The sequence below is a fragment of the Micromesistius poutassou genome (assembly GCF_964030765.1).
Source record: "Micromesistius poutassou genome assembly, chromosome: 2".
Taxonomy (NCBI): domain Eukaryota; kingdom Metazoa; phylum Chordata; class Actinopteri; order Gadiformes; family Gadidae; genus Micromesistius; species Micromesistius poutassou.
The window spans coordinates 8,006,885-8,151,063 of record NC_140272.1 but is presented as its reverse complement, the minus strand read 5'-3'; the positions used below and the strand labels follow the sequence as shown (position 1 = coordinate 8,151,063).

At 45.4% G+C, this 144,179-nt stretch overlaps 8 protein-coding genes across 13 annotated transcripts in view; 3 read left to right on the top strand and 5 right to left on the bottom strand.

Annotated features, from left to right (window-relative positions):
- The window catches only part of nav1b (neuron navigator 1b), a gene marked incomplete at its 5' end in the record, with an annotated part of 53,140 nt that extends 50,934 nt beyond the window's left edge, over positions 1–2,206 (top strand). For both annotated transcript variants that reach the window (XM_084464776.1, XM_084464775.1), the window contains 2 exons: positions 133–330; positions 886–2,206. In XM_084464776.1, the coding sequence (XP_084320902.1) occupies positions 133–330; positions 886–969 (282 nt within the window). In that variant the 3' untranslated portion in view covers positions 970–2,206. The remainder of the gene's footprint in view (positions 1–132; positions 331–885) is intronic.
- Positions 2,207–4,867: 2,661 nt separating this feature from the next.
- On the top strand, positions 4,868–18,506 carry LOC311339404 (myosin-binding protein H-like). The gene is made up of 12 exons (XM_084464784.1): positions 4,868–5,174; positions 6,807–6,941; positions 8,252–8,419; positions 10,585–10,673; positions 11,781–11,976; positions 12,739–12,878; positions 13,181–13,340; positions 13,898–14,034; positions 15,952–16,138; positions 17,136–17,178; positions 17,992–18,031; positions 18,147–18,506. The coding sequence occupies exons 1-10, from the start codon at positions 4,934–4,936 to the stop codon at positions 17,156–17,158; spliced, it is 1,476 nt and encodes a 491-aa protein (XP_084320910.1). The 5' UTR covers positions 4,868–4,933; the 3' UTR covers positions 17,159–17,178; positions 17,992–18,031; positions 18,147–18,506.
- A 23,493-nt stretch (positions 18,507–41,999) lies between these two features.
- On the top strand, positions 42,000–53,349 carry LOC311339405 (synaptotagmin-2-like; the record flags this gene model as incomplete). The annotated part of the gene is made up of 8 exons (XM_084464785.1): positions 42,000–42,204; positions 44,304–44,464; positions 47,856–47,987; positions 49,100–49,267; positions 50,672–50,839; positions 51,822–51,939; positions 52,440–52,573; positions 53,134–53,349. 8 exons carry the CDS (start codon positions 42,000–42,002, stop codon positions 53,347–53,349), a joined length of 1,302 nt encoding a protein of 433 aa, XP_084320911.1.
- A 4,466-nt stretch (positions 53,350–57,815) lies between these two features.
- Positions 57,816–67,986, bottom strand: LOC311339406 (protein phosphatase 1 regulatory subunit 12B-like). The gene is made up of 7 exons (XM_084464786.1): positions 67,661–67,986; positions 62,240–62,256; positions 61,890–62,049; positions 61,563–61,673; positions 60,474–60,527; positions 60,322–60,372; positions 57,816–58,196 (listed from the first exon to the last, which is right to left on the bottom strand). Exons 1-7 carry the CDS (start codon positions 67,784–67,786, stop codon positions 58,110–58,112), a joined length of 606 nt encoding a protein of 201 aa, XP_084320912.1. The 5' UTR covers positions 67,787–67,986; the 3' UTR covers positions 57,816–58,109.
- Positions 67,987–70,208: 2,222 nt separating this feature from the next.
- LOC311339358 (immunoglobulin-like and fibronectin type III domain-containing protein 1) lies at positions 70,209–82,388 on the bottom strand (the record flags this gene model as incomplete). The annotated part of the gene is made up of 24 exons (XM_084464734.1): positions 70,209–70,265; positions 70,395–70,721; positions 71,334–71,630; positions 72,016–72,208; positions 72,546–72,631; positions 72,838–73,146; positions 73,321–73,449; positions 73,619–73,795; positions 73,927–74,226; positions 74,556–74,849; positions 75,649–75,790; positions 76,485–76,609; positions 77,469–77,601; positions 77,692–77,774; positions 78,072–78,344; positions 78,963–79,125; positions 79,658–79,771; positions 80,102–80,294; positions 80,377–80,419; positions 80,671–80,685; positions 80,790–80,889; positions 81,289–81,428; positions 81,869–81,991; positions 82,379–82,388. The coding sequence occupies 24 exons, from the start codon at positions 82,386–82,388 to the stop codon at positions 70,261–70,263; spliced, it is 3,774 nt and encodes a 1,257-aa protein (XP_084320860.1). The 3' UTR covers positions 70,209–70,260.
- Positions 82,389–89,972: 7,584 nt separating this feature from the next.
- On the bottom strand, positions 89,973–108,301 carry LOC311339401 (immunoglobulin-like and fibronectin type III domain-containing protein 1). Of its 4 annotated transcripts, none has more exons than XM_084464779.1 (23): positions 108,213–108,301; positions 105,696–105,786; positions 103,447–103,569; positions 101,767–101,906; positions 101,270–101,369; positions 101,102–101,180; positions 100,470–100,662; positions 100,203–100,316; positions 99,568–99,736; positions 98,892–99,164; positions 98,134–98,349; positions 96,497–96,568; positions 95,543–95,658; positions 95,306–95,450; positions 94,929–95,222; positions 94,135–94,437; positions 93,661–93,840; positions 93,344–93,472; positions 93,146–93,225; positions 92,557–92,749; positions 91,836–92,132; positions 90,561–90,887; positions 89,973–90,298 (listed from the first exon to the last, which is right to left on the bottom strand). In XM_084464779.1, the coding sequence occupies exons 2-23, from the start codon at positions 105,739–105,741 to the stop codon at positions 90,294–90,296; spliced, it is 3,594 nt and encodes a 1,197-aa protein (XP_084320905.1). In that variant the 5' UTR covers positions 105,742–105,786; positions 108,213–108,301; the 3' UTR covers positions 89,973–90,293. The 4 variants fall into 4 exon arrangements, with proteins under 4 accessions (XP_084320905.1, XP_084320908.1, XP_084320907.1 ...); XM_084464782.1 differs by having other exon boundaries at positions 96,506–96,568; XM_084464781.1 differs by lacking the exon at positions 108,213–108,301 and adding an exon at positions 108,069–108,111.
- Positions 108,302–114,315: 6,014 nt separating this feature from the next.
- LOC311339356 (immunoglobulin-like and fibronectin type III domain-containing protein 1) lies at positions 114,316–126,582 on the bottom strand (the record flags this gene model as incomplete). Its single annotated transcript, XM_084464733.1, has 23 exons — positions 114,316–114,817; positions 115,665–115,991; positions 117,285–117,581; positions 118,149–118,341; positions 118,809–118,894; positions 119,013–119,321; positions 119,423–119,551; positions 120,000–120,179; positions 120,545–120,841; positions 120,942–121,235; positions 121,504–121,645; positions 121,840–121,979; positions 122,092–122,664; positions 123,166–123,438; positions 123,523–123,685; positions 123,838–123,951; positions 124,305–124,485; positions 124,841–124,886; positions 124,972–125,013; positions 125,119–125,218; positions 125,524–125,663; positions 126,138–126,260; positions 126,531–126,582. 23 exons carry the CDS (start codon positions 126,580–126,582, stop codon positions 114,813–114,815), a joined length of 4,206 nt encoding a protein of 1,401 aa, XP_084320859.1. The 3' UTR covers positions 114,316–114,812.
- A 2,706-nt stretch (positions 126,583–129,288) lies between these two features.
- The window catches only part of LOC311339400 (immunoglobulin-like and fibronectin type III domain-containing protein 1), a 29,271-nt gene continuing 14,380 nt past the window's right edge, over positions 129,289–144,179 (bottom strand). For both annotated transcript variants that reach the window (XM_084464777.1, XM_084464778.1), the window contains 12 exons: positions 142,488–142,612; positions 141,953–142,094; positions 140,926–141,219; positions 140,403–140,699; positions 139,796–139,975; positions 139,024–139,152; positions 138,460–138,768; positions 137,953–138,038; positions 137,182–137,374; positions 131,340–131,636; positions 130,574–130,900; positions 129,289–129,915 (listed from right to left, as the gene is read on the bottom strand). In XM_084464777.1, the coding sequence (XP_084320903.1) occupies positions 129,911–129,915; positions 130,574–130,900; positions 131,340–131,636; positions 137,182–137,374; positions 137,953–138,038; positions 138,460–138,768; positions 139,024–139,152; positions 139,796–139,975; positions 140,403–140,699; positions 140,926–141,219; positions 141,953–142,094; positions 142,488–142,612 (2,384 nt within the window). In that variant the 3' untranslated portion in view covers positions 129,289–129,910. The remainder of the gene's footprint in view (positions 129,916–130,573; positions 130,901–131,339; positions 131,637–137,181; positions 137,375–137,952; positions 138,039–138,459; positions 138,769–139,023; positions 139,153–139,795; positions 139,976–140,402; positions 140,700–140,925; positions 141,220–141,952; positions 142,095–142,487; positions 142,613–144,179) is intronic.

Here is a 144,179-nt window from a genome sequence, read left to right as displayed (position 1 = left end):
AGAGAGGAAAAGACATAGTTGACCGGGCGGAATCGGTCCTGCGTCTCTCTTTCCACTGAGTCCCCCTCTCGCGCCTATACATATCTTGACAGACGATGTTTACGTTTGCTCCATGTCCCTGGATTGGCTCAGGTCCACGGCGGGCAGAAGGCGCCCTGGGAGGACCCCGTGGAGTGGGTGAGGGGCACCCTGCCCTGGCCCTCAGCCAAGCAGGACCAGGCCAAGCTGCTGCACCTGCCTCCCCCCAGCGGGCCCTCGGGGGGCCCGGGCCCCGCCAGCGAGCTCCGGCACCAGGAGACGCCCCCCAGCTCCATGGACTCAGACCCGCTGGTGAGACCAGTGTGCAGAGGAGTCCTAGGACTCCCGTTTAGTGACTGTTATGATCCCTACTGTGGCTGTGCACTACTACTGTTACAAAGTAAAGAATATACAATAACACAACTAAGGAAACAACTAGTACTTAGCATTGTGTAGCATCTTATCCTAGCTATCTTTGTTGTGTATGGGGAATGGGTTAACCTAGCGACTGTTAGTGCTTGGCACTTGGTTCTATGTAAATCCTGTACCAACGGCGATATATTGTTGTTTCTCGTTCTAACCCGCTTTCTACTGACAAATGTACTTATTGTAAGTCGCTTTGGATAAAAACACCTGCTAAATACTATATGTAAATGTATATGTAAAATGTCTCCCCTTGTATGTCCGATTTGTATTGCGAATCTGCACACCAGATCTGTAATCTGGTTTTTAAACGGGGTGCTGCTGCAGGATAACTTTTTTTTGGTTGTCAGTCTCACTTGTAAGTCGCTTTGGGTTAGGTGTTATTAGTTTTGTGTGGGCTGTACTACTGTTAATGTTTCTTCTTCGTCTTTTCTCTCTGTGTAGATGGCGATGCTTTTGAAACTACAGGAGGCGGCCAATTACATCGAGTCCCCGGACAAAGAGGACCCCAGCCTGCCTCGACTTTAAACACAGAGTCCTCAACGGCGTCACTGTTCTGCGTTTTATTTGCAGCTTTTTATTGTAATTTCTTATTTTTTTCCTAGGGGAGACAAAAAAACAACTTTACTTACATCGGCCGTTTAAAATTCTCTGAAGTTGTTGCGTTCCGTTGTGTTTGTCCTCTTGCGGCCAACGTAGCCCTCGGATCCATCAGACAGGTGCTATCCCTGTTAGTTCTTATTCGTTGTCTCTCTGCACTTAATCAGGTGATTCCTGCAGCAGCACACGGTGCACCCGCTACTCTGGCTACAACGTGCACGGCAGGACAACTCACCGAGTCTTAACACACACAGCGTCTGGTTAACGCTATCCACACGTAGGAAGAGTACGACAGCATGAGAGATGTTCAGCTCGTAACGCATGGTTCTATATAAAAACATATCCCAGTTATCATGCCTTCGACGGCCAGCTGTTACACATATGCAACCGCTCGCGTCCCCCCGACCACAAGCAGGTGAGGTTTTGTCTGAGTCCAGTCAGACCGCATGCCTTAAACGTCAGGACTCGGATGAGTCCGCCCGAGCAGGTCATGGTGCTGAGGCGAGCGCTGTCATCCTGTCTGCTGTCGACTCTCTTAAACACTCAAACCACGGCGAGGATAACCCCAGAATACGTCCTCTATCGACGGCGGACAACCCCGGTCTGCTTGCGTAGCTCGTCATCTCGCACGCTAGCCGTGTTCGTGTCACAAGTGCCGTCGTGCTCGTCTCGTCTGCGTGGACCCCCCCCCCCCCCCCCGAGCTTCTGAGCCTCTCTCCATGCCCTTTTGCCCCGTGACCCCCTCGTGTTTCCTGTTCCTGTTCGCTTCCTTTGCCACGCCTACTTGATCCAACTCAGCAGTGTTTGACACTAAGGCCATATAATTCAGGTATACAGTATTACTTCAGCCCGTACTCTGACGTAGGCACGCCACATCACACCGGAGGTACAGCCGCCCCAGCCGATGCAATTTGCATCCCATCTCGTCTCTTCCTTAGTGTTTATTTTTAAAATGTTCCCCCCCCCCTCCTTCACCCATGCCCTAGATATCATATATTGGTCATGTTGTTCATGTGAAGATGATCTCTCATCGCTATATGAGTTGTTTTATTTACACTAGCTGCATGGTGCGAATATCTAATATGCTGAACCAAATACTGTAGGTCTATCTTGGGTTTTTATGGGCCGTCCAGTTTGGTTTTTTTCCAACGTTTTTCACCTTGTATGAATGTATAGGTTTGATTAAGAAACACACTGCCATCTGACCACTTCAACCATTCAGAGTGCTTGTAAAGAAGAGCCTTATTATTGTTATGATTCTGATTCTGATTAGTAATTGTATTAATAGTATTATAAGCGGCAGTGTGGAAATAGCAACCATAACAGACATGAGCATTTTTTCTAAGTTTTGGGGGAATTGAAAGCCATCTTCCCCCACTTCATTCAACACATATTTGCTGCATCTCGTGTCCAATATCCATACATATATCAACAGCTAGGTACTTATTTAGATACTTCTAAAGGTTCTTTCACAAAATGTACCATTCAATATAGTGTATTTACAGCCAGGTAAGCTACAAAATAAAAGTCATTTTTATAATTCCTTTGAAAAGTGTTAGTACGAGACGGTTCTGTTTGAACAGATCTAAAGCATAAAGTTTTTTCACTTTAAAAAAGTAACCTTGTTAAAATATATAACGTGGCACATCGTTGCGGTGTTGATGGTTGTAAAGTATGTTTAAAGAAACAGTGGTATGCAGAACATGCCCTCATTCTATGGATAATATAGAGAAATGTTGGTTTAAAAAGCCACAATACGTGACCCCCACATTGACGTTTACTTCAATGTAGCCTACTTAGTGTAATTATTATTTTATACTCGAAAAAAGGTTCTTATAGATGACAAAGGGAGGTCCAAAGGTGGGCTATGGTGTTTGTTGTCATCCAAAATGTCCTTTGTCCATTCCATGTGTCGTCTTTGTCCATTCCAGGCCTGAGATTTTTCACTTGTGTACATAACAACCTAAAAGAATGTCGGACCAATCTAAATGTAGTGAAAACTGCTTCATAATTTAACGGCATAGCCAAACTACATTTACAGAGCTTTGTGGTTTATTTGTTTTGCACTTTTGCATACACCTAATGATTGTTTTACAATTTAACTTCTGCAGCTGACTGCCCTTCTTACTAAATGACCCCCATGCCGAGCTGTTGTCCCGTGACCCAACGATGCCAAACAATTAGTGGCTCTGTCTCCCAATCAAAAGAGAAGCTTGTCCTTGTAAATATTTGAGGTAGTCTTCAACGCCCCCACCTTAATTGATGTTATAGGCCCCCATACAGGAGTCACCCCCTCTTGTTTCATCATCATCACATTCACTGGTTATTGTGCCTGTTGCTCTGTGATAGCTGTGACGTGTGTTTGGTTTGAACCGACTAAAACAGCAACTTCTGCCAGTGTTAGTGATCGCTAGTCTGGGAGGAGTAGAGTCCACCCGGTGGAGGACAGATCTCTGGACCAAAATGGATTTGCAGTACATGCAAAGAGTGTAAAGCCTTATTGATGATGAGTGGCAGCGTGGTTGCATGAAATGTGACTGGAACAAGGTGCATCATGGTCTTAATTCTCTTCAGTGGCCGTCAAGGGGAGATTAAACACTGACTTGACGGTAGAAATAGACCTCAATAGTTGAGGTCCCTGCGACTCTGGTCGCGGTTAGGAGTGGAGATGGGGGGGGGGAACACGTTGGAGCTCAGGCCAATACAGGTTGCTGAATAGTCATCCTTTTATCAATCTTGTTGTGAACTAAAAATAAGACTTACAAATGTAACGCGGTATGTGAAGTCACTTTGTGCAAATGTGATGGGTTTAAAAACAAGTGTTCTCCATGCATGTAAAGTCGCGGTGTGACGAGGAGATGTTGACCATGTCAAGGCTTCTTTTACGGGGAGGATTCCCATTCCCATTGTTTTTTCCTTTTTAAAAAAACGGGATAATTGAACTTTCTTTTTTCTAAAGGATCCTTTGTAAAACCTGATTTCCCTATTTTGTACAGGACACCACAGTTGTAAAGATTGTAAATAAGTTCTACATACCGGACGCGGCAACAATCGTTCTTGAGGCTAAAATATGAGCTATATTTCAGAGTGACGGCATGCGTCTGGAGACCTCTTCATCCACCTCTCACTGTCTGTGGACGTCAATAAAACATGTCATTATAGACTCGTCTGTGTGTACTGCTTAGTGTGTACTACTTAGTGTGTCCGGTTTCAAGACCTTGATGAATGAGTTGGCTCACATAGGTTCCTGCATTCTGGTGAATTTGTATGCACCAATTTGGGCATTTTCTGATTCAATTTACAGAACAATTTATATGGCTAGATTTATAGAGTAGGCCCTAGGCTAAAATATTCATGCTCCCCAGGTGCTAATTCAACAATTGAAGATAATGCAGTTAGGCTCTCAGGCATTCTGTATCTTTCAGTCGGAAGAGCAAGTTTTGTCATTTAATCAAAATTTTAATTCATTTGTTAACCTAATTAATAGCGTCTGTGTTTCAGTAAGATTTGCAAGTTCAAAATTATCTGTCCATTCAAAACAAGTTGACAGAGGAAAATAATGTTCAGTCAATCAGAACACATTTTGGCCATAACCCATTTAAACATGATGAGAAAATCAGATGCACTTTGAGATTAATCTCAATAGTGTTTTTAATCTCAATATTGTTTGCATCACAGGCTTCATAGGGTCAAGACGAGGCCTATAGATAAATAAGCGGCGGGGGTCTGTAGGTTAACAGCGTCGCACCGCGGTGTCTATTACACCCAGTCACAGGAGGGTGGAGCCCGGACAGCTGGTGCCGCTTTATAAGATCCCCGGGTCCGGAGGTGTGATGGCACTGGATTTAGTTGGAGGACCTGACTGAACTGGGAATTAGCTGATACCGCCATCATGCCGGCCAAACCTGCCCCGATCAAGAAGGCGGCGAAGAAGGAGTTACCTGAGAAGGAGAAGGCCCCCGAGCCGGCTCCCGCGCCCGTCGAGCCAGAACCCGCGCCCGTCGAGCCCGAAGCCGCTCCCGCCGCCGTCGAGGAGGCTCCCCCAGTAGGGGACGCCCCTGCGGAGACCCCGGCCGAGGGTGCCGAGGCCCCCGCGGAGGTGGTCGTCGAGGAGCCACCTCCACCTCCACCTGGTAATGCACCGTGTTGTGGCCCAGTCAGTAGGCCTAAATCTCATGTAGCCTAACCGTCAATTAATCTAATGTAGCTATCAATGAATCTAATGTAACCGTCAATTATTCTCATGTAACCATCAGTTAATCTCATGTAACCATCAGTTAATCTCATGTACTCATCAATTAATCTCATGTAACTGTTAATTAATCTCATGGGACCGTCAGTCTCGCTGGTTGATGAATTAAATGAATTGATGAATGAATGAATGTGTTGAGATATATTTGGCATAGTAATACAAAAACTGTTCTTCATTTCGGGATTTGTCTTCTAAAACTAACTTCTTGGATGTTCTTTTATTAACAGGGTTTATAATTATATATTGAACCAAATGTTATCATTTCAGAAATCAGCAGAGGTTAAACATAGCATTAAACTGATTTCTCAGTCATTTGGAGTTAACTCTTCGTTCAGTCACCTCTGTCCCCGACCCCGAGGATCACCTGTGTGTGTTTCTTGTTTACGTCCCTCTTTGACCCAAAAAGTTAATTTTGGGGCATGACCCTATAACCCAACGACATGTAACGACATGTGGTATTAGAGACGGCATGATCTTCACCTCACCTCCACCACCAGCCCACTCACCAGCTATTCAAACACCCGTGACTCATAAACCTTGACGCATGAACCGTCCCGTCTTATAGTGTCTCCTTACTATAAAACATTAAACCCGGCTGACCCTCGCAATCCTCCACTGTGCTGCCCTCACTGTGGTGCCCCTCGCTACGCATTTAGATCCAGCAGCAGCGATGTGATGCACGAAACGCTGCCATTGTGCATTGTAACTCTCTGCCAAATTGTGCCCATCACGTTCAAGAACAAATGCTGGGCTTGCAGACGCATGTTAACATTCACCAACAACACTGTGGTGTTCAGAGGAGGACAGGCTGCCTGTTCTCACAGCTGAGCCCAACAGCTGAGCACCTGTTGGGGGTCAATCAGCACGTGAATGTGGTTCCCTTCCAAACACCCCCTCCCCCCTCTCTCTCTCTGGTAACTGAAAGGCACGTAGAATACAGTGTGAAAGATACCGATGGTGTTTAATGATGAGTGATGGCGCTGCACCTGCCCCTAGCCACGGTGTAACGTGGCCGTTGAGATGCTTGTCTTGATTAAGTAAGGTGGGATTGCTTTGATTGATTACTGATCGCTCTTTGCCGCTACGGCCACCGCTGCCTGTTTAACACCAGCTGACTCTGCTGACGCGACCAATGCTACGGCTGACCCCTCGGCTAGCACTGACCCAGAGGCTAACGCTGACCCTGCCACTGAAACACCTGTTGCAGAGGAGCCCAAAGCGCCTACACCTCCACCGCCACCACCCAAAGGTAAACCACCACCACTACCACCACCACCCCTGGTGAACACCATCAACCTCCACCTCCACAACTCCACACCCATCTCCACCTCCACCCTCCAGCCCTCTCTTGCCTCCAGTCACAGTCCTTGTCCGGTCTGTGGCGTCACCTTGTTCGACCTCCTTCTCTTAAGTCTCTCAAAGGGTTTTTTGGGATTGATCGGCTGTTTCGATTGGTGCGTGTCCGTATGTGTCAGGACCGGTACTGAATTTGTGTTGTGTTATTATTGTGTAGAGCCAACCAGCGCCCCCCTGGATCTGTTCATCGAGGACAAGAACGACACGTCGGTCAGCATCATCTGGAGCCAGCCTGAGAAGGTGGGAGACTCCGGCCTTGATGGGTACACTATTGAGGTGTGCAAGGATGGAAGTAAGTCAACCTCTTCTGTCTGCTCCTACTATGTTAGGATTCAACAGTTGTCTCTCAACACTGGCTAATCATTAGGGTTGTCATCAGACGTGGCTCACTTTAAAGATATACAAATCGACACTCAAATTAAAAGCATAAACACATGCAAAATCCTCTTGCATCACACATGAAAGTGCAGTGTGTTCAAGTGCAGAATATCGGTAATTCCGATTCTGGTTATTAGGGTTACGGTTGAAGTCAAGTTGACGTTGGTAGCTTTGTCAAAATGTGTTGCTGATGTCCTTACAACCTCCCTCAATTTTAGTATGTATATTTACATCTGTATCCTCCCCACGCGCCAACTGTTTAAGTGCCTGTGTAAGGTCGGAGATGTCGCAGATTTCTGCCTAAATGGGGTTCAGTTTTATGGGTTACACCTGTCCGGAAAATGTCAGGGGTGGCTTTATATGGGGAAGTCCCTGACCTCTCTCCATAAGGGCGGAGGCATCTAGTGGGCTTGCTCTGGTCTCACTCCAAAGATCCCTCTTTTTGGTGTCATCTCTTAAGTTAGAGTCCCTATGTCAGCGTCCTCAAGTTCAGCTTAGTGAGGGTTTAGTGTGTCTTTTTATCAGAGGGTCCTTCTTTTTGGCGTCATCTCCTAAGTTAGGGTCCCTATGTCAGGCTTCTCAAGTTCAGCTTAGTCTGGGTTTAGTGTGTCCTTTTATTAAGTGGCAAAACTAACAAAGCCAACAGAGCGTGCCAAGTGAAATCATCAGTTTAGACTACCCTCAAGCATTATGATACGTTGTTTATCTTCCCATTGTTTTAAGTGTGTGTGAAAGGTTACACACACTTACACAAGGATATAAATTTACATTTATATTTAGGGCATTTAGCAGATGATTTTATCCGAAGCCACTCACAACCATTCACACACCGACGGCGGTGTCAACCATGCAAGGCGACAGCCAGCTCGTCTGAACCAGTTAGGGTGAGGTGTCTTGCTCAGGGACACCTTGACACTCAGCTAGGAGGAGCTGGGGATCGAACCAGGAACCTTCCAGTTACAACTCACGCTCTGTACCTCCTGAGCTAAGCTGATATGTAATGTTTAACTGTGTAGCCGTGGGATGACTATGTTTCGATCAAAGACTATACACCGCCTGATCATAACCTGATTCACGGCAGTTCATAGCTTAAAAAACACCAAAACAGTGAAATAAATCATCTCTCTCTCTCTCTCTCTCTCTCTCTCTCTCTCTCTCTCTCTCTCTCTCTCTCTCTCTCTCTCGCTCTCTCTCTCTCTCTCTCTCTCTCTCCCCCCACCCCAGCCGAGGACTGGAAGGCAGTGAACGAGGAGCTGCACAAGTCCACCCGCTACGCCATCAAGAACCAGACGACTGGTGATCGGCTGAAGATCCGCGTGGTGGCAGTGAACGCTGGGGGCCGCAGTGCCCCTGGGGCCCTCCCTGAGGCCGTCCTGGTCAAGGAGGTGGCCGGTGAGTCAGGGCTTTGTCCCGGTGCCGAAGCAGAAGAAAGGAACTCATTAGCTCATCCAAGTCTGTTTTGGGGAAGGCCTTTGTTAGGATTTCCGGAGAATGTGGAGTTAGCTGTGTTCCGATACCATTTTTTTCTTCCCGATACCAATTCTGATTCCGACTTTCCACCTCCTACCATTAATGAAGGCAGCATAACACCCTACATGTTTGTGATGTTCTCTGCCTGTGTAGTAAATTAGCAAGTTATTTGATGGTATCGGATCGGTATTAACTTGCATACCCTATACCCTATACTGAATTTTTGGCAGTATCAGAGGAATTGCAGATACTGGTATCGGTAATGTAAAAACTCTAATTATTTCAATTCAGTTTAACAGTTTTGTCCATTACGACTCTCAAGTTCTGTTTGAATAAATTGAGACGTAGAACATAACAGGTGCGTTCGATACGTCAAAACAGTCTTGTCATTGGTCAAGATTTGTTGTGATGGTCTTGTTGATGTGTGATTATATGCCATTTCTAATTAATTAATAGAGAATAATCACCTGCACTCGAGCGATTACAGCATTCTACCACACGCCACACAAAGGCGTGTAATTCCCGCTCTAAAAGCAGAAATCAACTTGTGAGTAATGGAGAGCGGGGATTGAAACCCGAGCACAGCGCTCTGGCAGTACTTCAGACGATACCTACATCCGTCTCAGACCTCCCCCTGGAGACAAGGCCAGAGAGCTTTCAGTGGATGGCTGGAAACGCCGGCGATATGAATGGTTTCCCAGCCCTCTCCCAATGGCCTGCGTGAGGAAGAAATAGCTGGGATGTGCGTGTTATTAACACAGATTTGTTTGGGCTGAGAGTTTGGCATTGCAGTGCTCCCTCTAGAAAGCCCTGCATGCCTGAGAGTAGTCTAACTAGCCCGGAGAAGATCCATGGCGACAAGTGATCCCACCGCCTCTGAAAGTATTCACTGGGGGACAGGGGTGGAGAGGGGGGTGGTGTTGGGTGTGGAGGGGAAGGCGGGGCAAATTCCTGGGTGTCCGGCCCTTGCCTTGCCGTCGAGGGTTAGGAGGATGGTGGGTGGTGTTTGGGGGTTGGGGGCGTATGTATGGGGGGGCGGTATGGCTGGAGCATTTCAGGCCTCACTGAAGCATCCTCAGACACCCGGAGATTCAGTGTTTGTTTAGAAAAGATGCCGCAGACTTGTCAGGTCGGGTTTGGGTGTTGCTGAACTGGAGCCTCACACTTGAGAGTGTCAAGTGAGGACAGCTTGACACCAGCTCGCCCACAAAGTGGTATTTATACACGCATATACATATGAACCACTGATGAACAGTTTATTAGTTAGCGCTTGGTATTCTGTAGGCCAGGATTAGCGGCATTACAGGATACTAATTCCCACATCTTGATTTAGGAGAGTTTTGTGCTTATGTGGCGAAACGCATTTTTAGCCCAGTGATGAAGGAGGTCTTAAGTGTTGGGCTAATGGTTTATAGAATCAAAGCTCATCCATTATTCAAATATTTGAGGCTAATTTAGGTGGAAGGTAACCATAGCTCTTGCTCCCGACGTGAGAGGACTTGAGTGTGTTACTCGGTGCTGCTGCTTTTTTTAGCCGTTCTTCCGAGGAGAAGTGGCGTGTGTGTGTGTGTGTGTGTGTGGGGCTCAACAGGTGGTTCTTTCCACTAGATCCCTTTTAGACATGCAAAAAATAAAAATGAAATCCGATCACGTTCACCTGTGTTGCTATAGTTAGGAATCAAACCGGCAGACCGCCAACCAATAGCAACCTCACCACTCCAGCCATGTGCTGATGAGGTGGAAAGAAGATTAATCTGCAATAGGAACTAAATGATTTAGCCATTAAGCCATCTACCACTGATGTAATCAGGTTGAGGAGGTCTTTTCTTACCTGTGGCCACTCAAAATGCTTTAGAATTGGTGCCTTGCATTCACCCCTTCATGCACAGATGTACATACAGAGGGCAGTGTAATCCATGAGAGGTAACAGTCAGCTCGTCGGGATCAGTTATGGTTAGAGGTCTTGCTCTTGCTTACTCCTCCACACTCTGGGGGAGCTGGGGATCGAAACCAACAACCTCCTAATCTACTGCTGCCCATGTTAAAATAGAGTAATTTCTAATGGAACGTGATGCTTTGTGTTGCAGACCGCCCCAAGGTCCGCATGCCTCGCTTCCTCAGACAGAGATACGTGGCCAACGTGGGGGCCAAGATCAACCTCACCATCCCCTTCTCTGTGAGCGCCACTCAGACCCCTGACACACCTGATATACACCTGACATACACCTGGGATACACCGGACATACACCTGGGATACACCTTAGATACACCTGAGAAACACCTGAGATACACCTGAGATACACCTGACATACACCTGGGATACACCTGACGTACACCTGGGATACACCTGAGATACACCTTAGATACACCTGACGTACACCTGGGATACACCTGACACACCTGACATACACCTGAGATACACCTGACATACACCTGAGATACACCTGAGATACACCTGACATACACCTGACATACACCTGACATACACCTGAGATACACTTGAGAAACACCTGACATACACCTGACATACACCTGAGATACACCTGAGAAACACCTGAGATACACCTGACATACACCTGAGATACACCTGACATACACCTGGGATACACCTGAGATACACCTGACACACACCTGACATACACCTAGGATACACCTGAGATACACCTGACATACAGTACACCTGAGATACACCTGCAAAACACCTGACATACACTCAGGTTCAGTTATCAGTACTGGTTTTGTCCAAAGAGACGTAAAAATGAGTCTGAGAATGAGCAAGGCCCACCATGAGAATTTGTGCCGCTACAAAGAAAGTGCAGCATCTTTAAAATAACTACTTCACAAATGTCTTTGTAATAGTTATTTTTCTGCACTTCACAGCACTCTTTAAGCTTTGTCCTTAGAGGGACTTACTGTATTTATACTTACCTGCTACATCACGGTGTACCAACCCCACAACCTCCACTTCCTCCACATCTTCTATAACCTCCACTAACTCCACACCATTCATTACACTCCCCCACCTCCACTACCTCTACAACCCGACCCCCAATATCTCCAAACCTCCATTACATCTACCCCCCCCCCTCCACTGCCTCCACTACCTTTACCACCCAACCTCCATCAACTCCAATACCTCCTCCACCTCCAATACCTCTACTACCTCCACTATCTCCAACCTCTACTTCCCTCCACAACCTCATCTACCCTCCTCAACCTCCACTACTGTATTATACTATATATACCTGCTCCATGACTGTGTTTGTGTGTTACCCCATCCCAGGGCAAGCCCAAGCCCGTTGTGACCTGGTCCAAGAACGGCCAGCCCCTGGACACCAAGAGGGTCCAGGTCCGCAGCACGGACCGGGACAGCATCCTGTTCATCCGCGTGTCAGAGCGCGACGACTCCGGCGTCTACGAGATCTGCGTCAAGGTGGATGACTTTGAGGACAAGTCCAGCCTGATCCTGCAGATCGTGGGTAACTATGACGACGGGGAGGAGGACCGGATGAGACCGGACCCAGGGTTCCGTTGGGTTGCGCTGTTGTTGTTGTTGTTGTTGTGTTGTTGTTGTTGCTGATGAGCTAGATCAGAACGAGTTAGACGAGATGAGATCTGATGATTAGATCTCAGAGGTTAAGTGTTAAGAGTATTTCGGATAAAGTAGGGCCGCCAAAAACATAGTATGATGTAATGAAAGACTGTAATCTAATTTAACCTAATTAGATTCAATGAGTGTCAATTAGATTGAATTTGTAAGTGATATTTAGTCCGGCTGATTGCTAAAGCACAGCAGTGGGTAAAAAGTAGCCTTAGCAACCGTCGACGGGCAACATACATAAACAAGGTTGGCTGTTTACCATGTGGGTGCGAGGTAATGTTATCCTAGGTCTCAAAAAATATAAATAAACATATATCCTGGTTAACCTCAAACAACTTCATAGTGGCATGCGCACCAATAGTGACTTAGTCTATGGAGCTAATGAAAGCCATCAGCTTTTATCATGTGAGGGTCGATGGTGAAATTCGTGCCATGCATTCAAATCCCAAACGGCGCAGTTATTGACCTGCTTCCCATCACCCAGCTGTGTTTGTTCACCAGAGAGGGAAAGGTGGAGTGACCACAACAGACTTGCTCTTCAACCCACTCCTGCATTCCTCCGTTGTCCTCCTTCTCCATAGGGGGCGCCAAAGACCACAAATGGCCCTTTAAATTGTGATTCTCGTGTTGTCCCCTGCAGAGCTGCCCGGGGCCCCAGCCACTGTGAAGATCGTGGACACCTGGGGCTTCAATGTGGCCCTGGAGTGGACCGCACCGAAGGACACCGGGAACACGGACATCACCGGATACACCATCCAGAAGAGCGACAAGAAGACCGGAGTGAGTCCACTGGCGGCTTGCGTTACCCACGCTATTCCAGTCGCAGATAGACATAGTTCAGATGTTATGGATTAGGCGGATCTCGCTTATCATTTACGGAGGATTAACATCTCAGGCTGAGTACTTCAAATATGTGTTCATTACATCCTGGATCCACACCAGTTGTTGTCTTACTCATCAACTAATTCTCTGTCTGTCTCTCTGTGCTGTGCTGTCTGTGTGTCTGTTTCTCTATCCACCTCAATTCCCCCCCCCCCCCTCTCTCTCTCTCTCTCTCTCTCTCTCTCTCTCTTAATCTCCAGGACTGGTTCACTGTGTTGGAGCACTACCACCGGCTGAACGCCACCATCTCAGACCTGATCATGGGGAACATCTACAGGTTCAGAGTCTTCTCTGAGAACAAGGTTGGCATGAGCGAGGGCGCCGTGGTGACCAAGGACGAGGCCAAGATCCTGAAGACAGGTCGCTAGCCTTATATACCCCTACACTACCTTCATACTACCCCTATACTACCCTGATGCTACCCCTAGACTACCCTTATACTACCCCTATACTTCCCCTACATTACCTTCATACTACCCTGATACTACTCCTATACTACCCCTATACTAACCCTATACTACCTCTACACTACCTTCATACTACCCTTATACTACCTGTATACTACTCCTATACTACCTGTATACTACTCCTATACTACCCCTATACTAACCCTATACTACCCCTATACTACTCCTATACTACCTGTATAGTACCCCTATACTACTCCTATACTACCTGTATAGTACCCCTATACTACTCCTATACTACCCCTATACTATCTGTATACTACCCTTACACTACCCCAATACTACCCATATATATATATATATATATATATATAACTATAAAGATATACATGTGTTAAATAAGATGATAACTTGACGATTATCTAATTTAAGGAGATGGCAAATACTAAGGTCTAAATATGTCTGTCTGACCATCTGTCTGTCTGTCATTCCATCGGTCTGTCCCTCCAGCTATCGAGTGCAAGCTCTCAGAGTACACTGAGCACGACTACTCTGAGGCCCCCAAGTTCACCACCCCCCTGGCTGACCGGGCCGCCACGGTGGGCTACAGCACCAAGCTGCTCTGCTCCGTTAGGGGGAGCCCCAAGGTAGACCCACAACCTCCACTACCCTCCAGAACATCCACAACCTCCACTACCTCCACTAGCCTCCCCAACCTCCACTATCTCCTCTACCCCCACAACGTCCACTACCTCGACATCTTCTACAACCTCCACTAACTTCACACCTTCCATTACACTCCACTACCACCCAACCTCCCCTACCTCAGCTAACCTCCACAACTTCTACAACCTCCACAACCTCCACTACCTCCAGAATCTCAGCTACCTCCACAACCAACAAACTCCCACCACCTCAATTACCCTCCAGAACCTCCACTACCTAAAGTATTGATATTATTGAAGTACCCGATAACACAAACAAAACATGACTCAGTTTTAAGATCAAAACGCTATTTAGCTGAGACGACGTTGCTTCTGAGGCGTTGGGGGAAGGCTGCGATAAAGGTTGAATAGTGAGATGTTTGGAAGCTGGTTAGAGATAAACCTTTGCTGTTATTAGTGTGGGTCGCCAGTAAAAAAAAAAAAAAAAGGTGTTGAGGTGACTGTCGTACTTTACTTTACTTTATGGACCGTGGCCAAGGACTTGACAGAATGCCAAGGCCATCTCCTAGCTATTTGTGAACAACCTTGTTGATGAGTTTGGTGAAAGAACGGCTGAAGATGTGTTGTATAAACTTTTACTTGCTAGCTCTTTGCGCCTTCACACCCCATCACAACTGTTGTCAGATGAGATGGGAATAAAGACATAAACACCTAACTGGACCTGCCTGCCGTTATCTTATCTGCTAGCTTAGCAAGTGAGCCGAGTGGCTAGTTTAGTGGTTAGCTTAGCTTTTAGCTTGGTGGTTAGCTCATGGGTTAGCTGAGTGGTAAAATCAGAAGGTTTTTTTTGAGGGGTTAGATTAGTAGTTAGCTTAGCAATTAGCATTAGCTGTTGAACTCGGCTGGTAGCTGAGCCATTGAGCTTTTTATCTGTCCCAACACAATGGCTTCCATAGGAGCGGTGAATCTGTGTGGGTGTAAGTGAGGGGTGGGGGGAGATGAGGGGGAGGGGAGGGGGCTTATAGAAGGTGTCCGGAGTCGGAATCTGGAGTCGGAATGCCCAGAGTTTAAAAGCTTGGGTCTATTAACGTAACAGGGGCCGGGGTAAATCATAACAACCCTCACCACCTCCAACCACCACAACCTCCACGGACGGGAAGGGGGGGCTGGGGGGTGTGGAGGTTGGATGGGGGTGTAGGGGGGGGTTGAAGTAAAGATAACAACCCTCCTTCCCCACCCCTCCCTGGGGGGGTCTGTGGGGGTGACGGGCTGTGGAGGCCAGGCTTTGCAGGGGGCAGTAGGGTCGGATCAGACGTGTGACATTCCCGGACCAGTGGAAAGCCTTCAAGGTCTGGTATGCCCAGCAGTGCAGCGGCTCTGCAGTTAAACTGTCCACCCGAGTGCTGTGTTAGAGCCCCCCGTGAGAGGGGGCACACAGCGACCCGGGCAGCAGAAGGCTCTTGTGGATTTAGATCTGAGTTGGGGAGGCGTGGGATACTTTGATACATCTTTTAGTTATATCAGTGCTCTACTTTACTGTAGTTGTATATATAACAATATACTATTGTTGGGACATTTTAATGGAACGTAAAACGTCCCACGCTATAGGATTATATCATACATATGAAAAAAGGTTAAATGGAAAATAAGTCTTTGAAGTCCTTGGAAAATAGGATTGTTCTTCATGAAATTCACCATCTCCTCTCTCCCCTCTCTCCTTTTTCTCCTCTCTCTCCTCCCTCCTTTCTCCTCGTTCTCCTCTTTCTCCTATATCTCCTCTTTCTCCTCCATCCTTTCACCTCTCTCTCATCTCTCCTCTCCCCTCCATCCTCTCTCTCCCCCTCTGTGTGTGTGTGTGTGTGTGTGTGTGTGTGTGTGTGTGTGTGTGTCTGAAACCAGCCTAAGATCGAGTGGCTGAAGAACCAGTTGGTCATCACGGACGACCCCAAGTTCCGGCAGATCTGCGTGCAGGGGATCTGCACCCTGGAGATCCGCAAGCCGGGGAACTTCGATGGTGGAGTGTACATGTGCAGGGCCAAGAACAGCTGCGGCGAGGCCACCGTGGCCTGCAAGCTGGAGGTCAAACGTAAGGACCGGGTTGGCTTAGCTCAGGACGTACAGCAGGTTCCCTCGTAACGGGAAGGTTGCTAGTTCGATCCCCGGCTCCATCTAGCCAAGTGTCGTTGTGTCCCTGAGCAAGACACCTCGAGGCTCAGGAGCTAAAGAGCAGGTTGCCTTTTAACTGGAAGGTCGCTAGTTCGATCCCCGGCGCTTCCTAGCGGAGTGTTGAGGTGTCCCTGAGAAAGACACCTCACCCTAACTGCTCCTGATGAGTTGCTTTAGATAAAAGAGGCTGCTAAATGAGGACAGCACGGTCCATGTTTCATAGTCCCAGAGAACCCAAAATCAGTGTTTGTTGATGATCTATGATCTTAAACATTGGCCAAATTATAGTGTACGCTTATGCAGAAAGGAACGGCCCAAATAGACTGTTAGTCCCATTTCTCCCCTTAACAAGAAACCTTGGTTTGAGTGCCCTTAGCTGCAAGTCAGCTCCCAAGCTGGCTAGCGTTCAGGGGTTGTTTTAAGGGAAAAACAGCACTCCTCCTTTCTCCCCTAAGTATTGGGACACCCTACCCCTTTGCCGGAAGGCGCAAAATCTAGGGTTAGGGCTCAAAGTCTTACACATTTCTTTCTAGGGGAAGGGTGAGAATTTGGTTTTATTTGTTACCTGGTCCACTAGTCCTTCTCAGGGTTAATGAACGGGAGCGATGGAAAACTGAAAAGTCTGCCTCGTTTCGAAATTACAAGAACAGGCACATGTGTTTAAATAAGATATTTGTATTTATTATATTGATATGGAGGCCATTTGGTGGATCATTTTAAATGCAGTGTCAAGTGAATACTTATAGGGCCGCCCCGTTGGGCATGGGCGACTCAAGTGGGAATTGAACCCCTTCCCCTGGCAGAGTTCATGTCTTGCTCTAGCTCTTGCTCGTGTTAGGTCACAGGATCACTTTATAGAATTGGATGAAGCTAAGTATGTGCTGGACTAAGAGAGGCCTTCCCTATTTATTCTACAGAGCCCGTTAATCCTGAGAAGTAGATGGATACGATCATTTCTAGGTGAGTGACATTTTTGTTTCCAATCCTTCAACGCAGACTGGATCAATCATCAGTCGTCGTTTTGACAGTGACTCATGTAAAAGCATAGCTTTAAACTAACCTTTCAAAAAAATCTCACCAATCACAAAACACTAAATATGAGTGCGTGCATGGGCGTGTGTGTGTGTGTGTGTGTGCGTGCGTGCATCTGTCCGTGCATGCGTGTGTGTGTTACAACTCAAGCACATCCCTGACTCCATAAAAGCTCAGCAATTTGTGCCAAACATTTTTTATGTGTCTCTATTTGAGTCCTGGGAAGACATCTGTCTTCTCCCTGACTCCAGTCCTTACATGGCAGCTACTAAACTGGGAGAACTGGCCCCTTCCTTCCAGCATGGTAGCACCCATAAATTAACGTCAGGGGCCGAGGGCGGTGTGCCCACCCCGGGCCCTTAATCACATTTCCCTGACTCAGCCGGCACCTTGGCTCCATCAGGGGCCAATCATTTATTAGGAGAGTCCATGTACCGGCGGCCATTTTTACATTTCACACAGTCAACTGAAACTTTTATAAGCCCTTCGACTCACCTCATGTAATTGTACCACGGAACTAATATGGTTAGGCACACAGAGACTCACGTCGGGTTGAATTATGGACTGACTCAAATGGCGGTAACATTTTGTTTAGCGTCAGACTCTAATCATAACTCCTCACTCATTTCCGTTCTGCTTTTGATTGTTTGATTTTTAACTGTGTCTTTTTAAAGTGTCTCTTGACTGGGATGTTAGCATTGACTTCCTGTTGACTTCTTTTGTCCTTCTGTTGCATTCCAGAAGTGGATGAAAGTCGACCTGATGCCTGAACAGCAAATAAGTAAGTTCATCTTTTTTTTAGGGCTTTCTATAAGAATTGCAGTAAAAAAGGATTCAGCCGAAAGTTTAATTAGCCAAGTAACGTTTCTATTTGTCGATTCCCATCTTGTCCACAGGAGGGTGCTGGAGTCCCGGAACAACATGTACATACAGCTGGAGAACACACGGTCAAACGGACGTCGCCCATGTGGACTTTCTGAATGTGTTTCCGAAGATTAACCATTCTTGTCTGCTTATTTATTTACATATTTATTCATTTACAATACCTCATTAAGTTCTCACTCACGTCCGATGGATCTGTTTGAAGTCCCCTCACAACTTTCTCCACGGTACACTGGTAATTCGAGGAGCATCTATCCCCAGTTGATTCCTCAATGGGTGTACATTACAAATTCTAACGCATTCATTCACTGTTCCTCTGAGGAGAATATGTAACATCTCTGTGTTTGTAACAATAAATGTGTTCATTTTCTGGTTTTATTTTCTCAATAACTTGCGTGAAGGACGACAGTGACATATGGGATAGAAGTGGTCTAAATATAACGCAGTTGGTTCTATTTTAGTGGCACAAACAAACAGGTTGGTCCCCATGCTACGGCGCTATAGGGCTTAATGTTTCACTTGATTCTTTTTTTCTGTCTCAATTTATCTGCTCAAGGGAGAACAGAATTAAAGCAAATATAAACTGGCAAATTTGGCCTACAGGATAATGAAATGCATAAGAACATTAAGTTTATTTGTTTAAACATAAAATAACATGTACAGCTCTAATAGGTGTACTCCACAACTGCAAGGGCTATAATGTGCAATTTTGGTACCAAAATAAAAGATAACACGTGTGAGATATCGTGCAATAAGTGAAATAATCAACGTGGATACTACTTAAGAGTGACTAAAGCTGGAACACAGAATAAGTGGAAGACTTCACGGCCGGAACGGCCACCAGATGGCGACAAAGAGCGTATGTTCTGATTGAAGGCAATTAAGCCATTTCCTCTGAAAGCCTCTCAGCTGCTCTGTATGCATCGATTGTAAACAACATGTTGAGTTGCAAAATGTTGCCCAGACGCTGGATTATCCGTTTATGGTGGTTTGTTCTTGATTGTTTTTTTGCCTCTGCTTCGGTTAGTTTTTGTCACAGAGTCACAGTAATATGGACTGGACTGTTGGAATCAGAGGCGCCTCAGCTTCCATGTGCTATACTTTGTTTGGATAAAATCAAAAGATCAATTCTGCTGTGCATGTGAACAAAATACATTAAACAATTTGTTACATGGTTCTTATTTGGTTCGGGGTTGGAATTATCTTTCATTTAGTTAACAATGGTTATTATAGTCTAAAAGTTGAGAATCTTTCTAGGGGTGTCTCAGGTGACTGCTTTCTCATGTGTTTAAATGCCTTCCAACGTCTTTGCATTGGGGGGGAGTGGCTTGTCGGGTTGAAGAGGTCAAAGGTCCTCTATTTTACTCAGGTATGATGTTGATTATCCATTACAAGTCACTTCACTATCTACCCTCACACGTGGGAGTGTCCACAGATTTATGATAATAACTCAGCCAACCAGTTGGTTCAGTCCCCTGTGAAGGCTGGGAGCTCCATCTATCTATCTTTCACCTGGGTGGACACTCCCATGTGTGACACAAGAGGGTCGATTGTAAAACAGCTTCTCATGGCTAATCACTTGGTAGTAATAAAGCATTTGTAAAATGTAAAAGTATCGGACTGATACCGCTATCAGCAAATACTATAAAATATGCTATCAGAAATAATGATAATAATAATAGGAAAAAATGAATTTATCATTGATTATGAAAATCCAATACTGGACACTAACATTCAACAATCAAAGGTGGCAAAGACAATAGCTATTTATGGTATAACTTTATGATCTTTATGATCTATGAACTTTATGATCTTTATTATCTAATGAGTTGAACCAGATGACAATTTCAGATCTATTTGTTTATTTTAGATTCAGATACCGACAGCATAACAGCCTTGAAAATTCCAGTTGGGCCCTTGTTATGAAATACTGGCCCTTCTCCCAGGCTAGCTACTGTAGGCTTACATGCGTTGGCTCACAGTGAGCATCCTGAATAAGGATAAGGTACACACAGTAATAATACTCACTCTCTCAGTGCCTAACATGTCTCTCTTGGAGTTGTTGGCATAGTGATACCCACCAGGAGGGCAACAGCTATCTAGATTACCAGCTCATTGCCAGAGAAAGAGAGAGGCACTATAGTTACACAAGGAGGGCGACAAAATGTGGATCAATTCGTCAGCTGTCTTTTTTGACACAGAAGGCTCTGGAAAACAAATGGTTTGAACTGACTACAAACCGAAAAATGGTAAAGATTGTGCTCGAGGCTATTGTATTAGTCTATCATCCATATCTATCTATCTGCATGTCTATCTTTCTTATGTCTAAAGCTATCCTCACTGATAATTGCATTTTGCGCCATAATTAGTTTGTAACCTCCTTGAGCCTGGCTCCCTCTAGTGTTAAAGTTCTGGTAACTACACCTTTACACTCCTATGAAGCAATAGATTATATTGCTGTTTGTTAAAGGATCCTTTAATTATAAATTAATTATTCTTATCATAATTACCTGTACCTTATGGATGCCATCTTAAGATGGGACATCATCACAGTTAAATTCCAATTCTGGTGACGTATTGGAAAATATATCCCCTAATTTTTGATAATGTACCAGGTTTAGGTACTAGGTAGCGTGAAGGGCCCCTGGTTTAATACCTTATGGGACCCGGGGACCAGGTACCGGGTTCCTAGTATATACCAGCTAGAGGTACCAGGTACCTATTGTGAAGGGCCCCTTAAGGGGCTGGCAGTGGGAGCCCGGTTCTGCTGGCAGCAGAGCAGGTCGATGCTCTCAGGGGAGGAGAGGGGTTCTCCTCTGTCTGGAACCTTCTAGAAGATGTGTTCTCCTCTGTCTGGATGCATCTGGAGACGCTGGGGCTTCAGAGCGAGGCTTTAGGGGGAGATGAATGTTGCTTTCACTACGGCCTGCTGGATAATTAAAATGAACAGATGGATACATTGATAGATGTATGGAGAGAGAGGGAGGGAGGGGAAGAGGGGGAGAGAGAGAGAAGGCAGGGAGATAGAGGGAGAGAACGGACATGAACAAGAGCTGTGATTGGTTGATGTATGGACTAAGCATATCCAATTAGAGTGATGGGCTGTGGCCTGCAGTGAGTGATGAAGCACCCAGCAGCCATCTGGGCCTGGAAAGAGTTCACTCCATCAGAGACCTTAATTAAAATAGTCTCTGTGTTCTGATGCCCACTGAAATAAATAGATATGATGACTTGCATCTTTCCTCACGAGTACTGGATTAAAATGGCTCATCGCATGCAAAAAAAATATATTATAGACTTAAAAAGTAAAAAAGAAATTAAAAAGTTACATTATGGTCCCCCAAAAAGATGTACAAATGTTATATAATAGACTTTATAAAACGGGGGGCCTAAATCAAGCGATCTGATTGGTTCCCAACCGTTGTATATTGAGCGTATACACACAGCTATGACGCCCGTTCAGTTTACAGAGTTCAGTATCACTCCGCGCCTAACTCTAACTGTTGTTTATGTATATATAAAAGCGATAGCGTAGTTCACTGAAGCCTAACAAACATGTTGATTGCTGGAGAGGGTGGAAATGTAAGCAAAAAAAAAAAGCAATAGGCACACGGTCGGCAATTTAGCCGAGAAGGCTAAATTGCCGGCGAACCAAGCTACCGTCTTTAGCCTAGCCTTCTCTCTGAAGGACGCTACAGTGTGTTGCATAGCAACCGCCGCACACTTTGCCGGCAGCCAGGAGGGACTACTTTTTTGTATTCGTTAAAAAAAATGCTTTTCCGACTTTCTAGCTTTTTCAAAATTGAGGGTGTCTATGACTTTCATTTCGCCATATTTACGTAACCGTTTTATAAAAGCAATAGATCACTTCAGTCAGTGATATACGGTCATTATACCACAGTGAAGGGGGTCGCCGCCCCTCCGCTGCGCGTCGGGACGGACAACGCCCCTTAACTGTGGTATAATGAGCGTATACCACAGCCTGTCGTGATCTATTGCTTAATTATAAAACGGGGGGCCTAAATGAAGCGATCTCATTGGTTCCCAACCATTGTATATTGAGCGTATACACACAGCTATGACGCCCGTTCAGTTTACAGAGTTCAGTATCACTCCGCGCCTAACTTGAACTGTTGTTTATGTATATATAAAAGCGATAGCATAGTTCACTGAAGCCTAAAAAACATGTTGATTGCTGGAGAGGGTGGAAATGTTGTAAAGAAATAGGCACACGGTGAGTGAACTCGATAGTAGGCTAAATTGCCGGCGAACCAAGCTACCGTCTTTAGCCTAGCCTTCTCTCTGAAGGACGCTACAGTGTGTTGCATAGCAACCGCCGTACACTTTGCCGGCAGCCAGGAGGAACTACTTTTTTGTATTTGTTAAAAAAAATGCTTTTCCGACTTTCTAGCTTTTTCAAAATTGAGGGTGTCTATGACTTTCATTTCGCCATATTTACGTAACTGTTTTATAAAAGCAATAGATCACTTCAGTCAGTGGTATATGTTCATTATACCACAATTAAGGGGGTCGCAGGGACATTGTGATCTATTGCTTAAACAGTATACACTATAGTATTACAACTATTCTAGATCACATTTCTTAAAGATGACACACACACACACACACACACACACACACACACACACACACACACACACACACACACACACACACACGTACATGTACTTGTGTGTGTGTATGTGTGGGAAGTCGTTACGTTAATGGGTGCATGCAGTCCTCTCCACCGCATTGGACCGAGTGAAGGACGTTCTTTATGTGGTCGCCGCCGTTGGACTGCAGGTGCTTCAGTCTAACACATTTGTTAAAAGCTTTCATCTCAGACTGATCGGTAGTAAACGGCCTGGTCGTCTAGTGACCAGGCCGTCTAGTGAGTAAGACGCGGGACTATCCGTCTGGAGACGAGGGAGCCTGCCACCGCGACCAAAACGCCAGCCCCATCACGGCTCCTCTCCGACCAATGAGGGCCTCTCTCCTGTGATGTGATCGAGGAATCTCTCCTGCCCGTCATACACAGGAGCCTTAAAGAGGGGAAATGTTTGTGTATCTGTGTGTCTGTGTGAGCATGTGCGTTTGCGTGTGTGAGTCTATGAGTGTGTCCGTGTGTGTGTGTGTGTGTGTGTGTCTGTCTGTGTGTTTATCTGTGTTTGTTTGTGGAGCAATCCTTCTCCACGCAGGAGAAATGCCAGTGAGTCATAGAGTCAAGAAATGCTGGTCGCCTGTTTGGTTTCATAATCCTGAGCTCCCAACTCTTACCTTGAGCCCCTTAATGGACTTCATTACTCGTGAGTGTTAGATGCCGGTGTGCGGCGTACGACCCTGCTGTGTCAGAGCTGCCGTACGTGTGTGTTTTGTGAATGGCGTGTGCTGCTGAGTGCCGGTGGAGCGCGGCGCTGTGGGCAGTAAACAGAGTCTCCTGGCTCTCCCCTCGTTCTGCTCCATTATTCATTAGCATGTTGGATGAGTTTGGAGCGAGCTGAGCACCCCTGGTGGACTCTCTCTCAATCGCTTGCTCTCGCTCACTCTCTCGTTCTCTCGGTCTCTCTCTCTCTCTTGCACTCTTGCACTCACTCTCGATAGCTTTCTCTATCTCTCTCTCTCTCCCTCCCTCTGCCTCTCTCTCTCTCTTTCTCTCTCTCTCTACCTCCCCCTCTATCTGCACTGTCTCTCTCTCCCTCTCTCTCTCCGTTCTGTGCACCACGGCAACCGTGGAATGCTGAGAAACAACTTCCCTCCTATACTGCAGCAAAAAGCTGCTGGGATGATTGGAAACGCCCATTACACCCCCCCCCCCCCCATCCCTCTCTCGCTCTTTCGCTCTCTCTCTTTCTCTCTTTCTATCTTTCTCTCCCTCTCACTCGCTCTCTCTTTCTGTTTCCCTTTCTCTTCCTATCTTTCTTTATTTCTTTTTCTCTCTCCCTCTTTCTCTCACTCTCTCTCTCTCTCTTCCTCCACACACACACACACACACACACACACACACACACACACACACACACAGGTATGCTCACACACACACACACACACACACGTGTCAGCATCTTCTCCGCGCTAGAGCCCAGCTGGAGGCAGGCTGTGGACCGTGTCCGAGATACACAGAGAACCTGCAGTAGAAGACTTCTGCAGCCTCTCCCCCCTCACCCCCTCTTTACACTCCGACTCACCCTAACACAGACACACTCCGACACACACACACACACACACACACACACACACACACACACACACGTAAGCTCACACAGACACACACACACACACACACACACACACACACACACACATTTCCTCACACAGATACACAAACACACACACACACACATATGCAAGCTCACAGGCACATATTTACACACAAACATTCTCCCTCCTTGCAGAGCTCAGCATTTTGTCTGCAGGACTGCTGGAGCACTATCGGAACAGAGGGGGAAAGAGGGGGAGGGAGGGGGAGAGGGGGGAGATGGAGAGAGGAGGAAATGGAGGGAGATGGGGATGGAGTTAGAGGGAGAGAGAGGAAGGAGGGGAGACATGGAGATAAAGGGAGAGAGAGGGGAGAGAGGATAGATGGAGAGAAAGGAGAGAGAGGAAAGAGAGGGGGGGAAGGATGGAGATATAGGGAGAGAGAGGGGAGAGAGGATAGATGGAGAGAAAGGAGAGAGAGGAAAGAGAGGGGGGGAAGGATGGAGATATAGGGAGAGAGAGAGGAGAGAGGAAGGAGGGGAGAGATGGAGAGACAGGGGAGAGATGGAGATAGTGGGAGAAGGAGGGGAGAGATGGGAGAGAGAGATGAGATAAAGGGAGCGATAGGTGGAGAGAGAGACGGAAAGAATGAGGAGAGGGAGTGTGAGGAGGAGTTCTTAGTGCGCCATAGCAAATGTTACCCCCACCCCACACACACACACACACACACACACACACACACACACACACACACATATACACACACACACACACACACACACACACACACACACACACACACACACACACACACACACACCCTCCCCATCGATGACAAGGAGGTTTTTTATTGAACAACTCCTCAACCAATGAATGAACAGTACCGGGAAATACAGCAGTGAAAGTGCTCAGGCTCTGATGCTGTTGTGCCCCGGTCTGCCTCGTCCCGCTGTCCCTCTGTCCCTCTGTCCCTCTGTCCGTCCTGCTCAGCGGGATCCCTCCTCTGAAACGACACACGCAAACCCCTGGCCTCTCCTCGCTGGAGCTCGTGTGTGTGTGTGTGTGTGCATCAGAGAGAGAGAGCGAGCGAGGGAGAGAGAGAGAGAGAGAGAGAGAGAGAGAGAGAGAGAGAGAGAGAGAGAGAGAGAGAGAGAGAGAGAGAGAGAGAGAGTGTGTACAAGGGACTCTGGACAGCAGACAACCACTGAGAAATCCCCTGACACAGGATTAATTGGGCCCCGTCAGAAGCAGACTGGGCTGTTGTTATTTTGGAAGCATCTCCTCCACAGTGGGATGAACTCGAGTAGCTAGGTGTTAACACCGCAGGTCCACCTCTTCGTCCTCCTCCTCCTCCTCCTCCTCCTCCTGCACCTCCTCCTCCTCTTGTTCTGGAGAGCCTAGTTCACTCTTATTCAATCCTCCTGGTTTTGTAGGAGGCAGCGTTTCGGCGTTCATCCCTCTGCAGGAAAAGGTAAGCCGCCTGCTTCCCTTTGCTCTTCCTTGTTCTCCAGGATATGTGTCTGCCCGTGCTGGGGATAGGAGCGTCGCTCCTTGTCTCGCAGTCGGAGAGGCACAGAGCCTCATTACCGACGTCCCTACCCGACGCAGAGTCGCTCGGAGGAGAGGGGACGGGTAACAAGAGAGAGCTCGTATAGAGAGAGCTAATTATAGTATGCTTGTGTTTTTACGTTTTGACCTTCTTACTTCAGATATTGAGACGCACCGGAGAGGAGAGAGTGCGCAGCGAGAGAGATGTGTGTCAGAGTGTAACTTTGTTTTCCCAGGACGCAGGACTCTCTGTCTCTCTCTCTCTCTCTGTGCGTATGGGCGTCCGGGGCTGCGGTATAATGTTACATAACTCACGGAAGCCTGTGGGAGAGTAGAACTGGAGATGGGAGGCATCCCGACCGGAGAATACCTGCTGGCCCTGAGGCGCTTTGGGGTAACGATTGAGTGAAGTCTCCCTGGGAGAACTGCTGTCAACCTTGATGTGTTGTAAGGCGCTCAGACGGAGCGGCAGACACTTTCCGTCTTTTCCTCCAATGCGGCAGAAGAGAAAGTAATAGAAAGTGTGTGAATGTATTAAAGGCAGGGACCGCGTCCCTTGCTCCACGCGGTTCGCACCAGGCCTTTGTTCTGTCTGTTTTGCAGCGTCTACAAAAGACAGTTTACAAAGACAGAGAACGCTGGTTGTCGGGCCGTTCTTTACACCGATGGTTCTCTCCAGTGCGTCACGGCCAGGGGGGGCGATCCGCGGGAGGGGAGCTAACTTGTTCACTGTAAACCATGAGGGCTGTGTGGGGAGGAGGGGGGGGGGGGGGGGCGGGCAAGGTCAGTAGTGCTGAGTAAGCAGAAACCGCTAACGTCTGCAGAGACACACACACACACACACACACGCACGCACACCCTCGCAGCGCCTTCCTAATGGGATTGAGTCACCCTGTGCAGCAGCTCTGGCTCAACCACGCTGTGTGCATCCTCATGGCTCCACCGCTGGCTCCTCGTTCTCCTGCCCCCATATGAGCCAACACTCTCTCTATGTGTGTGTGTGTGTGTCTGTCACACTGAAAGGTAAAAACCAGGGACATCGCCTAAAAGATGTTTCCAACAAATAGGTGTGTGTGTATTTGTGTGTGTCCGTGTGACTGTGTGTACGTGTGTGTGTCTGCGTGTCTGTGTGAGCATGTGCGCTTGCGTGTGCGAGCATGTGAGCGTGTGCATATGTGTGTGTGTGTGTGCGCGCGTGTGTGTGTGTCTGTGTTTGCATGAGCGTATGAGCGTTTGTACTTGTGCGTGTTTTTCTCATGTTTGTGTGGGTGTATGAGCGTTTGCGTCTGCATGTGTGCGTGTGCATGTGTGCGTGTGCATGTGTGTACGTGTGGGAAGTCGTTACGTTAATGGGTGCATGCAGTCCTCTCCTCCGCATTGGACCCCGTGAAGGACGTTCTTTATGTGGTCGCCGCCGTTGGACTGCAGGTGCCTCCGGTGCCCTCACGCCCACGGGCAACCTTCACCGCCGTTAGCATGTTCCCAACATGTATTTATACACGCAGCGTCAAAATGTGTGTGTAAATGTCTTTTTACTTGGGTGTTTGTATTTGCGTGTGTGTGTGTGTGTGTGTGTGTGTGTGTGTGTGTGTGTGTGTGGATGTGTGTGTTTGTATGTGTGTTTGTATTTGTTTGTGTGTGTGTTTGAATTTGTGTGTGTGTGTGTGTGTGTGTGTGTATGTGTGTGTGTGAGTTTGTGTCTTTGCTTGGTGCGTGTGTGTGTCTGTGTGTGTGTGTGTGTGTGTACACTTTCCTTTTAGCCTAATGGGTGTTTGTGAAAGTAGATCAAAGTCGTTTGGTCGTCCCCGACGATGCGTCGTGAGTCGTGAATGGACCGTTTGGCGAGGTGAGGGGGGGGGGGGGGTGATGATGTCATGACCTGGTGGGGGGAGAGGGGGAGGGGGGGCAGTCTCTAGGGAGATCGGGAGTACGGGATGGGAGCCCTGCTGATGAGGTGTGTGTGTGTGTGTGTGTGTGTGTGTGTGTGTGTGTGTGTGTGTGTGTGTGTGTGTGTGTGTGTGTGTCAGGTCAGGGCTTTTATTTTGACACAGCAGCATTGGTTCAGGAGGGGGGGGGGGTGCTGCAGTGTGTTTGTGACATTGCAATTGTAGGTTTGTATGCAGGCACACACACACACACACACACACACACACACACACACACACACACACACACAGACGCACGCGCACAAACTATGACGCACACACTTTTGATCATACAGAGGTGATTGAAACACACAAACACGCACATTCACACACACACACACACACACACACACACACACACACACACACACACACACACACACACAGCAGTACTTACCCTGCAATAGCAGAGCTGCTTCTTGCTTCCTGAGAGAGAAATATGAAAGGGTCCACATTAGTATTATGGATGCTAATGCTATAACTGCTAATAGCGTCCAAGCTAGCGTAATACAATACCCTTTATATACTAGTTTATTTTTGCAACATTTTTTGCAAAAAAAAATATTCTGATATTTTGCTAATCTGAACCATATTGCCATATATTTTATTTCATACATTTCCGGAATACAGAACATGCTTTTACATCTGCTCTGTTTGTCCAAAGGACTCAGATCATCTACATGATACATCATAACACACACATCAGCACGAAATCCAAAACAGAATACCAACTCAGAGTGATGCAGCAGAGGGGCCTGATGAAGAGTCCTTCGCGTGCTGAGTGTTATTGCGTAAGCACCCCGTCTCTGGGGATCAAGCAGGAGTCTTTTACACAATGCAGACTTTCCTTGAGTGACGACTTTGTGAGGAGGGACAGTTTATTCTAATAGCAGCAGCAGGCCTTCTGCTCGTCTCTCTGTTCCTCTCTCCTCTCGCTGACTCTCCCAGCATCACACCCCATTTGGCTTTTTAATACCACATATTTCCCAGTTTAATGATCTCTTGCAGCCTTGTGAAAAACCAGTCAGTAAATGTAAAAGGTGGCAGATTGCTTGCCCCATCATTGCATGGTACTATTTCTACAACAGATACATAAGCAGTATTATGAATTTACACATGTGTATTCATATTCTAGCCGAAAATTATTAATTATGCATAATTATTGTTTACGGTCCGTGCTTGTAGAGAGACCAAGTGAACCTTCTTACTGGGAGCACGGATACACTGATGATATAGAATGCTATGCTACATGCTATGCTACATGCTATGCTACGCATTGTTTTGCTGTAGCCCGTTTGGCAGCCAAGGTGCCGGATCAATACATTTCAGGGGGATCAATACATTCAGCGGTAAAAGTAATTGCTCAATACATGATGATTTTGGACGAGAGCTAAGCTAGCATTTTCGAGCAGTTAATGGAATTCAAATTCATTAATCATAAATGTGCTGTTCAGCTAATTAGGTAGAGTGAAGTCTATTGGTCTGCACTCGTAGAGGTCTTCAGACACAATAAACATACAAAATATATACACAATTATGCAAATGACTAACTTGGTAACCTTTTCAGTTTCAACTACCTGCTGGTAGTTGACATTCATTAAAATATATGCCTATATCAATCTTTTGGAATAACCATGGGAATTAACGTGGGAGTGAGACGTCAGCGCCCTCTGCTGGTGAAAATGTGCAACTGGTCATCGTCAGTGATGCATCGTCAGCTTCAATGGTACATTGAAGCTGTCGATTCAACCATAGCTCCCTTCCTCATTGTTCTATTGATCGTAGGGATTGAGATCAAGTGTGTCATAAAGACGACAGACATGTCCGTTCCGGTCGGTGGACTAGTGTATTCTGGTTGTGCTCGTTTCTGAGAGAACATTTAAAAATGCTGAGTGAGGCCTTTTCTAATGACGCCATTCTTTCTCATGTGGCTGAAGTTCCTCACTTAAGGAAATGATCCGGAGCAGAGAAGACAAGATGTCGCTTTGACGACTCAGGGTTTTTGTCATGTGTGTGTGTGCGTGTGTGTGTGTGTGTGTGTGTTTGTGTGTGTGTGTGTGTGTGTGTGTGCACACAGACAGATACAGGAGAGGTCGGTGTCCAAGCAACACGCTAATAACTCTTATGATTTAAAGACATATAACAGCATAGAGACACATCTATTATTACCATTCATCTTCTTATTGTAAATATATGTGTCCATGTGTTGATCTTTGACTCCTATTTGTTAAAGTGAGGAAGTAAATCAAAGCAACGTGTGGTCATACATGACATAAGTCATACATGACAGACGTGTGACAGACACATGACTGAAGCAGCCTCTCATTACACTGAAACAAGTGAGATAATGAAGACATCACAGAATGATGTGATGTCTCTCCAGGACGCGCTTCATACTGTACTACTCTGTCATGTTGTCCCAGATATGTGGAGAATGGGGCAATGTGCTCTGTACTGGTTCACTCTGTCTGGTTCTCTCTCTCTCTCTACCTCTCTCTCCCCCCTCTCCCTCTCTCTCACCCCTCTCCCTCTCTCTTCTTATAAATCTTCCTCTTTCTCTTTCTCCATTTTTTTCTTATCTCGCTTGCTCTCTCTATCTCTCTGCCCCTTTCTCTTTCTTTTTTCTTTCTCCATCTCTCTCTCTCACTCTCACTCTCCCCCTCCCTCTCTCTCCCCAATTGCACCAAGATCCAGCTGTACTTGGTCACGTTATTTTAAGCCATTACTGTGTGTGTGTGTGTGTGTGTGTGTGTGTGTGTGTGTGTGTGTGTGTGTGTGTGTGTGTGTGTGTGTGTGTGTGTGTGTGTGTGCAGAACGTGTATGCAAAGCACGTGTATTTGTGTGTATGAGCATGCCGAGGGAGTGCATGTGCTGTGTGTGTGTATGAATGTGTTCATGTGCGTATGAGAATGTGTGAGTACACATAGACTCACTAAGACAGTGCTTGTATGTGTGTGTTTGTGCACGTGCATCAGCTTTGTATGTGTGTGAGCGTGCACTTCTCTCTGTGTGTATGCACATGCATTCATATCTGTGTGTGTGTGTGTGTGTGTGTGTGTGTGTGTGTGTGTGTGTGTGTGTGTGTGTGTGTGTGTGTGTGTGTGAGCCTCTGTGGCCTCATTTGAAGCCACTGAGCGAGGACACAGTAGAGGTCTGGAGTCGGGGTGCACTCACTCACTCACACTGAGCTAACACACACACACACACACACACACACACACACACACACACACACACACACACACAGCTAATACACACACACACACACACACACACACACACACCTTCTTTCCCTTGCTATTCTGATCCCAATGAGTGGTATTTTAAGTTTCCCAGTAACGTTATGAACCAAGCCCACTCCCATGTTTCCCCTGTGGAGAGACAAGCGTTGGTTCCAGCCCGATCGTTGTCTTCTTGTTTTGTCCTTTGAGAGTTCTCCTCGCATGGGTTGTCCTTGTGTTGCCATGGGAGGACGTTGTTTTGTTGTCGTCACGGCGATGAACAATGCGCAATGTTGATCTCCCGGGGGAAATAAACATGGAAGGGATCACAGTGAATAGAGAGAGAGGGACTCATTACCCCGGGGCGAGTTACCATGCATGGAGTGTTAGTTCATACCCACAAAAATCTGTGTTGATATAGTCTAGTGGTCCGTGGTGCTGGACTCCCAGCTGACAGGTCCGTGGTTCCAAACCCAATGTGTGAAATCTATCCAGTAATCTGTTATCTATCCTAGAGTTGTTCCGATACCGATACCAGTATCGGAAATTCCTCCAATACTGCCTAAAATGCAGTATCGGGTATCAGCGAGTACGCAAGTCTATGCGCCGATCCGACACCATCACATGACTAGATAATTTACTACACAGGCAGAGAACATCACAAACACTACAGTGTTATGCTGTGTTCGTTAACGGTTGGAGGTGGGAAGTCGGAACGGGAAACGTATCATCTCCGACCTACGTGCGATCAAGCTACCAAGTCGGAAAAACAAGGATGCATGGATACTTAATTACAAGAACAAAAATGTCTTATTATAATTATAGATTATGAATGAATATAAATCCTCATAGCGGCCGATACTCAAGTTCAGGAATTGGAATCGGTATCGGGAAGGAAATAATGGTATCGGTACATCTCTAATCTATCCTTCAGCAAGAGCATGCCTACCTGTTCATTAATGACCTGCATCTCAAGACACGTCAGTGTCAATTGCATTGCATTCATTTTTCAGCTAAATGACTGAAAACGTCCAGGAGCGCATTGGCCAAAAGTAGACAGAAAACCATTAATGAGCAATGAACGCTTGAACCTTGAACCAATTCATTTCCATAAGGGAGAGAATATTATTTCTCCACCCGATAGATCCTCTGTATCTACAACCGGAATAAGTTCACTTCCAACAAGAATACTTGTGTAAGTAAGTGCAAATGGGAAAATATGAAGTAAGTAAGGACTAGAAGTGTACAGTAGTTAATACCAATATGAAGCCCCTGTGGTCCACTAAGACATAGAGTTCTGTGATTCAACTCAACTGAACTCAGCCTCATAACTTCTGTCAGACGGCAGCATCTCTTTTATACGACACAATACACCAGACGCACAACACACTCTCAGCAAACCGCCCGCTGGCAACACACACACGCACGAGGGCATGCACGCACACACATGCAAGCATACACACAAACGGAAGCACTCAGACACACACACACACACACACACACACACACACACATACACACACACACACCCACACAGAAGCACACAGACACAAACACGTATAGTAGATAGAGATGGATAGACACTTCTATTTCTCACAGACACACACACACACACACACACACACACACAGACGCACACACAGCCACAAGTAGATGGAGAGATGGAGAGAAAAATAAATATCATTTTCTCACACACACACACACACACACACACACACACACACACCCACAAGGTGTTGCTGGCAGGTTGTGTGGGTCAGTGTTTTACCGGCCCGACCATATGGTGCGTTTAGCTGTTGTTGTTCCCGCCTCCGCTCTGCAGTCCCAGCAGAGTGGAGGACGCAGAGGAAGACTCTGGTGTGTGTGTGTGTCTGTTTGTGTGTGTGCATGTTTGTGTGTGTATGTGTGTGTGTGTGTGTGTGTGTGTGTATGTGTGGAAGGTGTGAGTGTGTGTGGAATAGGGGGGGGCATTGTAGGGTTGCATGTGTGTGGATGCATGTGTGGAGAGGGGGGTCTGTGTGTGTGTGTGTGTGTGTGTGTGTGTGTGTGTGTGTGTGTGTGTGTGTGTGTGTGTCTGTGCTTACTTTGGGTGTGTTTACAGAATGGCACAGAAAGTAGTGAATGAAGGAGGCAAATAACATGGTCGTTAAGCAGGAACAGAGAGAGAGAGAGAGAGAGAGAGAGAGAGATATAAGGGTGGTAGGCTAGATAAAGAGAGCAAAGCAATGGAAAGCGGTGACACATGGAGCAGTACAGAACAACATTCTGTACAAGTCTCTGGTGAAGACAGGCGGGAGTGTGGCTGAGCTTTCTGCTACAGCGGCTTCATGTTTCTCTATTAAACCCCTGCATTGCAGCAATCCCTGCAGGAGCACGCTGCCTCACCGGCTCGCTCGCTTCATCACACCCTGCCTCTCACTCTTTCGCGCACACATCTTCCCTTGCTGCCTCGCACGCTACCTGCAACTCTGCCTTGCACCCGGCCTTGCTCACAGCCTCTCCCACTGCCTCCCACGCCTCGTCCTACGCTGCCTCGCTCTCTGGCCTCGCACGCTTCCTGTCATGCTGCCTTGCACGATGGTCTCGCACTCTGCCTCTCACACTGCTCCTCACTCTACCTCTCACTCTACCTCTCACTCTGCCTCTCACTCTACCTCTCACTCTGCCTCTCACTCTACCTCTCACTCTGCCTCTCACTCTGCCTCTCACTCTACCTCTCACTCTGCCTCGCACACTACCTCACACTCTGTCTCACCCTACGCTGCCTCACAATCTGGCCTCACTCTGCCTCTCACTCTACCTCCCACTCTGCCTCTCACTCTACCTCCCACTCTGCCTCTCACTCTACCTCTCATTCTGTCTCACCTTACACTGCCTCCCACACTGCTCCTCACTCTACCTCCCACACTACCTCTCACTCTGCCTCCCACACTGCTCCTCACTCTGCCTCTCATTCTGTCTCACCCTACGCTGCCTCACATTCTGCCTCTCACTCTGCCTCCCACACTGCTCCTCACTCTGCCTCCCACACTGCTCCTCACTCTGCCTCCCACACTGCTCCTCACTCTACCTCCCACACTGCTCCTCACTCTTCCTCCCACTCTGCCTCTCACTCTCTTACCTCTCACTCTGCCTCTCACTCTGGCCTGCCTCCCTGCCGTCGGCTGCGTGGCTCCAGTTCAGGCTGGAGGAGGAAGCCTTCTTCTTCTTGGTCATTAGTGGTGTCCTTGTTCAGCGCTGTCCCCTCGGGCCCCTCTGGCGCCTGTGGGCCCTCACTCACACACTGTGTAGAGTTGAAACCGGGAGTTTTTGTCTCCCTGGCCGGCTCAGCAGAAGGCTGAGGAAGCCTTTTTGTCCACTGTGTGTGTGTGGGTGTGTGTGATGGTCTGTCTGTCTGTGTGTGAGCGGGGGATGTATCCCGTGATGAGGTAAAGTGGAGCAATAAGAGCTGCATACTGTATCTGCCCTACTCTTTGTTGATGCTCTGCCTGCACTTTGACCTCAGCCTGAATAGATGTTACAGTAAAACACTGTTATAGAGCGAGGGAGGTAGGGAGAGGGGAAGGAGGGAGAGAGGAAGGGAGGGATGGATAGAGAGAGGGAAGGAGGGAGGGATTGAGAGAGGGAGTGAGCGAACGAGGGAGGAAGGGAGGGATGGATAGAGAGAGGGAAGGAGGGAGGGATTGAGAGAGGGATGGAGAGGGAGGGAGAGAGGGAGGGAGAAAGTGAGAGAGAGGGAGCAAGTGAGCAAGCGAGAAAGAAGGGAGGAATGGAGAGAGAGAGAGAGAGGGGGGGGGGGGGGAGAGGGATGGAGAGAGGGGGAGGAAGGGAGAGAAGACCGGTCCAATTTGAAATAGACCTTCACAGCCTCATGAAAGACCTTGAAAAGCCATCTGCTCTCCATTGGGTGGGCCTTTATGTACCGTAGGCTATGCATGATGCCACTTAAGACATATTTTCTTTAAAATGGAGATGTGAAGTGGCAAAGAGGAATAAAGTGAGCCCCCTGATGTGGAGCCTACGTGATGAATAGCATTGAAGAGCAATCACTTTACAGGATTCTCCCTATATATTTTTAGAAGATTCTAGTGCCTATAGTGTATTCATAGTGTTGGTGCAGCTTTACAATGCATGCAATGAACCCCGTGATGTAGGCTAGCGCTCGTGGACATAACATCAGAGAGTCCCAGCCGTGCTGCAGAGACCTGCAATATACCGCCCCCCGGTGGTAGGAGTAGGTCACTGCAGCCCCATAGCCCGAAGACAGGCGCTGGTTCTAGATACACACATAGGTGTTTCCCCCCGGAGGGATGGAGAGCGCTCACAGAGAGCAATAACAGGACGTTAGTGCTGGAATGAGGCGACGCCATAAAGGACTCTATTAATTAGGGATTACATTAATTAGTAAGGGTGTTTTTTGTTTAGCTTTGGCATTTCTGCCTGTTGGAGGATGGAACTGTTACACAAGCAGGACAATAGTTGCCCTAATGCTGTAGGTCTACCCTTCACTCAGTAGCCACACACATGTGCCTGCACAAATACAGATCATACACTATTGTAAAATGTGTGCACTCATTGTATGTTGTCTATCTTAATGAAACATCGGTGAAAGAGGGTGCCCACTTGATAACCCCAATGAAATGCTGCATACTGCATACTGTTGTTAGTTGGGCCATTTGTCTTGTTTTTCACCATTGGTTGGTAGCTTAGTGGCCAGCATGCTTATAAGGTTGGTTTGGGCAGGGGCTTCTATATATGTGATTTCCTTGGATTTTGGCACAAGGGATTATAACATCTGATCCTGTGTATTTATGAAATACTGTACGTCCTGGCACTTAGAAATAGTACTTTGTGTAGCATTGTGTGTAGCATCTTATCCTACCTATCTTTGTTGTGTACAGGGAATGGGTTAATCTAGCGATTGTTAGTGCTTGGCACTTGGTTCTATGAACATCCTTTCTATACAGTGTCTTTATTCTAAGAAATGTACTTATTGTAAGTCGCTTTGGAAAAAAGCTAAATACCCTAAATGTAAAATGGAAATGTATAATGAATGGAAATGAATCAGAAGTCGAATCCATCCTAAACAGATTCCATTAAAAAGTGATCAGAAACGTGTTTGTATTCTGCGTGAACGAGCAAAACAGTCAAACAAAGTATCCATCGTGGACCGTGCTACTGTGCTACAGTTCTCCGCCCTGGTTGTATTTCTCAATACTAACGAGTCCTTCCCTGCTCCTGGCCTCCTTGTGGGGTTGTGAGGACTGGAAGAGCAGATGTGTCCAGCTGTTCCAGCCCTGCCTCCATGAAGCGGTCCTAGAGCGAGACGCAGACACCCACCCATCATTATCCTCCCAGTCTTCATACCATCCACGGCATGCCTACAAACCACCCGCTAAACAGAACACGGCCGCAGTAGTAGGATATGAGATAATTGTGTGTACACACAGCGGTCGTCGACCAATCAGAGAGATCTGTCCGTCTCCCCCCCACTCTATTCTCTGTTCGTAACTGTGCAGTCAGTGCTTTCATCCAGCCTCACACACACACACACACACACACATGTGCACACGAACATACACACACATGTGCACACGCACACATACAAGAACACACACATGTGCACGCACACATACAAGAACACACACATGTGCACGCACACAAACACATGCACACACACACACACAGTTGTGCACACACTCACACACACACACACACACACGTGCACACAAACACACACACGTGCACACACAGTCATGTGCACGCACACACACATGCACAGAGCCCTAAAGATTTAGCACATTGATCTTTTACCACTGCCCACCAACGCTCGACCAGAGAGTGTGCATGCTGCATTCATCTGTGTGAGCAGCATCACAAATGAGAGAGAGAGAGAGAGAGAGAGAGAGAGAGAGAGAGAGAGAGAGAGAGAGAGAGAACCAGGGGTGATCAGAGCAGCTAGAAGCAGGGAATTGGAGAGTGCAAGGTGTGTATGTGTGTAGAGAGAGAGAGAGAGAGAGAGAGAGAGAGAGAGCAAGAGTGAGAGAGGTTGGCTGGAGAATGAGGCAGTTGGTGTGTTTAGCAGAGGGGTGTGTGTAAGGGAGAGAGAGAGAGAGGGCGCGAGAGAGAGAGCGTGAGAGAGCGTCAGCGAAAGAGAGAGAGCGAGAGCGAGCAGCACTGCAGTGGGGAGAAGTGGAGAGGAGACTGCAGTCTGAGCTGATGGGAGAGAGCCCTGCCTATGTTCCCACAGCACTGACCAACCCCACCGCTGGTATTCCTGCTGCATGGGCCACCTGACCGGGGACTATTTCGTTCTGCTGGTGAGTCCTCCTGCATGCGTCTTCCTTACCGCCTGTACGCCCGGAGGGGAAGGGGAGGGGAGGGAGGGGGGTCCGCGCTGGTAGAAGTGAGACAGCCCAAGAGGATGTCCGTGGCATGGTAAAATGGAGATCTTTGCGTTGAGGAGCCACAGGTTGGTCCGCGTCGTGTCAGGTTTCGCCGTGGTTACGGCCATGGTGAGCAGGGGGCCGGTCTTGACTCCGCGGGGACCCCGGGTTACGAGCCGGCCGGACCGTGACGGACCTCGGGGGTTCTCTGAGGTAGATGGGAGTCGCTGGAGCGCGGGGGATACAGCTGTGGCCGTGGGTCCGTGATGAGGAGACTGACAGGCATGGACGCATCCCTTCCCTGGGATGGGATTTCGTTCACATGTTACATTGGCAAGTTTGTGGGGAACAGAGAGACAGGCAGAGAGAGAGAGAGAGAGAGAGGCAGAGAGGGATGCAAAGAGAGAGGCAAAGAGAGAGAGATGCAGAGATGGAGGCAAAGAGAGAGAGATGCAGAGAGGGAGGCAAAGAGAGAGAGAGAGTCAGAGGCAGAGAGAGGCAGAGAGAGGCAGAGAGTCAGAGAGGCAGAGAGAGAAAGTGGCAGAGAGAGAGAGGCAGAGAGAGAGAGCGAGGCAGAGAGGGATGGCAGAGGCAGAGATAGGCAGAAAGTCAGAGAGGCAGAGAGAGAGAGTGGCAGAGAGAGGGAGGCGAAGAGAGAGTGAGGCAGAGAGCGAGAGAGAGAGGCAGAGAGAGAGAGAGAGAGGCAGAGAGAGTGAGAGAGGGGCAGAGAGAGAGGCAGAGAGAGAGGGAGACAGAGAGCGAGTGAGGCAGAGAGGCAGGGAGAGAGAGAAGCAGAGAGCGAGTGAGGCAGAGAGAGAGAGAGAGAGGTAGAGAGAGAGAGAGGTAGAGAGAGAGAGGTAGAGAGAGAGAGAGGTAGAGAGAGAGGAAGAAACAGGAGGGAGGGGGAAAAGTGCTTCAGGGTACCAGCCATTGATTTTTAGGGCTGAAACTTTTAATAATGGTATGATGGACGTGAGTCACTGGGGCAGACCGACCCTGGTCCAGGGGAATGCGTCTGGACGTGTCACAGACCCACTGACACGCACGACGTGGGCTGGACCCAGGCCGCGTGGCTGTTTGATTGGTCGGCTCTGTACTGGTGATAAGCAGGATTCAGACGACCCTGGGATCGCAGGCTGAAACTATGCAGATTGCTTAGCAACAATTCAGCGAAGCCACGGTGTATGGGTGTGTGTGTGTGTGTGTGTGTGTGTGTGTGTGTGTGTGTGTGTCTTTTTAATCAGTTTTGTGTCTTTGAATAGAATAGAAGGTGTTGAAACAGTATGGACTCTGAAGCATACTAATGAATATATGTAAAACAGCGACTCTGGGATGTGATTGGTTGTGTTTGGTTCTACGAGAACCCAGCATTGTGATTGGCATCCCCACAAAAATAAGGGATCCATGTTAAGGAACGCCGGCTGGATGTGCATGGTGGGCGTGAACCAATACGAACGGATTAACATCATGCTGTGATTGGTCCGGCTCCACAAACGATTGACAGCTGGAGATGGAAGGGTTCCCCTGCAGACAACACCCCTCCCCTCCCCTCCAACCTCTCCTCTCTGTCATCATACTTGACTAAATGACACATCCCATCAGCCCGTAGACAAATCTGTTTCCCCGTACCTGATGCTCATTTAGCGGTGAAGGCGTATTGAGGCATTCCATCACACCGTTTAGTGTGGGGGGGAGGGGGGGGGAGCAGGCCCATGCAGCGCTGAGGTTCTGCTGCCTGTGTTCTGTCTCTCCTGCTCATCTCGGCCTCAGCAGCCATGTGCTTTGTGTCATTGTTTCCCGTAGAATAGGTGCATGCGCCAAGTGGTCTGTCAGCCAAGCTGAGGCCTGTCGATCGTTTCCATTGGGATGAGGAGACAGAAGACTATACGGCTCTGTACGTCTGACAATGTCCACCAAGAGACAGAGACACACACTCCACAAAACGACCAGCACACGCCATTGCTTTTTACCACGGCCTTCTACTGGTAGAAGGTTCAGCTGTGTGTCCTTCCTGCAAAACACCTTCCTTCTTTATGTGTTCAGTTCAGCTAGCTCCTCCACCCACTCTCCTCGCTCTCACCGCAAAGTCCTTCAGCAATTACTTCAATTTGTTTTAATTACTAAAAAACAAGCGTGATGTGCGTTGTGAGAACTTCCAACGATACAGGAGCAATCTGCCGAGGAGCGGACTACAATGATTCTCAGTCATCCGAGGGAAAAATCATTACATTCACTGTGTGTCTTCTGCAATCGATCCCGCGGCACAGGGAGAAATTGGTTCAATAAAACCATTTGTGCAAATACAAGTTTGCTCTGGTATCCCTCCGATTGCTCCCTGGCTGGGAAGGTGGAGGAGGTGGCAGTGAGGAAAAGCACAGGGTCCACTTTGTGGCGTCTGCGTTCCACTGGATTGCATCACTGCAGCGCTAGCCGCAGAGTAGCGGGGGTGAACCCATCGCTCTGAGTGTCGAGCCAGAGGGGTGTCAAAAGGACTCTAGCAGATAGCATCGGAGGCATCATGTCTGTAAGGCCGCCTTTAATGCTATCTCCCGACGTCCTCCATTATTACCTCACAAACTTGTTTTGAACGGCTTGTTACGGAAATCTCGAGGAAATCCATCAGCCATCAATCACACATGGATCCGCAGTCTGGGTTCACACTGCCAGGCTGGGTTAGCCCTGACCGCAGGTGATTTTAAGATGTGTTTCAAGCCAGAGTTGGCAGTTTATTTTTGAAGCATTTTTATTCATCTTTAATGAAATTCTTTTCACATCCTGACAGTAACCGATACATCAAAAGCACTGACTGAAAAATAAAAAAACAGCTTTTTGTGGTGGCAGTTGCAGGCCTGTAATATAATCCGAACGAGATGATTGGCAGGTCGACCTGCCAATCAGTCTGCCTGGGCCCACTCTGCACTCACTGCGTATATGACCTCATTCTCCCTCAACGGCAGGCAGACCTGTTGCTAAAGCTAGTGAGCTAGACCCGTGTTTTGGAGGAGTGGCTTGTTTTGTGGATGGCCTGACAAAAGTGTTGGGATTTTAATGGGTCGGACACTTATAAATGTAGCTAACTCTGGCTGGTTTCTCAAAACTGCCTACGCTAGCTTAAAGCGTTTTAGATGTTTTAATTGTGAGGCCTTTTAATAATTGATGGTGGTTCTCTATTCTCAGCTGTTCCCAGCTCCACTATACACAATATAGCGTAGAATATAGAATAGAATAGGATAGCATTATCAAAGGATTTCAAAATGTATGGGTATAACTCTATTTTCTTTCAATACTGACGATAAATGAGTAAAGGTCTACCTGGGCATTGTGCTGCGTATATAACAGGCCTGTATGTTTCTGACATCTGCTGTCAGGGGGGTGTCATCCTGCATTGTGTTAATGCAGAACAAAGAGCTATGAAGTAGCGCAAAAAGACCGCCGGCCACGAATGATAATAAGTGTGTGCTGGTGCATTGTGGGATGCAGAGCCCCGATGATGGAGCAGGGGATCTTAATGGAGTTTGCTGATGTATTGGCCTTCCTGATTGGTGCTCCAGCTCTCTGTCTGACTGTCTATACCTATCAATCTTGTTCACTATCCATTTAGCCGCCTATTTATCCATCCATCCAGCCAAAATCTATCCATCTACCTCCCTATCTATCCATCTTTATCAATCTTTATCTATCTATCTATCTATCTATCTATCTATCTATCTATCTATCTATCTATCTATCTATCTATCTATCTATCTATCTATCTATCTATCTATCTCTCTCTCTCTCTCTCTCTCTCTCTCTCTCTCTCTCTCTCTCTCTCTCTCTCTCTCTCTCTCCAAGCTAATGTGTTTATCTCTCATTCTATCTATCCATACTTCGAACGTGGACGCGATCCGTGCGTGTGTGTGTGCGTGTGTGTGTGCGTGGTAATTTGTAGGCTGGTCGTATCTCTACCACCCTTCCCCTTGGACCACTCACTCACTTATTACCCGACATCAGAAGATCAACAGAATATCATCTAACTTCACTCCATCGCAGAGTCATATCATCTATTATAGCCTGAATTTAATTACAGGAAATAAATTAACAGCCATCAGTATCTGTACACCATCATGACGTCTCCTGAAATTCAAGAAAGGACACAGATTGAAATATCTGGAAAGCATACACAATGATGCCTGCTATGTCCAATTTAGTCAAATGAAAGGTTCCCCCTCAGTTTTGACCCCGTTAACTACAAAATGCTAAAGGACCTATACTCCTCAGCTACTGTAGTAAGCTAAATGACCGAACCACACTTTACTGTAGTAGGCTAAATAAGGAACTACACGTCAGCTACTGTAGTAAGCTAAATTAACTAAATACGCTTCAGCTACTGGAGAAAAGCTAATTTAACGAATTATGCTTCAGCTACTGGAGTAAGCTAAACATCTCCAATTACTACAGAACATGCATTGATAATAAAACAAAAAGTTGTCCTTCACAGTCAGTCATCCAGGGGAATACAAAGAGAGTTATTATTAACCATGCGTTTCAGTGTATGTGACCGCTCTCTCTCTGTGCTCTGTGTGTCTCAGGGAGGCCCCTGCTAGTCTCTGACCATGAAGTTCAACCTGTTCAAGACCAAGCCCGACGCCATGGTGGCGGCCGAGCCCACCGGCGCCACCACCGTGGCGGTGACGGCCACGCCCGCCCTGGCCTCCACGGCGGCCGACCTGTCGGGCTCCAACAACACGGAGATCAGCAAGAACGACATGTTTGAGGAGATCAAGAGCAAGTTCCTCAACGAGATCGACAAGATCCCGCGTGAGTTCCTCGCTGTGTTCTAGATCTTGCGTCAGGAAATAAGATACCGTTGGCTTGGAGACTGATTCATTAAAGGGGTGATATTGTGCCCCCAGGTGTGAGTCTGATTAGGCAAGGCAAGGCAAGGCAACTTTATTTATATAGCACTTTTCATACACAAGGCAGACTCAAAGAGCTTCACATGCAACATGCAAAAGGTATTGCATTGTCATACAATAAAAAGAAAATAATAGATAAGTAAACGAAAAAAGAAGAGTACAATAGATAGAAAATAAAGGCAAAGTTAAAAAAGCATTTTAGAAATTGCAATGTATTTACGATCAGATCAACAGTCTCTCTGGTATACCCACGTTGGGACTCCAACCCAACCTAAAGGAACATGGTCCTTTCTCTGGGACTTGAACCCGGATTCGAGGATTCTAACCCAGACAGAATTCGGGTCTCAAACCCTTCAAAGTTCATGCATCAGATCAACAGTCTCTATCAGATCATGTATCTCTCTGATACCCACGTCGGGAGCCATTACAAGCCGTTTGAAAATCTGCCCTTTCCTGTGTTTTAGTGACATCACAAATGGGAGTGTCCACCTAGATGTATGATGGATAGATCAGCAACGTTTGCTACAGTCCACTGAGTAGGCTGGTAGGCTGATCTATCTAGGTGGACACTGAAACTTCTGATGTCACTTAAACATAGGAAAAGGCAGATTTTCAAACAGGTCGTAATGGCTAATACCATTCACACCTGGTGGCTTGGAATCACCCCTTAAGTAAAGATCATATCAACTAGAATACATTTAAGTAGACGATGTGAAACAGCCAACACAAACTCCAGTTTTGCATCATTCTGAAAAATGTCGTCTATGGTCCAACTCTTTGTGACTTATTCACAACACATGACTTAAGAATGACTCGCTTAAACCAGTCAGAGAAAACAGCTGAGCGTGGCTGCTCCTCTCGAAGCTAAAGATGAGATGAGAGAAAATAAGGCAAGATAATATTGACTTTATCCCTCCCAGACAGGTCAAGGGTTTACCACAGACAAGGAAGTTCAGCAATTTCCACACATTAGGATGGTATAGGTTATTGCAAGATGCCAGTTGAGCAATGCACTCAAACTAATGGCGTGCCGCTTCAAAATGAAATCCTACACTGCTATTTGTATTTGCCTCATTTCACTTTATGTTTGACATGAGTTCTGTGCCATGAGCGATGGCTTGTGAGTGTGAGAGATAGAGAGAGAGAGGGTGAGAGGGTGAGGGAGGGAGAGAGAGCCAGAGTTAGACAGAGAGATAGAAAGATTGAGATAGAGGGATGGAGATAGAAGAAAGATTACGATAGCACTTGGGCAGAACATTGCAAATTAATAGCAGTATTTGTTGCTGCAATGTTTAAGTGTCTGAAGTGATCCAGAAATATACAATTACTTTCTAATCACAAACACACTGTTTTTTGTTGCAACTTCAGACTAAGTGAACAAATTATTAGAGACCTATTTACCCCACAGCATACAAACATCATTTAGTGAAATGATGAACAGAAGCATGCACAGAAAAATGTCTGCAGATGGGGAAATATTAGCAAATGATGCATGATTGCGGTAATTGTCACTACTCGTGATACAAATAGTTAATCACCAATACTAACCAACAAACGTTTTCATTTTGGTCTGATGTTCATAAAATAACTAATAATGATAACAAAATATATGTATAATATCATGGTCAATTCATCTGTAATTGATAGCTACATTTAAATGACATTTTACTTATTGAAAAGCTCTTTAAGCTCTATAAGTGCGATGGGCTCAGACAATGCTCTCTCAGGTGATTGCACAATCACCTGAATGAATGCACAATTCCACCGTGCGACATTAAAGTGAAGAACACGACTTTGACCTCACATTTCACATGCACAACATCCCATTTTTAACCTTTCATCTTGGTCTTTTGTGTGTGTGTGTGTGTGTGTGTGTGTGTGCGTGTGTGTGTGTGCGTGCGTATGTGTGTGTGTGTGTGTGTGTGCATGCGCATGCGCTTGCATGTGTGTGTGTGTGCGTGTGCGTGTGTGTGTGTGTGTGTGTGTCGTGACCCACAACAGTGCCTCCGTGGGCGCTGATCGCCATCGCGGTGGTGGCCGGCCTGCTCATCCTCACCTGCTGCTTCTGCATCATCAAGAAGTGCTGCTGCAAGAAGAAGAAGAACAAGAAGGGCAAGAAGGGCAAGGACGGCTTCAACATGAAGAACATGGAGGGTGGTGAGGTACGATGCCGCGGGATTCGGCCCCGCGCAGTAACACTAGCGCTCCGCTATAGCACTCCACACTAGCACTCCACTATAGCACTCCACTATAGCACTCCACACTAGCGCTCCCCACTAGCACTAGAGCTCTCCCCACTAGCGCTAGATCTCTCCCCACTAGCGCTCCCCACTAGCGCTAGAGCTCTCCCCACTAGCGCTAGAGCTCTCCCCACTAGCGCTAGAGCTCTCCCCACTAGCGCTCCCCACTAGCACACCCCACTAGCACTAGAGCTCTCCCCACTAGCGCTCCCCACTAGCACTAGAGCTCTCCCCACTAGCGCTCCCCACTAGCACTAGAGCTCTCCCCACTAGCACTAGAGCTCTCCCCACTAGCGCTAGAGCTCTCCCACCTAGCGCTCCCCACTAGCGTTAGAGCTCTCCCCACTAGCGATCTTAACCGTGTGCTTTCGATGTTTTACTTCGATTTTCTGTTCGCTTTTCTACTTTTTTGCCGTTACGCTAAAGTGAGATTTCATGACAATTGTTTGAAGGTAATGTTGACGATGCTTTTGTTGTGGTTTTTATTGTTATAGTTGTTGTCGGTATTGCTATGATGTTTGTTGGCTAACTCCGTTTGATTTTCTTAGCAGCGGCTCTTAGCGCAGACTTTGGAGGATACAAGGAGAGCTTTCTTCCCCTCAATTTACTCTCGATGTTGTTGCTCCGTTGTGGTTTCCTAAAGTGTGTGACGCACTCCATTGTCTTGGCCGATGAAAAATGACACACTCTAATCCGGCAGGACAAAAACCAACAAGTCCACAAAAAGACTTTGACTTTGGGGAAATTGGCTGTCTTTTTGGAATGACCTTCCATTTCAACACAGTCGTTTATAGCATCGGGTCGTGCGGGTTTAGAAAGTAAAATGATTCATCCAGTATTAAAATGAACTGACATAAATATGCAGATTCCGCCGTGCACCAATGACAGTTAGTTAATTAAAACAATCAATTTATTGTGTCCACATTATGAATAATTGTCCTTGGCTGGGAGTGAGCGATGGTGAATCGCCAGCAGCCTAAACGAGGGTGTCATTCCTCATCACGCCCGCAGTGATGGTGTCCTTCTTCAGTAGCGTGTTTGGCCCTGGTGTCTTGTGAGTTGAACCCTTCTTCCTCTGTGCTCTCCCTCCTTTTCTCTTCTTCTCCTCTTGATATGTGTTTGTCTTGTGTGTTGCCCCGTGTTTCTTGACTGTGACGGACACTAACCTACGGTAGGTGGACAGCACAGCGTGTCGCTCTCTGCCCCCTACTGGTGGGGGGTGGGAGGGGGTTTCATGGAATGTCCTAGCTTCCTTGTATTGCCTCATTTCTATTATTTTTACTCTCTTCGTCCAAACGTTGTCATGAGTGGTAATGAATGTACTAAACGGAAAGCTACGATGAGCTCCATAAACCCCGGAGAAGAGAGCCTAACCCTCTAACACATTGTATGTGCCTCACTCCAATATGAACCGTATTGGGCTACGAGTTGATATGCAAGATATTACTTAACACGATTAATATGTGCATGCAATCAAGGGCATGATTGTTGAGGAGACATGGCAACGGTGATGATTTAAAAAATGCATGAACAACATAAACAAATACCCTACAGCTTTTTAAAAACCTTTTGGAATGCACCCCAAAAAACATCTTGACTTGAAGACGAGGCGTAGGAGAATTTTGTAAATCCTGGATCGCCTGAAAGGAGCCATTACGCAAGCCTCTCCACACTCCAACCAGATAGCATAACCTTGGCAACGGGGCTATTATCCAGCAACAATCACTTAACTCTCACCTTGACATCACATGTTGTTAAAACGCGAAACCCTTCCATGGAGGAATGGAGAGTTTGATAGAGCGGTGTTTGAGTCTTATGTTGTAAATCCCCAGGACAACCGAGTTACACTGAGGCCCTTATTTTGAATAAATAGCTCTAAATAATTAAGTTATTATCTGGTTTGATTGCTCACATCCGCACATGTAGGCGAGCGGTCTGGCTTTAAAACACCACCGTGCTAGAGTAGTATTAGCAAGAAGTACGTTTACATTTACATTTAGGGCATTTAGCAGACACTTTTGTCCAAAGCGACTTACAATAAGTACATTTGTCAGAAGAAAGAGAAACAACAATATATCGCTGTCGGTACAGTACGGATGTTCATAGAACCACCAACCAATTGTAAGGTTAACCTATTGCCCGTATACAACAAAGCTATCTAGGATAAGATAAGCTAAACAATGCTAAGTACTACTTTTAAGTGCAAGGAGGTACAACATACAATACGTGCATAAATTATGTGCCAGGAAGTAGCCTCCTCAGCCTGCTTACTGTTTCTTATGCCATACGTTTCTCTTTATGCTCTTCTTACTATTCACACTGACTGTCAGAAGTTCCTCTGTGATTCTTCATCTACCTAAATCTGTCTCAGTGCAAACCCCTGGCAAACCATCCAGAACATCAAATTAGCATTTTAATGAAACACTGAGTATTTACCAACGGCTCGGTGAATGAGAATACAAACACGCTTTACAAATTAGCTACACCCAGAAGAAAATAGCCAAATCCAAAAGTAATTTTTAAACGGTCATTAAATCCACAACACGGTTGTTTAAACACATAAAATAAACCGTCTATTCTATCCTTCATCTCAGTATTTACAAAATGCTCAGTGAATAACAAGGTCACAGGTCAAACCTCAGGAAAAGTGAACTCTTCTAGAAATGGCATGCTCTCGCCTCCACGTGGTCTGCCTGACTGGCACTGTCCTCTGCACAAAGCATGTTCTAGGTCCTGGCCTGTACATGTTGAACTCTAGCTACTGCCCTGTACTGAAACCCAAAGCCTCCAATTGCCCCAGGCGATGCACACAATTGGTTAAAAGCAAACCCAACCTTAAAATCTGAATCCTTATCCCAATGTCACCAATCAGGATTTTTAACCCATAATTAAAACCACCTGAATAGGAAGGTTTCACATGATGTCAGGCATATTCCCGGCCGCCATTTTGGTGCTTCTTCCTCATTATTCTAAGAATAACAACTACAACTGGATGATCTGTTATTCTGGAACTTCTGGGCAAGAAGTGCCAAGATGGCGGCCCCTAAACTCCTAAACTGATGGAGCTTCAGATCACATGATTGAAACCCTCCCATTAAGAACCAGTAGACCAAACACAGGACGAGGAGTCACTCCTGGCCAGCCGGTTGCTGCGGTGACCGTTCCCTGAGGAGGTGGGCTGTCAGGGGTGACGGTCCACCTCCTGAAGCTCTGTGGGTCTGTGGCATGCTGTCCCTGGGCCTCTACATGTTCTCACCACTCACCCCACTGAAGCCTAAACCTAACCCCGAGCCCTGACCTTCAACCCCTGCAGAAACACCAGGACGACGATGATGACGAGGGAGAGACCGGGCTGACGGAGGAGGAGAAGGAGGAGGAGGAGAAGGAGGAGGAGAAGCTGGGGAAGCTGCAGTACTCCATCGAGTATGACTTTGAGAACACAAAGGTCAGTAGAGTTTTTATTAGAACAAACCGTGTTTTTTTTATTATTCGTTGTGTGTGTAGGTGGGTGCAATCACACTTTCATAGAACATTTATCTCTCTTAATACACTGATTGGAAGGAAGAATTGTTTCGCTCCATCAATTAAAACCTTTAAGGAGAAATTAGTTAGATTGGAGGTTTTCCAAAGTGTTTTCCTCCAGAGCGGATAAGGGGGTAATTAAGGAGCCAGACTTGAGTCCAGTGGTGGTGGCTAGATTGGGCCCACGCCTTCTCAGTGTGAATAAATCAATTTCGATTCACGCAACCGCGGTCTGTTCTGACTCCTGCTAAACAGCCGAGGAAGGCGGCGTTTTAATTTGACACAGATGATTTATGGAGCGGTAAATTGCGGAATCGTTTAGGAGGAAAAGCCCACGGATTCAAAGTTGTGCTTCACACGGGTCGGTTTCATCTACATGAATAGTATGGCGGCTCGGCCCATTCATCACGCTGGGAAAAACCATCTGCTCAGAGATCTGCAGAACGAACAGTGAGAGAGGAATACAAACACAATCACAGACAGACAGACAGGCTTGGTGGAGGGACAGAGACAGACAGACAGAGAGACAGACAGACAGACAAATAGATATTAGTGACGTACAGATAGATACAATGAGTACTAGACAGGCACACTCAACAGACAGACAGAGATAAAGCTAGATAGATAAACACAGTCAGACAGACAGCCGGACAGCCAAACAGGCACACAGCAAGCAGGCAGGTAGACAACAATACTGGAGTAAAACACTGATGTAGAAGTCTACCCAACTCAATCTAATGACATTTTGTTCTCTCCACCCACTCTCCTTTCTTCCCTCCCCTTCTGACATCCTCCCCCACCTCCATACTCTTCCATCTCCTCCTCCACCTCTTCTTCCTCCACCTTCTCCTCCTCCTCCCCCTCCTTCTCCTCCTCCACTTCCTCCACCCTTACTCCTCCTCCTCCTCCTCCACTTCCTCCTCCACCTCTTTCTCCTTCTCCCCCACCTCCATCATCTCCTCCACCCTTCCTCCTCCAACTCCTCCTCCTCCACCTTCTCCTCCTCCTCCACCCCCAACTCCTCCACCCTCCCAGCTGACGGTGGGCATCCTCCAGGCAGCCGACCTGATCTCCATGGACTCCGGGGGCACGTCGGACCCCTACGTCAAGGTGTCGCTGCTCCCCGACAAGAAGAAGAAGTTCGACACCAAGGTCCACAAGAAGACCCTGAACCCCGTCTTCAACGAGACCTTCGTCTTCAAGGTCCGCCTCCTCCCCAACCGGTCAATCACATCTAACGGGAGACGGTGGGGTTGTGTTGGGGTTGAGTGCGGGCTGGTTGGTGGTGATGGGGTTTAGTGGGTTGGGTGGGTTGTGCTTGTGGGCAATGGGGTTGGGTGGGTGATGGCGGTGGGGTTGAGTGGGTGGTTGTGGTGCTGATGGTTGGGTCGAGTGGGTGGTGGTGGTGGGGTTGAGTAGAGGCTGGTTATGGGGTTGAGTGGGTGGTGGTGGTGGGGCTGATGGGGTTTATGGGGGGTGTTGGGATTGAGCAGGTGGTGGTGGTGATGGGAATGAGTGGTGGGTGGGGTTGAGTGGGTGGTGTTGTTGGGTGAGTGGGTGATGGTGGGAGTGGTGGGGTTGGGTAGGTGCTAGTGGTGGGGTCTGCTTGTTGGTAGCTGTGGAGTTGGGTGGGGATTTGGGACGGCAATCAGAGGTATGTTTGAGGGGAGAACACACACGCCGAGCTCCAATCGATCGTGAATATTTGATCTGACAATACAATAAAAAAAAAAAAGAGATTGATGGGAAAGTGGCCTTCGCTCGGTTGCCAGGCAACAACTTCAACTCCCTTGCATTATGCAGGGATTTTTTTTCTCTCTCTCTCAGTTAATAACCACAAGAAGCTTCCTACTTCTTCTATATTTGTCTTAGCATATGCCGATAGCCCCGGTCGGTTCCACTACGCAGCGCGCGCCCTGGCCTGGTTCTGCCGCCGGAGCCTCTCCGGGCTCTAATGAGGCCCTTTGAGGACTGAGAGGAGGCTCTCGGCTGAAGGCTGAGGCCCCGTCTGTCCGTACACAAGATCCCCCCCCACGGCACGCTGCCTGTCCTGGGCAAAGACTCGGATAGCACAACCTGCGAGTGCGCTAATTAACACGTGGTAGCCCTCGTTTCACCGCTCACTGGGATGCCGCTGAGTTGAAGGATTCCACTACTTATTTGCATTCTCGCCGAGTTATTAATATTGTAATAATTAGTTTACTATCGTTATTATTGCACCTATGTTACTTAAGGTAAACAAACCTGTTGTGTAGGACAGCACAGAGATGGGAAGTGTAGCATAATGTAGCATAGCGTAATGTAGCATAGCGTAATGTAGCATAGCGTAAAGATGCATATTCTAATGAAGCATCATGAAACCAAGTATAGAAAAATGTAACATAGCTTAAATTAACATAGCATAGCATAACATAGCATAGTATAACATAACATAGCATAACATGACATAGTGTAACATAACAGCGTAACGTAGCGTAACATAGCAGAGCATAACATAGCATAGCATTGCATTGATGTGCACAATGTAATCCCGGCACAGCATATATGAGCATGGGCGCACCGTAGCGATGGCTCACACACCCACTGTGTCCACTGTGTTCCCACCAGGTGCCGTACGAGGAGCTGGGGGGGAAGACGGTGTGCATGTCTGTGTTTGACTACGATCGCTTCTCCAAGCACGACATCATCGGCGAGGTGAAGATCCCCATGAACACCATCGACCTGGGCCAGCCCATCGAGGAGTGGAAGGACCTGGAGAGCGTGGAGAAGGAGGAGGTATCCCAAAACGCTTACTACATTACCGTGTCTCTCCAGAGGAACGCCGCGGCTTGTAACCCGATTTTTTGAACCATGACTGCCCCGTACATGTTTCAGTCTAGGCACTGCCCCGTGAAACCCAAAGCCTCCAATCGCCACCGAGCGATGCACACAATCGGTGAAGACAAACCACACCTTAAAAACACCTTTATCCCAAAGTCACCAATCAGGATTTGTAACCCATAAGTAAACCCATGAGTCGCTCTGGCTTATTTTCCTGAGCACCTTGTAGATTGAATTTGCAAAACACAAATACTGTTTGTTGTTTTCAGTGATTTATGTTGGAGTGATAAAACATGACGTTCCTTATGCAGTCATGATGTGGAGCCCATCTGCTCATTTACTTTAGAGGTTTGGGCGTAAAAGATAACCTTGTAAGAAAATAAAGACTGGCATCACTTCATAACTGACAAAAAAAAACTAAGAAGACCGTTTTCAACAATGTGCTCTCAACCCATGAACGATAATTCAAAAGGCTCTGCGTCTAAATTAATTGCTTGCAAAAAGAACCGATGCCTTGTCAAAATCTGTCAAAAGTTCAGGGTTTTACTAATGCTTGAATCTGCATTATCTCCAATTACTTGTTGCGCGATGATGGCCCCAAGGAACATTTTACTATCAAAACTATTTCTTTCTGGTTTCGAGCCAGCATTGGGCAGTTCATGGAGGTATTTGGGCTGTGGGCAAAAATGCGTAATTAATGCAGTTTATACTACAGAGCGGATTATTTGATGGTATTCCAAAACAAACGGTTCATCTCAGTCTCTAGAGAAGTCGTCTACCCAATATCTCTGTCATCATGGTGGAACAGAGTTTAGAAAATGTCATATTCGATCATCTTTACCTTGAAACATTTGAGAAGATAAGGGCTTTGGTTGATGTCTAACAAAGCTAATTAATATCTAATCTTTGTGACTGCCTCCATCTTGTTGCCTTCCAGCCTGAGAAACTGGGAGATATCTGCATCTCCCTGCGCTACGTCCCGACAGCCGGTAAACTCACAGTCTGCATCCTGGAGGCCAAGAACCTGAAGAAGATGGACGCCTGTGGACTGTCTGGTAGGGTTAGGTTTATGTTTATTTGTTGTTTGATTCGTATCCATGCTCTGTTTGTTTTAATTGCCTTCACCAGACTACTTGATTTAAAGGTCAGTCTTCCTAGCGGTGGCGTGATACTGTTTGTTTTTTGTCTAGTTTTGACTTTGATATTCTCCCACACAAATGATGATACTGATCTTATTTTGTTCGTTATTGATATGCTGTGCATTATTGCTCTGGTTATTATCAACATTCTAGCGTTGTGGCTAATGTATCTGCTAAGATTAATGCTAACATTGTTGTTTTTCTGTTGCTAATGTTGTAGCATTGTTGCTAACGTTGTTGCTAACATTGTTGATAACATTATTGCCAAAGAGGCCATCTTCAGATTGATTGATGTGAAGAGATATTTGTTGTTTTTAATGTAGCATTGTTACTAACGTTTACCGGTGCAGATCCCTATGCGAAGATCCAGGTGTGGTCACTAATGTAGCATTGTTGCTAACGACGGCCCGTTGCAGATCCCTACGTGAAAATCCAGCTGCTGCAGGGCGGCAAGCGTCTGAAGAAGAAGAAGACGACGGTGAAGAAGAACACGCTGAACCCGTACTACAACGAGTCCTTCAGCTTCGAGATCCCCCTGGAACAGATGCAGGTAGGGCACCCCACTAGCCTACCAACCTCGGTCCAATAGCATCCAGACCTGTAGAATTGGTAGTTCCTCTGGCTTCTTCTATGCTCCATATGTGACCCAACGTGCTAAACCACAAAACTGGATCGCACTGGAGAGCGGTGATCTTGTGATCCCATCGCCAACAGTGAGACAGAAAGCTCAGTAGTTTAAGTAAATTAACCAATCCCAATCCCATCCATTTGCACAAACTTCCTTCCTCCCTCCCCTTCTGACATCCTCCGTCCGACCTCCTCCATCCCACCTCCTTCACCCCACCCCTCCTCCACCACCACCATCACCTCCTACTCCTTCCCTTCCTCCACCACCTCCCCTTCCTCCACCACTCCATTTCACCACTCCACCACCACCTCCTACTCCTCCACCTTCTCCACCCCTCCTCCACCACCACCACCTCCTACTCCTTTCCTTCCTCCACCACCTCCACCTTCCTCCACCACTCCATTTCACCACCGCTCCTCCATCTCCACTCCTCCACTCCCTCTGTTCCTGAAAAACGTTTTTCCTTTTTCTGTCCTGCACAGAAAATCCTGGTGGCGGTGACGGTGTTCGACTACGACAAGATCGGCAAGAACGACGCCATCGGCAAGATCTTCGTGGGCAGCAAGGCCACGGGGCTGGGGCTGAAGCACTGGTCTGACATGCTGGCCAACCCGCGCCGCCCCATCGCCCAGTGGCACCCACTGCAGCAGGAGGAGGACATCGATGGCCAGCTGGCCTCCCTGGCGGCCAAGAAGTAACTAACTTCATCCCCCCCCCCGCCCCCCCCCCCCCCCCCCCCCCCCGCGCGCCTCATGTACTAACTGATGAAAGCCCCCCAACCCCCCAACCCAACCACCAGACTAAAACCTTGCATTGCATGCACCTCATGATCTACATGCGGCTAGCCCCCCCGGCTGCCCCAAGCTTGATCCGCAGAAACAAAAAGATAGAGAGATGGTAGAGTATTGGTATCGATTGGTGAACAAACCTGGAACTCATTTGGTTTTTTTTTCGGTTTGGTTTTTTGTTTCGTACCCAGCACCACATTTGCTTATACTATAAAAAAAACGAGTGGCAATGAATGTTTGGGTGATTGGTTTGTGAGTCTTTGAATGTTGGTTACATTTGAGGGTTATTTTACCAGGCTTATTTTTTAAAGTGCTGGCACTCAGTGAAAAAGCTAGTGGAAAAGCGATCCAGCTGATAAAGTGTGGTTTAGTTAGATGCATTATGCATGCGTTGCTTATAGTCCCTCCTCGACCCTCTCCATAAAACCATGCGCAGTATTGTATCCCCGCTAATATGTGTGCTTTAACTTTGAATAAAAAGTACTCTAGTACAGGGCTTCTCTCGCATAGAAATCTATTTAGGTTGTCAAATGCAAACGTGTATGGGGTAACGATTTTGGATGGTGGCAACTGCAAAAACAACTGCAAAAAATACTGAAATGTCTTTTTGTTTTTAGTTTTAAATGAACTGTTGAGAGGATTGCCTTCGTTTTGTCGTTTGTGTCGTGGTCACGTCGGAGACGGAGCACGTGTGTCTCGCTCTTAAATTCTTAGGATTTAATCACCAAATGTGATGCTGTGATACACAGCACACACCATGGCCACCTGCATGGAGATTCCGTGCCTCTGTGTGTGTGTTTGCCTGTGTGTTTGTGTGTGTGTGTGTGTGTATGTGTGTGTGTTGTCAGACACACACACACACACACTCTGAAGGGAGGAGTAAAAAGGGTGCCTTGCCCGGGTTGGACAATGGTTCGCTACGTCGTGGTCAACTCGAGGACTTGAGGCTTTTGTACTCGGTAAGTTATCAGGAACGCTGTGAATGTGTATGGAGTTTCCTTTGACCACTTTGGATGTAACACCTTACTTATCCATGGACAGAGCAAAGGGAAAGTAAGAAGGGTGTGCCAATGTTTCTCAAACAACTATGCCTCTGTTGAATGTTTACGGTCGAAAGTAATGCTGTTCAAATGCTTTTTTCTTTTTTTTTCGGGCCTGTCGACCACTTATATTTGATTGTATGTGTATGTTGTTCATATCAGTATTTTCCCAATGAATCTATGACGTATTGATTTTACCTAGAGGGGGTCAGGTCGCACCATTTCCCAGAGCTCTGCGATCACACCTGCGACCGTACCATGTGTTTGCTTATGTGCGTTGCGTTCCCCCAGCCACCGTATGAAACCTTTTGTACAGTAAACGTAGGACCATTTGCCCCGAGACAAATGGACAAAGCTAAACCCAGCATGTATCATGCATCACAAATACTCTTTTCTTTCCCTCTTTAGTCCCACACTGTGTGTATACCTATCTAAAAAACCAAAGTACTGCAGCGACACAGTGGTATTTTTGCTACCATGGCTTGTATGTCCCTGCTTTCTTCATCGCAGGGCAGAGATTTAGAGGAGGTTTAGAGGACAGGATGTCCCCTCATTCCGGGAGGAGGGTTTATGGGAAAGGATGTCCCCTTGTTTCCTGGGAGGCGGGTTTAGAGGACAGGATGTCCCCTCGTTCCGGGAGGAGGGTTTATAGGAAAGGGTTTCCCAGACGACAGCAGAGCCGTCGCCTGACTTTCACGCTGTCTTCCCCGCTGTATACATAATGCATTGCGCAGACTTGGTTGAGATCAACGCATGCGTCTGCCACAAGTGTTGTACATAGCAACGGCATGTTTTAAATAGTAAGCATTCGATTTAAAATTGTGTATGAGTGTGTGTGTGTTTACCTTCCATGTCATTTTGATAATAAAACTCAAGGAGAAAAAAATAATGCACAGACTGCAAAGTGTATGTATTTTTGCATATTAATAAGTGTGTAGGAATGAATGTAACGTGTATGTCTGAATAACCCAGGTGCGCTGACTTGTGAAATGCCCTCCGTCGGTCCATCCTGAATCTTTACTTTCACTTTTCCGTGATGATACGAATGCACGTCCTCTGTTGACATTGTGTGTGTACGCGTTCCTTCCCCAGGTGGGTTGGGGTCTGGGGGGGGGGGGCGGGGGGGTGTCCGACTGGGCTACAAGTCATGCTATGACTGGTTAACATCTGTTCGTGGTCGTCGCTGACGATAACATGGATTACAAAAACAAAAAAAAATAAAATGCAGAATATTAGCCGTAGTTTTCTAGAAAAATGTACCGTAAGTGTTACCTTTGTTTACTCCTGCCAAACGGGTGTCTATTGAGTCTGATGTGTTTCTGTATTCCTGTGTTGATGTGGTGGATGTCACTAGCATGGACTTGTAGCCTCTCTCCTCATTACAGTGATCGGTCAATGCTCGTGCTGGTTTCCTATGCCGTCTGTAGTTCTGGTTATGGCTTTTGAAACACACTGGAAAGAGGTGTGCACATACACACACACACACACACACACACACACACACACACACACACACACACAGGCACACTTGCACATACTTGCACACACACACACACACACACACACACACACACACACACACACACGCACACGCACAAATACACGTACATACAGCCATGTGCACGTACACATGTGCACAAACACACATGCACACAGACGTACACACACACACACACACACACACACACACACACACACACATACATGACCACACACACCATCTAAAGTTAATTTAAATGACATTCAGAGCCTGTTTGAACAAGGTGGAGCCTAATGAAGAGTTATCGAACCTTTCCTCAAATCGTATAAAATGTTTATTTTTAATCACCAGGAGGAATATTTTAAATAATCCAATGCAATATGTATCATATATATGCTGCCACCTGAGCATGCTTTTCCATGATAACAATATTTGTGAATTTTCAATTTATTTTATCCATGATCAATATACTCAAAAGACTGGAAAACAAAAGACTGAATATACACATTCACAAATACCGCCATTGTAATTATTTACATTGCAGTTAGCTCTTTCTATTGCACTTGACTATGGATCCATGTGTACCTTCTGAACTTCCCTTTAACCTCATCTCTGAATATTGTTCTGGTCACCTCATGCTATACCTGGTGCTCATTCCGGGTCATTCCACGCATTGTGTCATCATTCACTCAACCAATAAGCTGCCAGCGTTCTGTTCCACCCCCCCCCCCCCCCTTCCCCTGTTACTACGTGTATTTGCAATAGGACCAATAGAACCTGTGTTCCTTTATTTGATGTTTCTCTGGTGTACTTAAGGAAAAAATAAATGAATATCTCTTTATATATTGTTAAGATTTATCACTTCACTGCAGTGCAGGCAACGAAATCCCCGTCTTCCTCGGCGTCAGAAGCGTCTCTTCTTCAGACCAGAAAACAAAAGCAGAAGAGAATTCGCAACGCAATACTGCCGAACCATAGCTGCTTCGATAGCGTTCTCCTAGCTGGGTTCCGAAAACCGGACGTAGCCATCGTATAGAACCTCCAAATAACTGCTAGATTGTATATATATATTTATATATATTTACCTGGTCTTGAGTCAATAATACCACTTCCCCAGCAACACAGACAAGCTGGTTGGCTGTCAAATCAACCCTGGATTGTGTTTGTCTTGTTGTAGAGGTGTGTGTGTGTATGTGTGTGTGTGTGTGTGTGTGTGTGTGTGTGTGTGTGTCCGTAGCCGTGCCTTCTTTGTGATTTGCATGATTGGTTTCCCTCCTTTTTGTTTTCCCGCCAAAAAGAGGCGTCAATACCTTATACCCCACGTTGTCTCTGTAGAACAAACTGCTCACGGGAACCAAACATATGGGATGTGGTCGATAAGACGTATATTTATCTGTGAGATATGAGATTATCCTAGGAAATAAACTCCTTTTAAGTAGCTTTGGTTTGTGTGTGCTTTGTGTATGACGTTAACATTGCTTGCTACGGTTAAGAGGCGTAAGACTGCTTGTTACTGTCAGTCAAACGGTGGTGCTATCCTATAGCTAGAGTCCGACAGATATATCTGCTGGCCAGTATTGGAATCTGCGTAAATGTTTGTCAATATATAAATCAAATATCGGCCAATACATCTTTATTTTAATATTGGCCGATATAACGGTACTTTTGGACTCCCTAATATTGGTATCGCCCAGGAAGATCCCGTATCGGCCAGGCTCCTAGTTTTGTAGAAACACCACCGGAACAGATATAAAACAGCATAGACATTCAACCTAATTACTTATTCAAACATTTTTAATAAACATTATTATTAACAACAATATATAAACTCTGAAGGTAATATTCCTGTAGAACGACCCACCATCGAAGGTTAGACGCCAGTGGATACTTTCTGGGTGGGGAGTGAATATGTAATGAGTTTGAATCATTGTTAAACGGAAAACAAAGATCCTCAACATCCCTTAGGGAACAACAATAACACACATGAACATAAACAACACCTCAATATGAAATACTGCTATTTTGTGCTCCCTCCCTATCAGCCCCACACACACACACTGGTTTTCAGAATGGGTCCTAACGGTGTTGATGTAGAGCCGGTGCTTGGTGCCAGGTGCTTTTTCCACCGCCACCCTTGCGGTGGCTGTCTGTTATTTGGACAGTTTGCTGATGACCCGGATGAGGGCTCCGTTCTCGTCCTTCAGTCTCTGGTTCTCCGTGGTGAGCTCCGTCTTGGCCTGGGGAGACAGCAGGCAGCAGGGGATTCACACACAGCTACACACACATGTACAACATGTACAACGCATACATTATCACACACACACACACACACACACACACACACATCAACTTATACATTATCACACACACATGTACAATACAACTTTATTAATCCCCCGTAGGAGAAATTGTCAACTCATACATTATCACACACACACACCCACATCAACTCATACATTCTCACACACACAAACACACACACACACACACACACACAAACAAATATAAACTCACGCACACACACACACACACATACAAATCTAAATGTATAAATTCTCACACACACACAACAAAAAACACACAAATATATACTCATACATTTGTGCACACAGACATACAAACACACACAGACCAACCCACACATGCAATAACACACGCCAACACACACATACACTCATGCGATTATGAACCCACATCATATGGCATGCTGCTGTCGTCGCCTCAAAAACAAACACTTCACCTACAGAGTCATTAAGCAATACAACACTATGCAGGAGGACTGCAAATCTGCAGGAGATGGGCACACACACACACACACACACACAAAGGCACGGATGGGAGTACACACACACACACACACACACAGAAGCCCACATGCCCAAATGCACAGACGGGAGTACACACACACATGCACACACACTTGTGCACGCACACACATACAGAAAGCCTGCTTGTGCCAATGCACGGACGGGAGTACACACACACACACACACACACACGAGACACAAGAGACAGACAAACAAAAGAGAATGACATGGGCGTTTGAATTGGTTTGCGCTATGGTGGAGTGTCTATTTCCAGACAGGCGTCCTGGGTTTATTGAGCCCACTGCCTCCCTGATAACAGCAGTGTGTTGTTTGGATTCCCTCGGGAGGGCGGGTGGGAGACAACAGACATTTGTCCTGAAGCATGACTGCAGAGGGATACTCAGGCTTACTCCTGCGAATGTCAAAGCACTCACGCTTTCCGCAGTCTGCGCTAGCCTGGAGAGAATAATGGTGACAAGCGGTGCGGGCTCACCCCGCTGACGGCTAAACGCCACTGCACAGCGAGCACCGGCGCTAGCTCGTGGAGGAGAGTAGCATCAATTAACACATTTATCAGCAATTACCAGTGTTAGCTCATTGGGTAGCATCAACAACCACATTTATCACCGAGTACCGGTGCTGGCTCATAGCATAGCATAGCATAGCATCATTGGCCACATTTATCAGCAAGTACCCATGTTAGCTCATTGCATAGCATAGCATCAATGGCCACATTGATTAACAAGTACCCATGTTAGCTCATAGCGTAGCACCAAAGGCCACATTTATCAACAAGTACCGATGCTGGCTCATAGCATAGCAGAGCATGAATGACTGCATCAAACAGTAATCAATAGTGTGCAGGCTTGCCTTATGCTGGCCAAGTTCTTCCCCAGTTCGCCTCAGCGGGAATTTGACTTCCACCAGCCTCGGTGCCAAAGGCTTAGCCCACTATACCATCGGACAGGGCTTCCAATCTCAATACTCAAGCGGTCGTATTCATGTATTTGTGTTTCTTTGTTCTTTGGTGCAACTTGAGCTAATTTCAACCATTTTAGACTAGCGCATAGCGTAGCATCAACGGCCACGTTCATCATCATTAAGTACCCATGTTAGCTCATAGCGTAGCATCAATGGCTACGTTCATCATCAAATAGCTGTGCTAGCTCATAACTGTAATTGTTAATAAAATAATCTGCCCTCGGCCCATAACTTGAATGATGTTACAATCACGTTCAAGCTACAATCAAGTTAAAGCATGTTAGCTCAAAGCTAGCATAGCATAGCATTAGGGGCTACATTATCAGCAAATACCAGAGCATTAATCAATACGTGCCAGTGCTCACAGCGTAGCATAGCATCGTGTTCTGCATTTATTAATAACATAACAGTAAATGTTAAAGTAAATTTGATGGAAGATGATGAATACTAGACAGATGGCAGGATGGAAAGAATGAATTTTACATATTCATTACATATATTTTGAAGCAATCAACGTTAATTAAAGTAATTTATACAAACAATTGACCTTCAAATTGGGAGTTTTTTGAATTACCTTTAATTCCTCTTCCATTTCGGATATTTTCTTTTCTAAATTTTTATTTTCCTTCAAAAGGAGAAAACAACAAAACAGATGTTAATTCCCTGAAAACTATTTATATCTCCATGATTCAGCACAGTGTAAATAAAGGTTGTTCAAAATCAAACCTTCTTCTCCGTCTCCAACATGTTGGCGGCTCGATCGGTCGCTCTTCTTCTCTGCTGCAATAAGAACAAACAGAACATCAACGCACATTACTTACCGCGTCTCCTATAAACCTACGCCTTGATACTGCTGACATTCTCACTATATAAATATGAATATAGGTAGAAAATACATGAAAGTGAATCCAGACATAGTTCAGTAGGTTCATGGTTGTTATCACTAGATGTTATTTGGTGATACCGATGCTGTTAAATCCACGGGTAAGCGATGCCTGGACCTTATCAGGGAACACAGCAATAAGACACATTTTGAGTGAGCAACCATGTGATTGACAGGACTGCACCTGGAAGACCTCTATCATCTGGTCTCCCGATCTATTTTGAAGTTCAGATTCACTTCCTCTTAACCTGTTTTCACAAAATCAATGTGCAGTTTACCAGACGGCCACAGGGGGCGACATTGTGCAGCTTTGTCTTTTGACCACCTAAAGAAAAATGTGTTCTTAATACAACACGACTCATAAAGACAAACTGTGGCAGTAGGTCTTCTACAGTGAAAACGGTTTTGCTGCAGTCATTATTAATATGTGTCGTCGGGTCGGAATGTGTCGCAACTCAGAGTTTTCCAGTTATTTTTTTAAACTTAGATTTGTGGCACTTGACATCTTTGTGTACTTAGTCTGATTTTGATTGTTTTCCCTATTCTCAGACTCCCTTGTAAGTAGCTGTAAATTGTCGGCAAACTTACTTAACGTGAAATTACTGTTGATGACTCATTCATTTTTCCCAAAGCCCAAAAATAAATCCTGAAATTAATTTTCATCTCCTGTCTATTGTTAGAGTGGGTCAATTTATAATTGTGTGAGTGTGTGTGCATGAGTGTGTGTTTATGTGTGTGTTTGTGTGTGTTTGCGTACAAGCGTGCATAAGTGTGTGTGTGTGTGTGCATGAGCTTGTGTGTGAGCGTGTGTGTGTGTGTGTGTGTGTGTGTGTGTGTGTGTGTGTGTGCATGTGTATGTTTGTGAGCGTGTGTGTGTGTGTGTGTGTGTGTGTGTGTGGCTGTGTGCTCAGCCCTCTGAGTTGTGTTTAAACCTGTTGTCCTGTGACTCTCCCCAGCTGGCTCTGGACTAGTGCCAGCTCCTCCCTGCTCGTGTCCAGCCGGCTCCGCAGCCTCCCATTGGCTGCCACAGCTCCCTCGTACAACTGACACACACACACACACACACACACACACACACACACACACACACACACACACACACACACACACACATACACACACATTGTTCAGTGGCTAAAGTCTAAATAGGAACCGCATTAACAGTTAATCCAACAGGACAATGGGTCTCTGATGACGTGTTGACAAGGTCAAAGGTCACGAGGGTCCCCAAGGATCACACTCGGAGGGAACTCACTCACCTTCCTGAAGTCCTGACCCCCCAGGTCCTCTTCGGCCCTTCTGCGGGCCGAGGGCCGGCCCTCCCGGGATGAGAGGTACGAGTCCGGTGGACCCCCAGGTCTGACCCTGGAGACGGCAGGACCCAGCGAGTCCGGCCTGGTGACACCCAGCGAATCCAGCCTGGTGAGAGGGAGAGGGAACTAATGTCCATCGTATTCCTCAACATGTCTATCGATCAGGATTTGTGGAAACATTTCGATTTCATTTTGCATTATATCATGAGATTGTTGTTATAATGTAGATAATATAATCAAAGATAATAGATAATCAAATGACATGGATTGAATAATGGAGATTGTAAGATATTTACCTTGAGAGTCTCTCTTGCTGAAACAGAAAACACATTGCCGCCGTTAAAAGGCATGTCAAATAATTGATTGATTGATATGATACAACCGATGAGCTGTGTGATTACTCTTCTCACTGTGTGATATTTAAACACCACCACACCAAACACCACTTAGCGAATAAGGGAAAAGTAGGCCTCAGGGCTTTCTGCATAAACCAAACCAATAGTTAAGTTGCTGCAACCTAACCAAGTAATTATGTTGACTAAACCTAACTGAGTGGTAATGTTGTCTAGACCTAACTAAGTAGTAATGTTCTCTAAACCTAACTAAGTAGTAATGTTGCCTAATCCTAACCAAGTAGTTAAGTTTCCTAAACCTAACCAAACTGTAACCGAAAACTGAAAATGAAAGTAAACTTGGTCAAAAATGAATACAGGATACAAAGGATACATAAGAATACAGGACACTTCCTCTCTACATGAACCAGGTCTCTACTACCACCTGACTTCCTGACTCCCTCCTGCCAGAAAGCTCTCTGGCCCTGAGATCTGAAAGCCAACATCTCTGGTGTGCTGACGGAGCACAGAAACACACAAGGAGGAACAAACCTTTATGGAGAGGAACATAGGTCATGTATGGTGTTGTCTTTGTTTGAGTGATAGCTTGTTTTTATTTTATTTAAGTTACAGTACTATCCCATCTAATTGTCTACGGGCCTATAGACAACACTGACTGCGTTTACATGCTGGAGCATAATTGTGTAATGAACGTATTGAGTAAAGATTGGATTCATGTAAACAGGTTTATTCGATCTGCTTCGCCAAAAGGATCGTCTCAGGACCGGATTTGCGAAGTCGATAGGATAGCTGGGCTTGAGCCGGTCATAGGCGGCTATCTACCTGCATGTGTACTCGATTGTATTGTATTGCCGGGAGTTTGCGTCCTGCGCATGCTCGAGAATTTCGGCCGGGGATTTCACCCGGAAGTTCTATTGCCGCCGCCGCAGCAACAAGCTCCATTTGTTCCCTCATATGCATTTGTATTAGGGGTGCACGATAATTATCGCGCCGATAACGAAATTATTACGTCATTCCGATAAGTCCGATATCATGATGAATAGTCCCGATAACATAGCCTATATAATTTCAGTGCCCCTCTCCCACTAACGCTAAATGAAAGGTCTTATCGTAACCCTAAAAGTACACATCATACAATCAATTACAATACATGAGTTCACAGCTGCACACGTATATAGAAAATGTTTATTTGTATTATTATGTTACACCTTTCCTGCTGTCGGCTCCCAGACCGTAGTCGAGAGCACAGGGGAGACGTCGATGTTCTCTCGGGGGTAACACCCTTCCCTTTGACCGGCAGTAGGTCTGCTTATAGGTCGGAATATGGTCGGAATAAAGTGACCGCCGATTATTGACAGGCTGGGTATTTTATTCTTAGTTTCACTAATGTTACAATACACGTTTGCACAGACACAACTGGACTCGTTTGTTTCTTCACTAAACTGACACACGCTACCGCTCACTCTCCTCACTCGTCCACTCACACACCCACACACACACTGCCATTCTCGCTCACACACATGCGCTACTCTCGTAACACTTATTATTGACAACAGTTAGCTGAACATTATAGGGTCCCGGCCTTCCACTCCCTGTTTTCTCAGTTAAACACAGATATCAACTACATTTGTCCCAGTGTTTGCTAGATGTGAAATTAAGCAAAAGAAGACGCTCTCTTCCTCCGGTAACGCAGACGTTTGCGACGCCTTTCTTATTCGTTGTTTCTTCTATTTGTCTGTAACTCATGCTCCAATCTTTCATCGATTGATGCGGATGTTGTGGATGCGACGGAATATATGATGCATCGCTGCAGCAATATTTAAGATGATCACGATGAGTTCTGCCCATTCTGCCTCCGTTGCTGTCTGCGGTCAGACCAAAACACCTGAGTGACAGGTGCCGTCAGATAGTTTGTTGTTGCTTTTACGTTGCCGTGAACCGGAAGTGGCTTTAGTACCTCTTGTTGAAAGGACTACAGCGCCACCTAGCGTAGCGAAGTCAGCCAGGTCTCCGACCATTATTCCAATCTGATCCGATGTATGTATACTCAGACAAGTGACAGCCGCCCCCGTCGAGTGGCAACATTGTTATATGGCTTAATCCATGATAAAACGATCTGGTCCGATCATGTAACCGCAAATACTAAAAATGTCATTATGACCGGAACTGTAATTCCGTTTAAAATAAACGCTGTGTGGTTGTTTCTAGCCAGGAGTGGTGTCACAAAATACCAGAGTGGAAATGCCCATCTCTCACTTTAAGAACTGTTTGAAACACTGTCTCAAAACAAAGTAATACGATGTCAACTAGACCAGAAACACAGTGTACTTTAGGTAATCTAGCCCTAAAATAAACACTCTTACGCTAACAGCCCTAGACTCCAGGAAGCAGGCTAAAGAAGGACATGAGAAGAAGTCTCTTAAATTAAGAGAGCAGCGGCAATGACAAACACAACCAAAGAAGGTATGGTAGGGGGGAGAGAGAGAGAGAGAGAGAGAGAGAGAGAAAGAGAGAGAGAGAGAGAGAGAGAGAGAGAAATGACTGGGATTTATGACTGGCTGGAGCCATTTGTTTGTAGTCAAATAATGTCCTCCTCAACTTGACTATAAATCTTTGAATCTCGTAAGAGTGAGTCGTTGCAGGTGGAGAGCGGTGGAAGCGAGAGTGAGAGTTGAGTGAAAGGAGTGTGTTGTGTTGAACCACAGAAAGCGTAGCTCAGTGTTATCTAAAAGATTTGGCTGAAGGCGGTTTCAGATTTTCCACTTCAGCTCAACTCTTCAGAGGGCAAAGACTTCAGAGCGAGGCTGTGGGCACTCCTTGAGTGAGACTTGGTTAGGCACAATAACAAACAGATCGAATCAGACCAATGGGAAAGAACATAGCTTTATTTCTCTGAAGGGATTCTTTCCATTATGTTGTCAGACACGTATAATAATATTTTTACTAGTGTCAGGGGCAAAAACAAGCACTTTAGGAGCATTGATGTAGTACATTGATGTACATTGATGGGTGCCATTTCTCTGAAGAAATTGGTTACATTGCAGCCCAGTTCGGGGATTACGGCTGCAGCCTCCTTGGTCAGTACTCAACAAATTAAAACAATAGTAGTTTCCTTAAGTCCCTTAGACTCACAATGATGATGGGAAAACTGGTCCTGTTGTCCAAGTTGCAAGATCAAGTACTTATCCATAAAATGTGTTTGAATAGAACATAGAGAGACAACAGAGGTGTGACAACGATGCCCAAATATCTAGGAAGTCAGGGTCGCAAGACTTTTCAGTCATAGAAACTGGAATCACAGGGCAAAAAGTAGAACAGAACAACACTCCAACAGATACGATGACTTTGAGCAACCTTGAGCAAGCCAGGACCTAGCACCTGTGTTATCACAGAGCGTTCTGTCAACCCGTTACCACAGGGATGCATAGGCTACAAGGGAGAACTTTTCCACCATGGCACCACCTCTCTGATCTGGCGATTTTTTTCAAAGAGACTTACAATAAGTACATTTGTCAGAAGAAAGAGAAAAAACAATATATCACTGTCGGTACAGTAAGGAGGTTCATAGAACCAAGTACCAAGCACTAACAATCGTTAGGTTAACCCATTCCCTGTATACAACTAAGATAGCTAGGATAAGATGCTACACAATGCTAAGTACTATTTTGAAGTGCAAGGACGTACGACATACAATAAGTGCATACATTAAGTGCCAGGAAGTACAACATACGTCCTGGCATACGTTTATGTCAACACGCTGTATAAGGGGAAGGGATATTAAAATAGACGGCCGGTTAAGAATAGAGGTTTGCTTCACAGGTTCCTTGCCAAGTTGGGGCCGTTGTTAATGTTCTTCATTCTATCATCCTATTTGGGTAACATAATGTGCTGCTGCGTGCTGCTTGGAAACCGCAGATTAATCACACCAGCCAAAGCAAACAAGGCAGCTTTTTCTTTAGGATTTGAGAGCAGCATGGTCTTATTTAATAGACTCAAATAAACCTAGGAGCTGGAGGACTTCCCGAGTCCATCTCACAACGTAATATCACATGGATCCACCGAGCCCCGGCCCCGGATCCCAACATAGTGAACGGAAAAACGCTGAAAGGGAAGCGATGGGACGAGTGTGTGGGTGTATGTGTGTGTGTGTGTGTGTGTGTGTGTGTGTGTGTGTGTGTGTGTGTGTGTGTGTGTGTGTGTGTGTGTGTGTGTGTGTGTGATTGCGTGTGTCTGCGCGTGTTTGTGCGTGCGTGTGTGTGCTCGGGATGGGGGGGATGAGGATGAAGAAGAACAGACAGTGGCTATAAAAAGTGTTGAGACACAATGTGTAAATAAAGGTTCTCTCGGTTGGCATTTCAAAGCGCCGTGAGTCACCGCTGGACTGTGTGCCAGCGGCGGCCACCGCCACGCAGACTCTCCTGATTAACGAGCGCTCATCATTCATCCCGTTCCAGACCGATGAAAGCCCCGGTGTCGGAGCCGGCCTGCGTGGCGCGCATTCAAGGTGGACCGGAGGAAAAGAGTACCGACTCCTGAGGAGCTTTGTGCCCTGGCTCCACGCGGCTACTTCCTTAGCCTTCTTAAGCCCGGCGTGGCACCAGCCCAGGAGAAAGTTTGGTCCCTGCTCCGCGCCAGCCAGTCAGCTCTATTAGCTGTCTTTCTAGCTATTTTCCCGAGTGGAAACTATGAGCATCTCCCCCGGGATCAGGGGAGGGGTAAACAAGCATAAATACTGATTTATACCTTCCCAGAAAACCGTTTATGAGGCACATCTCCTCTTCATCTCCTCCACGTCTTTTGATCGCTCTCCATCTCTTTCTCTCTCTCTCAACCTCTCTTTCTCTCTCCCTCTCCCTCCCTCCCTCTCTATCTGAGCACTTGGCAGAGGTAGACAGAACCTGCTCCGTACACATTATCCTCTCAGTTCCTGTTATGGTCTCATAGACTCTTCCTTAACAGTCTTATTTGCAATGATATCTTAACTTTAAGTGACATGATGAGTTTACTAACCAAGCTACCGCAGAATAAGAGGATATTATTGCATTTTACAATGATTAATTACAGCCACATTTTAGCAGAGATCCCACTATTCGTTGTTTAGCTTGTGTAATAACACCCCAGGGTGGGAGATATATCTGGGAACCAGAGCTTAGCAGTTTGGTTTGACAACAAAACACTTCAAACTCTGTTTATTTATGCTGGCTTTGGCATTTCCTGCAACTACACTCGTAAACACACACACACACACACACACACACACACACACACACACACACACACACACACACACACACACACACACACACACACACACACACACACACACACACACACACACACACACAGGCAGTGAGTGAGCCCTACCCTCTGGCTCCTGCTACTCGCGTGGGGTAAAGTTGTTGAGTCCAACAGGGACGTCCTGCTTCGCGTCTGATCCGGGTCGGCCGAGAGAAGTGATGACATCCTTGTTGCGGGCTGCGGGCCATTCATTTAGGGCCCTTCAAACACACATATAATATATTCCCACGGGCTCTCTTCCTTATTCCTCAGCCGGGGAGGGAGAGCGGTGGAAAGGCAGGACGCTCAAGGACGGATCTGCCGTCCTCAACGGTTCTCTTGCGACCGCGGGTTCATCAGCCACATGGTGGTGGTTTCCACGGTGATCGAGAGGAGGGCGGTGGGATGGGGACGGCGGAGTGGGAGCACTGGGCTACAAGTGTGAGAGAGTTTAGGAGGAGGAAGCGGAGAGGTCAGGGTTGGAGGGGGGCGGAGGAGGTGGTGAGGGGGCGGGGTAGAACGTGCACGAGGACGACATGAGGATTTGGCAGAAGGTTCAGAAGAGGCCTGTCAGATAAATGACCGCTCGTTTAGGATTGCACGCTGATATGTTGGCACGAAATCTCCCTTATTTCATTGCTTCTTTCTTTGACGTTGAAGTATTTTCATTGCTTCTAGTTTTTGACGTTGAAGTTTTAATTTAGTCGATCATGTAGCGAAGACCGTTAAACAACACATTTGATTATCTATATAATGTCTATAATAGAGGGGGGGGGGGGGGGGGGGGGGGGGAGGATCTTAATCTAGACCACTAGACGCACTAAGTTCCCCTGTGAGAATGGGATGGGATGGACTCCCAGCGTTACCAGTGTCTCCAAGCTTTACTAGTGCCTCTCACCCCACCCGTTACAGTCGCTTCAGGAGAACGCAGGTACTTGAAGACTAAATAAGTCAGTGGACTGACAGTGATCTCCAGAACATGAACCTGCTCTGAGCATGCAGACAGAGGATGCATGATGACATCTGCTGCGTGAAGGTTCCAGGAGCTGAATTTAGATTATTTGGCAAATTTATTAATTTAGCGTTTTGTAAATTACCATATTCTTCTTATTATTTTTGCTTTATTAAGTATTGTTAACTGTTATCAAGTATTCATAGCAGTTTATTTTCTTTATCTATCTATCTATCTATCTATCTATCTATCTATCTATCTATCTATCTATCTATCTATCTATATGTGCACACAGGCCAGGGGATGCTTACTGACTGACTCAATATGGTTTGTTGTAGTAGTTTGTTGGGCGGACTGGTTACACCGAACAATCCCATTAGGCCTACCTTTAGTTTGCCACCCGGTCCCTCCCCCCATCGTCCCCGCGGGGAACCCTACCTCTGCTCGATAATGATTAAAAAAACCTCAAAGTGTGAGAAACACACAACAGTGTGGGTATTGATGGCCTCTCTGCCAGAGGAAAAGCCCCAAACCAACTTTTGTGTGACATGAAATCTTTAGATGGAGTGCAATTGATACCTTGTTCATTCCAGCCCACCACTCAAGAGGGATGGATCACTACCCTCACCAGGGCAGCCAGAGGAAGCGACCGTAGGTTGGATCATTCATTTTCTGTTGTGTTGGACTTGAGAAACTTGTGCTTTCAAAAAAAGTAACCTTATTTCGTATTCAAATGACATAAATCCTTATCTGCAAGGTAACTTAAATCCAAAATGTCAATACATCACTTCAGAATAAGTTTTAGCTTTTTGAAAAAAATTGATTCTAGCAAATATCACTTTCCAATTTCACATCCCATTTATGCTGACCCCGAAAATCTGATCTCAGTTAATATTACATTCAATAATTGGGTGTTTAAATAGCCCAAGATTCTCATGGTTCAAAGCTGAAAGGTAAGTCTTCATACATTTCCATTAGAGGTGGTAAACTATATTGTACTTAAATGTTCAAATGACAAAATGTACCTTATTTAATTTCAAATGATCGCAGCCTCATTTCTTCCAATTATCCTGTATCATTTCTTGTGAATTGCATTAGCATACCTGTCTACCAATATAAAGCAGAAATATAAGGTCAATTTTGCTACAAAACGCCATCTTACATACATAATATACTATTATATTTATTATTAGGTTAACACTTTCATTGAATCATTATCACAACATTTAGTTTGCAGTTGTAGCTTTTTAGAGCTGGGAGCTTCTATTTGTTTTGTTCAATCATGGTTACAGAGTGAATTTTCTCTTGCCTATATGTGGAACATCAATAATATGCTTGTTGGCGGAGCTGTTCGCTTTATAAAACACAGTGCCCTGCGGCAGCAAGCATCTATCATTACGTTACAGACTTTGAGAAGATCCATGAACTGCACAGTGGACAAAAGACATGAAGGAAGTCAGCAAGCAGGTCAATAATTTATTAGAGCAAATACCCCACTAGGCGAGGAGAAGGTGCAAATCCTTTGCTCAATGGCGTGACAGAAGCAAATGTTCCTCTTCTGAACTCAAATACAAGTATACAAATACAGGTATTGTGTTTCGTGAACCACACACACTGAGATGTAGCCTTCACAAAACAATGCAGTGACTTTTCAACTACAGATTCTTAAGGCATGGTGTGTACTTTGTGTCAATTGCCAGGGCATCAGTTCAAATCCAATATACAGATTATGTCTTCACTCTGTAAAACAAGCAAAAAAAACACAGACTCAATCGAGGAATGAATAAACTAAAGTTACATGAAAAACATTCATGCTCATGTCAACCGATTTGTAGTTCTAATGCTGGTACTTGTAGTTCTTTGCCTTACCTCTGACGTTGAGCACCATGGAGCACTCGGCTGTGCCCAGCGGGTTGTCCACCACCACCTTGTACTCCCCGGAGTCCTTGGGCCCCACCTTGAGGATGAGCAGGGTGCACACACCGCGCACGCAGGTGACGTGGTAGTTGGTGTTGGTGTTCAGGCTGACGTTGTTGCGGTACCACGTGACGTGGGGTCGGGGGTCGCCGCTCACGGCGCAGCTCATGTGGCACTCGTAGCCGCGTGGCGTGGTGCGCTGCTTCAGGGGCACGATGAAGGACGGCGAGGCCCGCAGGTCGCGGCTCTTGAACTCCGGCGGGTCCAGTTTGAAAGGCGCTGAATGGGGGGAGGGGGAACGTAAATGGTAAATGGATTGCATTTATACAGTGCTTTTCTACCCAGTGGCCACCAAAAGCACATTACAATACTGCCTCACATATTCATGCAAAATTCACACACCGACGGCGGTGACAGCAACGCAAGGCGACAGCCAGCTCGTCAGGAGTAGGATGAGCCGGGGATCTTACTGGCAACCATCCGGTTACCAGCCAACCCACTCTACCTCCTGAACCACATGCCACCATGACTAAACATACTGTTGAGTCATGTAGTGGACCCCTCTATCCAAACCCACTTAGGTTAGGGAAAAGTTAGAGGTTAGGGAGGACTTGGAGGCGAGGGAGGGGTTGGAGGCTAGGGAGAAGTTGGAGGCTAGTGAGATCTTAGGTTAGGGAGCAGTTGGAGTTTAGGGAGAAGTTGGTGGTTGAAGAGAACTAAGGAAGGCTAAGGAAGAGTTGGAGGTTACGGAGAACTAGAGATGCCTCACCCCGTTTGGTCATAAAGGACCCATATCTACCAAATCACTTTAGATACTAATTTACTTAATTAATAACATGAATGAATGGGACTGGAACAGCATAGTCTGGGCGGTAGAGACGGTTCACTAACCTTTCTCCTGCTTGGTGACCCACGACGGGGACTCGACGGGCGAGGACAGGCCCATGTCGTTCCTGGCGAACACCCTGAAGTAGTACTCCCGCCCAGGCAGGACGTTGGTGATGGTGCAGCGGTGGTTGAACAGGTTCTCTGTCACCGTCCGCCATGTGCGCTTGTACGAGTCCTTCATGGCCACCACGTAACTCAGCCGGTCGTCCCGCTTCTCGTCCGGGGAGGGCACCCAGCAGAGGGTGAGCGTTCCTGGGACGTTCTGCTCCAGCTCCACCGGGCCTGGGGCCTTGGGGTCATCTGGGGCCCGGCGGGTTTGTAAACACACACTTTATCCAAAATGGCTGACTTAATCTGAGTGCCAGGGAGCAGATGTGTAGTGAAGTGATTTGAGTGATACTGCATGCAGCAAAATGCTACGGGGGAGCAAATTGATATTGAACTTTGTCGGGTTGTTGTTGAGATGACCTTGAAAATAGGTTGTGCTCCATAAATGTACTGAGTTATTTAATTCAGTTGTCATCTAACAGTATTTCCGTGTTGACTAGACTAGATAAGATAAAAGGCTGCAGTCATCTAATGTCATCCAATTTAATAAACAAAGCATAACTCCCAACAAAATGCAATGTATTTATATTCTGTCTGAGAAAATGAAACCACATAAAAACAACTTGTAATGACTTACCCGTGACTCTGATCTCCACGTTGAAGGTCTCCTGCCCCACCATGTTCTTGAGCATGATGGTGTAGACGCCCGTGTCCGAGCGCTCGGACATGGGGATGAGGAGCTGGGAACCGTTGTCTGAGTTGGTGATGGTCACGTGTTTTGACACAGGAACACCATCCTTCAGCCAAGTGACTTCAGGCAGTGGGGAAGCCTGTTAATTTAACATGACACCCTGACATTAAAAGACTTTTCACCTTCTAAGCCTCCCAACAATGTGTGTCAAAAGAATATATAATTATATATTTTTAATCCGAAGCTAATTAGGTTAACTTCCCTCTCGTAGACAAAAGGAGGGCATTCACACTTTGACAGATCATTTTAACCATGAATATCATCAAAGTCTCCCCCTCCCTTTATGTAACACCTGACAAGCCTGAATCAAATCCCATTCAGTCACTTCTTTCACAACGTTGCAACACATGTTACATAATACTATTTTAAACAAATTTTTGAACTACATGCAACACCTCTTCCACTGTGTGTCATACCTCAAAGTTGATGTTGACACGAACAGTATTTCCTAATTTCACCACCAGGAAACTTTTCATGTTCTTGTCTTTAAACCTTGGCCGAACTTTTGAATCAATGATATTGTATAATTATTGCATACATATTTAATGAAAATATCAATTTCACAAATGTCATGCAAATTTCACTTTCACAAATGTAAAATGGCAAATTTCAAGTTCGTAAATTTCATTTTCACAAATTTCCTGAAAATTTCATTTTCACAAAATGAAAAATGCCCGCACGTTAGACCTTTATCCTTGCATTGCTCACCCGGCGGCGGCATGGCGATGATGTAGTTATCAAAGCCCTGCGGCTCCCCGTCTCCACCGTAATTGGTGGCGATCACCCTCACCCAGTAGGCGGCCATGGCCTTGAGGCCGAGCACGGTGAAGGAGGTGAGCGACACCGGGTTGTTGTTACACCGGGACCACTCCAGCTCCTCGATGGGCCTGATCTCCACATAGTACCCGTGGGCCTCGTCCGCCACTCCCTCCACCTCCTTGGGTTTGGTCCAAGCCAGAGAAAAGGTGGTGTAATTGGAGGAGGTCAACTTAAGCTCTATGACTTTACCTGGGGGTTCTGCAATTAGAGTGGACATTGTTTTTTAGTTTCCATACACATCATTGCATTTCTTTAGATGATGTTTCAGTGTCCGTTATTTCCTCCTCATACTTCCTCCCCTTTTGTGATCACATTTGGATCAATTTAGAGAATCGTCTGCCCTCCAAGTTTGGGTGAAACAGAAGTACTTACTCATAGGGTCCCTGGCAAAAACAGGTTCACATGGAAGGCTAGGGTCACCGGGGCCAGACAGATTGATGGCAGTCACTCTGAACTGATACCCTGCACCCTCAAATACGTCCTTCACTGCGTATTTGGTACCTAGAATGATATGGAGAGACTGATTAGCTCTCAATTGGAATCATGCTAATGTTATCTTGCAACAATGTTTCAAGTATGTAATGTAACTCTACGTCCCCCACACTCTACGTCCACAGAACTAGACCATTTCAGTACAACCATTAAACAACCCTTATAGGAGTGGAGCCACCTTTGATTGGCCCTCCTGGGTTCACCAGACTCCAGTGATTGCTGCCCGTCTTGCGCTTCTCGAGGTTGTAGCCCACAATGTCACTTCCTCCGGTGTCACAAGGAGGGCACCAGGTCAGGTTGATGCAGTCCTTGAAGGCACTGACTACCTTGGGTGCACTCGGAGATCCAGGGTAACCTGCAGTGAGAAGCTCATCAGAACCTGCTTGTTCTACTCCACAGTAGAACCGATCAACAGGCTTTGATTCACTGGAGATGGTTTAGGATAATACTCGATCGATCCCCGGTAGAAAAGACAGGCAGACTCACGCAGTACTCCGGCGGATATGTCCTCCGTCTCTAGGAACTCGCTGACACCCTCCGAGTTCTTGGCTCTGATCCGGTAGCAGTACCTCCTGCCCGGGTCCACGTCTGAGTCCCGGTAGCTGGGGGTTCCGCCCGGGACCTCCCCCAGACCAGTCCACTTGTTCCGGCCGACCTGCTGGCGTTCCAGGATGTACCCGGTCACAGGACACCCGCCGTCATCCTTGGGGGGTTTCCACTTGAAGGTCACGGAGCCAGAGGAGCACTCCAGGACGTCCACGGGACCCTGGGGCGGGGTGGGCTTGTCTGGGTCATAGGACACACGTCATGTTGGATCGTCAAGGCAAACCAAATTACATATCCTAACGGTTAGCATGGCCACAAGGTCAATATGTTAAACACATCACCTGTTACTTTTCATTATTATTATTGTTGTCGTGGTAAATATGTAAGAATAAATTAATTGGATAGATTCACTTCATTTTAGAAGGATCAAAAAATAGAACTTGTGGTGTTTTGTCGGGAATTGGAGAATTTGCGTTAGGACTGTGGTTAGTTGTACCAACAATAAGCCAACTCACTCAATCTCTTGCTCAACAAGTACAATAAGCCTCCTCACTCATTCTCTGACTCACCAAGGACAATCAGCTTGGAGATGCCCTCTATGGTACCAAAGGCGTTCTTGATTTTGATTTTGACCTCTCCCCCATCCTTCCTCTGGCACTTGGTGAGTCTCAGCTGGCTGCCCGTGGAGGAGGTCTCTATCCGGACGGTGAGACCGGGCAGGAGCTCTTCATCCTCCTTGTACCACTGGACGGTCATGGGGTCTCCTCCTGAGAAGGGGAGCTTCCATTCGGCCGTCTCCCCCACCCGCACGATGACGGGTTTGGAGAACCTCCCCAATGCGTCCAGGTCGATCATGGGGGGGTCTGTAATGTGAGGAAATCATCCTTTAAGCAACAGGCATGTGTAAAATATTCATGATATAGGCTCTCTAGACTTTGAGTCTGGCTGAAGCAATTTGCTGAACTTAAAAACAATCTCAAACTGCCAACATTGAGTTATGATTCAATAAGGTATCCTGTATGTTTTCCTCAGACATCTTCCATTCACCTCAAATAAACACACTTGTATGCTCTATCTAGGTATGTTACTGGTTTACTGTCTCAGACATTATGGTATTGATACCATACTGATTATCATTTACTGTAGTCGACTGAAGATTCGACTGCATAGGGAAAGTTTCACGAGCAAGAATATATCGGGCAAGAAGGATGAAACTGCTCGATAGAAAACTCTAAACAATAGAACAGAAAAAGCCTGAGCTACCGATCATGCCAATGAGGGCTCAGTCTTTATGCTTACTTGTTCTTTCTGCACCTGGTTAGATCTCACTGTGGATGCATACAGTCTAACAGTCTAGCAGCAGTCAACTAATAGCTGTTTAAAAACCATGATAATGAATCCACCCATCCATTCAGCAGACTATACTCTGCTGTAAAAACAACAACTCTTTATTCTGCTCTGTAAACAAAAGGAGTTTGAGATTAATTCAAGGCTTCATCTTTCTTGTCTGTTGTGTGAAATGGGGGCTAAATGTCACAAATTAAAAATAAAGACAGATGAGGGGAAACTTTCAGACGGGGTTGGGCGATCAGTCATCGTTAACGATGGGCGGTGTGCTCTGACGGAGAGGGCCGAGCCACGCGTTTAATGTCACGTCTTTACCTTCGACGCTCAGCATGGCTTCTGATTTGCGTCCTTCCGCTTCGAAGCGGTACACGGCTCCGTCATCGTTGGAGCAGCAGTCGATGATCAGCCGGTGGCAGGCGCCGTCGTGAACTATCCTCACCCCGTCGCCGTCCGTCAGCTGGAATATCAAAACAGCGCCGGTGTTTGTGTAGAAGAGGATAGGAGTCAACTGTACTTTACTTCCTTAAAGAGCCAGTGAACCTAAAACCACATTCATTTTGGTTTTAAATGTTCTCATTTGTGATCGTCAACAGTTATCAATGCTATTTTGTCACTGTTACTGAAATAAGGCCCTCGTTTAGTGAAAAAAGGGGTGAAATCTACTGTGAAAGGTGCAATCTACTGAACGCAGCGTTCTTTTTGTGACGTCAGACTGCCTTTCCCACGGTAGTCTGATGTCACGACCTAGGGGCAGCAGCGGCGCGGTTTGTGTGGACGTGTGGAGCTCTGTCCAGGCAGCAGTACACTGCAGTGTCTGCGAGAAAGTTGAAACATTTATAGTACATATACATTCTCCTTTCTCCTTGTTTTCAGATTTACGTTTCAACCTTTTTTTTTTTTTTTTCATTTCTTTACAAGTACCCCCTGCAGTCCAAAGTAGCCTACCCCTATGGGAACACGTACCCCCATTTGAGAACCACTGAGCTAGACTAGACTATCCTAGCCCCACAGCGGGTCTAGCCGGGTCTAGCGGGTCTAGAAGCTACATGGTAGGCAGTAGAGGTGTGTGTGTGGGGTGGGGGGGGGGGGGGGGGGGGTACTGCAGGCCCAGGCTTGACTCTGGTGCACAACACACCAGACTCTACACTCACCAGCTTCCCGTTCTTGTACCAGCAGCCCTTGGCCGTGTCACTGCTCAGCTTACAGGACAGCTCGGCCCGCTCACCCACATTGGCCGCCGTGTCCGTCAGTCCAGAAACAAACCGAACTCCGGGATCTGCCGACCGACAGCGAAGAGTTAATGGACCGCAAACTGAACTTTATTCTGTTTATTCAAACTGTTTATTCACAAAGCCTCAGAGGTAAAATATTCATGTTTTCCGCCCAGGTACACACTGCTACACTTTGATCAATCGAGTGTTTGGTTAGGCGTGATTGATTCGTTTTCTAGCATTGGATGGCAAACGGCTGCAGGTGAAAACGAACAATGGAAAGCTCTTCAGCCGTGACGGGAGTAAATAAGGGATGACAACGCTTGACAACGTTTGACATGCTCTTTGTCCAGCCACAAGATTACTAGCCAGGCTTCTTTGTGGTATCTGTCTCCCCCCAGTGGTAGACCTGCAGCACTGCAGCAGGTATCCTTAATTAAATAACTTTCTTTTGGTTTAGTATTTTGTATGCCTTTGAGTGGAATCTTTTGTATGCATTTCACGGGTCGTGGTGACCTTTCATTCATTCAAAAATAAACAACCTTTAAAAAATGATATATTAATGTCCAATTGGTTGACATTTGATTTGAAAACTACATTGAATTTGAAATTCAAATGGAGGTCTAAACCATAACCATGTCCCAACATGCAACACGGGGATAAACTCTTCGCCATATGAAACATGAGGCAGCTCAACATCTGCCCGCTGGCCATGCCACTGATTGGCCCTTCCATAATCACATTATCATACATAGTGCTCACCGTAGCGCGCAATATTCAATGTAGCTAAGATACAGTGTATACGCAATGACACTTGACGTCTGAATGTCCTGTCTTACACATATGAATAATTTTTGAGTTGTGTATTCACATGCATGATCATGTAACTTTCGTACTGTACTGTACCAGGAACCGAAGGCCTACCTTTCTTTATTTCCTCTCCACCACCCTTTCCGTCTCCATCTGTTCCATCTCCTTGACCTTCTTTTCCATCTCCATCATTTCCCTTGCCGCCTGAGCCATCTCCTCCATCACCTCCATCTCCTCCATCCCCTCCATCCCCTCCATCTACTCCATCTCCTCCATTTCCTCCATCTCCTCCATCTCCTCCATCACCTCCAGCCCCACTTCCTGTGTCAGCCTCCACCTTGGGGCTGGCCACCTCCTTCACGGCCTTCTTCTTGGCTCCCAGGTCCCCCTGATCTCCTCCTTTGCCTGCGTTGGGGTCAGCTGGAGCACACATGGGGGCACACGGGACACGTGGTCATTCTGGTTCCTGAGCTTAGCTTACATCCACCTTCATGACGTCGGGTTTCCACCTAGATTCAGTATTAAAAGTTGCATAACTATACATATTCTATTTTTAAGTGCCAGGACATACAACATACAATAGCTGTGTTGGGGTTAAGGGGGGAGGCTATGCAGGGTCTAGGACAGGTGAACTCTGAACAAGTGAGTCTTGAGAAATGTAACTTTTATTTCGTGGCATCACAGACACAGTATGAGTAGCTACGGCGGCGGCGGTACCCTCCACGGTGAGCGAGGCGCTGCTTCTCATGATGCCGGCGATGGCGAAGTAGACGCCCGCGTCCGCCATGGCGCATCCCTTCACCCTCAGCGTGTGCGTCAGCTTGTCCTCCGACACGGTGACGTCGTACTTGTCGTCGTGCCGTAGCGAGGTGTCCTGCGTCGACCACGTGATGAAGTTCATCGGCACCGTCAGCACGCACTGGAAGACGGCGTCCTCCTTCTCCGTGGCCTTGGTGTTCTTCAGCTTGGAGTTGAAGTCCACGTCGGGCACTAGATGTGGAGGAGGAGGACAGCCGATGGGATTGGTCAGTCCATGGTCTCCATGGTTTCTGAGATCTGTGACTAGAGATGTTACCATTTTTTCCCTTCCCGATACCGATTCTGATTCCTGAACTTGAATATCGGCCGATACCAAGTATATACCGATGCAGCATCTAGCATTGTACATACTAACAGCACTTGTTCTGATTGAAGGGATTACACCGGCGCTTATGATGACAGCAATGTACAAACTTGACAGTTTTGTTATTCAGGACTACATCATTTAGAATCTATAAAAAAATCATATACAATCTTTAATTATAATAATACATTTGTATTCTTGCAGGTAAGCGTGAGCATCCATGTTTTTCCATAGCTCGAACACACGTAGTTCGGAGGAGATGTTTCTCATTCAGACTTTCCCCCTCCGACTGTTAATGAACGCAGCATAACACCGCACTTGTTTGTGTTCTTTGCTGTGTAGTAGATTAACTAAATTAAGTCATGTGATGGTATCGCATCGGCGCATAGACAGGAATTTCCGATATGGGTATCCGTATCAGAACAACTCTGGCCAGGACATACATGCTGTTTATCTTCAACCAATGGATACCAGCTGCACGTTACCTCTGAAATCAGTGCTGAGCACGTTGGCCTCTCCCACATCCACCTGGTAGAACCCAGCATCATCTACCTGGGGGTCACTGATGCTGAACACATACTTTGTCCCGGTGACTTCCAGCCGTGGCTTTGATGTCTCATCCATGCCATAAGGGACCATCATCCCGTCCTGTGAAAGGGGGTTAAAGAAAGCCAGGAAACTTCCAGTGTTATCTGGCACATAATACAATAGTAAAAGGGTCCTTTCCAAGATCCATGGCTTGAATTGAATAGCCCCCAAGAGGGCAGGAAACAACTCCCTTAATTCGCTAGGAAGAAATCCTGAGAAGGAACGCAGATAAGGGGAGCCCTCCTTCCAGGGATGATCAGGGGTTCAATGGGTGCCATAACTTACATACATACATACATACATACATACATACATACATACATACATACATACATACATACATACATACATACATACATACATACATACATACATACATACATACATACATACACACACACACACACACACACACACACACACACACACACACACACACACACACACACACACACACACACACACACACACACACACACACACACACAAAACATTTTAAATTGGTGATGGGGTGCATCCAGGAGAGTCCAGGCATTTAGTTGTATTCACTGTGATAGGCTTGAGAACCTGTTACTGCATCCTTGACACTCACCTTAAACAGCTCTATTTTGCTGTTTGGATCCGACAGTTTCATGTCCAGCTCAAACTCTGCTCTGCCGTTGGGTTTGACCTCAATCTGTTTGACGTTCTCCAGGTTCTCAACCACCTACACCATGGAGGCAGAGTATTGTATAGTATAGTATAAGTATAAATATTATTTGTAATGTAATTTGCTATTCAATAAGGAGCAGACTATCAGAACTCATTACATTTACATCCATGGCATTTAGCAGACGCTTAAAAAAAGCGACTTGTAGTAAGTACATTTTTCAGAAGAAACTCGCCAACTAATCCCCTGCTATGAGATGTTATGGTCGTGTTTCCTTTAGAAATCTGACAGTTGGTGGTTAAAGTTAACCCTCCAGATGACTTGAAAGGCATTTCAATAAGCAATGTAAGACGAAGACACACAGAACGTTTTTCTGATCTCTAATACCTTGGCCTGCTCATCCTCCCTCTCCTTCTTCAGCTGGTTCAGCCTCTTCAGCAGCCAGCGGAAGTCTGTGACGCCAAACTCGAAGCAGATCCGTTCGTAGTCCTTCTTAGGGGCGGACAGAAGCAACTCCAAGAGTTTGGGGTCGATCTCCCCCTCTTTCTGAGGAGGGAGTTGTTTTTTTCTCACTACAACACTGTGGAGGGAGGGTAAAAAATACAGAAGATAAGATGCAGAAATACACAGAAGTACATCTTGGTAATGAGAAGTGGTGTTACGTTTTCTTCAGCATCTTGCGGAAATCTTCCGGGGCCCCGGCCGCTAGAAGAGAAAATAGAAATGTTATAGTAGTAATAATTTACATTAAAGATGTCATTCTGAAGAATACAAACAAGCATATGAGCTTATGCAAACAAGATGATCATAATTTTCATGTGCTGAGGTTATATCTAATTAAGATCAGCTCTCTCTCTCAAAGAGCAAACAAGAGAATGCATACATACAGAACAAGAGAATGCATACATACAGAACCATACCATGAATTACACTTAAATTAATACTTTATTGCTTACCATTTTTCGCTGCACCTGAAATTAAAACAACAAACATTGTTATTTATTAGAACCCAACACCACCTGTTTAATAAAGTAAACATTGAGCGAACGAATAGTGATAAAGTGACAAAGCTAACCTCCGACAACATTCAGTGTCACCGTGACGACCGCCTCTCCGTAGTCGTTGGTTACGATGCACTTGTAGGTGTCTGCTTGGTCCACTTGGACCTTCAGCATCTATTAAACACAACGAATCAACTCAAATTAAGGTCACCGCAGGTAGCAGGTAGGGTGTATAAAGGGATCTCTCTTGGCTCAGCCCCTGCGTGTGTATTTATCTATACTTTACTATAAATGGACTGCATTTATACCGCACTTTTCTAACCATTCTTCAAACATTCTCCCATTCATGCACACATTCATGCACACATTCACGCACCAACGGCGGTGTCAACCATGCAAGGCGACAGCTAGCTCGTCTGGAGCAGTTAGGGTGAGATGCCTTGCTCAGGTACACTTCGACACTCTAGGATGAGCCGGGGATCGAACTAGCAACCTTCCGGTTACCAGCCAACCCGCTGTGCCTCCTGAGCTACACACCACCCCCAAAGAGCAAGCTTCCTCGGTTTCCCTGACCTCCAGGATGTGCTCCTTGCCCCGTGGGTCGTATCGGGTCTTGTACACCGCCGGGTCCAGGACCGGACACTTCACCCGGGTCCAGACCACGGCCGGGGGTGGGGTACCGACCACAATCACCTTGAACACCGCCTTTTTCCCTTCAACAGAAAAACACATTGGTCGGTAAATACGACAACATGGCCGCCCTGGGCTGTAGTTTCTACTAGCCTAGTGTACCCCCTCTTAGATATTTTCACTGGCAAATAATAAAAAAATATATATCAGAAATAATGTGTGTGCGTTCTATTTGGCAGTGTAAACATGAACATTAAAAGTGTGCAAATATTCACAATTGAGTGAGAAACACGGGCCTGTGCTATCTTTTTTGGATTTATTTTTAACATTTTCTGAGTGGCCCCTGCAGTACTCCAAAGTACCCCCATTAACAATAATACACGTACCCCATTTGACAACCACTGGTGTAACTGACTGGGACTAATGGATCATACCCAGTGTGGGTTGTGTCTTCTCACTGTTATTATAGATGACTGCTTTGCCTTTTAGATGAACCACACATGTCCCCCCCCCCTCTTCTTACCCTCCTGAACTTTCAGGGGCATGGGCTTCCTGGAGAAATCGGGGGTGGACTTTCCCAACGGGACGATCTCCACAAACTGGGTGACCGTCGCACCGGGAACCCTGGAGGTCTTTTTGATCGCCACTGTTGAGGATTTAACAGGATAACAAGACAAGAAGGAGTAAACTAGGGACCAATATACATTATCATTATCTTAGATGTGAAAGAAAGTGTGTTAAATGCATCACTGGAAACCTAAACACGGCATTAGAAGTGTTGTTTTGTGTTTATCAGTACACAGACGGACCGTCCGTGTTATTAATCTGACCTTTAACACCTGTGATTTCTAGGAAGTGGTGTTTATACTCCTATTTATTCATTATTTTTCTGGTTGCAGTTTTGCCAACATGACACTAGAGGGCAGTGTTTATTCGCTCATCAGACGGCAAAACCGCTCATGAAGCGATGACATAAGAAGACGGGCAGCAGTCACGTCCATAGATCTTACGGCAGAGTCTAGAACATCATCACTGGCGGCCATCTTGTCACAGGAAAGCTTTCTGGTGGTACCTGAGGTAAGGTCAGTGATCTGCACAAACGCTAATACTTCTCGCTGAAATCTTGGCGGATTTACAAACGGTTTGGTTTCTTACAAACTACTATTTGTAAAGGGAAATCTTGTACCTATTTTAGATTAGATAAAAATGAAGAAGAAGAAGAATTGAAAATTGAGCAAGTTATGGTTATTTAAAAAGTACATGTACCACTACCAACACAATGTTATGGGTGAGCGAGCTAACTGTGGCAAGATGGCCACCAGTGCGGACATTCGACTCCATTGACCAGCAGCGCGGACAAGACATCTAGTGTTCTATATATATCTATGGTCACTGTGGTCTGTCATCAAGCGGAGTGGAAGGCCCTAAAGCTGAGTTCTGCGAGGCTGCTCATTGGCCATCCCAGGCAGCAACTGGGTGCTGAATTCAACCATCAGCCAATTAGAGTGTGTCTTTAGGATCTGCACTGACCAATAGGCTTCCCCCGGTCGGTGTTCTGCCTTTATACAGTCGATATACATAGCTGGTAGGAAAGTTAATCCCCCTCTTGAGTACTCCAGGCCGATTGGGGTTTCTCCACACACGGTGACCCGGGTGACATTTCCCAAATTTAAACCCCAATTTAAAAAGCCATTTGCGCTCTTTTGGTAGTGTCAGCAATAGGGAGGATTGTGGCGCTGAAGGTGTAGCCATCACCGCACGTCTCGGATAATATGAAAATGCTTTGAGGTGTTGGCTAGTAAAGGCCTCATGCGACATCGACAGATGAAGGGCTCCTATTGTTTTTCTGTTGTCCGGTTATCGTAGCTTGTGTGTGATTTGCATTTTGTTTCTATCAAAGTTTGGCTTCGGTAACACCTGCCTTTCCCTTCCGGGGATAAATAAAGCAGTATCTTATCTCGTCATGAGATAATGCAACGTATAAACCTTTTTTTATAAAAAGGTTGTCTGAGAATAATGATCACTGAAAAGGCCAGTTTATACCCTGCTACCTTTTACTCCCCCAGATCCGGAAAGCACAGGTTTGTCTGTGTCTATCAGGCAGGGGGGAAATTGTGTATTGTATAAACAATAACATCAGGTAATACCAAGCTAGCTATTCTGTAATGGCTGTTTTTAAGGCTTGCCCCAAAGCCTTTACTGTTTAGTCCTTAATCTTTCAGAGAAACAATTGTTCTGTTTACTTCCTTGTCATAAATATCATAAATATATGGCATGTTAAGCCTTTTGAAACTGTACCTATATTTGTATAGGGGCTATACAAATATAATTTAATTGAATATAATTTTAGTTTGTCTTTTTTTGTCATTAACAACCTGCTAAAGTGTGGACTAAGGGATTCGAACCCAGGACCTTTTCAGCCAAACACCCTGACCAACAGTCAACCTCTCCTGGTCCTTAGTACTATGCGTCCCAACACCTCTGAGTGTCCCGGGGAGGAAGATGGGCTCATCAGCGGAGGAGCCATCCAGACAGCCACCACAGAGGGAGAGCAGCGACCTTGGACAGCGACCAAACCAGAAGACCCAAGGACAATAGTTATTCAGTCCGGTGGAACCACCCCTCCAGCCTCCTCTTCAGACGACACTAAACCAGAGGAGGACCGCATCTCTGGGGGGGTTCGGGGGGGGACCGTTCCATCTCCTTCTCCTTCTCCTTCAGGTAAGGTCAGCTGCCCACTCCTCTGTTCCCAGAATGCAGATCCATTTCAAACGTCAGTCAGTTTGGCTGCGTGCGCCAGAAATAACTTCACTAAAAAGGACCGCCGGCCATTCCGGAAAAGCGTGACCGATGCCAAAATGTCTGAGCACATCGGCGTTCTGGCGCGCCACGCAAGAACGTCCTCCTCACCCCTTTTAAGAAATGAAACTGTAAATACTGAAATGAGTCACTGGTCGCCAGACCCCCCACCCTCCACCCCCGTCGTTTATCGAGTATTTCTCTTTGAGGCGACGAGGAGACTGGGGAACGAGGCGGGAGCAGACGCCGGCCCCCCCAGCCCCTCAGCCCGACCCCCGTCGCCTCTGCCTCCACCATAGGGGGGGGTGGGTTAATGAAGATTATGATGCAGCATCCCAGCCCTGCGGTCCTCCTCCTCCTCCTCCTCCTCCTCCATCCCCGGTGGGGGGGGGTGCTCATGAAGGATGACAAAGCCTGATCGTAGCGTGAGGGTCTCAGCCTGCCAGGACCTGGGGGTTGGTGTGGGGTGTGAAGGGGGGGGGGGGGGGGGATCCCTGATAGATGACTCAAAGTCACCACGGACGACGGCGTGCCCCAGCTTCACACCGCGGGGCCCTTCCTCAGGAGAGCTGGCAGCAATGTGCCTAACCCCCTGGCGGGTTGAGACAGTGAGGTGACACGCCCCTCCCCCCCCTGCCACCCCCCCACCCCCGGAGGATGAGCTTGCTGCTACACTTAGTGCCCTTCCGGCACCGCGAGGAGGAGACCTGATAACGCCCTCACTTCATAATGTCAATCAACGCCGCTTTATGCTAATCCAACCGGATTGACTTTAGGGTTTAGGAGGGGTGGTGGATTGTTTGAAATTCAAATGTGGGACATGCACTCCTGCATCATCCGGGGTGTTTTATAAAGGAGCATGGACATGTATTGATTGTAAAGCCCATTGATCGTCTGGGGTAAACAGCAGTGGAACAGTGTGAGAGTCCGATGAGTCAGAGCGGGAACTCGACGCTGCTCAAGATGGATTTTTCTGGATTCCGCTCCTCTCCATCATGACGAGTGACTCTCGCGGACAATTTTGTAATTTCTTTTTCTGGCAGTGTTAAATGAGACGATAATCGTCCCTAAAAAAATATTTAGCATTTCTGCTTCGCTAACCGTGCCCTGGGCCCGCTCGCAGAGCGTGGAATTCTGAGATAATTTTATGATTTGGCAAAATGATTTCCCGGAAGCCCAGGAAGACGCATTGTTGATAGTTTTTCATCAGTGCTCCTACTTGAATATTCATCAGCACCCCATCTCTCCAGGGCCTGTACGCTTTGTTTTATCACCAGTAGGCAGGCTGGATGCTCTTCCTGTTATGTTCATTCATTCATTCATGCATTGACGCTGATCTGAATAGTATGGTAGGACAGCACAGAGACGTTTAAAAAGCTCATGTTAAACGAGAACCAGTTAAGGCTGTTAATGTTTACAAGGTCTTTAGTCCATGTGTGGACAGATTTTTATTGTTTCATCCTATAATCAAACTCATAATTATAATGGATTTTTTTGCCAGCATATCCGATAGTTTTTTCACTTCAAATATGTTTACTGTGGCTTTACTAAATTCAAATTGTGGCATTTATTATTTATAATTTTACAGTTTGTAACTTACGGCGCTCATTTTGTTCTGGGTTTTGATCTGCCATCTCTGCAGCGACCTTTGTGTTGGAGTCTGGAAAACAAGATGTGGTCAAGTTCAGAGCCATCAGGTCAACAGAGGTGGTGGGGAACTGGGTTTAGTTATGTATTTATTATGAACGTACACTTAAGTAGATACATAGTCTAACATATGGTACACACACTGACACTTACAGAAACATAAGAACGCAGAACCCCTTTAAATATATATATTTGAAAATATAAATCTTCTAATGTGTCTTATACAATTCATGTGCCTAAGGACCTCAGAATAAGTGCACTCTCTAAAGTGGGAAGTTAAATTCTGGTGAACTTATTACCCTAATGTAAGATGCAAAAAAACCTTATCTGACCCTCCTTTTGTGCAAAACGATCGAAAAAAAACGCTTGAAACCCGGTCCATTCTGTTAAGTGAACATCTATTTCTCGCCATCTCAGAGTTGCCACACAGAATCCCCAAAGAGTTCCCCTAAAATAGCAACATGTGTGAAATACCACACCACTAACACACACACACACAGAGTGCTGACAACCAATTTCACCAGGTTTCCTCTGATGACCTCAATAACCAGCCACTCACTGCCATCTGGCCGTAAATGCTTTTTGAACACCCATTCAAAAGCATTTACTGAATCAGCCAAGCTGTGCTTTGTTTAATCGTGGGCGAGAGGTACAAACAAGACAAGACATCAATCTCAGGACCCAGTTAGGCTCTCCCAGTCCAGTGTGGGGAGGAGAAGGCCAGCTTCATCAGACACCATCTCCAGATGGACATAATGTCATAAATGCCATAAGGCGCCTTGCTTGCTGTGGTTAGTCTTGAGACCTTCTGTATTTATGACATCACTCCCTGGGCATGCCTGGGTGTTGTGGGTGACCCCAGCGGGCTGGGGCTGGGACACCGTAAAGAGAGGAATGTGAAACCCCACCTTTCAGGCCCACTCAGCCTGTGGTGCCAAGTGACTGCGCCAGATATTTAACTGCTCCTGATCCAAACATAGAAGAGGACGGGCCAGTGTGCCGTTGCAGTCCCTCGCCGGAGCCAAGGCGCGTTTCTGTGAAGTTTCCCGGGCGCTACTAAAGTAAATCATCAGGATGCATTTTCAGGAGTGCATTGTGGAAATTCACATGTTCATTGTTGAGTTGGTACAGCTGGTATTTGTCTTTGATAGAAAATTCCTTGTGTTTAGTTGTCTTAGTTATGCATAGCTTTAGTTATGCGTTTAGTAATCTTCTGGCGGGATCGGAAGAATCATGACAAAACGAGGCTCACATCCTAGGGGATGTATCAGGGAACCTCTAAGCTAATGTCAAACACGAGTAGTCAATAATAACCGAAGGCCAGCATTTGTCGTGTTTGTAGCTCATAAAGTGAAAGGCCAAACAAAGAAAGTTGACGTGTTTGACTCACGCCAGGGTAGCTGAAATTTAGGTTGTTTGTCAATCAGTTGAATGATGTCTTGTGGATTGTGTGGGGAAGTCCTCTGTTGGTATTCCTCAACAGGTAGTAGAGTAGGCTAGTTACACACAGTACCTTAACAGGTAACAGGTAGTTAACAGTAGACTAGTTTCAGCGAACAGTTCCTTAACAGGTAGTTAACAGTGGACTAGGTACACAAGAGAACAGAACCTTAACAGGTAGTTAACAGTGGACTAGTTACACAGAGAACAGTACCTTAACAGATAGTTAACAGTGGACTAGTTACACAGAGAACAGTACCTAACCTAGTAGTACAGTGGACTAGTTAACCAGAGAACCGTACCTTAACAGGTAGTACAGGGGACTAGTTAACCAGAGAACAGTACCTTAACAAGTAGTTAACAGTGGACTAGTTACACAGAGAACAGTACCTTAACAGGTAGTTAACAGTGGACTAGTTACACAGAGAACAGTACCTTAACAGGTAGTTAACAGTGGACTAGTTAGACAAGAAGACAGTACTTTTTGGAACACTGTACCTTTGTAACTTTGGAACCTTTCTTCTGACAAATGTACTGTAAGTCGCTTTGGATAAAAGCGTCTACTACACGCCCTGAATGTAAATGGAAAATGGAACTACTGCGAGTATTGGTTTCTCAAGTACAATTTGAGAGAGGGAGATGCATGCAACTCTAAACCATGGCCTTCACTCGTTCTCCTCTCTGCCAGTTTCCACAGAAACACAACAATAATGATGAAAAAATGAAAAAATAACATTATCATGAATAATAATAGTAAATTATACATTTATAACACACACTGTATTGATAGGCATATTTTCGCGGTTAATGTGTTTATTCACTGAATAAGTCATTGATTGGGATGGCTAATCCATGATTTACAGGTGAAACACGTTTAAAGGCTTTTATTAATTCATAAGCTTATTCTAGAAATGACCTGCTGCACATAAATCTAATACACATTGAAGCATCCCACAAAAAAAAGAATAACTCAATTGAAAATACATTTTCCCTTTACACCCATCACACAGGCAGACCAGACATAAATCTGAAGATAATTCAGATATCTTTTCAATCGTACATTGTATATCTAACTTTATTTATAAAGAAATGTATAACAATAAACACCTGCTTTGATAACGGAAATCAACAAATGAATTACCTCCCCAAAAAGGCTCTAAAACAGCATTGACTTACTTTCCAGATGTAAGTCCTTAAGCCCTCGTCCTCAGCCTTCCCTCTGCGTCCTGTCTCTGCTCGGGATGCCCCAGCGAACTCCCCTATTTGTATGGTGATTAAAAGGTGGTTAAATGCGCTTGGTAAAAACCCCATGTATCGCACAGCGCGGATACGTGTGGTGTCCTCACCACATGTATCACTTGGCAGTCACTATACGACGGGGATTACAGCCCGCACACCCTACACCCCTTGTGGTGTCCATTAAAGTATTTCCATGTTTTTGTTGAGATGTATACTCTCATCTCTAGGTGTTAAAATATTACCGGCTAGCATCACCTTACTCCACTCCATACAAGCACGTTCGATTGTAACAACAATTCTTCAACCATTTCCAACAACATTAAAATCGAGTGGAACATGACATCATCTGTGATGATGGAGAGGCACCTCTAATCGTTATAGGAGTCTGGGTGGCCTTCTCTGGGCGCGATGCTCGATTCTTTGCGGTAACGCGATCACGCTAGCAATGACTTTATTGGCCTGTGAAAATCAACATGAGACGTTTTATTTGGTAAAACAATCCCGGTTGATAATACAAGGCCAGGGGTTTAAAATACGGGCCCAGCCTCAAATCCATGCAGACCGTTTGCCATGAATGACTCTCCAAAGCGAATCGGGCATTTCAATGAGTCGGTCACTGGTGTGTTTGATAGGACTTGTATAAAGGAAGAGTGGTTGCATATTGTGTGTTCACCCTTGGTGCCCATTCAATGACACGCTTTGTGGCTTTTCATGGAGGGCTGTGGTATGCCCTCAGAGTTTGAATAGGGGCCGTGCTGCCCTCGTAAATGCCCTCCAAGCTGTTGCATTAAAGTGAGGAGCGCAAAGGGGGCACGCCATGAGAAAAAACATAAACGTGACCTTTGACCCGAGACACAACATACAGGAGGCAGACGTTTTATGGAACGTAAACACCCATGTGAATTATTCCAATATACTCAGCGCTGTCTGTACCTTGTGTCAATCATCATGGTCAGACGGAAGGCTTTCACGGCGATTTGAAGACACGTCCGCAGCTCTGGCCAGATAGCTTAGCGGCGGTCTTCTGGGTGTGCTGGGTTTGTTATGGACCTAACTTTATTTTATACATTAAATGTGTGCGTCTTTTCATTAAATGCATTGAGATTATCCGTTTGGAACATGGGTTTATTGGAAAACATGCCTTTTTCTGGTTCTGTTGCATAAGATGAAACATGGACTGATTCTATATTTGCCGCCCACCATCTCCTCATAGACTTTATGTTTTATCGGTGGAGCTTGAATAGATATATTTGGAAAACCAATGAAATGTACACTTGGCTCACAAGGTTTGGGGATTTGGTGCTTGGTAATGCGAGCTTTGTAATGAGCGCTGGCCGATGCTGGAAAGGAGAGTCAAGACCTATCTATGGTCCAGTCACACAAAAACAATGCAGCACATTCAGATCTGAAATGTCAAGCGTTAACTAAGGATGAGTAATGCTAAATGACTTTGAAGACGTGAAAGCAACACTGCGGGCAAATGAGATGTCAATTTGTTGATTTATTGCAGTTTCCAAGGCTTTAAACAAACCAATTATTCTGAGTAACAAACACAATCGAGAACAGTTAGCTGACGTTTTGGTGCATATCTATGAAACAATTAAAGTTTTGAATTCATTCAAACATATTGGTTTAGATTACATTGAACAGTAAGTAAGCAGTAGAAGAAGTCGATGGTTGGTTTCACAGGTAACTCAAGACAAACTTAATGCACAGTATATGACAACATAACCAATAACTTATAACACTGTCAATTATACCACGGGAGATACGTAGGAGAATGAACACAACATGATCTGCCACGCCCAGGTTCAGTCGAAGGTTCATTCTGTGAAGAAAAGCACAGGAAAAAATAAGGTTAGGTTTATATATATACGTAAATTGAAATATAAAAATACATACATTACAGATCTGTATCAAATTACATTTACTTTTACATTTAGGGCATTGAGCAGACTCTTTTATCCAAAGCGACTTACATACATTTATCAGAAGAAAGAGAAACAATATATCGCTGTCAGTACAGTAATGATGTTCACAGAACCAACAATCGCTAAAAAGTGCAAGGACGTACACCATTAAAGCCATACCTTTAACCACCAGTTTGGTGGTACACTCCGCCCGGCCCAGGGCGTTTTCTGTCACGATCTTATACTCCCCTCCGTCCTGGGACCCCACCCTCAGGATGTACAGAGAGCACACGCCGAACGCGTTGGTGATATAGTAGTGGTTGTTCGAGTTGATGCACACGTCGTTGAGGAACCAGGCGACAGAGGGCGTCGGACAGCCCCGCACGGCGCACGTCATGTACAGCTGGTACCCCTTCGGCGGGGAGTGAACCTTCAGAGGGACCAGGATGGACGGCGGTCTCTCGAAGTTCACCTCCATGGAGCCACAGCCGTTGGTTGCCAGGGGAACTGAAAAGAGCAGGAAGGAGGAGACTTGGATCACTTATTGTATGTTGTACGTCCATGCACTTAAAAATAGTACTTAGCATTGTGTAGAATCTTATCCTAGCTATCTTTGTTGTATACATGGAATGGGTTAACCTAACAATTGTTAGTGCTTGGCACTTGGTTCTATGAACATCCTTACTGTACCAACAGCAATACATTGTTCCTCTTTCTTCTGACAAATATACTTATTGTAAGTCGCTTTGGATAAAAGCGTCTGCTAATTGCCCTGAATGTAAATGAGGAGAAACGTGAAGCTCACCCTCTTCCACCTCCCGTAATGGAAGCATCTTCAGCCTCTGCCTCAGAACTCCCTTTGTTATCTCCCCAATTTAGATGCACTTTGTTGAAGTGTACTGGCTGTGAGGTCAAATAAATCAAAAATAATCCACTAACCTTGCCCACCTCCTGTTCAGATTCCTAATAGAAACTCTGCTCTTCGTTCAGTGTTTTTTTTTTTAAACTAGTTTCATGCAGCTCCAATCTAGATTACGTGCTTTGATTGTTCTCTGCATATCTTAACCCTAACCCTAAACTTAACATCTAAAGTTAGAATCAACTATCAACTACTATTTAGTTGAATGTTTTGTTGTGTTATGTTGGCTAAGCGCAGGAGGTAGAGCGGGCTGACTTGAAGGTTGCTAGTTCAATTCCCAGCACCTCGAGCTGTCGAGTGTCGAGTCGTCCCTGAGCAACACACCTCACCCCAACTGCTCCCAATGAGCTGGTTGTCGGCTTGCATTGTTGACTCCGCCGTCGGTGTGTGAATGTGTGTATGAACTGTCGCTTTGGATGAAAGCATCTGCTAAATGCCCTAAATGTAAGAATACAAAAATGTAAATGTGTTGTGCTTTAGGTATAATCCAATACCCCCTGTCCCTGAGTGAATCACCAAACGACACCAACACCCACCTCTGTCTCCGTTCACGCCCCACGTGGGGGAATCCGAGGGGTCCGACAGGCCCATGTCGTTCTTGGCAAAGACCCGGAAGTGGTACTCTCTCCCAGGCAGAATGTTGACGGCGGTGTACGTGTGGGTGAAGAGGCGGTCCGCTATGTTCTTCCACATGCGGGTCCCAGACTCGTGCCCTGCGACCACGTAGTACAGCCGGTCGTCAAGCTCCTCGTCAGGGGACGGGGTCCAGGAGAGGACCACTCTGCCCTGGACGGTCTGCTCAATCGACACCGGCCCCGGGCTCTTGGGCTGGTCTACATGAGACGGATATTCAGGGAGATATCGAGCACTTTCTTAATTCATTCCAGGGCGTGAAGGTCTAGTCTGAACTGTGATTTTTCTGAACTGTTGTTTCTGCTCTGCTCAGTTCTGTATTCTATGTTGTGTTTGAGCATGAAGAGTGTCCTGTCATCTTTAATCTTAAATGTGTTCGATGCTTTATCTTTTCATGCAAAGGCTGGCCATTAGTTCAGGTTTGATGCGTTTCGACGATAACAACCTTGTGTGTAAAACTGCAGTATCTTCTATGAAGTCAAAGTCCAACTTTCCTGTATTCCATCTTTAAATATGGACTGTGGCCTTTGCACTTGGTAAAATAACTCACAAATGAGCCTTTGACTAACTATCAAAATTCCTACACAAAGCAATCCTGGAGTAGATTTGTTTTTCCGTCCTTACCTGTGACTCTGACCTCCACGTCGAACACAGCCTCCCCCACTGAGTTCTTGGCTATGATGGTGTAGATGGCTGAGTCACTGCGTTTGGATGAGGGAATCACCAGCTGGGATGTTCCCTCGGTGTTGACAACGTTAATCCATGGAGAAATCTTCTCGCTGTCCTTCAGCCAGGTGATCTCCGGAGGAGGTTCACCCTTTTAGAATAGAAATGGAAGAAGATGGAGAATATGAGACTAACAATTGCACACATGATTAAACCAGCGCATGCTCTTAACTTAAATGACCTAACATTTGTTGATACTTGGTTTCATGAACATCCTTACTGTATGGACAGCGATATATTGTTTCTCTCTTCTTTCTTCTGAAAAATGTACTTATTGTAAGTCAGTTTGGATAAAAGCGGTTGCTAAATGCCCTCAATGTAAATGTATTTGGATTTATTAGAATAACATGTGTAGCCTAATCGTTACATTCTTTTTTTGTAGGGTGTATTTAAAGACAATCTTTTATACCACTGAAAGTTAAAAAACAAATCATTGTTACCGGTGAAACTTTTAAATCAATTCAGTACATGGTATTCCATATCATACCTCGTAATTAACTTTCACTCGCACAGAATTCCCGGCTCGGACCACGATGAAGTCCTCTGGGTCTTTAAAGCGAGGCCTCACTTGATGAATCAAAACACAAACAAACAACCTTTTAAAGCAAAACGTCGACCAGTGGGGAATCGCCGGCGTTATTCAGGCTGATGCGGTCCACCCCGCTGTACACTGGTGTGAACTTACTATTGGGATTCTTGGCACACACCATCACAGAAGGGGGGCTTGGATCTCCGGCCCCGGACTCATTAATGGCTGCCACTCTGAACTCGTACTCTGCCCCCTCTGTGACATCCTTAACCCCGTAGCTAAGAGCTGACGACAGAGGGCATGGTTGGGGAAAGAAACATAAATATACATTACACAACCCCCCACCCGAAAAAAGACGCCTCTCCCTAGAGGCGTCCTTTATAAAATGTAAGCAAAAGTAAACCAAGAGAATTCCATTTTTTTTTTCAGCCAATGGACTCAGAGGCGGAGAAAGCCCTTCGACCAATAGAGACCTTCGATGGGCTCGTTAAGGGGGTTCAGGGCGATCCAGGAGTGCGTGTCCTTCTTGCGTTTCTCCAGCTGGTAGCCGATGATTGGCACCCCTCGGTCATTCTCCGGTGGCGTCCAGGTCAGGGTGATGCAGGTCTTGGAGGCACTGACCACGGTGGGGGCCCCCGGGGGCCCTGATAAGACTGGAGGAGCGATGGGATAATGATCAGTGATGAGTAAATGCTTAATTCAGGAAAGAGACTTGTCACTTTGTGTTTCCATGTGTGACATTTGTTGGTGTGTGAGTGAGCATCCCCCTCCCCCGAAACAAAACTGAACCTCCCATGACTGAAGCCTCAACCCCCTCACTATTTTTCAAACCCTGGCTACGGCCCTGGTTGTAGGATAACCTTCTGTACCCACTGCAGGGTTTCAGCCGGTAAACTCTATGACGAATCCTAACCAGACATCGCCGTCTCCTCCTCCTCCTAACTCACTCATCACGCCGGCCATGATGCTGTCGGTGGTCTCTAGGGCGTCGCTCTGCCCCTCGGGGTTCTGGGCGAAGATCCTGTAGTTGTATCTCTTGCCGTGGGCCACGTTGCGGTCGCGATAGGTGGTCTTGTCGGCGGAGACGTCCCCCAGCACGGCCCACAGGCTCTGGCCCGCCTGCTGCCGCTCGATGATGTAGTTGGTGACGGCCGAGCCGCCGTCGTCCGTGGGCGGCTTCCAGGCGATCTCGATCAGGGACGAGGTGGTCTCCACCAGCTCCACCGGGCCGTCCGGGGGGCCGGGCCGGTCTGAGGGGAGGAGAACGTTGTGTTTATGATCCTGATACGTTAAACACGAGTGCAATGGAAATGGTGCCTAGACCCTGCATAGCCTCCCCCCTTACCCCCCCACAACCCTCTTACGCACTTATTGTAAGTTATACATCCTGGCACTTAATGTACGCACTTATTGTATGTTGTATGTCCTGGCACTTAATGTACTCACTTATTGTATGTTGTACGTCCTGGCACTTAGTACTAGTACTTAGCATCGTGTAGCATCATATCCTAGCTATCTCTGTTGTATACGGGGAATGGGTTAACCTAACAATTGTTAGTGCTTGGCACTTGGTTCTATGAACATCCTTAATGTACGTACCACAATATATTGTTTCTCTTTCTAATGACAAATGTACTTATTGTAAGTCGCTTTGGATAAAATCGTCTGCTGGATGCCCTACATCTAAATGTAAATGTGCCACGTCTCAAATAGTTAGTTGATTTATTTGGGGGGACAGTACCTAAAACAATCAGGTTGGATTTGGCCTCCACGGCCCCGAAGGGGTTCTGCAGTTGGATGGTAATGGCGCTGGTGTCGCTCCTCAGGCAGTCTCTGAGCAGCAGGCGGCTGTGGTTGGACTCCTTCACGATCTTGGCTCCGGCGCCGTCCTTCACCTCCACACCGTCCTTAAACCACCTGACCACCAAGCCCTCCTGTGGCGGGTAGGGCATCTTGAAGGTGGCGTTCTGCCCCACGCGGATGATGACGGGCCTGGAGAACTTATGGAGATCGTCGGGGTCAAACACAGGCACGTCTGTCAGGAACACAGAGCAGAGGGTGGTGACTACGTTGTCGGTCTCTCAGTGTGTTTGGCGGGGGTTGCAAGTGAAGCTGTACCTCCGACAGTGAGCTGTCCCTGAGTGCTGTGCTCTCCCGCGACGAAGCTGTACTTTGCGGTGTCGTCGTCTCCGCACTTCAGGACTGTCAGTTTATGACAGGTTTCTTTTTGGCTGATGCGGTATCCTCGAGATTTGGCAGTCAACTTGTGAAAAGAGAAAAAAGGTGAGGGTCTATTAGATGGATGTGTCGATGCCACACAAATGCATACCATGTGGCGGGGAGGTGTAGACCTACCTGCTCTCCATCTTTGAACCACTTTCCGTCACACACCGTAAGTGTGTTAACGATAAATTCGGTCTGCTTGTCACGGAGGGCATAAATATCGCCAAGTCCACTTTTAAACCCAGTCTCTACAGTAAGTGCAGATAATAATAAAGTTAGTTCATGTTTTATAACATCACAAACATCTGTCTTATTTTTCTATTTGGCTTTGAGAAGTACTGTACAAATAGGGTTTCAGATTGTGATCAATATCATTGATCACAATCGACTAGTACAATGATATTTTGTACAAAATGTTGAATCGCAAGCAAGCACAAGCATCAAGGGATTACACTCAAATATACATCAAAACACAAGGTCCTTTGAGAATACATCAGACTACTGTCAGATTATATTGGACTATTGTCCGATGTATCGGAGTTCTGTCCAATGTACCAGGCATGAAGCCACAAAACAGTTTTGTTTTGTGGCGGTATTAAATCTGAGGTTAATACAGCCACAAAACAACAAGTTTTGTCTTGAGGCTGGGGGAAGCCTCAAAACAAAACTAAGGGGGAAGTTATTAGCCATAAATATATTCAAAAAGGAAAATAGAACAATTGTTATTATGATTATTATTGTTTTAGTACTTTTAGCCTTCAGGAAATATTGGAACACAAGGTCCTTCTGAGAATACATCGGACTACTGTCCGATGTACCAGGCATGAAGCCAAAAAAAAAGTTTTTGTTTTGTGGGGATATTAAATCAGAGGTTAATACAGCCACAAAAAAAAAAGTTAAAAATGTTTAAGTATTTTTAAAGTATTAAAACAGAGGTTAATCAGGGGGAAGTTATTAGCCATATTCATATTCTAAAATCAAAAGACAAGTGGATGATTATGATTATTATTTTTTTAGTATTTCTGTTTAATAAACTTGGAAAAGCATAGCTTTTAGTATTACAGTATTTATGTGGCTCCATCTTACCAGCCTTACCAGAACCTGAATGAGTAATGCCTTTCTCAAGCATTTCCCCACCAGCTTGCCCGTCTTTGAAGCCTACCGATGGACAACAAGTCATGGGCCACACTGCCTTGGATATTCAACTATAAATAAATACTTCATCCATATTCGAGTCGGCCAGAGTCTAATCCCTCGAGGTTTCTCTCTACCCCTCACCACATCAAATCCAACCCCACCCGATTCACATAGTATTGAGAAAATACATACACTCTATTCTATTTATGTATTTACTTCAAATCAAATCAATTCTACTTGAAAACAGAAATAAACATTATGATCACATGGAGAACTGTCTAGATGGCTGGCATGAGAAGGATTTGAAAAATATTGTTATTGACATAATAGAAAAATAACATTAAATATCAGTCGGAATGTGTTGAAATTTGTCCCATTTTATGAAAATGTATTTAAAATGCAAATTCCATGTACATTACATATATTAACGATGTAACATGAGGGGTTAACCTGTTCAAACAACAAGGCGTTGTTCAAACACCTTGGAAAAGACCACCTAGGCAGTACATTTCAACTCCTCATAGCCTGTTCTCATGGTCTGATACCATGGTCCCACAGGGTCTGTTCTCATGGCCTGTTCTCATGGTCTAATACCATGGTCTAACTGTGCGTTCACACCAAAAGACACACTTTTCGCCTGTTCGCGCGAACAGGCGAATGGACAACATCTTTTGCCCGCCAATGGTGCTTTATGCCAATTCATTCTCATCAACCACGGCTGAGATAACCACCATTGTATGTCTGTACCTGTTGTGGAAGAGGGAGAGACGTTGGAATGCCCGTTGTTTATGGGTTAATAATATAATCCGGAGGCGCACACCTCTTTGTGCTGTGATATTATATATATTGTTTATATTATATAGATATTTATATATTATATGTATAATATCATATAATATTATATATAGATATATAGAGCTCCGTGAGTCGCAAACGGCAACAATCACTTTCTCCTCCAAGTTGCGGTTCACTGCAGAGTGCAGGGAACGGTTGGCCCAGCCGGTTGAACGCTGATTGGCTGTTTTACGTTACTTCACCCACGTTACCCACAGAGAGTGAACGCTGATTGGCTGTCTCACGCGAATGCCGCGGAAAAGTTTAAATATTTCAACTTCAGCAAATTTGTCGCGCTGCAAATCAAATCTTGTTGCAGGTTTGGGCGACAACAAATTTTGCCCAATTCGCGTCTCTACGTTGACTTTGTATTGAAATGTGTCGCGCCGTCGCGTTTGATGTGAACACACAGTAACAGGGCCTGTTCTCATGGTCTGATACCAGGGCCTGTTCTCATGGTCTGATACCATGGTCTAACAGGGCCTGTTCTCATGGTCTGATACCAGGGCCTGTTCTCATGGTCTGATACCATGGCCTGTTCTCATGGTCTGATACCATGGTCTCACAGGGTCTAATCTCATGGCCTGTTCTCATGGCCTGTTCTGATGGCCTGATACCATGGTCCCACAGGGTCTGTTCTCATGGTCTGATACCATGGTCCCCAGGGTCTGTTCTCATGGTCTGATACCATGGTCCCACAGGGTCTGATACCATGGTATCACAGGGTCTACCATCACAGCCTTGGATCTTACCTGGACCAGCTTCCACAGGGGGAGGTTCAGCGGCTGCGGTGGCAGCAGCCTCCACGGCCTCCTTTACCTTGGTGGCCTTCAGCTCGGTGAGCTCCTCCCTGACTTTGACCAGCTTCTCCTGCTGCTGCTGGGCGATCTTGGCCAGGTCCGTCCCCGAGCCCCCCGCCCGGGTGGTCTTCCTCTCCGCCGGCTTACCCTTCTTCGCGTCTTTGTCAGCTGTCAAAATAATCGAGGGTGTCAGATCGGTGCGGAGTGATCATCTTCATCAAGCACCATCACATCCATTGTGTGAGGGGCCGTAGCCAGGGTTTAGAATTGAGTGAGGTCCATAATTTTTCTTCTTCTTTTAATTGACTTTATTTACTGCATTTCTGGGCAAGCAGAACTCATACCAAAATGACACCTACAAACACAACCCGAGCTATACACTACCCACAAACTCAGATTAAATAGATACAGAGGGAAAAATAAGTTTATCAAAATCGTATTATATTTTGTGTGTAATGTTAACGTATTCAACTTCAGATTATACTGTTATGTAGTGCTGGTTAGTTCATAATCATATATATATATTTAAAAATAATTAAAATAAAAAATGTATTATATAATTTAATATTTTTATTTTAATTTTTTTATTATTATTATTAATTATTACAGAGGTCTGGACCTCAGCGACCTCATAGCCGGCTATGGCCATGATTGTGAGGGCTATCGGTTGCCTCGCACGGTTCCTCTGTAGAAAACACAAAAGAACGTACGTTCAACGAGGAGCCAGGCGTTGCAGGACTTGATGCCGGCCCAGGCAGAGTAGATCCCCTTGTCCACCACCATACAGTCCTTCACCACCAGACGGTGGATCAGCTTGTCCTCCGACACCTCGATGTCGTACTTATCGCCCATCTCCAGGGGCTGGTTTTTGCCGAACCACAGGATCTTGGAGAAGGGGTTCGACAGGACGGCCTCAAACACGGCGTCCTGCCTCTCGGTCGCGGTCACTTCCTGTATTTTCACCAAGAACTCGATGGGCGGGACTGTGCGTTGTAAAATAGTTTTTGAGTCAGTATTGGAATTGCCATTACATTCTCGTGTCAGCCATTGTGCAACAAATGCAACAATATTTGTATCTGATACCTCACATATCATTAGCCTCATAGCATAATTGCTATGATATCTTGGCCAAATTGTGATATCTATCCGAACTGATAATTCACTGTGCCTCATTGGCTGTATCCTTAACCAATCAGAGTGCTTTTTACATTACATAATCACTATCTGCCTAAGTCATCTATTTGACGTAGGCATTTTTGACGCTCAATACAAGATGAACCTTAAAATATGACTTTAGCATAGCAATGATGCTATGAGGCTAACGATATTGAACATCACACAAACTTGTCGTGGAGACGCGGTTTTCCAACGCCCGTGTGCACGTACTTTTAAACTCGGTGGAGAAGACGTTGACGCCCTCCACGTCGATCTGGTACAGCCCAGCGTCATCAGGCATGAGGTCCTTGATGCTGAAGATGTACTTCTTGCCGGTCAGATTCAGAGTGTGCTTCATCTTGTCTCCCAGCTCCTTGGTGTACGGAACCATCTCGCCGTCCTAAAGCAGAGCGAAACGGTCTAGCTGTAAATGGACTGCATTCATATTGGTTTTTTTTAACCAGCCGCCACTCAAAGCGCTTCACAGTAATGCCTGACATTCACCCATTCATTCACACATTCACGGCGGAGTCAACCAGGCAAGGCAAGTCTTGCTCAGGGACACCTCGACTCTCCGGGGAGCTGGGAATCGAACTAGGAACCTTCCGGTTACCAGCCAACCTGCTCTGCCTCCTGAGCCACATGCCGCCCAGCTGTAACACAATGTACGGGGTGAGGCTGCCACTCTGAGCCTTAGTAGCCGTATGTCATAAATATATGGCCTGTAAAGCCCTTTGAGACTGTACCTGTGATTAAGGGCTATACAAATAAAATTGAATTGAACTTCATGGTTATATTTAACTCAGAGCTTCTACTCAATATATGGGAGGTGAGTGTCGTTTGTGTGAGTGTTGTTTGACACCAACCTTGTAGAGGAATATCCGGCTGCTGGGTTCGATAAGATCCAAATCGATTTCAAGAGACGCTGTTCCATCCCCAGCCACTTGAATAGGCTTCAGATTGGAAATGCTTTTAACAAACTGTATTGATTTAAAGAGGGAAGGAAAATATATCATATATCAATACATATGAACAGCAAGACAGCAAAAACAATGGGCAATTTCAAAAGGCCTCACTCTCTCACTCATTCACTCGTTCACTCACTCACCCACTCACTCAAACAGTGGACAAACCTCTGCCTGCTCCTCCTGTCTCTCCTTCTTCATCTCGTTGAGCTTTTTGAGCATCCAGCGGAAGTCTGTGATTCCAAACTCTGCGCAGATGCCCTCGTAGTCCTTCTTATCCGCGCTCATCAGAAGCTCCCAGAACTTGGGGTCTATCTCTCCATCTTTCCTCTCCACTGCCTCCTTTTTTGGCCGAATCTTACTGGACAATGTAGAGAGAAATGGAAAAATTAGTGTGCTAATTACATTTACATTTAGGGTATTTAGCAGACTCTTTTATCCAAAGCGACTTAAGTACATTTGTCAGAAGAAAGAGAAACAAGATATCGCTGTCAGTACAGTAAGGATGTTCATAGAACCAAGTGCCAAGCACCAACAATCGCTAGGTTAACCCTGTATACAACAAAGAGAGCTAGGATAAGATGCTACACAATGCTATCCACTATTTTTAAGTGCAAGGACGTACAACATACAATAAGTGCATACATTCATTTTAACATCCCAATTCAATTAAAGGAGCAGGTGTTGGTACACGAATAAGCACAAATGATGCTGTATTATAATAATAATAATAAAATTATAATAATAAAATAAATGATCATGCTGATATATACAACAGGACACAGTACAGTGTCGATCACCTTTTCCTTTTAAGCACAGTAGAAAAATGTTCTGCAGGTACTGCCTCAGCGGGTTTGGCTTTGTTCTTCTTGAAGCCGACTAAAGGCAGAAACGGTCAGTGTTATTTCAATGGCAGCTAGGACACCTTTTACCATTTAATGCTGTACCCGTCACACGTATTTGTTTACCTTCGATAATGTTCAGGACAACTGTGACCACGGCTCTTCCATGTTCATTGGTAGCGAAGCATTTGTAAGTGTCTGCTTGATCAGACGAGACGTTGACCATCTGAATGTTCAAAGAAAATAAAGAAGTAAATGTGTTAATAGGGTTTTATGAGATGTTCTTTAAAGATATGTAGATGTCACATTTTCCGACGGAATGTCTTGAGTCATTCATTAGAAATATGATTTAAACTTGTATTGAGTGTAACGTGAAGTGGCCTTGAGGTTAATAACGAACGACAGGGAAGTATACTTCACAGAAGTCGCCGATCAACTTCTACTTTTTCGAACAAGTCGCTGTTGTTCGACGTCATTGAGTCTCCGCCGCTCCTGCAGGGTTTCCCACCCTGGTGGCTCTCCCATCTGCTCTTAACTGAGCTATATTTATTTTTCTAAATGCACACGACCGGCCCGCTCGCCATATGGCATCGTAAAGACACTCGATAGACCCTATCACTTGCCTCAAACGTGTGCTCATCGGTGACAGGGTCGTATTTAGTCTGGTACCTCGCTGGGTCGGACACGTCACCGTTATTTCTGCTCCACGTCACCGTGGGCTTGGGTTCGCCGATGACGATGGCCTTGAAGAATGCAAATTTACCTGATGGAGTCACGGGGAAGGCAGACCAGGGATCAGATATAGATTCAGAAAAAAGAGAAAGAATATATCGCTGTCGGTACAGTAAGGATGTTCATAGAACCATGTGGCAAGTACTAACAATCACCAGGTTAACCCATTCCCTGTGTACAACAGAGATAGCTAGGGTAAGATGCTACACGATGCTAAGAACTATTTTTAAGTGCAAGGAAGTAAAACACTCAATAAGTGTGTCCATTAAGTGCCAGGACGTTCAACATACAATATGTGTGTACATTAAGTGCCAGGACGTACAATATACAAAGTGCGTAAGAGGTGGAGGGGGGGAGGTAAGGGGGGGGGTGGGGGCTATGCAGAGTCTAGGTGAACTCTGAACAAGTGAGTCTTGAGTCTTTTGTGGGAGATCAGCCACTTCCTGTGATAACCAGCCTCAGAAACATGATCGTGTGGATGAACCACAGTCTGCCACACGGATCGAGCCTCTCCATGGGCATTCTATGTGTTTATAGGCTGTCGCAGACCCGTGGATTAACCCGTTTTATTAATACGAGATAATACGGCTGCATTCGGCTGCAGAGGGTGACAAGGCGTGATCATTAACACTACAAAATAATATTGAAACATCATAAACAACATCGCTCATTCAACACTCATGCACAACACTAGCTTAAAATAAATGTATCACAAAGTCGCCATGGGTCATAACCGTGGTAACACCTTCCTTCCTTGAACTCTCAGCTCTGAAAGCATTTTTCTTTCATCTCATTATGACCGACATTGGGCTAAAACAGGTGGTTGACTTATACTTCACGCTTTCACAAGGGCTATCTTTTGCATGGCAGAATTGTGTCCTCAAAAGCCACAATAAAACTGAAACTGAAACTTAATCGCTAACAGTATTCCTCCCTGTGGAAGAATATGTTATTATCATAATATAGTATAAGTCAAATAGTATTATCTTTAATTGATATACATATATCTGTATGACTTGACCATCTACCGGTTGTTGAAGCTCAAGACCAAAGTCTTCTGCTCTCTTAGTTCCTGGCCTTAAATTAACCTTTGCAGCTTGTTCCTTTTGTTGTTCTCTTTGTTGGCTGCATCTGCATACGTTGTGACCAGATTAACAGACCTAACCTATGCCTAGGTTAACAGACCTGACCTATGACTAGGTTAACAGACCTAACCTATGATTAGGTTAACAGACCTAACCTATGACTAGGTTAACAGGCCTAACCTATGACAAGGTTAACAGACCTAACCTATGACTAGGTTAACAGACCTAACCTATGACTAGGTTAATAGGCCTATCCTATGACTAGGTTAACAGACCTAAATTATGACTATGTTAACAGACCTAACCTAACAGACCAGGTTAACAGACCTACCTGATGACCTGGTTAACAGACCTAATTTAACAGACCTACCTTATGACCAGGTTATCAGACCTAACCTAACAGACCAGGTTATCAGACCTAACCTAACAGACCTACCTTATGACCAGGTGAACAGACCTACCTTATGTCCTGGTTATCAGACCTACCTTCCTGGATGGTCAGTGCGATGGGTTTGCGGGTGAAGTCTGGGTGGTTCTGTCCCTCTGGTATCGTCTCCACGTATTGTGTGATCATCACCCCGGGCACCTTGGACTTCTTCTTAATGCCCACTGGACAGAACACAAGGACGCATAGTGAGCAAGAATGGCTTCTAAAAGGTGACTAACTAATCCAATCAGCATCCCTGTGGCTTTGATTGTGTTTCAGTTTGAGAGAATGATTGGTTCCAGATTAAAGAGATGCTCACACTTGTCATGCTGAAAGCTGTTCTAATACACAAGGTGTTATTAGAATCATTGTTATGTATTGATCTATATATAATATAGATTTGTATACAAATTGATACATATTTTGATCAGAGCATTTTTCAGTGAAACACATGTCTTTTAATTATTGCTGTTCAGTTATTTCTGGGATGCTTTTATCAAAAGCACATATTGAACAGGAGTGAATACAGACACAAAATGGTGACTATTCACTCTCAAGGGTGCTACCAGGTAGACTGAGTCAGTTGGGTTTCAAACCCATAACCTTTGAACACCTTAGCCCCTAGACCAAGGGGCTTAGGTACTTCAAATTCATACATAAATCAGATATGTAGATGCAATCACCTACATACCTGTGTTCGCAAACAAAACCATACAGGCGTGTGAACATGACTTCATCCTGTTTTGTTTTTTGGTTCATGCCCAACAGTTGAGTTGTGAGCCGCACTTCCCTAAGCCTACCTTCGCTACCATCAGAACCGTCAACAGCAGGATCTGACGAAGCACAGTGTGATCAGAAACAACAATGACGAGTGTGAAACAAACAAGAGCAGCACAAAGCTAATAAACACTCAAATCAGTAATGAGAAATGTGGACTCGACAGGAAAACAAGAGCAACACAAAGCTAATATAGACTCAAATCAGTAATGAGAAGTGTGGACTCCACAGGAAAACAAGAGCAACATATAGCTAATATAAACTCAAATCAGTAATGCAATGTAAAACTAGATGGCAACTAGATGTTGCGCTGTATTTGGCATACCTAGTATTTATTATTTAAAATGTTTTACACAGTTACACTCCCCAGCACATTTATTTGTTTTCGATTCGCACCCTGCGGTGGTTATTCTATATTTGCAATATATTGGAACTGAGCATTTATTTATTTTTATGCAGCACCGCCTGAACGATGAGTTCAGCTCGTCCTTGAAACCTGATTACCAGGAAAAGTGAAAGTGAAACAGATTTGTTATCCGTCTAAATTGTTTTATTACACTTTGGATTCATGGTGTAGTATAATAAATGCCAACACAATCATGGAGAACAACAGAAAACAGTCAAGCCAGGCTGATTACAGGTGTGTTACCTTGTTGGCTAGGATCTGATCACCATGCCATGACATGTCATACAGACATACACAGAAATATAGGGTGTTTAGCCCTGGTTCATTTTGTTGAATCATTAATCTTGTCACATATTACATTTTCTCATTTCAACATTTCCCCCAATAGGGTCCATCTCTCTCTCCCCTTCTCTCTCTCTCTCTCTCTCTCTCTCTCTCTCTCTCTCTCTCTCTCTCTCTCTCTCTCTCTCTCTCTCTCTCTCTCTCTCTCTCTCTCTTTCTCTTTCTCTTTCTCTCTCTCGGTCTCTGTCTCTCACTTTTACGTTTTCTCTCTCACTTTCACCTTCTCTCCCTCTTCCTCTCGCCCCTCTCTTTCTCTCAGACTCTTTCTTTATCTCTTTATCTTTCGTTCTCTCGCCTTGTTCAGAGGATCTTCAGGAGTCCAGGACGTTGCACGTATCTTCTCATAAGCCCTGTCCACACAAACAGTTCGAAGCTCTCTGCACTCACTCACTTTGTAGAGTCGCTATATCGTTTTGTAGAGAGAGATGTTTACTTTGTTGAAACAGGGGGGAATGCTTTAACAAGAGATGTCAAAAGCCGCACACATTCAACCTAGACTGACAAAAACATTTGTTGGGGGGGGGGGGGGGTTACACTTCTACCATCGAGAGAGTCCACTTAGTAAACAAGCCGAGAGCAAGGCAATAACTGGGGACTCCAACATTAGTGTCCCCTTAATTACTTCTGAGCTTCATTAGGCTTTTATTAAACTAGGATTGCATTGTTTTATTCTAATAACCAATACTACTGAGCCTGGCAGAAGGAGCTTCATCCACCAAGAGAAAATATAAACTAATACCACCGGACACGTTAGTTGAACTAGAGGGGAGGTTAAGAGCCTACCTTGGCCACTGGCCGTCCCAATGGCCTCCTGAGACTTTTTCATCATCTTGGCTTCCGTAGACACTGGGAGGAATCAGAAAGGTTGTCTCCGCTGAAACAAGTGAAAGAGGAGAAAAACAAAGACTTATATGAGCTAGCTCAAATGCCAAGAGCATTTCAGAAAGTCATATTGTTGTGTTTCTGAAATTATGAAAATATTCTCACTCTATTTGGTAGGCTAGTATACATGTACGGTTAAACCAGGTTATCTGGTTATGTCTTTAGGATTGCCTGTGTGAATGCTAGTCTTCATGCTGGATGCACTGCATTTATATCATATTTACCACGCACACACATGTGCACACGCATACACACTAATGAATTCCCACACACATACACAAACTCCAGGCATGCAGACTTCACACACACACACACACACACACACACACACACACACACACACACACACACACACACACACACACGCATACATACTCATGAATTCCCACACATACACAAGCTCCAGGCACGCAGACACACACACACACACACACACACACACACACACACCTCCTGACCCATTGGCACTGGGTGTCTTTTATCTGATCTCTTGAACATCTTGTATCATACAGTTTACAGTGTATGAAATGTAGACCAGAATACTGTACATCTCTCCTTCTTTTTTACGAGCCACTCTGGACTATAATTTATGTCTGGCTGTCCTTTTTAAGTCACACTTCACTCTGCAATTCGCTGACTGCTGACGCTCTGTAAATAAAATATCATTAAAGTCCAATTCAGCGTTTGACACTTGACCTGTTATCTTAACCTTGGACGGAAATGGATTTAAACGTTGTTGTATTGTGTAAAATATTTCCGTATTGGCGTCTACTCTCTTAATGATCCTGTGTGTTCTGATGCCAGTCTCTGTGAGGGGTCTTCAAGTTTACATTGCAATGTTTCATTACCCCGTTTGGATTGCGAAACTGATAGTGACGGATGGCACTTTTTAAAAATAGATTGATTAGGTACTTTATTGGAATAGAAAATCCCAGACGCACAGCTCTTAAAAAGGGCACATAGAAAAGGTCACTACTATTAGTATACTACGAGTTTAATCTCCTAGAAACTTTACATTTCATTTCGCGGTCTGAATATCTGCGTTGAGGCTTCAGAGGCTTAGCAAGATGTGTTTGGTGGGGTGGTGACGATTGGTAAGCGTGGGCGTGGGGGTGTGCTGTAGGTTGTGAGCATAAGGGTGCCGGGGTGGGACACACTAGTCAGCTCGCAATGGAGTCATGCAAAAGATGTCAGGGGGGAATTTGTTGTTGACAAGGTTTGTTCAGTCTCTCCAATTAATCTAGACCCTTTTGAGTCCAGCTAAGAGGACTCAAACACACAGGCCTATCCTACAAGGGGGCATTAAACATTGCATTGTATAAGGTTCAGTCGTTGCTCTCCCTAGTGTTCTTGCTCCCCAGATAAGTTTGTCAGCATTTTTGCTGATTTGCCTCTGTTTTAGTTTTCGTTTGACCTTACATGACATTTAAACTTTTGGAAGCAAGCAAATATGAACCAAACAAAGCAAAAACACATTTTTTGAAAAACATAAAAAATGCATGTTTTCCGATCCATTCCCCTGAATTCTCCTCCCAGGGCAGCAGAGAAAAATACTCAGCCACAGGACATTTCAGGGCTGATGGAAAATGTTAAATGATGGTCACATGAATGTCACATGTCCCATTGAGCTGTGATTGTCTCATCACTTGTCATTGCGTGTCAAATTAGTCTTCCTTCGTTAGTTATGGCAGGACAATGCAAATGGAAATGGCAAATAATTGCTTTGACAGTGACCTGAACTTGGGGTAACGCGGTCTACGTCGGGAAGTATTTGAGTTAGCTTTAAGAATGTGGCGTTAGCTACAGCATGCAGCTGCTGCTAATGCTACTGAGCGGTTGCTTAGGTGATCAGTTTTGACACATAGCTCCGGCACGGTATCCCCGGTAACCCAGCCCAGCATCATAAAAATGATGGGCTGGGGCAGATCTCTGCTATATGTAGCTGCTGGAACTGCCTGCCATAAAGGATGCCTGGTTATGGTCTCCTGAGTTTCTGATTGACATACTTACACACTTGTACAATATGTCAATCCAATTCAATTTCAATAATGTTTGGATTGCAGTTTAGAGGGCGAGTCCTCCGTGATCTTTACCATACTGGTTAATAAACTAAAAAACCTTTGAAGAGATGGAAGTTGAAACCAAATCTTTAAAACCATTAGTGAGACCAAACATTTAAATGTAAAAGAAAGCAGAGCAAACTTTTCCCAAGCTGGTAGTTCAATAAAAAGGATCCATATAAGATGAGACAAAAAACAAATATCACAACTTAACTATCTTCCAACGGTATCCTTGGACTGGAGGTCGTAACCCAACGGATCTCGAGATGAAGAAGAAGCCTATATTCCAATTAGGGATGGCTGAAACCACAGAAAAGCCCCCTTCAACCACAGATGAGAGGAAGAGGGTCAGACCTACCTCAGCACTCGGCTCCTGAGCTGCGGTGGTGCTGGTGCCCCTACTCAGTTTGGTACAGGAGTGTCACCTCCCTCTCTGCTCGACAAGCTAATACATACTGGAATGCCAGGGATTCCACTACCAGCATTTTGATTCCTGGGACGTTAGTCACGGAACCGTGTTGGTGTGAGGCTAAGACCGCGCGAGGGGGGGGGCGGCGGCGGCGGCGGCGGCGGACAGGGGATGGGGAGGGACTACTGCGGGTAAATATGATATAAAATACATTTTTTTCAAATTCGTCATCTGTCGAAATGAATGAACGACCAATGTAAAAGAGAGTTGAGGTCTGACTCCGATCCATTAAGAGTCATTATTACCATCTCAAAGCTGTGACAGCTAAATGCCTCTCAAGTCAGCTGTATCGCTCATATGTCTTGACTTGTGTGTCTCAAATATGTTTATGACTCACACATTTAGCCTTGAAAATGTCATGACTGGAATATTGACATAATAATGGAATAATCCAAATATCTGATAGAAAATTCACTACGTTTGTGTTCCTTGGATCCTCTGTTTCTCAATAACATTATTATTTCAAGTCACAAATGTCAACTCACAATTGTGAATGCCGGAACTATAAATAGATCATAAATACATATTTGGCATATTTAACTTCACACACACGCACACCATACAAAGAGGATAAAGAAATGCCATATTTGACACGTCACTAAAATGACACACCGTTGACACAAGCTAAAATTACAAGGTGTTTATTAGGTGTCTATATGCTATTTTGGATGGCAACAGTGTATATAATCCTTGGGCTGAATAATAACAAAACTGCAAGGACGATTTATACCTATTTTGATGGAGTGTCATGTGGACAATATTACAAGCTTTCAGGTCCAATGAGAACGGGGCCAAGCCAGAGAATGAATGAACAATATTCATGATTATAATTCAACCGCTGAACTACAGAGAGCATGCCCTTCTCCATCTGTTACACACAGGGTTTGACGGATGGCGGTAAAGGTGAAGTATAGTTCTACGTCAAATTAAATGCTTTAGATTTGCAGTCGCATTTTTAATTAACTGTATTCGGTGTCATCTCCACATTTTAAAAGATGGATGGGTGAGGGATGAGGGGCGTCTTAGTGAGCTCTGCTAAACTATGCAGTAGACCTCAATATGCTAACCAAGGGTTCAAAGTAAATTATAATAACCCTAATAATTTTAATGACGTGTATAGGGACATCCATGAAAATTAGAACATAAATCCCTTTCCCAGTCGGCTAGGACAGATTGGCGTCATTATGGCCTTGTCAGGAACGTTAATTAAACATTGATTAATAAGCCAAACAATAAGTCAGTTTGGCATTTTCATCCCGATATTAATGTCGTCACCTGATGCATTTCAATGACACATTCCTTGTTCCGAGCACCAACCCCAAAAACCCAAACGATAACCCTTTTTAGTTGTTTATTATTTCCTCAATATTTGAGTCCATAAAAATTACACCTGAGAATCCACAGGTCAAGCTGTCTCCAGTGGTCTACAGGGGTGGTGTGATAGCTGCTCCCCAGGGACATGGCCCAGATGGGGGGGTGGAGGAGCCGTAGAAGGCCTGGGGAGGAGCCCTGCCAGATGGTTCAGAGTGGAACTCTGCAGTTCACTGCCCCTATAAGAAATGCAGATTTGTTGCGACTCATTGTGGGTCATCAGGATATTTTGCTTTGGCTCAAGCTACAAAAAGATCTCGACACATTATTTGTCCTGACAGAAACAAGTACACACCTGCTGGAAGCTAAACAAGACAGCGTTCTTTGCTTCCTTGCACATCTGAAACAGATTGGGTCTGCCTCCTTGAGGAGACATGCCCAGACACATTCCTTGTTTGGCAATTAATCACCTTTTTCCTGTGACAATAACACATTGTCTCGCTTGACATAGCATCAGCCAGGTGGTTGTGATGGAGTCACAAGGCCTTGTCGGAACACACAATAAAGTTATTGATGTTCTGGGGCTGTAAGTCAACAAAAGAGACTCTTGGTAGATGGGTTTTGACCTACTCTTCAACCAATTGATGGTCGATGGGGAAACAAAAACCAACATGTTGTTCTATGTTTCAGCCAATGACTTTGACATTATCAGCAATTAGGCCAAACAGAGTTTTTAAGTTTTCCGGCACCAGAGTCTGTGCCGTCTCTCTTTTTGCCTCTTTTGTTTAGCTCTCTCTTTCTTGTTTTTCACTCTCCCTTGTTTTGCTCTCTCTTCCTAGCTTACTGGCTGTTCTTTTCTTCAAGTGCTCTGGTTGTGGAACTCTTTGAAGAGAGCCTAGTTATGGTGTGGAAGGGTAAACCGCTAAACAAAGCGGTAAACCGCTTTGTTTAGCTCATGTTGTTCTCCTGTGTTTGCTTAAAGAGGTTGTTAAGAAGTGTATTTTTGTTTTAAGCCCAGACTGTGTGTTTTGTTTAAAGGTCACTGGCTCTTTCGGTTATTATTTTGGCCTTGGCTGCCCCGAAGCTATTCCCTCAATTATTTATTTGCCCCTGTATTCTACGCAGCTGATATAAAATAAACCCTTTGTTTCTTTGAATGGTGCCTGGCTGAAAAGTGTCATTTCAATCCGCTTTTTGCATTGTTACCCCCCTACCGCCTCTGATACCCATTTAGGGTTGTATCGTTCTACATTTACATTAAGGGCATTTAGCAGACTTGTAAGTACATTTGTCAGAAGAAATTAGGTACTAGATTAAGACTAGACCAAGTGCCAAGCACTAACAATCACTAGGTTAACCCATTCCCCGTACACAACAAAGATAGCTAGGATAAGATACTACACAATGCTAATGATAAGATACTACAAGTGCTATTCTAGATGATCTTCGTGGCACAGAGTGTACCATGCACACTTCAGTACCAAGCAGGCCGCACGCCGGAGAGACCACTGAGTGTGGGGCGGCGCCACATGGAAGAAAGCATGACGTGCGTTAGAAGATTCAATTTTTCGGGGTGGTTTTGTGTTCACGGACTGCGCTGTGGTGCGTGGCCAGGTGCCAGTTCTGATGTGTTCACACTCGAAGCCTTTCAAGCGTTAATGGAAGTTGACGGAGCATCCTAAAGCAGACAACCTGACAGAAGCATTTTCATTTCAGAATGTGTCGGCCCTGGAAGGTTCCTCTAGGAATTTAGCTAAATAACACAGCCACCATACATTTCTGCTCCTCATCACTCTCCATATGATTTAAGCGTTGGAAAATTGTTCCTTTCAAATCATTAACTGGTTCAATCGTGTGTTGTGGATTTTGGTCCAGGAAAGGCCGCCGAGACAGGATCGCTTTTAACTCACTTTATTTGGTTAAGGTTATTGGTCTATTATCTATCGTCTATGAAACAAAAGGAGAGGGATCGTAAATAACACGCGCGGAGCGTCTCAAAGCTTAGCATTCAGGATACGCCGCCGAGAGATTCTGATCTCCAAAGGCGGAGTCTGAGTTTATGTATCCCAGGTGTTCTTCTTTGGGTTTCTCACTTCCTCTGTGTGTCCGTTGCTGCCACTAGTGTAAATGTTTTGTAACTTTGTCAAATGTGTTCAGTGCTGCCCTCAGGCGATTAGGAGGGGAAATTACCTCTAAACTATGCTTGGTGCTACTGGATATGGCTATGTGAGAGTATTACAGTAAAAATGTATCACTAGGGAATATTACAATTAAAAAATGTCACACGTGGTTAACTGGATCAATCATGATAAGATGGTTTAGCATGGCTAACTGGTTAAATTGTGGTTAACTGGTTAAATGATGGTTAACTGGTTAAATGATGATTAACTGGTTAGATCATGATTAACTGGTAAATCATTGTAAAGTGGCAGATTTTTTGTTGATTTGTATCAAGGTGGTTAATTTAACATTACATTGGGGGAGAAAGGGCAGTCTGAGTTCAGTGTCTGTAATATAAATATGGTGGTGGGTGTTGGGACAAATCTGACCCCATCATTTGGAATCGTGTTTCAAAATAATGGTTTCTATTAATACATAACGCATGATGTATTACATAAGACAAGATTTAAGGGTGGATTACCACACCACCTCTCGTCTAAACCCCCATATCTCCCCTATGAATTCCATCCATAGGTCCACCACAGAATGTCATTACATTAATCGCTATTCCAGTCTGGTAAACGTGTCAAAGTGACGGCTGTTAAACATGCTATATAATGTGGACACGGGTCACTAGGTTATTCATGACTTTACTTAAAGCCCAACATCTGAACATTATGAGTCTGGACTGTGCATTTCCCCATGTCCTCAGCTCATTAACTACAGTATTAAGACACTAATCCCTAGCCACAGTGGCTGTCATTCAGCATTACCGTCCGACTGGCACGGTTAATAGGCCTACCTTGTAACTAACTTGCTGACGCAATATTAAGCCAGGAGTGTAATGTTGAATATGAACATGATTTTGTGTAGTGAAGAGAGCGTGGTTCCGATGTTGCCCGCCTGTGTTAGTAAAGAAAGAGCTGACACTGAAGAATGAGGGCCATGAGCTCTCTCATCTTCACAGAACAAGTTAGCTACCCGGGTACGAGCAAAACCAGCCCTCCGCTGTTTATTTTCATAAAATATGAATGGAATCGAAAGGGGACGAAAAGGTTATTATTTTGGTTAAGGGGTTTTGTTTTTTCTAGATGCAACTTTTATGTCAAAGTAGAAAAACACACAGCGACCTCGCTTCTAAGTCCATGGGTTAAGACGCAGCACAAGGGGAGGATAATACACAGCGTTTATCGCGGTGTTGTATCCTCCCCTTGTGAGGAGGACATGTTTTAGGACACTTTTAGGACACATCCATGTCCTAAAAGTTAGACGTTTATTCACACAGCCCAAGTCCGTCAACCGGGGGGGAGGTGATTCTGTGAAACCCAAAACCCTGACACATTGTTGCTATAGTCTTTGCAACGCACAGTGATGCTGTTTGAGGCACGATTTATTGTACGTTGCGTGGATATATTTTTAGGACGTGCGGTGTGCTCGTGTGCGAGCCGCAGCCACTCGTGACGGACCTGAGGCCTGGAAAGAAGAGACAGGAGGCTGGAGGTACTCAGAGGCCTTTATTGTAAAGCTCAGCAGGGTCAGAGCTGGGGGGGAGTCAACCATGGCAGACAATGCTGTTGAACATTCACATGCACATAGAGAGAAAGACCTGTTTTCTAAGGAAGGGGCAGAGAAACACTCTGGACAAACTCCGGGCAAACATGTCCTCCCTGAAGGATTGGTTCCGTCTTTTAAAAGCAGCTGCGTGTGTCAGAAAGCGTGCGAGCGGTTTCACACGTGTTGCGTATCCGTGTCGCCTGTTAACTTATAAATAAATACAATGTTAAGACGGCGACAGCCACACTAGTCACACTAGCACGTGTTAGAGTCTTTACACACCGACGATGGCCGACTGCTGAGGACACGTTCACATGTTTACAGTTCACTCAGAAATGCATTTTATGTTTTCCTTTTTTTTTTTTATCGTTTAGGACCTTTATTAATAACTCAAAGCGCTGAACACAATTGCACACGCTCAGTAGAAATAGAACTTGAAGCTGTGCAGCATTAGGCAGGGACAAAGCCAGTGTTTTACAGTACAGTAAGGAGAGAAGTAGACACTGCAATGATAGAGTAGTGAGGCATATCTATAGGGCTAAGACTGCAATGCCCAAACATTATATTTGAACAATATAATGTTGCATGTACACAGTTGCATAGATGAAGTAATAAATAACCATTGTATTTTGAACCTAAGCGATACTAATGCTATTAAAACAATTGGCTTGCATTCTGGGTTTGCATGCTGTACTTTATTAGACTATGATTAGCTTCAACAGTTGGGCCGAGTATATGTTTATATGTCAACCGATCCAAAAATACTCATTAATCAATAAAATTAAACATCCAATAAAACACGTTTATTTGTAAGATGAGGTCGTTTGTCATATTATGTAATTTGTTTGTTACAGTGGCATGTATTTGACCAAAGGTGGTGCTGTTTGTCTGATTTGTTTGTTTCTTTTTTAATACATTTTGCATGTACTAACCATTCAAAACATACAAAGCAGAAGTCATGGCACAATTTTATCAAATAGTAAATGAGCAGCAATTCCAAAAACAAACTATATGCTTTTATTAAATCAGCAACAAATTAGATCTGGCAAAACTCTTGAATTAGGCCTGAATGCAAAATGAAAAGGCAAAAGGCCTGCTTTAATCCTCAGATTGTTCTCTTTTCTAATTGTGTTTAAAAAAGTGTAGGAATATTTTTCCACAGAATTATGGAAAAATATGTATGTTGGGTTTTATCTAGGCTTCTATCCATCATGCTGTCCTTACGCAGAAGCATTTCAGTATAAATATGACATAAACAGACATATTGAATGTATCTACTTCCCCTTAAATATTCACCTTTATCTTAAATTCTTTACTACTGTTAATACATAAAAATTGCACCATTTGTAAAACACATGAATCTCCCTCGGACAGAAATAATGTCATACTTCAGAAGAATGTGCATTATTTATGTCCTATGCATTTAAATCGAAGCATTTCCTGGGAGATCCTCCATTTTCTTCCTTAATCTGAAAAATGGAGAGCAGAGAAAAATATATAAATATATAAAAGTGAAATCCATCCATCCATTTCTCTCACTGCCTGCTCCTAATCTGGATTGTGAAGGCCTGAAGCATATGTCAGATGAAAGTGGAGTCACTATGAATCAGAAACGAGTCACAAGCTGTTAAATGCTGTTAAATCATGTTAAAATGAACTTCACTGGGTCTCCAACTAACCTAACTAGTGTGTGTGTGTTTGTAACTGGAAACACAAGAGCAAAGGGAAACCAAGAAGACCATGTCCTAGCTGCTGGGGGCCCCTTGACTGCCATCGCACCCCACACATACCCTAGAGCAGGGGTTACCAAACTGTGGGTCACGAGGGGACAGTACCTTGTCTGTCATGGGACAGACAAGGTTATCATGGGACAGACAAGGTACTGGGTTCAAGAATTTTTGAAGACTGAAAAAGGGAGTACTGTATTTTACATTTATATTTAGGGCATTTAGCAGACGCTTTTATCTTAAGCGACTTAGAATAAGTACATTGCTCAGAAGAAGAGAAACAACAATATATTGCTGTCGGTACAGTAAGGATGTTCATAGAACCAAGTGCCAAGCACTAACAATTGTTAGGTTACCCCATTCCCTGTATACAACAAAGATAGATAGGATAAGATGCTACACAAAGTACTATTTTTAAGTGCAAGGACTTTTTAAAGTTTAAATTGTGGAAGACGTCCCTTTTTTGACACGTGAATGAGAATATGTTACAACTTTTACGGATGAAAACATTAACGGGCCAAAAGTACTCCCACAGTGGGGTCACGGTACGAAACAACTCCAGGAAGCCCTGCTTAGTCCAGAGACGTACCTTGCACGGTGAGTTTCGTGGAGCACTCCACCCTGCCCAGCGAGTTCTGCGCGGCAATGGTGTACTCCCCGTTGTCCTTGGAGCCCACCCGCAGGATCACCAGGGAGCACACGCCACAGGTGTTGGTGATGTGGTAGTTGGTGTTGGTGTTGAGGCTGATGTTGTTGCGGAACCAGGTGACGCTGGGCTTGGGGTTTCCCGTCACGGCGCAGGTCATGTAGCACTCGTACGTCTCTGGGCTGCTGTGCATCTTCAGCGGGACGGTGAAGGAGGGCGCGGCGTCGAAGCTGCAGCCCTTAATCTCGGGCATGTCCAGCTTGAACTTCTCTGGAGGTGAGAGGGAGAGGGGAGGGAGTCACGTCAGTTCAATGGCGCAACACAGAAACCGCTCGTTCGGGATGATGCAACTATGCGTGTTATTTTGTTAAAGATAGAAGGCCAATTAAAAAACGGGTCATCCCAACGGGGCTTCGGGTTCAGCAAACTAAGCAAGATAATTAAAAAGTGTTGATATAAGCTACATATATAAAAGTGTTTCACTTTGCTTTGCAGAAAAAAAAAAAGTAGAACATGAAAAACATTTCTACCCCAGAAGTGTAACTCTCCACAGATTTTCGGAAGCATTGCATCGCAAAGCAATGTGTAGCATGCGAAAGAGCTGCTTCTGTAACCATTTACATTTACATTCAGTGCATTTAGCAGACGCTTTTTATCCTAAGCGACTTACAATAAGTTCATTTGTCAGAAGAAAGAGAAACAACAATATATCACTGTCGGTACATTAAGGATGTTCATAGAATTAAGTGCAAGGACGTGTAACATTTTAAATGTAAGTTTAAAGGCTCATTTATGCTCGACGTACGGACGTAATTGTACGCGTCCGTTTCTAACGTTGTTACCGTCACTGCTCACATACTTCCATGCGTCCTTTACGTTGGCATAGATGTTAACCAATACATCCACTAGGGGGCAGCGCAGAGTCAAAAGTTTATGACAACAAACCATAGACTGTAAAAAGAAAACAACAAACATGGCGACTATGGAGGAGGTCTTGATTATGTACATAATAAATAAAAGAAGAAAACGGGCTCGTTGTAAGAGGCGGTGGTCGGTAAGGCCGTTAAATTCATCGTCGTCTTCTTCTTCTGTCTCACACTGGCTCTAGGCTCCGTATCGGGTAGTGACGGCAACAGCGCCCCCACGGCTTCCGGTGGTACTGCTCCGTTTGGTGCGTATCCGTAAGCTTTGTGGAAACGGTCGAAAAACGGACGAAATGAACGCAGAGTACGGACGAAAGGCTCCGTCCGTATCCGTATGCGTATTTAACGTTGAGCATAAATGAGCCTTAAATTGTTGAAGATGTCACTTTTTTGACTTGTGAATGAGAATGTGTTAATACTTTTACGGATGAAAACATTAATGAGCTAAAAGTACTCCTATAGGGGATCACAGTACAAAACAACTCCAGTCTAGAAACACCGGGTTTCTACAACAAAGATAGCAAGGCTAAGACACTACCCAATGCTAAGTTCTATTTTAGCATTACGTTTATTAAATGCATTTTTGAGTGCAATCCCCATGGCGATCCTCTGCCATCTTGCGAGGAACGTTGAAACCCACCTTTCCTCTTGCCCACCTCCCAAGTAGCTGACTCGGAAGGCTTGGACAGGCCCATGTCGTTCTTTGCATAGACGCGGAAGTGGTACTGCGTGCCGGCCATGATGTTGATGGCGGTGAACTTGTTATTGAACAGGCACTCCGCCACGGTCTGCCAGGTGCGCTTGACAGAGTCCCGCTTGGTGACCACGTAGTGGAGCCGGTCGTCCCTCTTCTCATCTGGGGAGGCTGTCCAGGACACGGTCACCGTGCCGGGCACATTCTCGTCCAGCTCCACCGGGCCCGGGGGCTTGGGTTCGTCTGGGAGAGATAAGAGGGGCGAGGGCTTTATTGCATTCTGGTGTGACGGTGGACAGGAGTACAGGGGATTGACGGATGGACGGATGGATGGACGGATTCCAACATGTAAACCGCTTAAAAAATATGGGTACACAATATGAGAGGTTTGCTTTGACAGACAGCTGAGGTAGACGTTATTAACGGTATATGCAGCATTATCGAAACTAATACAATAGATACATGGATGCATCATGTCACTTACATCGTCCGTCAGATACATCATGTCACTTAGTAATAGAAAACACCTGAAAATGTATTCATATACTATGTGTAGTAATACAGTGTAATTTGTGTTACCACCAGCCAGGACAGTTCTTTTTAATCATGAACAGGTACTTTTCAGCTTATATCTCAAAGTTACGGATCCTTTTACTAGTCACACTACTGCACACTATCAAGCAGTGTCTTAACACATTTTTACTTCTATTTATGTCTCATGCAGCACTTAACCCGTCATTGGGTGGTTTATTTCTAAGTTGCTTTGGATAAAAACTTTGGACATCCATTTCGATAGCTCCTCAACACTACCTGTCACTCTTATCTCAAAGCTGAAGGTCTCCTGGCCAACGATGTTCTTGACCAGGATGGTGTAGATGCCTGTGTCGGACCTCTCTGCGGAGGGGAGGAGGAGCTGGGAGGAGGTGTCCGTGTTGCTCACCGTCACGCCCTTAGACACGGGTCCCGCATCCTTCAACCACAGGATCTTAGGCACCGGAGAGGCCTACAGGAGAGCAGAGAGCAGACATGGAGACGTATGTTGTACGTCCTGGCCCTTAATGTACGCACTTATTGTATGTTGTACGTCCTGGCACTTGATGTAAGCACTTATTGTGTGTTGCACTTAAAAATAGTACTGTGGAGCATTTTATCCTAGCTATCTTTGTTGTATACGGGGAATGGCTTAACCTTGCGATTGTCAGTGCTTGGCACTCGGTTCTATGAACATCCTTACTGTACCGACAGCGATATATTGTTGTTGCTCATTCTTCAGACAAATGTACTAATTGTAAGTCGCTTTGGATAAAAGTGTCTGCTAAATGCCTTGAATGTAAATGTAAATGGGGAGAACAACAGTTTCATTACTTATTCCTGAAGACCAGGTTACAGCACATTTAGGGGACTTCAGGGAAAAAAGGCTGAGGTACTGCATTGCATTTAGTTTGACATGTTTGTGTGTTTTGTTCAAACCTCAAAATTGACGTTGATTCTCGCCACGTTCCCGGTTCTTATAACATTGAAGCTCTTCATCTTCTGGTCAGTGAATTTAGGTCTCACTGTAAACAGGGGAAATATGTCTTTAGATATCCTGTATTACAATCGAGTGAATTGTGGAGGTTATGTTACAGAAAGTAACAAATACAGAAGTATTTGTGTAATGGAAAGAGTTTTAACCTGGAGGAGGCATGGCAATGATGTAGTTGTCCAGTTCCTGTGCTTCTCCGTCTCCTCCCTCGTTGGTGGCCAGCACTCTCACCCAGTACATGGCCATGGACTTCAGACCCATGATGCTGTAGGAGCCCATAATGATGGCACTCGAATTACAGCGACTCCATTCTGTGTTCTCCGCGGGTCTGAGCTCCACAAAATACCCCTTAGCCTCATCCTGCACCCCTTCCTCCTCCCTGGGTTTGATCCATGCCAGGGACAGGGTGGTGTAGGTGGAGTCTGTCACCTTCAGGTCAATGACGCGACCGGGTGGCTCTGGAGAGTGGAAGTTGTTTTAGTGAGGACTTAATGAATGATTGCTGTGGTTAACTCGGTGTCAGGACGACCATGCTCTGGTAGTTTGGCTTGAAACGTACGCTTTGGATCTCTTGCGAAGACAAACTCAGACGGTGAGCTCGGCTCCCCCGCACCCGAGATGTTGACAGCTGACACTCTGAACTCGTACTCGAACCCCTCCACGACGTCTTTCACTCCGTACTTTCTCTCTGTTTCAGGGAGAAGAGGAACCACATTATCAAGACCTGATTCAGACAAACACGATCCATCAGGAATGAGGTAATCATGCCATATATAACCTCATTCCTGTACGTCCTGGCACTTAATGTACGCACCTTATTGTATGTTATACGTCCTTGCATTTAAAAATAGTACTTGCATGGTGCAGCGTCTTATCCTATCCTAGCTAACCCTCTTTGTTGTATATGGGGAATGGGTTAACCTAGTGTTTGTTAGTGCTTGGCACTTGGTTCTATGAACATCCTTACTGTACCGACAGTGATATATTGTTTCTCCTTCTTCTGACAAATATACTTATTGTAAGTCACTTTGGATACAAGCATCTGCTGAATGCCCTAAATGTAAATGTAAATATAGAGGTAGCATAATCAAAGCAGAAATGACGGTTAAGGATGAAACTCAAACTTGGTTTCCTACCCTTGATGGGCTCCTCCGGTGGGTTGACTTGACCCCACAGGTTGCTCCCGTTCTTGCGCTTCTCAATGTTGTATCCCAGAAGGTTGGTCCCTCCCGTGTTGGACGGCGAGCTCCAGGCCAGGTTGATGCAGTCCTTGAAGGCACTGACCACCTTTGGCGTAGAAGGAGGACCAGGATAGGCTGAAGAACAACAGAAGTCCTGATATTAAATATCATACATATCTATTGATTAGTATAATCATCAAGTCAATTTTATTTGTATAGCTCTTAATCACAGGTACAGTCTCAATGGTCTAACAGGCCATATATTTATGACACCCCTTAACCCTAGCCCCCCAGAGGCTGGGAAAAAGAAACACCCATTACAAGGAAGTTCTCTGAAGGAGGGATCCCTCCTTCCAGGGATGATCGGGAGTGCAATGGGTGCCATAATTGACATACATACATACATACATACATACATACGTACATACAGGAAAAGCATTTTAAATCGGTGATGGGGTGTTGGCCATCACATGTCTCCATAGTACTGTGCTGACAGTCACCTTTGGTTCCAGCCTGCAGGTCATCCGTCTCGATCATCTCACTGGTGCCCTGTGTGGTTTCAGCCTTGATGTGGTAGCAGTACTTCCTTCCGTGGTCCACGTCTAAGTCTCTGTACTTGGCCTCCGAGCCGATCTTGCCTAGTTTCTTCCAGCTGTTCCGCCCAATCTGCTGGCGCTCCAGGATGTAGTCTGTGATGGGAGAGCCACCTGCGTCCCTGGGAGGCCTCCACTTAAACTCAATGGCACTGGCGGTGCTTTCAATGACCTCCACAGGCCCTAGTGGTGGTGTTGGTTTATCTGTGAATAAAGACAGTGCCGCCGATTGTTACTGTAGTTCAAAATTCTTTCCTTCTACCAGTTTGACTTTGAATCATTGGTTTTCATCTGCAAGCCGTACCCAATACGTTAAGCTGGGTGATGGCCTCAAAGGTTCCAAACTCGTTCCTTAGCTTGAGCTTCACCTCCCCGGAGATCTTGCGCTGGCACTTGGTGAGCACCAGGCGGGTGCGTGTGGAGGACTTCTCAATCTTCACATTGCTGTCGTCCAGTACCTCCTCGTCCTCGATGAACCACTGGATCTTCATGGGCTCTCGGCCCTCGAAGGGGATCTCGAAGGCCACGTTCTGTCCCACCTTGATGACCGACGGCTTGGAGAACTCTTCCACATCCTCGCTATTGAATCTGGGCGGATCTTAGGGTAAAGTCGTCAGATTGATTTACGGATATATTCAACGTTTAGATCATTTAGAAGAAGCTTTCATCACCAGGGACTTGAGGAGCAGTTATTTATGTTATTTACGCTATGTGATTAAGGGTAGGATACCATACCCCTTTATGCAACCTTATGCAACCTTATATTCAGCATGTTATCAAGAATGTTGCTGTAATGTTTCCTTATAGTTAGCTATTTACTTTAGATACACATGTATAGTCATTGTTACATAGGAACATGTAGTTACCTTCAACAGTTATTGTAGCCTCTGTTTTACGTCCATCGGCTTCAAATCTATACTTTCCAGTGTCTTCTTCCATGCACTTTTTGATTGTGAGTTTGTGAAAGACCCCATCTTTGCTGATGCAGACATCTTCTGTTGATGTTAACTGAAATCACACAGAAAAAGATATGCTTACATTTCCATTGAGTTATTTCCAGGTACCTAATTCACGATTACTAATAAGTATTTCTCAGATGCTTTCTTCATTATTATTAAACCCACCACCTTAGGGCTTGGAGTAAAACACCCTATCCACCCGACTGTCCGACCTCTATCTCTTTACCAACAGCCATTCCTCACCTCTTCCATCTCTAAAGTGTCCACCGCTTCTTTGTACCAGACGCCATCGCAGTCTGCACTCAGCTTGCAGACCAATTCAGCCTCCGTGCCAATCACAGGGCTCACATCGGAGAGACCTTGGGTGAAGTACACGCCTGGGTCTAAAGATAACACATAATTGTTATCAGCTGGACTTCCAAATCCTTCACATTCTCTCATTCTTCCATTGTTGCCCTGCATCATAGTTTTCAATCTTTCTAAGAGGCATCTCACCGATGACGGTGTCAGGAACCAGAGGGCCGTTTCTCACTCTCTTCTTCTTCTTCACAGGGGTCTCTTCCCCTTCCACTCCCTCCATCGTTTCCTTAGCAACCGTCCCTTCAGCATCCTCCTCCTCTCCCTCTTCCTCTTCTCCCTCCTCCACTTCTTCTTCTTCTTCTTCTTCTTCTTCTTCCCCTTCCACCGTGGCCTCAGATCCCTCCGTCGCTCCATCCTTCTTCACCCTCTTCTTCTTCGCAGCGTCTTTCTTCTTGGTCTCCGTCTTTCCGGCAGCCTTCGCCGCCGCATCCCGTTCCTTCTTGGCGGCCAGGGCCGCCGCCTTCTTTGCAGCCATGGCCTCTGCCTGTCGCGCGGCCTTCTCCGCGGCCTCCGCCGCCCTCAGCTCCGCAGCCTCTGCCTCCAACACGGCCTCCGCCTCGGCTGCAGCCGTTGCCCTGGCGATCATCTCCTCTCGCTCCTTCAGAACGATGAGGTTCTGCTCCGCGGCGATCTTCTGCAGGTCTACTCCACCTCCACCTGCCCGGGTGGTCTTGCGGGCCTTCTTCTTACCGGTCCCGTCGGTGTCCGCTGGGAATATGATCAACATTTACATTTAGGATGTTTAGCAGACACTTGACCCACTTTGGGTCACACTGACCCAAAGCGACTTACAACGGTTTATAAGCACATTCACACACGGACGGTGGAATCAACCACGCAGGGTGACACCCAGCTCGTCGGGAGGAGTCAGGGTGAGGCGTCTTGCTCAGGGGCACCTCGACACTCGTTGACTTGTAACCTTCCGGTTACAAGTCAACCCGCTCTACCTACCCCGATCAAAAGCATGCATTTAAAAATTTGTCCCATTAAGGAGACCCCCTTTATCCTAAGCAAATCAAATACGTTCCATAAAGGAACACAAAGGGGTTAACCAAGCATCTGGGTTCTAGAACGCCCACAGCTCCGGGCTGTCAATATTAGGGTTTGAAACCCAGTGCCTCTCGGCTGGAAGTTGAACACTCTTAGCCAACAGGTAATCCTACGTCGTATTGAGTGCTTCGTCAGAGTGCATCGGATAGCGACAGTTACCTTCCACAATGAGCCAGGCGCAGCAGGAGTTCATGCCGGCCGCCGCAGCGTAGATGCCCTTGTCGAGCTGCTTGCAGTCCTTCACCACCAGTGTGTGGATCAGCATGTCCTCAGACACCTCGATGTCGTACTTCTCTCCTTGCTCCAGTGGGGCATTCTTCATCGTCCATTTGATGTTCGTCATGGGCTTTGAGACGACACACTCGAAGACCGCGTCCTCTCTCTCCAACGCCGTGACCTCCTGTATCTTCACCAGGAAATCCACATTGGGCACTGTAGGGGAGGGGTTGATTGTATTTAGCATATGCTGCAATGTGAAGGTGGAGCCACAATGGAGCATTCAAATGAGGGCCTTACTTTTGAGGTCCGTTGAGAAGATCTTGACGCCGTTCACCTCGACTTGGTACATTCCAGCGTCTTCGGGATCGACACCGTTGATGCTGAACACAAACTTCTTCCCTACTTGCTTCAACCCGTGTTTGACTTCTGTTTCAGCATTAAAGGGGATCATGACGCCATCCTGCGCAAAACATAGAGTTTTATAATCATTATTTTATGAAGTTGTTATTATCACAATCATCATTCATAAATAAGCATCATGATCATAATCAATAATAGGAAAATGATTGATGAGTGAGTGCAGTTGTATGGCACCATGTACATAATCCTCACCTTGAACAGGAAGATCTTATGGGCTGGGTCTTTCAGGGACATTTCAAGTTCAAACTCTGCTCCTCCGTCGTCTTTCATCGCTATGGGTTTGAGGTTGCAGAGTCTTTCAACTACCTGACACATAGAAATGAAAACCCAAATTAAATGCTTTGGCACACATGGCATGAACTCATGAACTCATAATTTGTGTTTCTCATTCATCTCTGGTGTATCTGCCTTAGGCCGGAGATATTTGATGATGCATATATCATATATCATAAATAAATAAAATATAACAGATCCTTTGGGTCCAAACATCCGGTATATGCATACTGAAACTATCTCCAAACATTTACAAGAGATCAAACTGCTTAACTTGGATTTGATGTGCATATTGTTGCATATTATTACGTTGATATTAACTCCCAGTCCCAGGCCAACAAAGTTTGAGAACAACTGGTCAAAACAATGTCACAAAACCCCCAAACCTTAGACTGCTCTTCCTCGCGCTCTATCTTCTTCTCGCTCAGTTTGGTCAACATCCTACGGAAGTCGGTCACTCCGTACTGGAAGCAGATGCTCTCATAATCTTTCTTGTCCGCACTCATCAGCAGCTCCCAGAACCTCTCATCTATCTCCTTCTTCTCCTCCTTTGGCTCTACATCCACCCTATCAAACAAAACGCCTGATATGAATTGCATGAACGGCTTTGCCCATGGTAGTACATTTACATTTACATTTAGGGCATTTAGCAGACACTTTTATCCAAAATGACTTGTGAGTGAGTACATTTGTCAAAAGAAAGAGAAACAACAAAATAACTCTGTCGGTACAGTAAGGATGTTCATAGAACCAAGTGTCAAGCACTAACATTTTTTAGGTTAACCGCTTCCCTGTATACAACAAATTGCTAGGATACGATGCTACACAATGCTACTATCTTTAAGTACTGAGTACTATCTTTAAGTGCCAGGACATTCAACATACAATAAGTGCCTAAGAGACCAACTAGGTCGGTACTAACCAGGTTTTCAAATTCTTTTTGAAATCTTCTGGCATCTCCCGGACGGCTACAACAAGATAAAGAGTGTGGTTATGAAATCATACCATTAGCTGTTTCTGATTACAAACTGAGCGTACTTTAGTACTGTGTACCTGTCCTGGATTGTTGCATGGCTTTGGTCTTCTTGTACCCAACTAATAGGAGAATGAACAGAATAAACAGTTGATTATACTAGAAGGAGGAAAGAAGGCTCTTCATACAGAAGACTACTGCCTGAAGATGATTTTGAAGCATTTTACCTTCTATCACGTTGAGGGTAGCGGTGACGACCGCTCTTCCATATTCGTTTGTGGCAAGGCATTTGTAGGTGTCTGAGTGTTCCCCTGAAACGTCCGGTATCTACTTAAATGGACCATAATGAGGATGATTATTATCCATTAGGCAGGGATCAATTAAAAGCAGTATTTTGTTTAAATATACCATGCATCTCTTACTTTCAACATGGCGTCTGTGAACTACCCATTGGTGGAAATACAGAAATAATTTAAGCCCCAGCTCATTCAACCAGGACATTTGTTTTATAATAAAATTTTTCAATTGATGCAAAAGGAAATTTTAGAAACCGCTATGACTGAGGATTAAGAGTTTAAGGCGGCTGCTCTGAAACGGCCAGAGTGTGGTTATTACTGGACAAACCTGCTCACCTGCAGCTGGTGTTCCCCCGAATTGGCATCAAAAGTGATTTTGTACATTTCTGGATCGTCTAGTTCACCGTTGTTCCTGATCCATGTAACGGAAGGTGTCGGGTTTCCAATAATGATTGATCTGAATATAGCCAATTTCCCTAAAAAACCAAACACAAAATCAACATCCTTATTCATCGCCAGACCGGTTTTGCTCCTTATGTATTTAATAATAAGGATAACAACATTTAACATTCTATGAATGCACCTTTTAAATTGTACCTTACTAAATACTTGCTACTTTAGCTTTTTGCTTTGCAGAAAGCACAACATAAGAGACACAGTAAAAACCATAAGATAGTAAGAAACATCACAGAGCTCAGAAACAAATGCGCAGACGTCTGCTGGTTGAGTGACCATGTAGATGGTCAGATGTCTGAGTGAGGGACCATGTAGATGGTCTGATGTCTAAGTGAGGGACCATGCAGATGGTCAGATGTCTGAGTGAGGGACCATGCAGATGGTCAGATGTCTGAGTGAGGGACCATGCAGAAGGTCAGATGTCTGAGTGAGGGACCATGCAGAGGGTCAAATGTCCGCTTATTGAGGGACCATCCAGTTGGTCGGTACCATACCTTCTTGGATGGTCAGGGCGATGGGTTTGCGGGTGAAGTCCGGGGTGGACATCCTCTCGGGAACTTCCTCAACATACTGGGTGATCATCACCCCGGGAACCTTGGATTTCTTTTTAATCCTCACTGGAAAATAATAATAATAATAACAAACAGTAAGTAAGGATAAGAACCAGTAAGAGTAAGAACCAGTAATGGACCTTTATCTACAACGAGAGACATGTTACATCTGTGTATTGTCACCACATGTGAATAGATATCAGTGAGACATCTAGACTTAATCCCAGGTAAAATAAATGTAATCATTAAAATGATATCAATGACTTTTAATTCATCTATGACTTCTTCATATGTATTCATATTTTCATGAACAGATGTAGTATTAGTTGAACTCACCCTGCCCCGGAGCAGTGGGCTCCTCCTCCCTCGTTTTGCGTATCTTAAACATGTTGGCGTTTCAGATTCTGATAAATACAGATATTCATTATGTTAATGTATTTGAGAAACACTCGATCTGTTATCAGATTAACATCAGCTCTCCAAATGCGCTTTCCCTTCATGATCTTACACCAAACTGACACTGAACATATAATGGTAATGAAGGAACGAGGATTGATGCTGTGACTCTCTGCCCTGGAGACAGTACCTCGGCATGTGTTTAAAAATGTCAGGAAGACAAATTTTTGATTTCAGTTTCCATCACCAGATTGTCTGTCTGGACCTTGCAGGCTCACTGGATGGGTTTGGGGAGACTCATGCTTACTTTGTTATCATTATGTTCAACAGTGAAACTTTGAGCAAATATCTAATATACATAAACATACAAGATGATATAAATACAATGTAATATAAATTTAAAAAAACAATCAACATTTTATGTTCATGTTTATCCTAAAAAAATAATCACATCAACATATTCTTTAAACATAAATAAATGACATCAGCACATTATTCCAAATGTAAAAAAATAATATTTAAAGCTGCATCGAATAGAAAAAAAAAAATATAAATACAGTTTGGTAAAGGTAACAGTTCAGAATAAATGCATTGGTCCAAACGAGGCATAAGAAGGGTTTTGCTCCATCAGAACAACACATTTATGAGCTGGGATTGTGAATGATAGCAGCACCTGTGATCACCCACAGAATACCTAGCATAGCACCCAGCCCGGACCCAGCAGGTGACCTATGGGGGCAGGGGGTTGCATGCCTCGTGAAGCTGTCACTCAGCAACCAGGAAGTGACGCATGTGGCCGAGGTTAAATGGAGCCGGGCACATGAGCTCACATGTCCCAGTAATCCGACTCTGATTGGCTCTCAGCACCTGGTTATCTCTCAACAATGTCTGCAAAGCCATGCTGTTGCCACCTGGGATTCATCTGAGCTTTAACGCCGGGCCCACGAGAACCACAACAACGTTATCACATCGTACCCCTGAAAATATCATCGGCTGGGATCGGGTTCTGAAAACACCAGATGTGTGAAATAGTGCCTTGTTAAGACATGCATTGGTAAAGCAAAGTGTTGCTGTTAATGCAAACACTTTTTTCAATTTGGGAAAGTCCTGCAATATTTTAAAATAGTTCCACTAAAAATCCACTTGGATTAAAAGGCTACTCAGTAAATATTCCAGGTCTGTGAGCTCCGTCTAGTGGCTATGCCTGTTTACTCCCCGTCCATGGCGCCTTTACTGCTTCACACATTTGAGTTAATTCACTTAATGACCCAGCCAGGGCTTATAGATTGAGAAGTGTCCCCGACATGAGAGATGGTGACATCAGATTCCATGCATTAACTGGCGATGCAACGCCTTACTTTTATGGTGTGTTAACATCTGACCTTCAACCTTTAATCTCTTATACTCATGGTTACCTTCACCATGGAGTTGGATTTCTGTCACATTCCTGATATTTTCAACACATTTTACATTCTGCTCTTTTCCTCTAATCTATTAATAGTTCCAGTGACCTCACCACTCTTTCCCCACAACATTTTTACTGTGTTTCTTCACTGTCCACAAAACACTTTTTTTAATTAAAAAACATTTCAAAACACAGATGACTGATGACTCTATCTCATCGCCGGGAAGCACAACCCAAAGACCCGCATTGGGAATCCAACTCACGCACCATCAATCTTTGCAACCACAATGCAGATGTGGCGGATGTTAAAATAAACAGATAAACACTGATAAATATCCCATCTGCTGGTTCTTTTATGAGAGATTGCACTTACTTGATACAGACAAAAGTGCTCCCCTGCCTGCCAAGTTCCCGCTGATACTGAGCAGTGTAGAGTGTCCGCCTTGTGAAAGGTAATAAAGAGCCTCTTTAGATGCTCAATGCAGGCTCACAGGGCGGCACTGGCCCCACTCCATATAAGTTTGCTGACACACACATGGGGGGTCGTATGGTGCTGTAGGGGCCTTCAAACGGCTGCTCAGGAGGCGTTTGGGGTGTGAAACGCTAAACCCCGCCCTCGCAAACATGCATTTCCATGTCCCGTGGGATTTTTGAGTTGCATTTCTGGGGGCCACACATTTCGACGGCTCCTAGGTGCACAGCGGTCCTAACATCAGCACACTTTTGAACATGTTATTCCACTGCCTTCATCCCCGTTGCTACCTGCTAACTGAGTGCTACCGGCAGTCCCTGCGGTCAAGAGGTGAGGTTTAACGGATTTGTTTGCTTGTTTTAAACTAATGATAAACCAGTGCGGTATTCTAGGTAATAGTTTGGCCATGATTCAAAGAAATATACACAGTAATGTGTAAAGAAAATGTGAAAGAAATACTTGAATGGATGTGTTGATGCTCGGGTGAGGGATTGATAATTAAGTGGGCGACGGGGGAGGAATATTTTAGCCTTTAGGCTGAGCGTTGACATTAAACCCCCCTGCGTGAAACTGAGCCAGGTCAGTGTGTGCTTTAAGCCCTGCTCCGCTCTTTGCCCATGTCTAGCAGTTGTCCACTGCTAGTGTCTTCAGCAGGGGCTAAACTTGGACTACAATTTGACCTCGGTGCATGCACATGGCCTAGAGATTGTAATACAAGGAGACCGGACATAAATTACTGACAGAAAGGTTTTAAGTGGCCATAATTCAAACACGTTGACTATGCAAGGCTTCCTCCAGGAACTCTTAAAAGTCGTCGTGGATATTTTTGAAATGTTTATTTACACCAAGCTTCTCACAGTTTAAAATGGCATATCAGAAAATACATTGCGTTGTATAATAATGTAATAATAACTGTTATATTTTCCTATTCTGAAGCATTGAGTGTGTTGTCTGTTTGCATTATTCTGCATTAACACACTAATACAACGCCAACATTATAATGTGTTAACCTACAGGCATACTACTTCATGAATCATAGGCTATCCTTATGGGTCATGATCTACAACAGCACCATTTCAAACACAATGGTTTTTCGATTATGATTCATTCAAACTCGCAGATTGCTCATCTAAATTGGAAATTCTGAGTGAAAAATGTTTTTCCATTGCAAATTCATATTCTGTGCATTTTGCATATCTTTTATTCATATGCATTCTAGAAATCTAAACAAGATTCACAAGCCGTTCAAAGCTTTCCATCTGATGCCATCTGTGTGGCTAAGACTAAAGCAATTAGATTCAATCATTCACTGTTAAACTACATGTATGATTCATGTGTAACTCAACACGTAAACACAGAGGACCAGATTAAAACACATGCTTCCTGTGTTGAAGAAACGTCTTAGGACTCCTAGTTCAGTGACGTTGTCTCCAAAGGGCCGGTTCATTCTGAAAGAAGGAAACAAAGAGAATCATGAGCTTCATGTGTGATTATATATTACAATAAACAAAATCAGGCGATACTCCTTTGTCATTTGGCCGACTCTATCCTGGGTAATTACGGCAAGGCTAGCCCTCCTACTCAAGGATGCTTACAGTGTTTGATTTATGGTACCCAGAACGTTTTAGCTTGGTGTCGAACCAGTGTCCCCCCTCAGCCCCCCATATCACATCACAGCCCATATACGCTCAATGAACATAAACACCAAATTAGCCAGAGCTAAAAACATCCACTACAGAACGGCTAGAAGAATAGAACCCTACAAAGAACAGTTAGACAAATACCACCCTAAAAAAGAATCGTTAGAAAAATAGAACCCTACAAAGAACGGATACAAAAATAGAACCCTGCAAAAAACAGTTACAAAATTACAACCCTACAAATACAACCCTACAAAGAACGGTTACAACAATAGAACCCTCAAAAGAACGGTTACAACAATAGAACCCTGCAAAGAACAGTTACTAAATTACAACCCTACAAATACAACCTTACAAAGTATGGTTAAAAAAAATAGAAGCCTACAAAGAACGGTTACAAAAATACCACCCTAGAATTTGAACCAACAACCCTAGAATCTTAACCCTCAACCCTGCGTCCCCGTACCTCTAACGCTGAGGTTGGTGCTGCACTCGGCCCGGCCCAGCTTGTTCTCGGCGATGACCTTGTACTCCCCGGAGTCCTTGGGCCCCACCCTGAGTACGAGCAGGGAGCACACTCCGCAGGTGTTGGAGATCAGGAAGTTGGTGTTGGTGTTGATGCTGACGTTGTCGCGCAGCCAGGTGATGTGGGGGGTGGGGTCGCCCCGCACGGCGCAGCTCATGTAGCACTCGTAGCCCTGGGGGGCGTTGTGCTTCTTCAGGGGCACCAGGAACTTGGGCGTGCGCTCCAGGTTGCACGCCTTGCTCTCAGACGTGCTCAGCGTGAACTTCACTATGGAACAGCAAAGGTAGTCTTGGTAAAGATAGTTCATCATCATATGATTTAAGTAGGATTTTGTTGTCTATTGTAAGTGGACATAGAGGTGAACATAATTGAAGGACAATTCAGTTTGCTGGAGTTCTGTATTTCTTTTGTCTATTTCAATTATTAATTAGTATTTTTTATATTCACCCTTCTGTTGTACTACTTTAATTTCCCTCATGGGGAAGGATATTTATAGATCTACCTACCTACCAGTTTGTACTGTATAGATATATATTGATGTATATTTTGATTCAAACTAATTCACTGGAATAGCTGATTGCTTTCATGATAATGAGATGAGGTATCATCTGTCAACTGATGCGTCTTGTCATTATCATGCGTTCACAAACAGCTGATTCCTTATCTCATTATCATGCATGATCCCGAGAGGACCCCCGGGCCTGACCTTTCTTGGTGGTGACGGACCACTTGGCGCTGCAGGAGGGCTTGGAGGAGCCCATGTCGTTCTTGGCATACACCCTGAACTGGTACTCGCGGCCCGGCACGATGTTGCAGGCGGTGAAGCGGTTGTTGAAGATGCGGTCAGCCGCCGTGCACCAGCTGGGCTTGGTGGAGTCCCGCTTGGTGACCACGTAGTGGAGCCGGTCGTCCCTTTTCTCGTCCGGGGACGCCTCCCAAGACACGGTCACCGTGCCAGGCACGTTCTCGTCCAGCTCCACCGGGCCCGGGGGCTTGGGTTCGTCTGGGGGGGCAGAGACGTGAGGTAGGGTTGATTCATGGATGAGTGTGTTTTGAGGTAAAACATGTAAACACGCATAGAAGAGATTGACATGTAAACGCACGCACACATGCAGAGACATGCACACATATACACATACACACTAGAGATGCACGGATGGGCTATTATTTAATCCGCAACCGCATCACAAAGCGCATCATCCGTCTGCCATCCATCCGCACCATCGTTTTGGACGAATATTCAAAACCGCACCCACGCGCCGTTAATGCCTCTTCCAATACTGACAGCTCGCTGGCTCATAGCTTGCAGGTTTGCTTAGTGGAAGGCGCTGCAACGAGACGCGACATGGGATGGATCGTCACTTAATTGAAACTTTTTGTTTCCTTTAGTGTGTGTGTGTGTGTGTGTGTGTGCCTGTGAGAGAGAGAGAGAGAGAGAGAGAGAGAGAGAGAGAGAGAGAGAGAGAGAGAGAGAGAGAGAGAGAGGACTCAGACAGGTGAACCTTTATTAATAGCCATATATCAGACAATGCCTATTTTATGTGTCAAAAGAAACAGGCAGTAAAAATTATTAAACAAAATAAATAAATATCCTAATACATAAACCTTTAGCTGCCTATGTTTTGGCAAACAGTTCAACTACATGTGCCTCGTAAGCCTTAGGCTATCAATCACCCCCACAAACTTAAATTAGACAATGAAATATGCCATCCCTCTTTGAACAAACATAAATTCTGACCAGGCTAATTCTGGCCAATGTCCCAAATAGCCCATGGACTTCACCCCCATCACAAACTTGAATTATATAATGAAATACGCCATCAGTCGCAACAAACTTCTGGAAAATCTGCGTCAAATCTACGCCTTGGAACATAAAGCCAGGCCAAATAATTCCCACGGCAGCATTGGCAGCAGGTGATTGTTTTTACGATAACATTTTAGGATTGATGATCAATTCAACCAATGCTTAAACTGCTCCCGAAACAGTGTTGAAACAAAATACAAACTAAGTGTGACATACTTCATATCTTAATTATTTGGCCTGGCTTTAATGTTCTGAGGTGCGTTTTTCATTAGAATGCCAATTCTATGCCTATTCTAGACATAGAATAAACCAATAAACAACGAAAATTACCTGAAAAAATTACCTGAAAAATTAAAAATTAAAAAATTACCTAATTATCAGGTAATTTTTTCAGGTAATCTTCGTTGTTTATTGGTTTATTCTATTCTAGACAGAGAATAGAATATATTTTTTTATTCTATTCTAGACAGAATAGAATAAACCAATAAACAACAAAAATTACCTGAATTCTGTGGTGCGCACAAAACGCCAGATATGTACCTAGCAGGCTAACCATCAAAATTATTCAGCTGACCGAACTCAAATGCTAGACATGGGTTTGTTTGGTGTAGCCTAACGTAGGCTACACCAAAATATACCTCTGCTGAATATGCCTAACCTTAGGTCTGTTTAGAATTTGTCTTAGCACTATGCCGGAATAAAATTGCATCTACAGTGTCAGGATTCAGGCGAGAGCGCCTGGCTTCTATATCGCGCCCTGCTGCACTGAAGGAGCGCTCGCTCGCAGCACTTGTTGTTGGAACGCATAGAATTCGCTTCGCAAGGTGTTGTAGTCGTGGGAATGACAGGCCTTGTTTCTCCCAAAAGGAAAGTAGATTTTCCTCTGCTGATCCGTCTGTATGGAAGTTTGTAGAGGAGTACTCCTGTACCTCATCCACAATTAGGCCCGTAAATCCTCCTCCCATTCCGTAAAGTCAATCCTTGGCTTTTTCGATATTGCACCATCACCTACAAAAAACCGATGGAATATAATATTGATCCATGTTGGTACATAGCCTAATATTTTATACTTATAATGAAAAACACACAATCAAGAGCCTAATTAGACTTAATAGCCTAAGCAAAGTATCAACTCACCACCTTGCTCTGTTGCTGGCATGGGCTTGGTGACTGGATGGATTTCTTCTCCATCATTACTGAGACATACGCCTTCCTCTAGTAAAAGTTTGCAAACTTGCTTAAGCACTTCTCGTCTGTCCTCTTCTGCCAGCATTTTAAGGGACTTGAATTTCGGGTGGAGAAAAGTGGCAATTTTATGAGTAGCAGCAGGGCACATCTTATCATCAAACAGGGCAGACGTGCAAGAGTGCAGAGTTTTCATGTAAGGTGGGTCTCCAAACTTGGGCTCACAGTGTTTTTTGAGCTTGGAAAACCAGAGCAACACCATGTGAATGGTTGGGTAATGTTCCCCTTCAAGCTTGGTGATTGCTAACTTGAAAAGGGTGAGAAAGTCGATTAAGTGTGTGAGTTGATCCTGGTGGATGCCATCAAGGCGATGTTCTTGGTCGCTGTTCTCTAGCAGCTCTCTTATGTCCTGGTATTGTCTCTGCATCATTTCCAACATAGTGACTTTACTGTTCCACCGCACTTCACATTCTTGATTCACGGTGTGCTTTAGGCTGGCGATCGGACTGGTTCTATTCAGGTATGCGACAAGCTCTTTGCAGTAATCCATCATGTCCACTACATTCTCAATGCTATCGGAATCGGCGCCCTTTGTACTGAACGTATGTCTCAGCACTGTGTTAATGATGTGTGCTGAGCACAGAATCCAGTGATAGGATCAGAGTGCGGCCTTTATGTTTGAGCCCTGGTCACTGACAAAAACTATTTTGTCTGTCGGTATTCCGTAGGACGTTAACACACTGGTAATCTGATCATGGAGGTTTTCGCTTGTTTTTTTCAGGATAGGGTCAAATTCCACAGTTGCCAAAATACAATTTACCAGCTTCCACTCACTGTATGTAGTGACACGTAAGGACTGTGTATGCCCTCTTTTTAAATTCATCAGTCCGCATATCTGTGGTTACAGCAATACCACCGTTGCTGCTTAGAGCTCTCTGGATGACATCTGAAAGTGTCTGCTTATCAATAGAAGCCTGCTTCTTTGCCCGATCGCAGACCGTTTGCCTATGGGGTAAGATAGCACCAGCGTCAACGGAACCGAATTTAGCACCTATGTCAATCAACGTCTGGGCCACTTTGTGGAATCCTTTGCCAGACACTAAATCGAACGGGCGCATATCAAGAGAGCACAGGTCCACACATGAATCTGTCAGCTTTGATTTGACATCCTGTGGTACTCTATTGGGATCTTGACGGATGAAACTTGTCAATGTGTTTGTGGAGGTTTGGGGTTTAGCACACGTGTGATGCACCATGTTAGACGTACCCGTCTTGTGACTGTCATGAACATATAGAGCTTTGCAGCTTTTGCAAATGACATAGCCTGCACTGGTGTCATCCTTATTCACCACTTCATAAAATTTATCCAAGGCAGCACTTCTCCCACCTTCTTTTGTCTTTGTTTTTAATTCTCCCTTTTTGAGCTTTTCACGTATGCCTAGTAGGCCTACTACCTTTGCTGCCATCTTCTCCGATAATAAACAAAGCAGCATGCATACATGCAACTATAGGCCAAATTACTACCTGATGAAAATGTGACTATTTCAAAGTGTGCTCAGATGTAGGTAACGATATTTAACAATGTGTATATATTTTTAATTTGATTGGTTAAACCGCCACCCGCCCGAATTTAATTAAAATATTATTTTTTGTCACGTCAGCTGCCCGATCCGCAGTTTAGCCGCGGAGTCCGTGGCTGCGACCACCAACCGCATCTCTAATACACACACATACACACGCAGACACACACACATACGTACACAGACACACATACACACGGATACACATACACACGGATACCAGTGGCGGCTGGTGGTTTTTAAAGTGAGGGAGGAAGGACTGCGCGCTTGGTTGCCATTGGCCTGCTTGCACAGTTAGTGGCGTATGGTGGCATAAGTATGTGAGAATCAAGTTGCTTCAGGGTGTTTTGGTGAACTACAAAATAGCAGGGAGGGATAATTATGTGAATAAAATTTATACAAATCCACCAGTGGCAGCATTGTACTTTGAAAGCTGGTGGGCAGCATGTCTTAGACTACAAGGGCAGAAGGAAACGATGCAAAGCCAATTCGTCAAATCAGGCCTACTCTTGATTTGTAAAACTAAATAAAAAAATCTGCTACAATTGTTTTAAGAAAACTGAAGACACAAGACTAAAAGTAATGCCATTTAAAATGCATCATGCTCTAACATCTTTTCCACAATATTAAACGGTCAGAGTAACAAACAATTAAAAGAACAACAAGAACATAATTTCACAACTATTGACATGGGCTGTAAGCCTAACATTGTTTGAGGCAAATGTGTATGTTAATGGATGTTTCAGAATGTTGGTCATGGTGTTAAGCCAAATAAGATTGAGGGACTTCATTTATAGATCAAGTCAATCCTCCTCGCTGTTTGTGTTGCAAAGATATCAGTGACCTGGTCATACCAAACGTTATTTCAGAGTAACGGCAAGTGTAACTCTACGTTTTCGCCACCCTTTCAGACGGCTTGGTAACCCAACGGTGGAGTACCGAAAAATAGGTAGACTCTTTTTTTATTTTGGCAGACTTTTGGCGGTGGAAACGCCAATATAAACCTCACCGCTTGGTGGAAACGCCAATATAAGCGAACAGAGCCGCACTGTACCGCAACGAACAGTAACGCACCGCTCTGTGGAAATGAGGCATGCAAGCGGGTTCGTTGGTTCTCACAGCCTAGAGACTTGAAGGGATAAACCCTCCTTCCGGGCTGCTCCACAGCCAGGGCTCCTGTTTATTGGTTCATAGCGCAGCCAGGGCTCCAGCCTATTCGTGAATAGACATTGACGCGATTCAGATCCCTTAGCTAGTCCCACCCACTCAGAGGAGGACTTTCCTCCTCTCTCCCATTGACCCCCATGTTATCCACCGGCCGCCAGTAGTTCCCGAGAAATGAATGGGAGTTAATGGAGGCTGAGGGAGGAACGTCCTCCCCGAAGTAATATTCAATAGGCGATAGGGGGTGCTAATATCCCTTTACCCAGGGAAACGAACATTACATATACAAAGGCATTAAAGTAGTCATATTTAAGGGCATTAATTCATTACAGTAGTCTGGGCAATCTACACTTTTTATTCTCAACAATGTTAAGGAGGATCTTCCTCCCTCTCCTCACTGGAGAAGCCTCCACTGACGGATACACACGCACGCAAGCACAGACGCATACGCACACAGAAGCACAGACACGTATGCACGCAGGCACATACACTCGGACCAAGAGTGAATCCGAAAGGCACTGACTTCCTCCACACCGCACTTACTCGTTATATTGTAGTTCAGCTTTTTTGAAGTGGTATTCCAATAAATATTTTAATTAAATAGAACCGTTTCAGGGTGAAAAAAACAAAATATCTGCATTTGGAAATATGTCGATACCCGATTTAGAAATATTTAACATGTTGGCGCTTGACAGGAGCGTTGTGGAGCATTTCCACTATTACGTTGTTGGCAGAGCACCATACATACAGACAGTCAGACAGACAGACAGACAGGAGAAAGGAAGAGTTGTAGCCATCTCCCCCGGTGGTCTGACCTGTGACTCTGATCTCCACGCTGAAGGACTCCTGGCCCACGATGTTCTTGACCATGATGGTGTACACGCCCGTGTCGGACCTCTCTGCGGAGGGGAGGAGGAGCTGCGAGGCACCCTCTGTGTTGCTAATGGTTACCCTCTTGGAGACAGGCACTCCATCCTTCAGCCACTTCACCTCCGGCCACGGAGACGCCTTGGCACAGTTAAGGCTTTGGTTAAGAGCTCAGCTTTTTTTAGAATTTAGTCATTAGCAGTCACCCTTAGCCCTAGAGTAACTCATGCATCTTTGTGCATTCTTGTCCCAGAGTATATTTCACTGATGGGAGGAGTTTGTTGGATCTCCCTCCCACACCAAAAGACATATGTTGGGTTAATACTCCTGCCGTTGAGCAAGGCACCATGGTGATGGTTAAATGCTCCTAGTGCTGCTAGTGATGGTTAAATGCTCCTAGTGATGGTTAAATGCTCTTAGTGATGGCTAAATGATCCTAGTGATGGTTAAATACTCTTAGTGATGGTTAAATAATCCTAGTAGTGGCTAAATGATCCTAGTGATGGTTAAATGCAGAGATCACATTTTGTTGTATCGTACATGAAAAATAAAGAATCTTAATCTGTTTTATTAATGTACTATTAAGTATTTATTCTGGCCAGGTCATGTTAATGTTCAATGCCGTCTTGCTCAACAATGCCTACAGGTTAGGCTGCGGATATAGGGCTTCAAACCTAGAACCTTTTGGCTCTCCCTCCCCCGGCCTAAGATGAGCTCACCTCATAGTCGACGTTGAAACGCGTGGAGTTTCCCGCCCGCACCACCACCAAGCTCTTGATCTTGGCATTGGTGAACCGCGGTCTCACTGGGCACGGCAGGAAGGGGTAAACAGATTTCAAATGAAAACTAAGCTTTTTGTCGTCAAAACACTTTCACACAAATTGACTTTGTATCGTAGTCAGCTGACACAATGCATCGATTCTATAAGAACATGTTATCATAGTCTACATTATTGTTTTATTATTATGATTAATATCATCTTATTATTTATTAGTAGAGGTAGTACACTTGAATGACTACTAAATATTTTCATTTAGGGCATCTAGCAGATGCTTCTATTCAAAGCGACTTCCAATAAGTACATTTGTCAGAAGAAGGAGAAACAACAATATATTGCTGTCGGTACAGTAAGGATGTTCATTCCCTGTGTACAACAAATCTACAGCAGTAGACCAGTAGTGTTTAGTTCAGTAAGAGATGGAGATGTGTGCGGTGCTCATCCCTACCAGGCGGGGGCATGGCCAGGACGTAGTTGTCCAGGTCGCAGGGCTCTCCACTGCCCCCCTCGTTCAGGGCGATGACCCTGACCCAGTACATGGCCATAGACTTCATGCTCTTCACAGTGAAGCTGGAGCTGGTGATGGCGTTGGTGTTGCAGCGCTCCCACTCTGGGCTCTCCGCGGGCCGGATCTCCACGTTGTAGGACTTGGCCTCATCCTGTTCCCCCGGGAGGTCCTTCGGGTTGGTCCAGGACAGAGTCAAGGTGGTGTAGCTGGAGTCCGTCACCTTCAGGTCGATGACCTTACCGGGTGGCTCTGGAAGAGAGAGTGGTCATGTGTTGTGGCTCAGCGTTCAAGGAGTCCATAGGATCGAGATACAGAATAACTGTCCATTATAAAGAGTTAAATGTGTTGCTAAGCATTGCGCTTCACAGGTATGGGGTCTGCTGAATGGAGTCTTGTGTGTAGCTGAGCGTTCATGAGAGATCTGAACTAACTGAATTGATGGAGGGTTCAACTTTTTATTGCAATGAAAGCCCTGAAGCGACATGGAGGAGTAAAAGGACCTACTTTTGGGGTCCCTGGCGAATACGAATTCTGAGGGGCTGCTGAATTCTCCAGCCCCGGAGTCGTTGACGGCGGCCACGCGGAACTCATACTCCAGTCCCTCGTTCACATCTTTGACTCCGAAGCTCTTCCCTGTGAAGAGTCACGTATCCAGTTTAATCCAGTTTAGAGACACAGCCTGACCCAGCGGCTGTTGGCCCCATTCTCCTTTCGACCAACGTGGTTTGTAACGCTAACCAGGCGAGGGGATCCCCACAACTCGTTTAGATCAGTGGTCTCAAACTTTTGCAACTAGTGTATATCTTTTCTGCTGAGTACCCCCTTTACCGGCAGGTGAAACATTAATAATGTATGTACGGTCTATTAGGCAGTGTAAACCTGAACATTAAAAGGGTGCAAATACTCACAATTTAATGAGAAACATGGCTAATTTGGCTAATTTCTCCCCACAAAAGAAGCACAACGCCAGGGGAGGGTCAGAGCATGTAGAGGTGAATCCAGTGCAAATATATTCCTCCTGAAACTGATAACATTTTGGTATTTCTGGATGTGCTGTATTTTTCGCTGATTCTCCTTATTCCTTGTCAGATTTACAAAAAACATTTTTTCTTTTTTCGAGTTATATATATATAATTCTTTTTTTATTTCTGAGTACCCCCTGCAGTGCTCCAAAGTACCCCTAGGGGTACGAAGGAAGCCTCTAGGAGGTGAACACGGCCCATTACCTTTGCCATGTGACCCCCGTGGTGTACTGTCGGACGTGCAAGCCACGAACCTTTGACCAGCTGGTCCGGGGGGTTCACGGCACCCCACAGGTTGCTCCCCTTCTTGCGCTTCTCCACGTTGTACCCCAGGATGCTGGTTCCCCCCGTGTTGCCCGGGGCGACCCAGGTCAGGTTGATGCAGTTCTTGAAGGCGCTGACCACCTTCGGGGCCGAGGGAGCCCCAGGGTATGCTGGGAAATTGGAATTTGTGTAAATGATTCATGGTTTAAAAGAATGATACTAACCCTAACCCTAACTTCTAGTAATTCATTCATTCACTGGCAGGGATTTGGACGTTTTCACCTTGGGCTGGGATAACCAAGTAAAATCACACTTTTAATGTAATGTGTATGATAAAAATTGTATTAAAAGTAATAATTACGATAAAAAAAAACAATTATACGATATAAAGATCAATCAATTAATTAATAATTTTGGATAATTTTTTTTGGATAATTTAAAAATTTTTTTTTGGGATTTACATTCATCTTTTCTTCCACTTGTAGAGCCTAAAAGATAAATGTAATTGCTCCAAACAGGTATGTGTGTGTGTGCGTATGCGTAGTCAAAACAAAGGTAAAACACTGAACCATGTCAAAGTAAGACTCCACGTGGTACCTTTTGTGCCGGCCTGGACGTCCTCGCTCTCCATCAGCTCGCTGATGCCCATCTCCGTCTCCACGCGGATGCGGTAGCAGTAGCGGCGGCCGTGGTCCACGTCGGTGTCCCGGTACTTGGCCTCGGGTCCGATGGAGCCCAGCTTCTTCCAGGTGTTGCGCCCCACTTGCTGGCGATCCATGATGTAGTTGTCGATCTTGCAGCCGCCGTCGTCCTTGGGCGACCTCCACTTGACCTCGATGGCGGAGGACGAGGCCTCCACGATCTCCAGCGGCCCCATGGGCGGCATGGGCCGGTCTGTGGGTCAGAAAATGTTCTTCAACACATTCTCCTCTGTCGCTCATCCTTTACGTTGGATCAGCCCATCGATTAGTTAATGACAAACTTTAAATGCGTGGATGTGCCCTGTTCCGGTGACTGCGACTGGACGCCTGGCATATCACAGTGACTGTAACTGAATGCCTGGACTCTCCTTACGAGAGAGATTGTGCCTAACGGTGGAAATGGCATTTCACACACTTACCCAGAACCACCAGCTGGCTGTACGCCTCGACACTCCCAAACTCGTTCTTGAGCTTGATCTTGACCTCGCCGCTGTCCTTTCGCTGCAGCTTGTTGAGGAGCAAGCGGCACTCGCCCTCGCTGTTGTCGATGCGGATGTGGGACTGGTCGGAGAGTTCCTCCCCGTCCAAGTACCACTGGACCTTCATGGGCTCGCGGCCCAGGTAGGGCAGCTTGAAGTTGGCCTTCTGCCCCTTCTTCACAGTGACGGGAGCTTTGAAGGCCTCAATGTCCTCCGCGCTGAATCTGGGCGGATCTGAGTGCATGGCATCAGGCAGGTCAGTTAAACAGAGGAGATTGTGTTTTTTTGGAATATTTTGTCATGGTTGGGATCGCTGTTTATTGTTTTGTAGATCTTTTTTTTCCAAGGCGATTTACAGTGAATTCTGATTAGGGGTGCAAAGGAAAACTATAAACTCTAAACTAAAATATTTGAAAAATAGTATTGTAGTCATTTTCCAGATTTATAATGTTAGTATTTTGGCGAGTTTTGGAGCACGACATGTCACAAAATTGTCAAATGGCCATCGCCGTTGCACAATCATGCATTGTTATTGAGAGGCTGTTTTAAATAGTTCTTGTTTGCCACCATTATACAATAAATCCCTCCAGAGAAGACCGTTCGTACAGTGAACTGTATAGTTTCACTTTCAAGTGCTTAAAAAAAAACGCCTACAAAAGTGGGTAGGCCTACTCAAGTACTCAGGGATTCGGACAGTGTATTTAATAGTAATTTCTTCGACATTAAGGAGCCGGTATTGATCAGGCTTTCAGAAGCCTGCAGGTAGATTTGTGGCTTTGGAGTTCAAACCAGAGCCGTCCATGCTGGAAGACGCACACCCTAACTACTAGTTAGGGTAGTTTGTACCCTAACTACTTAACTAGATGATCCAACCTCCTGGAAGTTTAGTTTCCGCACATTATTCAAAGCTATTGAATGCTCTAACACAATGCATGTATTCACTGGTTTAAAAGGGCAGCTTATTTACCTTCAACACTGATGACCGCTTCAGTCTTGCGGCCATCTGCCTCAAAGCGATACGTCCCGCTCGTCTCATCCGTGACCTTACTGATCTTCAGTCGGTGGAAACTTCCGTCTTTAGAGATGGTAAAATCCTCATTCGACTTAATCTAGAAAGGGGGAAAGGTGGACAGGTTATAAGACATTGTGTTGCAGTGTGGAATTCAGTTTGAAAAACTTCAATGATGAAGTGTGTTTCAATCATTAATGTTAATGTTATGTTAATAATGAATGATACCATACTATTTAGTAGATGGTTTAACAAATAAGCATGTTGTTGTTTTGACATGTTATTTAGGAGCAGGTAGGGGTTGTTGCTCAAGGAATGTCAGAGGGAGACTATGGACATTGGGTTTCGAACCCAGAACCTTTCAGCTGATAACACCCTAACCACGAGACCAGCCTGCCCACTACTCATTAACCCTCTTGAGACTCTAACACTGTGTTGTTACAGTCAGACCTGTGGCTCCATCATTATGTTGACTACGATTCCAAGGTCTCACCTCTTCTCCGTCCTTGTACCAGAATCCTTCACATTCTTCTCTGCTCACTTTGCACTCCATTTCCGCTGGTTGTCCGACGATTGCTTTGACGTCAGAAAGCCCAGCGTGGAAGTGAACACCTGGATCTGTGAGTTAACCACCGGTGGGTTAGTGGATTCGCAGCTTGGCAAAGTGAGAGCGAGTAAATGCATGTTAACTTTATACATTGCTGCATGGCATACACAGCTGCATGTGATGTACGTATGGAAGTAAATACGTATATCAGCTTCCCTCAACTCTAAAATCGATCAAACATCATCCTTGACATTTCTTGTTGGATCCATGCTGTGTGTGTTTATAAATGCATGTTGAATGTCAAAGTTGATGTTTGAATGCTCTTCAATAATTGAGAGCTGTTTGAAGTAGTACTTCAAAGTTGATGTTTGAATGCTCTTCTATAATTGACACCAGTTTGAAGTCGTACTTTATGAACTTCTACTTATTTCCTTCAAGTGATTGCCTGTCCCTGTATCCCTTAATATATCCTCACACTTTGTCAAGGTTCATATTGTACCTGATCTTGCCTGATCTACCAACATTTGTCCATTAATTTACTTACTCGTCACTTGATAACAAACCTTTTACTCGTAATGAACCTCCTTTTAATCTTAATACAATGGAGGGATTCATTGCTCTTTAGCGTAAATGCATGATTGTATTCCCCTTCAAACTTCTTAGACTTCTCTGCACTTATTGTAACATTTTGAAAATATCCACTTAAAAGGCAACTGGAGTTGCGAAAGCAGTAGCAAAATTAAAAAAAGTACATAGGCCTATATATATATATATATATATAATTTTTTTGATACATATTTATATATATGTGCATATGGTTTTCATCAACATTCCCTAAAGGTAATATCAACCTTAAAGCAAAGCTTGGCTCATATCAGTAATCTCTGCAAAAAAAAAAGAAAAGCTCCATTTAATCTCCTCTAGAGATCAAATGTTTGCTCCCAGTGGTCTATCTAGCACAGGGGGAAGCTCACGCCTTCAAACGGCCCAGAAAGTCATCCGTTTGATCAGATGACTTTGCTGCGGGCCCAGAGCCTCCCATGCGGGGCCTGGCACCCTGCCCTGGGCCTTACCGACCACTGTCTCTGGGATCAATGGGTCCTGCCGGTCCCCCGCAGATTGCTTCCCCCTAAGGGAGGCCTTTCCCCCCCCAGGAGATCCGTCTCCGTCCCCCGGAGCCTGATTACCTGTTACCGTGGACAACCACCAGCTTTTGGTTTCTACGGCTTGCCGCCATCGTAATTACATTTACATTTTATATTCATAATTACATTTAGGGCATTTAGCAGACGCTTTTATCCTAAGCGACTTACAATAAGTACATTTGTCAGAAGAAAGAGAAACAACAATATAATGCTGTGGGTACAGTAAGGATGTTCATAGAACCAACTGCCAAGCATCACAATCACTAGGTTAACCCATTCCCCGTATACAACAAAGACAGCTAGGATAAGATGTTTTTGTTTTTAAGTGCCAGGACGAACAACATACATCAGTGTGTAAGAGTGGTTGGAGCAGGTGGGTGGTGGCTATGCAGAGTCTAGATTAACTAATTATTATCACACACTCATTGATGGCTGTTTTGTCCGTGGCTGCTGACGATATGACGATATTAACACTACTACTGGACTGCCTTAC

Bases quoted from the DNA above. Each gene is read 5' to 3' on its own strand.
- LOC311339404 (XM_084464784.1), top strand. From the start codon at position 4,934: ATGCCGGCCAAACCTGCCCCGATCAAGAAGGCGGCGAAGAAGGAGTTA. The intron at 12,879-13,180 runs GTGAGTCCACTG...CTTAATCTCCAG, and splicing joins AGAGCGACAAGAAGACCGGA to GACTGGTTCACTGTGTTGGA. The intron at 16,139-17,135 runs GTAAGGACCGGG...TTTATTCTACAG, and splicing joins CTGCAAGCTGGAGGTCAAAC to AGCCCGTTAATCCTGAGAAG.
- LOC311339406 (XM_084464786.1), bottom strand. From the start codon at position 67,786: ATGAATGGCCCGCAGCCCGCAACAAGGATGTCATCACTTCTCTCGGCC. The intron at 60,528-61,562 runs GTTTAAACACAA...TTCTTATTGCAG, and splicing joins GGAGAGTCACAGGACAACAG to CAGAGAAGAAGAGCGACCGA. The intron at 58,197-60,321 runs GTAATTCAAAAA...CTGTCTCCCCAG, and splicing joins AAATGGAAGAGGAATTAAAG to GCCAAGACGGAGCTCACCAC.
- LOC311339401 (XM_084464779.1), bottom strand. From the start codon at position 105,741: ATGATGAAAAAGTCTCAGGAGGCCATTGGGACGGCCAGTGGCCAAG. The intron at 101,370-101,766 runs GCAAGTGATAGG...TTGAACATTCAG, and splicing joins CCGATGAGCACACGTTTGAG to ATGGTCAACGTCTCGTCTGA. The intron at 93,841-94,134 runs GTGAGTTAGGAG...TCGCTCCTCCAG, and splicing joins CATCATGGCCGGCGTGATGA to TCTTATCAGGGCCCCCGGGG.